Source organism: Melanotaenia boesemani, chromosome 2, assembly GCF_017639745.1.
Source record: "Melanotaenia boesemani isolate fMelBoe1 chromosome 2, fMelBoe1.pri, whole genome shotgun sequence".
In the NCBI taxonomy this organism is placed as follows: domain Eukaryota; kingdom Metazoa; phylum Chordata; class Actinopteri; order Atheriniformes; family Melanotaeniidae; genus Melanotaenia; species Melanotaenia boesemani.
In genome coordinates this window covers 35,414,021-35,558,199 of record NC_055683.1, presented here as the reverse complement: position 1 = coordinate 35,558,199, position 144,179 = coordinate 35,414,021, and the positions used below count along the sequence as shown (strand labels likewise).

The following is a 144,179-nucleotide window of genomic DNA, read 5'->3' as shown; positions in this document are numbered from 1 at the left end:
TACCAAGCAATATACAGCAAGTTATGACTCTGCTTCACAAGTAAGAGTCTGACATCTAATTTCAGAAATCAAGAGGGGTTGGCTTCCTGAACCATGGGAAATAAGAGCAATCTATCTGAGGTCAAAGGGATAAAGTCAGTTCATCCAGGTTCCTCTCCTTGCTCGTATAGATGACACAAATTTCCCAGTCAACACTCTATAATACATGTGTTTCTATGGCAACCAAGCTGTAAGGTTTGGTTGGTACAGTCTGTTTTTGCTCTAGCAAAGAGACCAGGGTTCACAGCTTAGACATGCCTTTGATGAAGAAACCCTCCAGTAGATGTAATATCACAGTCATAGCTATTGAAATGCTAATTCCCCCCTCCACCCCACCCCTCCTCTGAGCAGTAGAAACAGATCAATGACATTGATTTGTATGTTCATCAGTACTCTGGAGACAGTCCTGCAAGTCACACAGATGAGTGTTTTACATGCTTGTTTTAGATGTCCATATATGTATTGCAAATGCAAAGTGGGTGAACCGAGGCTAACTCTCACCACTGCTTTGATGGTTAAGGCTGTACAGATGTTCTGGCTTAATCAAGATAAATGAGAGCTTTCAGTGCAAGCTGAAAAGTCAATATGGTGGTCCTGCTGAGCTACCAGGAGGAACTCCCTGCGGAGCACTGAGGCCTTGCAGACTTTAGATTATTCAGAGGAAACAGTTCAGGGAACTCTGAACAAGCAGCAATTAGCAAGTTTTGCTTAACTGTGCTCTGACTGTGCACTCAGCTGTGGGTGGTGGTTCAACACTGTTCTTCTTTATATGTAGCAATGTAGGAATACTAAGCTGATTTAAAAGCATTTCACAAATGTGCCCAGAAGTTTTTTGTGCTGTTTTTTTTTTGTTTGTTTGTTTTTTTCCATCTTATCAGCACACATCCAAAGACCAGGGCTGGGCGATACTGAAAATTTTGGTATCAGTCCGATACCAAGTAAATACAGGCAAGAATTGCTGAGGCGATACGATACTAATGCTGATACTTTTTTCATGAAATTTCATAATAATTTATTTATTTATAATGTTTAATCATTTAATTATTGATCATGATTATGACCATAGTAAAACACAGTACATAGATTTTTGCCAAATAAAACATGTTTTATTAACAAACTGAATGGCAGAACTGAGAGATTTAAATTGAAGCTTTCTTCATTCGTAAAATATAAAATAACATCAATAATGTAACAGTTGAAAATAAAACTTTGTTTTTTCCATTTTATCACACAATTTAAGTCAACAGTGCAAATTAGCTAAACAAAAGCAAAACCTACTATTGGTTGACTCTCTTATTTTTCCACCAACGGTGATGGTTGAGGTGGGTAGAGGTGGGTTGGGTTGGAACGGGTCAGGAAGCATTTTTTGTGTTTCCACAAGCAAAAACTGGGAAGGGCACCCCAATATCTGACCTGAACCATCCTGCTTTTTTGGGATCCTTCCACTGGGTACGATTCTAACCAATCGGATCCAAAAAGGTGGCGCTTGACACACTGCAATCCAATAATTGGTTGAGAATGAAGTCACTTCCTATGCGATGAGGCATAAAAAAGCAGGAACGGCTCCTTGTTTGGTGCTACAGATTTTCTTTTTGTTGAATAAATCTACATTTAAAATGCTGTTATGAAGCACTATTCTGTGGATGTCGGAGGAGGTCTGCGCTTTCTTCTGGATCATTGGGAAGAAAGAGGTCAAGACAGAACTTAAAGGAGTTATCTACAACTAAATGTTTTGTTTATACTTTAAGGAAGGCGTCGGGTTGCAATGGTGTCATGCTATTACGTAGCTAAGGCATCAATCACTATCCAGCTGATACTCCACCTCTTAGGTACGGTTACAGTTAACTGTGGAAACCCAATGCGATTACAGATTACAAACCATATCTGCACCCTAATCATCTTGACTCACACCCATTGGTGGAAACGAGGGTATTTCTTTGGCTTTTTGTCACTAAAGCCTTCTGACAGAAAAATATTCATATCATTACACTGGTGTCAAATGATAGTGATAGTAGCCTTAGCTGACAGGAAGCACCCGGTGTGGTCTTCTGCTGCTGTAGCCCATCTGCTTCAAGGACATGTTGTGTGTTCAGAGATGCTATCCTGCATATCTATCTTGGTTTGAACCAGTGCTAATTTTATTTCCTGTTTCCTTTCTATCATCTCCAACCTGTCTGCCCATTTTCCTCTGACCTCTGACATCAACAAGACATTTTGGTCCCGACACCTGCTGCTCACTGGATATTTTCTCTTCTTCAGACCATTCTCTGTAAACCCTAGAGATGGTTGTGTGTGAAAATCCCAGTAGATCAGCAGTCTCTGAAATACTCAGACCAACAACCACACGACGTTCAAAGTCACTTAAATCCTCTTTTTTTTCCTAATTCTGATGCTCAGATTGAACTTCAGCAGCCAAGAATCAGTCAGCACAGTTGCACAGCTGATAGTTTGACAATCATTCCCAGCCCAGTATCAGAGGGGGAAATGAGTTACAGTACTGTCAGATATATACTGTCCACAGTCCACAGCTGCAACCTCTGGACTGAGTGGATTACATTTAAAATATTCTGCTGCTTCTAACTTTCTTTATGGGAGACCATCACACGTGTAATTACAGTTGAATTTAATGTACAGATGTTGTTGTTAAGTTTCTTCAATCATGATTTTCTCAAATGATGTTGTGGTTTTAAAATCAGGATTTCTTTAGAGTAAAGCAACAGTTTGAAAGTGCTTTACATGGCTGAATGTTAACACACTATCTGCTTCTCAGTCACAATATCTAATATGTTTATCCATTTGACCAAAGAAACAGAGAAGATGTGAATTAAAGCATCTTTAATGGGAATTTAGCTGTATTAAGATATCTTTGAACTTTGGATTTTGCATAGACTTTGGAACACATTATTTTTATGGATTATTTTTATAATGCTGTGAACTACATTAATATGTATTTACCAATTTTATTTTATTTATATTAGATATCAGTCCATATCCATATCTCCATTTGGCCTCATCTATCCAAAAGACACTGTTCAGAAAGTCTTGTGGTCTGTTAAGCCATACTAGTTAGTCACAAGAAGTCTTTGATTGACAGGTGGTGACTGGAAATCATTAACGAAAGACTGAAGATGAGTCAAGCCAGCAGCTCAGAATGAATGCAATTTCAACATTGGAGATAACATGAAGGCCTGTGAACTCTGAGGCGTTCTGCTTTTACAGAAAATCACCAAACTATTTTTAGCTCCTGTATGCATGACTGAGTTTCCTTCGATGAATCTCTTGGGTAAGAGAATGTCTTGCTGTTTACCATTCAGGTTTTATGGGATGTAAGGACCAAGGTTCATTTCACATGTCCGTGGTCATGTTATCCCTACTCTTACAACAAATTGTCATTTGTCATTGAGTCCATGAACTGCATCCACAGGGACCATCTCTTGCAAACAAATAATGTAACGGGCTGCTCTGGCCTCCTGTGCCCTTATGAGGCAGTTTCATTAATTTCTCCCTCAGTGGAGATGGCGCAGCGGTAGATGAAGTCCGACCCCTTGTTCAACTTGGTCCATTTACGTGTCAGTCTGGGCAGAAAATAAATAGCTTTTATGCAGTTTTGCTGATTTGGTTGTTATTTTTGTATGAATTGCTATGCAGGGTAGCATTCACATCAACAAAACATGAATTCATGGTGAGGAAGCAATAAGTCACTTTGGGTGCTGCATGGCGCATGATCGTAATCACAAGCACAACTGACCTGGAGTCAGTTGGACTCTTTGCTCACTGCAAAGGAAATGGAACAGAAAAATGATCCTACAGTTTCTCCTGATTCATAATTAACAATAACCCTGCATTGGAGGTGACTGTTGAGATATGAGGAATGCATTTATGATGTAATGAAGGTCTTCATTGCTCAAATGGGAAATTATACATGCATTGAATTTCACTTTACCACAGACTGGATAAAGACCTATCATGTAACAGGAGTTCACACTATGGTTATCAATTTGGACTAAATTGTTTCTATTCAGTCATGTGGCTTTTGCAGGCGAACATAGTAACAAAGTCCAGCAAACAAAGTGAAGGTTAAACAGTACAAAATGGCTACTGTTGCTCAAGGAAGATCTGAGAAGTTGTCACAGTATTTTCCAGATTTTAGATGTGAGTTTACACACTAGATAGCTTAAAAAGTCTACTTGTGATGTGAGAGCCTCATATGTTATCCAAGAGAGATTTAAGCTTTTGTCATTTTGATTTCCTGACATCTCAAACTATTAGGTGCTTGAGATGAACTTCAACATGGCCATGCAGGTGAAAGCATTAAAAGACTGGAAGCCTATAATTTCTTGGTAAGTTAATGGGTTAAAGCAGTTGTGATTAAGACATTTTAAGACAAATCCTGTACTGCTTCTGCTTCTGCTTGTATGGATTTTGATAGTTGATAGTGTTGTGTTCAACACAAAGCTCAATAACAGGGCCTAAACACCATTTAAAGCTTCCAGAAGATGTGAAATTGTAATGAAGAAGATAAGTAAGCAAGTATTGGATTATTTGAGACATTAGATTAAAATCTAATGTGTGAAACAGTTTTAATATTTTTTGTTTTTTTTTAAGAAAAACTTTTAAATATTTGGATGTATGTTATAAATTTCCTCAATGAAGGATTAAGACTAGCGTGGTTTATGGTAAACTTTGGAGGTGGGGTGGTAGTCTATAAAAGACTTAAATGCTTAAAAGACCAGATTCTGCTGCTGCTGAGACCTCATACTACCTCTGAGACTGAGGTCCATGATTGTGTCTTGGTGCTGTTTGTTCATTGTGAGTAAATAAACACCTGGTTGGTCAGCAGCCTAGTCTCTGCCTCAAGCCTCCTGTTTAAACCATTATAACAAAATACCTTTATAATTTACTTTAAGGGAAGTAATTTCTATGCTTATGTTAAGTGGGTGTAATATGAAAAAATAAACCAGTAAAAGAAAATGGAAATAAAAAAAAAAAATCAAGAGACAATAAAACTAAACTATAGGAAGCTATATTTAATAAAGAATATTTTAAATTTAAAGAATGTTTAATCTCCATCTTTGATTTCGTATTCTTCTGTTATTATCATTATTATTCATCATGTGCTTGTAGTGTTCTGTTGAGTGTTTGCTCGTGCATCCATATCTGGCTTTTGTTGTTCCACTGCTTGTTATCCCCATGGTTTATGGGTGGGTGGGGAGGATCTGTGCAGTGTGCACTTTGCTGCCTGTTATATACGATTGTTATCCTATCCTCGATTTTGAGCGTTACGTCAGTTAAGGGAGAAAATTTGAAAATTGTCATTGTTTGAAAGAAAGAATAATTTAATAAAAAGGTAAATCTAAATAATGTAAAGAAGTTTGTAGTCAGTGAATATTTACAAGATGATTGGTATTAAACTGCAACAAATTTTCAATAAAACATACTGATAAGATCCTGAAAAAAATTAGATTATGAATAACAGGAAAATGATCCACCAATTATTTTGCACAAAAGAATTTTTTAGGCATTTAATAGTTTATTTGGTTGTAGATGATGCAAAGACGGTTGTCTGTATGCGGTACTGCGGAAACATGGAGCTGTTACCCAAATAAAAAAAACTGGGACTTTATCACGTTATAACGTGATAGTTTTACTCTTAAAACGTGAAACATTATTGTAAAAACTATTTAAATTTACTCATTTGTTTTACAGACATATTAAGTTTCATACGAGAACATGTGATTAGCATTATGGAATTTTGAAGACCCTGACAACTCTGTCAAGATCAGAGTTTATATGTTCAGCTGTAAACATTTATCAATGAAATTTCTGCCTGATGCTGGAAGTCCAACTTCCTCTGGGCTGTTTAAGCTTTAAAATTTTCATTCAGGTTTAAAGATTTCATTCAGTTCTTCTCTGAGAAACAAGTAGAAGAACACTTACTTACTCTCACAGATTACATCGATACAATTGATTTTTGCCCTTTCATTTTCATCTCTCTATCCAGACAAGCATTGATTTTTTCACTCACTTCATTTCAGAAGAGGAACGGGATTATAATTACAGGTTCTCCTCTGTGTCAAACCAATTTTCCTCTCCAACAGTTGTTTGCCTGAACATGTTTATCATGTAGTTTCACTCTTTATCTGGAGATAATCGTCGCATACATGCTGCACATTCACACTTGTGTTTTGTAATTGGCTCAAACATTGTCAGTACAAACTAATTCTCAACAGCTTTTTTTTCTTCTTTGCACTTCAAATCCATTTTTTTGTCCATGAATTATTTATGAGTTTCGTGTTCCTCTCCTGAATGTTACTTCCTCTGAATTGTCATGCCGCATATTAATTCTTCTGCAGTCCCCTGAGATGTATAGAAAAACCACAAAATGATTTGACCTTAGCAGTGCAGTCCACTTGCCATTTGGGATCAAAACATTCAGGAGTTTCTTTCTATTTTCTGGAGACCATTACTCGCAGGGTTTTGCAGGGCAGCTGAAAGGCCAGATAAAGTGAATTCACAAAAGAGGCTGCTCCTTTTCTCACTGTTTCTTTTCTTTTCAGTACACACCAGTTAAGGTCAACAGTCTTTTATCAGGCTCAGCAAGAGCTGGCCCATAAATCCAAAGAGAAGCACGTATTTAAGAATTTCTTACACACAATCAATACGTGGGACTGTGAATGATTCTTCCAAAGCCAGAAACCAGACAGAGGAGACTCAAAAATATGTGATACCATCAGGTATACACAGAGAGTGAATTGGAAAATATAGTGAAGCTGACTGGTTCCAGGGTTATTTTCTGACAATATATGAGAACATCTGACAACATAAAGAAGCAGCAGAAAGGAAAAAATGGAAACAAAAACAAAGGGCTTCATATGTTCGAAGACTTTATGCTTTGCAAATAATTAAATGTGGATCATCTTGTACAATGTGAATCAATCACTTTCACTAACCAGTCAATTTATTGGATACATCTTCTTAATTCCTTGTTCACACAACTATTGGAGCTAATCAGTCAATCACATGGCAGAAATTCAAAACATTTAGGACTGTAGATTAAGCAGAGATAAAAGTAACTACAATAACCCTGGTTACAACCAAGCAAAGACATTCACAAAGCATTCTTTTGCAAGTCCAAGTCAATCTCAAGTTTTATATAAGACAATTATGTGATGAGGGTAACGAAATCCAAGTCAAGATGCAAGTCAATTTGGTTGTAATCAGTAACCTGCCATGCGAAGCCTAGAAACTTGTCTGCTCATAGTGGGTACAGAGATGTTTTATCTGTTAGAAACCCCACAAATGAAGATAAAAAAATTCAGGCATTTAACAATTTTGATCATACTGTGTGTGGTGTGCTCCGGTAATCTCAGCACAGAAAACCACACATGATGCTGTCATGATGCTGTCCTGTAACCCATCTAGAATCTAGTCCTGGGAGACAGAAATCTTGTTTGATCAAATGTGATGTAATGGACTCGACACACGAGGGGCAAAACTCATTGTTCGGTTTCACCTGGGCGACGAACAGGATGAGACAAACAGCAGCGATGGCGGCAGTACCGAGCATTGTGATCTGACATTGCTTTTCTCCAAGAACTTTGAATGGTTATGATATTGCAGGGAATGTTTACATTTTCAAAGCAGTCTATGACAGACAAGGCACGAAGGAGTCACGAGTCAGAAGATTTTGCTCGAATTGACAGAAATCTTTCTGTTGGCTCTATTGTACAAAAGAAAAAGACAACCCTGGGTTAATCCGATTTTACAAAATAGGAAACAGCATGGTGAATACATCACAATCCAGAACCTACGTTCAGATAAATTCACCCTGGCACCACGTGGCTGCCTTTTTTATTTACATCTCTATAATCTTTGCATGAAGTTTTGTAAAGTATGAAAAAGTCAATGATCTGTTCTTCCATGTTGAAAGTGTTCAGCCCTTTGCTGATTGGTTGTAGTGCCATGCGACTGCTACAAAAATGGAACATTTTTCTATTTTCTTGTGTCGCGTCGCAAGACCCCTCTGCACATCTACGAGAACGAGTGTCACATTTCACATGCACAAATGCCGCCTGTCACTTGGCTGGAGGAGGGCAAGGATTTTCGCCTCATTGTGCAAGTTCCATAGGAAATGAATGGAGAAGGAGCAACGTCGTCTCCTGTGTGTTGAGCCCATAACAAAACAAAGAAGAAGAACCATGGCAACAACTGGAAAACACAACACCCAGCATGGAAGAGGACATACATAATGAAGTAATAATGGTGGTCTTGTGACTATTGTTAACAGAAAAATCCAGAATTGAACAGAATAACAGACTGGAGACAGCATGAACACAGACTTTATATCCTTCCTTACTCTCAGTCAGCTTGTTCTCTGATTGGCTAAATTCCATTCCACATCACAATCCACACAGTCACAACTCAGGAATCGTCGGCTTTCCCCACATGAGGAGATTTTTGGTTGTAAATACTGAACATGTTAAATACTAGCGATTGTCAGCCACGACCTGTTTTGGAGCCGATTATATGGCCAAATTCACTCTTAACACACAATATCTTATAAGACTTGAGATAATCAGGTGTTTGCCCTAGGCCAGAGTTTCTGTGGCTGAATGAGAAGGGCCTGGATCGTATCAGGTGGGTGGGTTTATGTTGTGTCTGATCAGCATATACCATCTATACATCAGACTACACAAGCGTAGCCACAGAGTTAATGGCCAAGGCTGTCTGACTTGTTTTGCATGATATTCAACATATATACCTGTTTTAGCATCCTAATGAATTTCTGGCTATCACAACCAAAGAGCGAAGGCTGGAATTCCACAATTTAATAAATGGACCTTGTGATTAAAATTAGAACTAAAATAACAATCCTTAGATTACTGAACAACTTCTAAAATATATTAATTTAAAGCTAATTCACTGCACAGATCTTCCAATAAAGCCGCTTTTGAGAAATATCCCTTTGATGGACTCCTGTGTCCGTATTGCCTCTTTTTAGCATGTAGTGAATATTGCTGGACTCTGACCATAAACGCATAGCATTTACATCATAACAAACAAAATCACACTTTCGTTTGAGTTTACGTAGCTTCTGAATATTGAATGGAATCAGTCTGTGTGTGCAAATGACATCAGGAAAAACTATGCTAATTAGGTTAGCAGTTAGCCTGTTTACCACAGCACGTAGCATTTAGGAATTCATGAAGCTTTATTGTGCACCTCTGTGATTATTTTACACTCAGTCTTTAAATTTTTTATGGCATACGACCCTGTTTTTATGCCCTAAATTTCAGCTATCAAGCTCTCCCTAATGGACGTTACCCCAAAGAAGAGAAACTTTGCATGGAACTGAAAAAATGTTAAGCTGACTTTTTTAATTTTACAGTTCAGGTTTGCAAATGTCTGCAAAAGAGAAACTTAATTTACTATAAAATCATATCTTTGTTTATTAGATCTTATGATCTAGTGTTTGTCTTATACAAGTGCAGATGACAGGCTTAATCCAGTCTCAGAAACCAACATGCTTGTTTGTTAACATCAATAACTGCTGCTTCCTCACCACCTCCCATGCTAAGTAGGCTGCAGCACATCACCCTACTTAAACACAAGGTTCAGCTTTTCCTTCAGGCTTAAAGTAATGAAAAGAGCTCTGTAGGTTTAGAAATCAAGGTCATACTGTATCTTTTAAATCTAGGACAGTTCCTATCATGAGACAAGCTGTTCATCCACTTCAAATTAAAAACTGCACCACAACGACAAATGACACTGCACAGCTGGACTGGTTTCCAGCAGGGCCTTTAAACAAGTTGATATATATGGAAAAGCTGTGTTTGTTAAAAAAAAAAAAGAAAGAGGAAATGCAGACATTTATGCGCAAGCAGGACCAATATGAATGACCCACTGGAGGAGCCTGGGAATCATGTTGCACCCACTGCATCGTCAGTGCTTGTGATTGATGAATATGGGATGTGAACCTTTGAACAGCCACCCCACTGGCGGCATCTCTGAGCTGTTTACTGCAGTGAAATTAATGGACCATGAAGAGTATTTTTCTTTCTTTTGTGTGCTCACTTTGTGCCTCTCCTGTAAATTCCTCAGAGAGACCTCATCCTAGTTACCCAGATTACGACTCTGCTTGTAAGCGGTCGATTAAAGCTCACATGCAACTTTCAGTGAAGAGAATTTCCCTCTCTGCAGACACATTTTAAAATATCAAACTTTCATGCACAGTAAATGCTTTTAAACCATCTAAACAAAAGGGACCAGTGTGTGAGAAATATCCCAGTCACACAAATGAGTACAGTGAATGCATGCAGCACTCAGAAAACATCTCTGTAAACAAGCGCTGGTCTCTGTTGGTGGCCTCCACTGTCAGATACTGCTCAGCAGGGTACAGTCAGATCAGCAGCATCTCGCTGTTGGCTTGTGAACATCCTTGTTTCATCGTGTTTAAACAGTGGGAAGCCTTGCATGCTACCTCAGAGAAAACAGGAAGTCATACAAGCTGCTGTGTTGCCACAAGAAAGCAAACTGAGACCATGAAATGTTCACAGGTTCAATGTGGATTAGTAAGTAAGTTACGTAAAACTTTATTTATAAAGCACCTTTTAAGACATAAAACCACAAAATGCTTCACAAGACCCAACAATGCAAGAGAAAACCAAAAGAAATTAATAAAAAGCAGATTTAAAAAGATATGTTTTAATTGTTCTTTTAAAGGGACCACATTGTCCACCAATCTCAAGTCCAAAGGGATAGAGCTCCAGAGTCTGAGGGCCACTAAACAGAAAGCTCTGTCTCCTCTTGTTTTCAGCTTAGTATGGGGCACCATCAGCAGGCCCTGGTCACAGGACCTGAGGGACCTGCCAGGGAGAAATGCTTTTATTCCTTCAGCCCAGTCTCATGAAAAAACTAATAATGGCACATTTTTCCACATTTCCTAAAAGTAGTGCCAATATTTATGTCAGAAATTTAAGATTGCAAAGTTGAAAAAAAAAAAAAAAAAAAAAAAAAAAGGGTCTGAAATCAGGGTCTGACAATTTGTTGCTGCAGCAGCCGTCGCCATGATCAACCAATTAATCACATTTTATTCACCTAGCACTTTTCACACCAAAGAACAGCACAAAGGTGCTTTATATGATAACAAAAACAATTAAAGATCAAATTAAAATAATTTCAACACCAAATTCAAATGAAAAATAAGCCTTTACATACATTAGTATATAACCAAACTGAAATAAAAACACACACCTAATCCTTCATAATCGCTGACACACTCAGCCATAGCCTCCTGAGACCTGAGGGAAAAAAGTTTTTCTTTATTAATGTTTTGATAATTCAAGTATTGTGGTTACAAAAAACATGTTGCAACATTTTTTTCTTAAAAAAAACTGTTTATTAATTTTTTTATGGACTGTCCTTTGTAGTAGACATCAGGTCTTGCTTAATACAAATTGTACTGGTGCAATTATAACAGTGAATTAATTTTGTATGGATTTCTTTTGAAAAATCCTTTCATTTAATGACCATTTAACAAGATTAAGACAGTAAATGAATAAATTACAATGAATTCTCTGGTTCTGGATACCACAGACATTTCTCTCTGAAATTTACAACTAATTTTGCAACCTCATATGTTTTTCTAACAACCATTTTAGATTGACCTCTTATTTGTTTTTGCACCTTGGTGTCATCGATTTGCACAGTGAAGGGATTTGATTCTTCATAATGGTCCCTGTTCCCATTTTTACACACTGTAATACTAATGAATGTCCCAACCTTAGCTTACACATTGTTCCTGATTATAACATACAATTGTTATTATCCCCTTCATCCTGGCTCAGAATCAGGTTCAGGGTCAGACTCGTCCTTCGGGTGTTGCTCTTCCCCCTCTATCTCCACTTCATCCAGCTCATCTTTAGACAGCTCTAGGTCTGACTCTGCCTCCACAATTTTTAGTAAAATCCTCTACACCTCACTTATTCCTCTGGTCCCTGATGTAACAGAAATAGTTAGCAAGTCCTGATGTCCACCACATAGGAGTTGTGTTTTTAAAGGATTAAAATTGCTGTGTCTTTTAAAAAAATCTTAGTAATTTGAAGTAAAGATTTTCATACTGAAAAAAAAAAAAAAAAACTTGATTTTTATTAACAGGAACAAGAAATCTCAAAAATTGTTGACTTATCTCTCTGAAAATTGAAATTCCCTCCATTTTGAAAAGAGTGCAAGTGCTGTGTTGGCCACACCCCCACAACAGGGGCATCAGAAGAGAGTTCAGGATGTCTTCTTAAAGGAAAAGTAGCAATCACATACATACTATAAATCAGGGCTACTCAATTCGGTCCTACGAGGGCCGCAATCCAGCAGGTTTTCCATGTATCCCTGCACCAACACACCTGAGTCAAATTAGGTGGCTCTAACAGCCAATCAGGTTCTACACAATGACTCATTAATTTGACTCAGGTGTGTTGGTGCAGGGATACATGGAAAACCTGCTGGATTGCGGCCCTCATAGGACCGAATTGAGTAGCCCTGCTATAAATAATGCATGACTTAGAGGTCTGAGACTCGTGTCCTGCACAGAGGACAAAAACAAATTGCCCCACCCATCCACCCAGCAATCCCTAATATCCGGCTTGAAGCCGCTATAAGGAAGTGATATCTTGGGGATCCACCCACATCCCACCGATGACTCAGAGGCTGTCACCACAGGAACCACCCAGATCATGACCGGCCAGGTCCCACACCATAACCATTAGGCTGCAGTGCAGGACCCCACCAACCACCCATACAAGGGACTTCAGACTGAGCACACACAGCCCTCAGCATGGAGGATCTCAATGAGGAAAACACTGGGGTTTAACTAAAAAGTTAAAAAGCAAAAACAAAAACCAAATTAACCTAAAAACTAAGGGAAATAAATAAAAAAGAGAAACAAGTATAAAAATATATCTAAAACAATAGAGAAAGCTAAATAAACAAACAATTTGTTTAAAATTAATTATAAACTAGCACATAATTAAACATAAACCATAGATATAAAGATCATAGTAATAATAAAATATTGAAGAATAAAACAGAACAGAAGAAAAGTAAATGACTCATGAAATTAATTTCATAGGAAACATTTCATTAGAAGCCATGGTAAAAGATAATAAAAATCTCAAAGAATTATGCTGCTCAAATATTGTTTCTGTTTAAAATGAGGTGGGGTGACACGAGTCTCAACATGTTGAGATTATTCGTATCTGTCAGCTGTAAAATGACTCTGGTGTTTGAACTGGTAATTCGTTAAACCAGCAGCAGTTGTAATCTAGTTTTAATCAGAGCGGTCTGATGAAGGCAGGAATCTACTGAGGGTTTGACATGACATTCACATTATATTTTGTCAGTTCCGGGAAAACACTGAACGTAATGATTAGATCTTAGGCCTTTGCTCAGTTATAGAGTAAGATTTAATGTAGATCCTGTGAGTGAAAATTTAAGGAGAGTGTTGGTTTAACCTTCAACCATCTGCCAATTGGTTTAAGCTCTTCAACAGCAAGCCTGTGTTTGGACAGAAAATAAACTTTGGGCACGTTTATAAACCCTTGGGTGCTTCCATTTGCCCACAAGGTATAAAAGGTGTTCTTCCAGATTTTGCTTCATATTTTTCTGCTGGCTATCCCTTCAAATAGACATATGAGCCAGTCTAAGACTCTGGAGAGGGCCTAATCTCTGGTGAGCTGTAGGCTGATCTGCTCTGTGAACCGAAGTGTATGAAGCCTCTTGATTTAAAGTCCACACTGGGGGGGTGGGACAAAAACAAAAACAAAAAAAAAAAAAACCTGAAATGACTTTAAACATTGGAAGGGGGGAAAAAAAAAAAAGGAGGAAGGAAAAAAAAACTAAGAGTTAAAATTCAGATTGAGTAAATGTAGCAAACCACTGTTATCTTGGTAGTAGATGAAGAATGAATAGTGTGTACGGTTTGTGATTAATGGAAGTGGTTGTCAACAAGACAATGCAGGTGGGATATTAATTCATCAGTCTGACAGAAAGCTCTGTAATTGGAGGATGTTTTATCAGTATGTGGCTCATGTTCAAATAGCTGGAAATAAAGCTAAGAGTTATGTTCAATGTCACAACACCAGAGGAAATTAAGTTTTACATAAATATCTCTTGAGGTGAGCTTAGCTGGTTTTGAAATGGGATTTTTTGGCCTTCAGGATCTCTTTTATTCTAAAGTCAAAATGCTCAAAATGCATATCACAGAGTATGTATAATTATCTACAGTGTTCATGAAATAAATCATTCTTCACATATAAGATTCCGATACAGACAAGAATCCTACAAACATCCTTTGCAGTTTTCATTATTTTAAAGGTTTTGATATGAATTTTTCCTCCTGTCTGGTTTTCACCACTTTGATTCCATGAAAATATTAGGCCTGGTGTTTCTCCTGTCATGGCTGTGCACCATGCACATCCTGATGGTTGAGGTGAAATAACAGCCCCTTTAACACCACAGTACGTGATGGTGTAAAATAAAAACAGAAACCACAGAAGCACAGTCAGTGGAAAGTCAGTTAGCAGCTTTGTCATTCCTCTCCAGTGCAGCAAAAATGCATGAAACAAAGACTGGTTTCAGGCACGATCACAGCCATTATTCCATTTCCTGTTGGGAGTAATGCGGAGCGTTTTACATTAGAATAGTCATGTTTTTTTTTTTTGTTGTGATGTGCAACATAATGCATTATGTTTGCAAGTAAGTATATTTGTTACTGTTACCTACCTCAAGCTTACTGGTACCTGAGCAGATAGCTGTTGTGCAGTGTATAATAGCAGTGGTGCAATAAAGAACAGATAGATTTACAAATGTGCTGCTCAAGCGTTTTCTTTATTCCGGTCCTTATGCGACTGTTTGTTCCAAACACATTTTCTAAATCTGATATCAGGATATACAGAATTTGCATCATGAGTAACAAACAATACATGCCCTTAAATTAATGTTGTGTCCACTGTTCATACATAAAATTACTTATCAGTCCAAGTCAATTTAATTTTATTTGAATTGGGCCAATTCACAACAAAGTAATTACTGTGATTACACTTTAATCCAACCTATTGCAGTCAGTCATATTCCAAATGAAATAATTCCTTACATGATATATAATAGTCCATTTTGAAATAACCATGTTAATATACCCCAATGCATAAAAATATTGCCTAGGTAAGGACACCAAAGGATTGCACTGAATCTTCTTTTCAACTCAATCTCACATCCTGAGCATGCATGAGGTGGCAGGCAACTTGAAGATTAAATGTTTCCTTTAAACAGGAAGCAAAAACTTCCAGCAGAACTATAGTCAGAGGATGTCATCTGCCTTGATGCTATTGTTATTCACTTAAAAGTAAATCAGTTTTACCCCTCAGTTTTGGGATGTTTCTTACTGGGGGAAAAAAAAAAAAAAAAAAAAAAAAAAAAAAAAAAAAAAAAAACCAACATCTTGATGCTAATAGGGAAACAAGAAATCTACTCCATAGCTGCCACACAAAATGCATAAAAATGGGAAAACAAAAACAGTTCTGTTTTACAACTGGAAGTGTAGGAGTTAGTTCTCAGACAACCCTACCCATACAGACTAAAAGGCTTTTTGGTGAGTACTTAGTTCTTCTGCTAAAACAACTTTGTTTTTGTACATCCCACATATAGCTAGCTATACATCTATCTAACATAAAGGAATAACACTCATGCTAATGCCAATACATGATACAAAACATTACCACTTCTGCTTTGAGCTATTATGCTGTTCATTAATCTGATTAAAAGCTTCCATGCGATCAAAAGAAAATGTGAGCTGCTATTAACTGTTTCTTATGTACCTGTGGAGCAATGGGGAATAGACAGGGTTTAAACGTGTCAAGTTTAAGCACCATGTTTATTCTTGTCCTCTTATGACTGACATGTTACTTACTAAACCCAAAAAACACAACCACACCATTTATACCACATGCAGTGATTGACAAGACATGTTATATGGATTTTACCAGAGTGCTTTCTAAAAGAAAAATAAATTCCATCTGATTCTTTTTGCTCTTGCTCCTTGGCCGGAAGCAGACCTTAAAATGATGACCTTTTTCTGAACTTCTGGGGAAGAGGACCAGGACAACATCTTGGTGAAATGTGGATTTTTGCCTGGGTGATAGTGTCAGGAAACTATGTGGACCAAGAGAAGAACTCTGATTTGAAGAGGCAGTGTCTAATCTCAACTCTACAACATCTGTGATGCTGCAGCACCAAAACCACAGCTCATTTTCAACTGAGGAAAAGCTGCTACAGTCCCATTATCAGCTGGACAGTTGCCATCTGTCCATAAGATCAACTTCTTAATGTGTTGTTTACTAATAGATCAGACAGTAGACTATGTAATGAGTGCATCATTTCTCTTACATCTACCCTTATTTTTTTAACCCTGAAGCTAGCTGTGGTTTTACCTAGGTGTAATCATCTCTCCTTTGCCTCCTGACCTCAGTTTGGAGGTGGAAGCAGGAAAGTTTAACAGCAACTTCTCATTGAGTTTGTGGAGCGAACACACCAGAACAGCACGGAACCATGAAAGAAACAAAAAGACCAGACAGAAAGACAAGGAAAATAACTGCTGTTGCTGTGGGTGCGGTGTTTAGTTCACCTAGCAGAGAAGGTGCCTCATAAGCGCAGGTTAAATCCGGACATCTGCCTGACCATTTCCTCATCTGCCTGCTGAAGAATAAGGGACAATAGAGCCCACACAATGTTAAATACAGAAGAAAGTAAAAAACACTTGCGTATGGAACACACACATTACACAAATAACATTTCACACTATACATATTTTAGGATTTTGGCCCACCCCTCAGCTGGTTAAAGAAAATTTGGCCCCAGGCCTAATGTAATTGCCGACCCCTGTTCTAAGAGGATTAGCTTGTTTTTTTATGTGGTGCCTCACACTCCCATCTCCTTATCTTCTGTCCATAATCTTGCCGTTAAACAAAAGTAAACTTTAATAAATACAATGTCAGAAGCAGGTATGAAGAAACAAACAAAAATGGCTGACAAGTCCAGGAGGGAAAAATAAATATAGTTTGTATGTATGAGATGTGTGGTAGCAAAGAAATTTCCCCTTTTAGGGGATGAATACAGCTTATCTTATCTTAAAAGAACAAAATAAAACAGAATTTAAAGAGAGAATCAATATGCTGGAAAGTCCTAATAAAAAAATACAAAAACATGGAGGAATGCAAGAAACAAGTGTTATGGATGGCCCCTCGGAGACAGAACGCAGTTTGACACTCTATATTTAAAGATAAATACCAAGAGGAATTGTCTTACTGCCAGAAGTAGTGGACAGGTAATCCTGGAAACCTGAAGCCTGGCTGGTAGTGAGGGCAGGTCCATGCTAGTACAAACGTCAAGGTCCAACAGGGAGTGAATGTGGTGCTGGGGTACATAAGGACTAAGTGTGAGACAGGGAGTGATTGGCTGCAGTGCAGGACTGGAGTGAATGTAGCAAGGTGAGATGATCAGGGACAGGTGTGGATGATCAAAGCAGTGATTACTGGGGAATGGCTGGGCAGAATGTGACAACGACCCTCCACAGTTACAAAGAAAGAGAAACGCAGAGTTTAAGTGCAATTTTTTTACTCACAGGATTTCTGCTATTTTTCCATTTTCCATTTTGCAATATGTAATTTAAATGGGTGTTTTTATTATGTAATGTTTCTACATTGAATATTTTCTATCTCTCAAGAGAAATGAAATCAAATACATATGTGAAAACAACAAAGAAAAAAAACCTTCTAAACCATAAAAAATCTTAAACGTACACATGATAACTTCTTCTCACCTAAAATAATACTCTGTAGGTGCTAATTAGCTTTAATAATCCAACAATTGCTTCATTAAGTCCACTGATGTGCAGTCTGTCAGATGTATTTTTACTCCTGTTTTGAAAGGCCCCAGAATCTGCAAAACCAGATCAATGACAAACAACTCAGAGACAAAGCTCTTGGGATGTACGGGGCTGAGTTATTAAAGAAATGACAAGTTAAGATAATTTGGAGCACTCAGAGAAAGACTATTTTGTGTATATACAGTAGGTTATTGTATTCTTGCTTTCTCTGAGAATGTTTATTTTTTTTTTGTATACAGAGACACTAAATTCTACCTTTTAAATGCTGTTTCTATGTTTAAAACTATGGGAACAACCTCTGAATATTCACTCATCGGCCATTTAATTAGGTCCACCTTCATGTCTGCCTCCATTCTTGTTGTCATAGATTGAACAAGGTGTTGGAAACCTTCCTCAGAGGTTTTGCTCCATATTGACATGACAGCATCACACAGTTGCTGCAGGTTTTTCGGCTGCATCCATGATGAGAATCTCTCGTTCCACCACATCCCAAAGCTGCTCTACTGGATTGAGATCTGGTGACTGTGGAGGCCGTTGGAATCCAATGAACTCATTCTCATGTTCAAAAAAACATTTGGAGATGATCTGAGCTTTGTAACATGGTGCATTATCCTGCTGGAAGTAGCATCAGAAGATGCTACACTGTGGTCATAAAGGGATGGACATGGTCAGCAACAATACTCAGGTAGGCTGGGATGGTTAAACCAGGAAACGTTGGTACTAAGGGACCCAAAGTGGGCCAAGAAATTATCTCCCCCACCATTACACCACCAGCAGCCTGAAGCATTGATCATTCATGCTTTCAACTCATCTCATATTGATTATTGAAATTCTGTTTTCACTTGTTTTAATAAGGCAACTCAGCAGATTTCAGTTACTGCAGAGCTATGCCTTCAGACTATTGACAGATACGCCCAGAGCATCACCGCTATTTTATCACCACTTCATTGGCTTCCAGTCAAATCTTGTATTTGACTTTGAAATTTTAGTTTTGACTTACCGGGTGTTACATGGTCAGGCCCCCCAGCATATCACCGACTTGCTGTGTCCCTACTCCTCAGGACACAACCTTCGGTCTTCAGGCCAGAGCCTCCTGAATGTCCCAAAGACCAAAAAGGAGACCTGGCCTTTCAGGCTGTAGCCACCAGACTCTGGAATTACTTGCCCCAGTCCCTTCGTATGGTTGACTCTGTTGACTCTTTTAAAAAGCAGTTGAAGACTATTTTATTCAGGAAAGCTTTATTTATTATTTATTTGATTAAATTATTATGTTGTTTTATTGCACCCATTTTATGTACAACACTTTATTTAGTGAAAAATGCTTTATAAATAAACTTTACTTACTTACATTACTAACAAGGTGGTGTCATCCCAGCATTCAACAAGGCCTTTACATTGACTATATGGAAACAGAAAAACACTGCAATTGAAGAGAAAACCACTAGAACCCAAAGACCAGACAGGAAGTGTATTTATAAGTGACTAAAGGGCATCCTTAGGAAACAAGCTTTAAGCTTTGTGGAAGACTGGAAAGAAATAATTGACAAGTGAAATCAACAATAAGGATAAAACCATGAACAGTTTGATGCAGACAGTAATAATGTTTATAACTTGATATGATTGGCTGTAAAACTCTGCAGCTGCTGCAGTAAACATAAGGCTTTCTATGAGTATATTTTTCCCTGATGAAAATGATTCCCTGATATTTGAGGAGGGATTTTATAATAACTCTCATAATTGTTGTGATTATTGTTATGGTGGTAATTATCATCATCATCATTTCTCGGACAGAGTCCTCGTCCCTGATGCTTTCCTTGGCTCAGCGGGCAGATAGCATTACATGGTGGGTAAAATGGATGAAGGTGATGAGGTCTGAGCACATTCAGGCTTCACAGCTGATCATCTGTGGTCCGGTGGTGCTTTGCTAAGCTTCATTAGAAAATGATTCTAATCATATTCAAGTTATGGATTATTACCTACAGGTAGCCTCTTTACAGTCATTCACTGCTTGACTGGTAAATGTGGGTTAGACCAGCAGCATGCAAACCACAAGATAAAGCTCTCATTGTCAGTGCAATTCATTCATTCATTTATTCATTCATTCAGTCTTCTAAGAACAGAGCAGTGTTTAGCTAAAAGACTAACAGCTAGCATGAGTAGAAGTATGACAAAAACAAAGCAAAGCTACAGGACCAACAGAGATACTGTATGATCATTTTCATTTATATCTGTCTTCATAATACAGCAAGTATTTATATTAATACTAAGGTTAAGTTTCATTTAGTGTAGTCAGACAGATAGCACTTTATATCATGTGTTTATGAAGACTGCCCAGTCTCACACCAGGTGAGTGTTTTAGGCCATAATCTGATTCCAGCTGCAGTCATATTGGGGTGAAAGTTAGTTTAGACCACTTTTGGTTGGAACTGTTTTCATGCCTGAGAGGAGAGCTTTTATTTTCTCTTTAATCAGCTATATGATTTTTTTGGGTTCAAATATGTGCATTTGGATTTATTAGTGACTGAATTGTCCATACAGGAGGTGTCTGTCATTAACTTACAAGAAAAACATTCCACAAAGCTGTCTTGTCTGTGACTAAAGGTATTGTTTAACACTATCCAGACTACTGCTTGACATTTGTTTAAACTCATAAAAATTCAAAGTGCTAAGAAAATGAATGGAAATGAAAAAGTCAGACATTCAGAATGTCTGAACAGACAATTGATTTTTGTGGCTTTTTCTCTTTCTGCTTTAGTTACAAAATTTCCCTTGAAAAAAATCTTTCTTTCCCTGTTCATTCAACAAATACCCATTCCTCTGCAGAAACACTCAGGGCCCTTTCAGACACAGCTCTGCTATTGACCGCTCCAATTTAAGCAATGGTGAATCGGTGTGCCAGAGGGATCGATACTAGCCCACCGTGCATACACATATGTGTGTGTGCTAGAAAAACCCCAGCCTATTAGCTGCATCCATCATCAGACTCCCGTGGAGGTATGGTCACTGGTGAATGCTGCTGTGTTTACACAGTCTGCTTAAGCACCCTGCTCTATTAACTCTCTGCATTTACCTGATGCTCACATCCCTTCATTTTTCTCTAAAGGTGGGAGCTCTTGCAGTGAACCATAGATTACATGAATTGTCCAATTTCTGCTCAGGCTGGATGCCACTGGTGTAATTGCAGCCCAAATAATGGCTCTTATTTTCGCCAGGGTGGTTGGTCAGCTGCAAAAAGGAACTGAGCATGCTTGTTATTGTTTGACTATTTCCTTTTTCATGCTGCTGCACCAAAGGTAATTAAAGGCTACTTTACATTAGCTAGTTAGTTGCTTAGATCTTTCCTTAGTGTAAAATATACCTAGAGGGAGAGTGATCCCTCAATTCCCTAGACTATGTGATGAAGTGCTCTGGGATCATCATAGCCTCTGATGCATCCATAAGTGTATCAGTGTGTGTATGATATGATTGAAATCTGTATTTATTTTTATTGTCCTAAAACCTGGAACAAACTTCCAGAAAATCTTAAAAAGTCTGGTGCAAACCTTAGTTAGTTTAAAATTAAGTTAACCTGTTAACTTATGCTCAGGAGCAAATCAACACTTCCACCACTCCTTTTCCTATACCTGCTACACCCACTCAACATTATTCATCACTTTCACCCAACCCTACCCTCCCAATCCCTGTCCTCATTCATCCTCCCTCATCTATTTATTCTCCTACCTTTAATCCATCCATCCAACCATCCGTCCATCCATCCATCCATCCATCCATCCATCCATCCATCCATCCTCTGTCCGCTCACCCATACTCACCCTCCCACACTGATTAATCTTTTTATCCTCTTATTTATCTCATCCACCTTCCTCATTTTGTCCATCCCCAACCTTTCTCCCTCATTCATCCTTCCATTCTTTTCCCTATTCCTTATCCATTCATCTTTTCTCTACTTCCCTTGATCCATTCGTCATCCCTTTATAACTTCTTCGATCCCTTGTCCATCCATCCATCTTTCCCTCCCTCATTCATTCTTCCATCTTCATCTTTCATCCATTCATCTTTTCCAACCTTCTTCCCCCATCTGTCCATTCTTCCTGTCCCTCCTTCATCCAACCTCCCTCCCTCTTCCTCCTTCATTTATCAATTTATACATCCCCACCATCTCCCTCATCCATCCTACCATCATCCTCTTCATCTCTCATCCTTTACTCCATCTTGACTTTTTCTTGTCCTTCTTCATCATTTCTTTTATTTCTTTTCCTTTTTTCCAGATACCATCTGGGCAGATCCTAATTCACTGACATCTGGAGACAACTGGAAACAGCCGAACAAGCCGTCGGGGCTGAGCGGGTCATCCGGCTGATGCCGCAGCTGATAGCTCGGTGTAAATGGAGTGAAAACTCCACCCACCTGGCTAACCGCTTGGTTGCCAGGTGGTAAATGGTGCAGACCCGGTGTTGGTCAGAGTGTGTGTTTGTGTATCTGTCTGGTTTCCCTCTGCTCAGCACGTCAGTCAGTCAGAGGAAATCTTGTCCCATGTGGTGTTGTCGCTTCTGATTGAATCATGGTGCTGGTGATACATAAATTAAGCTGCAGCATTGTAAAATCCCAGTCCACTCAGCTGACATATTTTAAATGAAAACTCTGGCTTGGTTTCATACCAAAGTTCTGCTTGTTTGTTGGTTTGTGTTTTTAACTGAATGGAAAGGTCATCCTCTCAGAAACACACTGCAGGGTGAGTGATTCATAATAACTAAAGGATTTATAAGCAGACGTGGTTATTTCATATTTTTAAACTTTAGTCTAAATAGACACATTTTATTTCCGGAAGGCGTTTTGTCTGATCACACAATTTACACAACTTCACCTCTTTGGATAGTGAAATTCTCTGTTCATGACTGAAACCAATCAAGCAACCCACTGAATTAATTGACATGATGAAGAACACCAGGAGATCAAGGTTAAATTAATGACAAAACATTTACTCTATTTGAGCTACAGATGTCCAAATAACCTTGTTTCTTTTTCCATCTAAATGCAAATAGATGGGTATTGAAGAAAGTGGAAACCACAGCTATTTGCCTCCTGCCCATTTGTGTGCACACTGTTCTGACCATAAGGTTTTGTTCTGGTAGTGTAAGAAATGCACTGTTATCTGCTCTTCTATGAATTTCAAGAAGATTTTAAATGGCCTAAAACATGATGGGAACTACGGGTTTTATTACACGAGCCATAAAAGTAATACAGTGTACTGCTTTTTGCTGACAGTTCAGTGAACAGGGGGTATTCCAAAAAGCAATTTGACTGGTTTAACTGGCTATGTTAACCTAAACTAAATGGTAATCTTGGGTACTCTGTTCCAAAATATCTAATCTGGGTAAGTTAATATGGAAACACATGCTGTGAACATATCGTGGTAGGAAGTGGGTTTTGTTCAGGCTATGCCCAACATATCTCCAACATAATTATTTGAAGGAAGGTCATCATAAGTGTGATAAAGTCTGTAAAAACCACTTTGATTTAAAGAAATTAACAGAAAATTCAATTTTCAATTGTTTTTTCATTTCACAGTTTGTCTGGCAACTTCTCCGTTGCATACTTCACTGCCTGAAAAGAGAAACACTTTGTAATGTAGTTGCATCATTCACTGACATTTTGGCCTATGTGTCGGTGGATTTCTTATCTTCAGTTTAAGTATTTCATTTCCAGGACTGCCTTTGTGATCTGGTGCTGTAGGTGGACTTTATAGTGTTACTTTACAGTCATCTGGGCCTGATTCTGATTATGTAACCCCCCGGGATGCCCCTCATCATCAGGCAGTCCCGGTTGATGCTCACTGCAAGCTCCTCTGCAGGGGTGTGGGAAATGCTGTTTTATTGGCTGTGAAATAGGTATACCCCATTGCACTGAGCCTACAGCAATATGGAAATTACTGGCTACCAGATGAGTCTTTTCAAAGGTGCAGGTGAAAAATTCTTACCCTTGTTTTTATGATTTGCTTTTGCCTGGACCCAGGTAAGCTTGGGGGCGGCTGGGTTACATCTGCTTATAATATAATATAATATAATATAATATAATATAATATAATATAATATAATATAACATAATATAATATAATATAATATAATATAATATAATATAATATAATATAATATAATATGCTTATTAAACTTAGTAATTAGATAACAAATGCCAACTGTAGGCCACCATGCATTTCATGTCCTCTTATGTGTTGACTTTGCTGGAAATCCGTCAAGTGTCACAGGCAGTGGCAGATGGAGCTGTTTTCCTTTTTGTGGTAATTTTCATCAGGACTTCAGGGCTCAGTGGGCGATGCCTTTCATAGGTTTGCTTAAATTTGCACACACTAGCCTAGCCAACACGGGGTTGTAATAGCTACTTCATAGCCTGTGATTTGGAACCGACAACACAGGTTACGATGTTAGAGGATTTAGCAGCTTCGTCTTTATCACTGGATATTTTAAAACCTTCCTTCCAGATTACCCCCCTGATGTGTGACCTACTGAGGTTTCCAGTCTGACAGGTTTTTTTTTTTTTTGTTATTTGCATGTCTAGAAGAAGATAAAGACCACACTTGTGAGCATGTGAGGTTGAGAAAGACTGAAATGCTAAAACACAGAAGAAAGCAGGATAAAGGTGACAAAGTTAACTTTACTAAGGGGAAACAAGGTGGTGCAGGTGCAGAAAAAAACCCCCAAACTTACAAACAAACAAACAAAAGTCCAAAAAGACTGAAATCCATAAACAAATAAGCTGGACAAACATGAGGAAACAGGAATTTGGATGGCGGACAATAATCTGGCAATGAGCATGATCACAAATGAACAACAGGTGGTGGCAATCAGCTCACTGAAAACAGGTGAGAAATAAGCCAGGCACCAGAAATTGCATAAAAAACATACAATCAATGCAAAATAGAGGAAGGTCATTCCACAGTTTATCCATTAGCTTTGCCTTTCTATAAATTAAAATTAAGCCCTTACCCTGTTGAAATTTATAATCTACGTGCTTGTCAGTAATGGAGCAACCTTGGCTTTTTTGTCACTTTAAAATACATTTATCATAAAGTCCAGCCAGTCAGGTGACAAATTACAAAAAAACATATCCCTTCTTTGATCTACCCTGGCTGGTTCAACCAAACTCATTGCCGATTGTCTGGCACTGTGTGATTAGCATGCTAGCAACAGTCTCAGTTCATACTAGTCTGACTGTTTATAAAGGTGACAAACATCCCAAGTTTTAAAAGACAGCCACTTGTTGAATTCACCTGCTTGTCCCACTGACTACAATTTTTAATTAATCCACAAATTATGTGAATCCCTTTGCTGTAAAGAAGTCAATTGATGAGCTTGGCCACCGAACATTGGCTTGCCATGACTCAGCTGTAGAGATGAGATGTAAGTAGAAAAAAGAAACTGAATCAAAAGCTTAAGCTGACCATATAGTAGCTTTAAATGCTGTAATTATAGGCCTGTCTCTTGTATCTGGCATTTGTTTGGTATGTTGCTTGTGCGTAACCTTAAAAAACAGTAAATGCTCTTCATGATCAAGATGAAATTTGGTCACAGAAATAGGTATTGTAACTTAATTATTATCTACAACAGCACATTTATTATGCCTTGATCTTAACATACTTCAGGTCTTAACCGAAAGCTAACTTCCTGAGCTGTTTTCATGTTAATTGTTGATATACAATACAATTCTGGTGTCTGTTCTTGAAGTATGCAGGTGAAGACTGCATGTATGTGAACCTCTAACAGATTTGGTCATCTGGGAAAGCAAGAAAGTAAAAAGCAAAGAAGTTCATGGCATTATAGATGCTCTTTCTCAGTGATGCATTCCCTATCAACGGCTAATTTGGCATCCATCTTACACCCTACCTGAACTGTGAACTGTTTCCAGCCAGTAGTCAGTCTGGTGCTGACTCTTGTCTTGTCTCTTTCCCTCTTTTCCTTGAATAATGTCCTCTTACTTTTCTTTGCTTAATCAGCCACTATGCATGTTCAAAACAGCTAACATGTTCATATCTGCTTGCTAGCGTCACACTATCTAATATTTATGCACTATAAAGTAAAAGTCAGCTGTAAAGTTTCGCGGCATCCTGGAAGCAAAGGTTATATAGTACAGTTTTTCAGCCTCGGGATGCTGCCAAAAGTAGAGGAGAAAAAAAACTGCCTCGGGAGTTAAACAGCAAAAAATGCAACAGAAAACTCAAGGAATAAACAAAATATCTAAACATAAAACTCTGGTGTCATTACACAAATCTTTTACACTGTTATTTCTAATGCAGTGGGGTGTTTCTTAACACAATCCAAGAGGTTAGGTGTTGCAAAAATGCAGAAAATGGGTTTTGAATTGCTTCTTCCCTGCCCCAAGACCCAGAGACCCCCACAAATGACACCTCTCTCCAAGTTTTCACTCCCACACATGACCTTGCATCCTTTGAAACTTAAATAACAGAAGTTTCATTCAGAAAACTTCTACATTGCCTGCTTCCATTACTGAAAAAGGAAAGCACTGACAGCTGTAATTTCTCTCAAATATGGTTAATTCATGTTATCTTATAGCTGAAGTAAAGAGCTATCATGTGGGGCAAGACTAATAATGAACCCAGAGAAATGTCAAGACAAGATAATGCAATGACAACAAATAAAGCAGAATAATGTAAAAGGAACGAGAAGTATTAGGAGTAAAAAAAAAAAAAGGGCCTCAGTCCATTTCACACTGTAAAGTTGTTCTCTCCAAACAGCTTTCCATTCAGGTTAACTTTTTCCACAAGGTCACAAGTATTGACTTGCATTTACAGACATAATGATCCCAAATGGAACCGTGTGAGAGCAACATCACACCAACGAAGAAAAAAAACAAACAAAATAAACAAAACATAGATGTGGCCCTTTACTTTAAACTGACGATTACCTTTTAGTAAATGTTTGATCAATCACGTTTTGAGATTGCTTTTCCAGTCTAGAGAAACAAAAGGCGCCTCTAGGCAAAGACCATTGTCCATTACATTGTTTACTTGCATAAACTACAGTTTTTTTTTGTTCTTTATCTTCATTTCATTTTCAAGTTGAGCTGTTAGTTTCTCAATAATCAGTGTCATTAAATATAAAACACCAAATTTAAAAAATCTTAATAAAACAAAAAATGACTACAGAAGAACAACATTGTAGTTTTCTAACACTTGACTAGTAATATACAAGTCTGTGTGGGATGGACAGCAATTTTGATAGCAAGATTCAATGCAATCTGTTGGTTTGCTTAGCTAGGTTATTATTTATTATGAACTGGCCTGAATGAATACGGACTGGATGACAATGAATCAGCTCAAACTGATTTGTCTGTAAAGTGCCCTGAGATGTTGTTGTGAACTGGCACTGTGCAACTAAAGCTAAATAAAGCTGAATTGACTACATTCAACGTCAGGATATGTTTTTTAGTATGAAACATCACCAAGCTCCTAAACCTTGAAACCAAACGGTAACAATGCAGCACCATTGCTTAGTTACAATGGTACCTGTCAGGGATTGGGACAGATGTTGCAGAGGGTTAGTTCTTTTTTTGTTTTTGTTTTTGTTTTTTTTAAGTTGATATTTTAAAGGAAGAATGTAGAATCTGGAAAATATTCTAAATAACTCTGACAAAGAAGAAAACCCAGTAAATTGTGGGGTAATGTCAAGTTTAACTGATGTTAATGAAAGCTAGCCCTTGAGTTCTAATAAAGTGAAGGATAGTCTGGTCATATGCCTTTTACCTACATCATTATATGAACAGCTGGATATGTGTGCATCTTTTATAAGATGGCAGCAGGTTTTATCCTTTTACATTTGCAACTTGTGCTCTGGAAACATGCACAAGCAAATAATCAAATTAACAAGTTGTTATTTGGAGGTATGAAGATTGCAATTGTAAATTTATATATGGGAGACAGTACTTTACACTAAGTTCTTCCACATTTCCACATTTCCTCTCTTTTTTTAGTTTCCCTCTTGTCTTGCATGCTGTTGTTTTTTATGAGCACTAAATAACTTTAAAATGATGGGAACAAAGTCAGGGTTTGGTGTCAAATGTTGTTGGCGATGAAAAGTTAAGTTTATACATTTCTGTTGTAGAGAAATATATTATATTATATTATATATATTACTAGAAAATATAATTTCTAGTAATGTAAAAAGACAACATATCTGCTGTCAATCCCAGCTCATTACATATTACTTGCTCAGGAGTCCTCTACATGTCTTTTGATTCCAGAAGATAAACCTATGTAAACCTGTGATGCCATGCTTGGTCTACGGAGTTTTCCTAACCTCAGTCAAGCTCTTTAATGGATAGCAAAGTTCTGCAAAAGAAGAGCAGTGGAGTAAAGATGGAAATTTCACAAAAGAGAAGAATACATTAAAAAAAGAAAAGAAAAAAGAAGGCAGTGAAAATGAGCACTCTTAAGGTTGGGCTCAGACAATTATCATTACTTCTGCAGACATGGTAAAAAATGGTAAAAGGGTACTTTGTGCATTAAAAATAGACATTAAAGACGCTGTATAAAAATTTCAGACCTTAAAAATGCATTCCTGACTCATTTCATGGAACAGTAACATTGATTATGTGCATTTCTGGAGCCGTCGCTGCCCGGCAGCGTCCCGAGGGTGAGAAACTACACTTCATATCTTTTTCTTCCAGGATGCCGCGTGGCATTACAGATGAGTAACCAGCCCTTTTGAATGTGCACTGTGGCTGACTCAGCAATGAAATGTCAGAAGACATCGGAGAAAGAGAGGAAATGAAAGACAGAAAGCAACAGAGCAAGAGATTAGACAAGAGTCAAGATAAGACTGTCTTGTACTGGCTAGAGAGAGTTTTCAGTACAGGTAGGATGCAAGGTGGACGCTAAATTAGCTGTCGATAGGGGGTGTATCACTGACAAAACCTGAAACGGTTCTGAATCGAGCCGTTTAATGGCTCTTGACCAAGCATCAGAATCCAACAGTTTGGGAATATGTTAAATGCACTGTGGAAAAAAGGCAAACTGGTGGAGACGGCATCAAATTCTAATATGCTTGGAAACTCGGTGCCTGGCATTTATGTGGATTTGTGTAACTCTACCTATGTAAATATTACTTCAGACCATTTAGTAATGGTGACCATTCATGGCAGTGGGCTCTTTTATCCACATAGCAAAAATATACAAAAGTTTTACAATAGTAAGAAACAGTTCGTCCTGAAATGACAGGATATCTTCTTGTGGACCCTTCCCTCACTGCAGTGAGAGCTGTTTAGGTGTCACGACTGGGATCAAGAGCAAGCAGATGTTTTTAATGTTGTGGCTGAGATGTCTATATTTTTCTTTTTCACAGCACATTGTTATTTTAACACATCATAATTAAATGGAACAACGATAATCAGAGCATGCCAGCTGAGAAAATGAGGTCTTACCCCATGAAACTAGGCCTATTGCCAGCTTGTTTTTCATATTATACACTAATCTGGGTCACTATCTGTCTCTATGCTGTGAGAGCAATGCTGCAAAATGTTGCTACGTGTTCAAGTAATAATAAGTTGCAGTTAGCTTGAACTTTTTTTTTAAGGTAAAAAAGGATGTGGAATTGTTTGGAAGTTTGTGGAGCTGACAGATCCTATGAGAAAAGAGCTACACAAAGTGCAATGAATCATTAAATGAGTCCAACTCCCATAAAAAACTACCCTTTTAATTGCCATCATCGTCTCCTGTACTGTACTCTTTTGTGTTTGATGCAGAAGACGGCTAGGCAGCCGGATGGACAGTTTTGTCCGTCTTCTGCGTCGGTTACGCGTGTAATTTTGTCCGTTTTTAGGGAGCTTAGCAATCAGTTGCTTGATGCAGAAGCCGGAGCAATACCATCGGGAATGACGGGGGCAGTGCTGAACAGAACAGCTGATATGCAACCAGCAAAAGAAACAAACCAGAGAAGAAGAAGAGGATCAGGAAGAGAACAAAAAGCAGAAGAATGAAGACGAGGACGACTGTCGATATTGTATGAGCTTTTTAAGAAAGACTAAATGCGAGTGTGTAGTGCGTGTTGGGGGGTTGGAAACACCTTTATAGCAATGCTTTACCGCTCCTAAACGGTGCCTGAAACTGATGTCGGCTCGCAGGAATGAACTCTGACTTCAGCACTGCCCACTGTGGAGGAATTAACTTAACAAACATAGCAACACAAAGAAGTATGAGGACGGTGATGAATGACAACATTTGAAACAGACGTTGCTATTTACATACATAAGGGAGCATAAATGGGCCTCAAGTCATCACAGGTTCTTTTGCGTATAGTAAATCTTACCTTAACAGCTATTATAAATGACATAAAGCCTTTAATCAATATGTACAACACCCATGATGTGCTTTAATAATTTGTAAACAAACAAAAATGCACAAGAACAGTCATATTTTGTAGTTTTGAAGCCTTAAAATCTCCAGTTATTTGTGCAATTACATGTTTTTCATTCATACCACATTTATCAGTTTTACAATAAAAAACACAACAAAACCCTCCTCTTTGACTATGAAAGAAAGCATAGTCCTAAATCAGAAGGACAACAAAGCATGGCAGGAAGTGAACCTCACAACCTTTTAAAAAGAGTAAGTGGCTATAGAGTTATACAGCGTGAACAGGAAATATTGCACATAGAGAAAAGGCTCTTGGGATGACATCATTATTAATTAAGTGAAAGAAGGAGCAGAAGTCTGTCAGATTAGTTGCGTGAAGTGGATGGACAGATATTTGTCAAAAGCGGTCTACTCAACTGTTAACAACCTCCCCACCACCACCACCACCCACACACACACACCCCAAAACCTACAGCATTCTTTGTTTATTTTTTTCTGCAAGCACTCTGAATAAAGAAAGGAAGAATCATATATACAAAGACAAGAATTTAGGAAAAACAACTACCTCTAACTGACATCACTGAATGCAGACCTGGCAATAAAAAGTAAAATGGCACATCAAGTTGAAGAAATACATTTCTTGAACTGAAGGTACATTTGGCCAACTTTTCATATCCCTACAAAGTCATTTAAAAAAATGAAGTCAACTTAAGAAAAAACGTGCAACAAGACATGAGCGGCTTTTAATATACTTGTAGATTTATCTATCATGAGACACTGCTCTCCTGCCACTGAAATCACACAGTTCATATCACAAGTAACATTGTTTTCAAGTATATACAGTAGCTGACAAGTCAGATGTTTACAATAAGGTCAATCCGTTAAGCTTTTTGTGAATAAAAGGTAACCACAGTTTCATAATTCTTGGCATTTTGGGAAAGGACAGTGCAAACCTGAAGATAGTAAAAGGTTTTGTTTCTGCTTTTGGCCTTTAAGGACACCCACAATGAAGGATTTTGGATTCTCCTGCAGAGGTCTTAATGGGTCGTAAATTTTCAAATAAAATTGTCAGTGTCCATTAGATTGTAGATACAGGATGGAAGAAGCCTTCATGAATTCTTTGTAGATTGCCATTTTAAGTGTTTAACCCCCAGAAAGTTTTAATTGTTTTTGCATTGCTATATTGTGTCTAATATAAGATTTCTGGAGGGTTATATGAGCAACTGCTACCACTACACTAGCTGCTCTTTGCCACGTTCATAATGTAGAGCATGGTACTGTGTATGAACTGTTATGAATTGTTTGAAACAAGTGTGAAATGACTGGTTTTAGTGGTTAGGCAGGTTTTTTTTTTTTTTTTTTTTTTATTTTATTTTACCTACTGCATTTGTTTCTACAACTAAAGATAAAAAGGATCCATCTGCTTTTATTTGTTTGGCCTTTCCATGGTGTTTTAAAAAAAATCCTGTAAATACAAAAATGTGCATGGCTTAAATGAGTGATTTAATTTGTTTTACATGGTTTTAGATGACAAAAACAATGCTGAGGTGGCCAGATGTCAGCTTTGGCAGCAACAGGTGGAATATGTATGTAAGGAAATATTTACCCATATAGGAATACATGTGTCGCTGTTGTGGGATGGATCTGTGCCATAACTATTTGGTTTTTGCCATCTTGTTTTTTTGTTCAGCCAGAGATGTACATTTTATAATCTGAGTGAGAACCTGTGACATTACACATTGAGTCTATTAGAGTAGCTCACCCAAAGTGGCCTCTCTTTACAAACGCATTCTTACACTTAAAGTGACCAGTTGCCAACCTTCTAACCAAAAGCTAAAATTCAGCTTGCGCATATCTCAAAGATGCCATGGCCTTCGACAGGGTTACTGTATGCAACATCTTCAGGATGATAACGCATTGAAATAGGTTTGTTGTCTTTCACTTTTTCTTTGTTCCTTTGCTTTGTTTAAAATCTTTAAATTGTAGCTGAGTTCCTACAAGTTTCACGTGATGCACAGAAGTGATGGCATGTTAAATCAGCTGTAGAGGCCTAAACAAATTTTTCCCAGGATATGAACATGTCTTTTCATTTGTAATGTATGGTATTTTTAAAAACACATTACATAACTTTCCAACCCTTAAAATTTAAACGCCACATGACTTTGCAACAGAGTTTTCCTTTACGCAGCACGTCACATGCTAGCATACAGATGTAAACAAACTGGCCATTTTGAACGCACACCGTGACAAGAAATATAAGAAGACAATATCGCAGGAAGAGAGGAAAGGAAAAAGAAAGGGACAGAGCAAGAGATAAGACAAGAGTCAAGACAATAATACCACAGTGTATTACTTACTCGAATCTAAGGCCTAGATTTATCCCAAAATGCAGGATACTTTTGGAAGTTTGGCCACACAGAGATAAGTTTGGGTATATCTGCTTAGTTTTTGTCCACATAGAATCAATGTTTTAAGAGTCTGAAAATGGTCATTTTTTAAACCAAGTTCCAAAGTGAGTACATCTGAAAACGCCACTGTTTCGTTTTCATGTTTACAACCCATATGCATCTTTCCTGAAGTGATGACACCATAGCCCTACCCCTCTCTTAACCTGTATGTGTAAACCCCGCCAACAGCTTCAGCAATGGTGGATTAAAGTGCAGAAGCTACAGAACATGACATGGCTTTTGTAGTAAAATCTTCTGCTTCTCTACAGCCACCAGTAGCAATAGGTGGACATGGCCAAATATGTGTAATTAATGTGCATGCTCTGTCCTTTTTTCTGCATTTGGTGCATTTCTGTGGCAGAATTACAGCACCCCATACAACGGATGCACAGATTTCTTAAGACAACTCCGTCTTTTTCAGAAAACAATTTTTAAATGAAACTGATTCCATCTCTGTCTGGATGAAGCCTTAGTTTACACAGCATACATCAAAGAAGCCGTTTAATGAGGCTGTGACTGTTTCAGCAGCTATTTTATCAGGCAAATGTTGGTTCAATAAAAGAAAAACACCAAAACGAACCAAAACGGCAAAGTGGAGCAAGAGTAATTTCTGCTTTGATCAGGACAAGGGAACTAAAGGTGTAAACACACCCTAAAAGTAAGAAAGGTTAAATACCTAATGATTGTTTTGCTTTTAAAGTTTGAGACTCCTTTTTAAACCATTTTAAACCTTTTGAGGTATATGCACTGTATCATCCTTCACTTTACAGATTTTTACTGCTGGTTCTGCTCATAAACTATAATCCATAATACTGCACAAAAGTTAAAATAAGACATATGACAAAAGCATGATTGTTCCTTTAAGAGCATATGAAATTCTATTCATAAGGCATTGATTTGATGAAAACATGAGGACAAACATTTCACAGTTTAATTGATGCTTGATTGACATGTGATTATGTTGTCTTCTTTAATACTAATTTATTCAGTTAGCATCATACCAGAACTAGCCTAAAACCTGGCCGTACCTGATATGTAAAGATGAAAGAAGCTGGCCAGCAAAAAACCAGAAGGGTCAACTTCATGGATAACAAAGCACAAAAGAAAAAGAAAAGAAAGGCTATAAATGGAAATCAAGCAAATTCAAATGACCATGAGCCTCTGTTCTCGCCAGTGAATTCATAAATGCAGCCTGAAGCTGCCAGTCAACATTGGTTAGAGGTTGTTTCATACACAATCATTTTATGCCACAAGCACAGTTTGAAAAGAAAGAAAAAACTCCCAACTTACATACATATTAGATCCACATAATTTGCAGACATCAGTGGAAATAATACTAATTTGGGAACTCTGCCTTATCTAAAACAAAAGAAAAAAATATTAATTGGAAATCTATAATTGATTCCACTTGGGAGAAAAAAAAGAATAAAAGGGGGGCTTGCTTTTCTTGTTAATGCTGCTAATATAGCTTATTTACAATCATCTATTGTATGCAACAGAAATAGCCTGTTTTCACTAACAGCACAAGCTGATATGTTCTGGCCGGTCACCAAAGAAGAAAACCTAATCCAAAAGAATGGGAATTCATTAGTTGTGCTTTTTAACCCACAAATCCACTTCATTGTTGAAATGGGACATTTTCAAGAGGCACCACTTGAAGTGCTTACATCAGTTAATGAGAATCTCTAAAGCTATAACAAGGACTGAAAATACAAATAGTAAATATAGTTTATTTATATATTTATAAAGTTGATACAATACCCTTCGAGTCTCATGTCCAGTTTAAAAAATATTAACGTCATGTTGTCAAAAGTCTGACATAAAGGTCTTTGTGCCAATGCGCAAAGCCCTTAAGATGCTCTAATAGAGAAATGTCTTTGCCAGGGTCGATCCTAGTTACCCAATATCTGGATGACACAGAAAGCTTGTGCTAAAAAGCAGGAGGAGTTTTAATGTAGGAAGTTGTTGTAACAGAAGACTGAAATGCTCTGCTGAAACTTGTCGATGTTAGCGGTGTGTCTAAGAAATCCTTCCACGGTGCCATTAAACAGTTACCTCATTCTTACTGGCAGTGCGGTATGTGTGGTGGTGGCCAGGGATGTACTGTAGGTGGTCCACCGTGTGTGTTCGTCGGGAAGCAAATGCCTGCCTCTTGGATGTGGATGCGTGATGGTTGACCATCAGCGTGTTGTAGGAGTCAGTAGAGGCACTGGGTTGAGAGTGCATCTTGGTCATCTTGTGGCGGTCCATAACAGGCGTCGTTGGAAGCAACATGTCTGCGTGAGACATGGCCCGTGCCATGGCCTTCTCCCTGAACTTGTCGCGCCTCATTGCTGGAGACAGCAAGGGATCCTGGGAGTGTAGGCGGTCCGCTGAAAGTAACTGCTCATTTGATAGGTTGCGGCTGCTTCCGTACGCCGCGGCTGCCATGGCACCATATGACGATAAGCCGTAATCTCCGCGTCGCGGTGTCCTGGGAGGAGACAGGACGTGGTCCTGGGACATAGCCCTCTGGACCCGACGGGGACGTTGCCGTTGCTGGTGCTGCTGGTGCTGCTGGGGTTCTGCATTCAGCTTCACCATGTGTGTAGGTCCCCTGCCACCAAAGTCAGGATGATGATGCTTTCTTGGGTAGTAGTCATCTATGTCTTTATCACCTGCAGAGTCAGAATAGATAGGACATGAGAAAGAGACAGCAATATCTAAACATAGTGGTTTGCCGTTGGACACATAGACTTTTTATACTAGCTGTAGCTGCCTGTCTTGGAGATTATAAATTTGAAGCAAATTTCACATCTTTAGTTTTGTTCAGATGTAGCTAAAGACAAATAAATGACACTTTTCTGCTCTCCAGTGGCACACATATTGTAACTAAGTGATCAGTATAGTATTGCCATAAAGGAAGCCAGTTATACCCCTATTGCCCAAGCTAGGTGGGGTTACATCTGAAAGCTTCCCCTTCACAACAAATCTATTCTCTGGTCACCTTGTGCTCTGCAATTCTAGTGTAACAGCTAACTAGTTGAGGACTTACTATGATTTACAGCGCTCTTAACTAAAGCATACTCATCACTGCAAGTAAAAGGTACTACCTAGTTGGATCAATTTCAGCCTTAAATTGGTCACCCCAATTGCTCTAAAAAGCAAAACACTCTCACAATTATGAAACCAACTGCCTTGCATAGCGGTACATAAGCCCCCCAAAGGATAAGCTCTCCACCTTGTGACTTGATACTCTGTTGGAAGGTTGTAAGAAAGGTTCACGTTCCTGTACCTTTAGCATTGTTACCTAAGCTGAGGGGGTATAGATCCATTACTAGGTGAACTCTAACAGGCCAGGCTAGCAGATAAAATGATCTTTTAATAAGATGGTACCAAATTTATTGTTTGTGGTTTTTCATCAGTAAGGAGAGTATCCTAATTTCCCTCCTTGGCCCAACCCTTTGGCTCTATCCCTCAATTTAGCAGGAATAAGGTTGTGCTTTTCCCTTTGGGGATGTCCAGGAGAAGTGGTCTTTTAGCGATCCAAATAGCCTCAAACACTCCAGCTAAAGGATTTGATGAACATTTCTTCTTTAACCCCTCGAAAGGACCTCCTTTTCCCTACAAAATGGAGGTAAAGGGCTAAGAGGGTGTTGAGCTTAATCATTATAAAGAGCTTTTTTTTTTTTACCAGCAAAAACTTTGTCCTTGTTTTTTTTTTTTCTTCTTCTCCTTCTTTTTTGGCCATTTCTAGAACACAAAAGATTGCGCGGATGAAGACTTTGTGTAGTAGTTCGTTATTAGTGAACACAAAAGTAAAACAGCTGCAGGACTATACCAAATTTCACCATGTTGAGATGGAAGAGGATGATGGAGATTGTTTGGATGCTTGTCTCTTTCAGGAGGATGTCATGCTGGGGTTTTAGAAGGTCACCTCATTTCCCCCCCTGTAAGGAGGTTGATATGTTGAATGCTCTGTGCATTCATAACGAAGGTGGGCCAACTCTGGCCTGTGGTGATGCGTTCCAGGATTTTTCCCCGCAGGGTTGGTTGAAATGTGCCATTATGGCAGAAAATGTCAACCAAATTCAACCAGGGTTACAAATATGACAATCAGCAAAGCTCCTAGCTCTGTTGTGATCTGTGTGGTAATGAGGCTCGAGAACATTAAGTACGTGGACACAATGTCCTTTATTCTACTTCTGAATTTAAAACAAGAGCACCAACATTAAGTTAGTATTGAGGGTTTAAATAATCAACAATAGTCTGTCGATATAGAGGGTTTTAAATTTTGAATCAAGGTAATTTTACCTCCAGATATATTGCTGAAAATTCACTTTTCCTTTCTTATTAATGGCCTCTGCTGCCATTTGATTTTTTTTTTACATGCATACAAACAGTACTTTATTTATAGTTTACAAGAAAGAATGATTTAAGATTACCTGTGTCCAGCTCTGGTAAAATAGGGCACTTTACTATTAACATGATTGCATGGGGCTGACGGGTCTCAAACACACAGAGGGGCCACAAGCACAGTAAATTTCTAACAACGGCTAATTAAACTCCAGCTCCAACTTTGCTCGATTGCATTCAGTACAACCACTATATTTATGTGTCAGTTATTGATCACAGACGACTGTAATCATGTAATGCACTAACACTCATGAAACTGCTGGAACATCAATTATAAAGCGATCTTTAGGGGTTTGGAGCAGGAGAGGTGGAATTTAAAGTGTTTGTGTATTGAGTTGGGGTCTAGAAGTATAATTTAGATTTTTCTTTCTGGGAGGATTAAAGACTTGGCTTGTATGTTCTGAGCGGCATTTTAATCCTTTTTAGGGTGATTAAGGTGAAAGACAACAAAGCCTCCTTTTTTTGCTGCTTCCTTGGCGTAAAGCATGTTATTTTAAGCAGCATCCTCAATCTCTGCCTCATTGATGTTGGTGAAGGACAGATGGGGTTCACAAGTTTCTCTCTCCCCCAAATGCTAAATTATATGTGCACATTTTTTGATGACAAAAAAGTTGGCTTATTTAATTTAGTAATGATCATCTCTCCAGATGATTAAGTTGAATTAGCAACTAATTATATAACTTTTTTGCTCGTGTTCCTAAAGACCTCACTCATGCTTGAACCTTTGGTTTTATCCTCTTTTTCTTTGGAAGGGGGTTTTAACAAAAGGACAACCTTACATACTTGTTTGACAAATTCTGCTGGGCATCCTGTCTCGAACTAGAAAAACTCGTTTGTAGTTCAGCGTGATTTGTCTCTGTGATTTCCTGTGTGTGGACAAGGTTTCAGCAAGATAAGAGCAAAGCCCTGAGTTGATAAGAGACAGAAAAGGCAAAGCTCTGACAGAAAATTGTACTGACGCATGTTTTTCACTCACATAACCAGGCTGTGAGAAAAGAGACCAATGACATATTTAAATGCCTTTCTCCTTGTGCAGTTTCTCTTAACATTCAAGGACTTTTTGGTTGTAGGGATTTAAAAATGGGCTACACATTTATAAGCCTTTGAGAATAAATACAGCACAAGTAGCCAGATAAAGATTTAAGAAGTGTTTTAATTGAAAAATTATGTTGAATGCAACATACGTTATTGAGGCTGAAGTAACGTTTTTTTTCTGTTTATTAGAGTGTGTTAAAGGACATAAACATTCTGCTTTCAGACGTACAAGATAAAGGCTTAAAAGTCATATAACATGTGCCTCTTATTTAAATAGTTGGGCTCAAAAGAGGGGTAAAAGCAAAACATCCCCCCTCTGGGAGAGGCAGCTCAACCAGTGATGTAGCTAAAAATTTCAAGGGCGAAAAACAGCTCGTGTGGATCTGTCACTGTTTAGGCAAACAATGACTTATAGCTAAAGATTTTTATTTTGTCTTCTTATCTCAATGATATGTTTGTTTTTTTCTTCTATTCAGATCACACATCAGGTTTCACCTCCGAAAACCAGTTGATAACACGTCAACAATGCATCAGCTGACATTTCTGAGGAAGGTTGCAGGTGACAGCTTAAACATGTCAGGTGTGTTACAACATTCTACTGTTGTTGTCTGAATAGAAGAAAAAAAAAACCTAGAATAATAACTTGTACAAACAGCGCCCCCTGTTGGCCAAACCTGAAATGACATGAAGCACATCTAATTTGAGCCAAAACTTGACAGATTTGGATAGTTATGTTAATGTGTCTTTTATACGATGTGTTAAAACACAGCTTCTCTCTTTCTGATTCAACTTTGCATTCTCACCAAAGAATGTTTAATATTCTATGTTAGATTACAGAGATTTGATTTCTGCAGGATAATCTGCATATGTTTTGCTTCATTCATAATAACAGTGATTCCATAAAAGTTCTTATTCCCAGCAAACATTAATATGACTGACAGGAGCTTTGTTCTTTCTTTGTGCTGATATAAAGATGTAAGTCAGTAAGTCAGAAGGCAGAAAAGGATTTTTGTCTGGAGCCTTAGGTTGTCAGGTTAGTCTCATAAGGGCTCATTTCTAATCCCCCTCTTGGCCTATAACACTTGGTTCTATTTCTTCATTTTTCAGAGGTAAAGTGCCCTTTTGCTTTTAGTGGTCAGCAAGTAGTGGTTCTGTGAATGGGCAAACAAATTCTGATTAATATCAAAGAAGCAGACTCGGACAAAGGCAAGTCTCAGTCCACTTCAAGTCGACCAAATACAAAGCAAAGGACACTGTGGATTCAGCGCACGGCATCGAGGGAAAACACAACCAAAACACACATGTGTTTGGGGTGCTAGCTGGCTCTGGATGGGAGGAATGGATCATGGTCAGACGTGGCACCCTGTTAAAGTTCTGATAGAAATCAGATCAACCCCAGACTGCTAGGATCTGATGCAGGTTCATGTTTAGCTGTTATTTGGTAGAAACCAAAGTTGTCCTGCGCTGACCAATAGATTAGAGAACCAATAGACGAATTCTCTTTTTGTGTGTCTAATATTCTGTAATTCTTGGTGCAGCGCCACCTCTGGTGGAGAGTGGAACATGTTATTTAAAAGGTTCAGTTCATTTGAGTATTGCTGTGTGAACGCAAACTCAGTCTGGAAAACGTTGCACCTCCCAACTGAACCAAGTCCCCAGTCAGACTGAGCCTAGTGGACTATCCTGGTAGGAATGCACCCGGAATTCATTTAAAATTTTTCTTTACTAATTCATTAAAGTTACTGTTTACATTGAAGTTTTTGATTTAAATATAACAGCATGTGAAATAAAGATAAAAGGACAAAGCTCTTCCAAGTATATGGAAAGATTTATGTTTGCTTGGGATGTTCCCAAATTTTGAGTGAGCCACCTCTTTTCTGAACACTCTCAGGTTCATAGCCAAGACAGTTTAGTTTTAGAAAACCAAAGATGTTTTTCTACTAGAAAATCAACAACACTTGACTTTTGCAGTTGTATGAATGAAGCAACTTTATTTACAGAATTTTATTTACAGAAAGGATGGAACACCTCTCACTGATATCCTAAAAAATAAAGAGTTAAGATCTCAATTGTGAATGGAAGGTGGCCACATATGTTTTCATCTGTGATTGGATTCAGTGGCTAGAAATACAGCTTTTATGCCATGCAGTCAAACATCTGATTCAAAATTTGTTATTATAAAGAATGAAACTATTTTAAAGAGTCAAGCCTTCTGTTAGGCAGCATGTCCCATTAAAGTGAGCTCAATGTTAGTGCTAATTAACTGAGTGCAACTGTTACTGTTCTGTGCAGCCATTTTGCCCGAATCTGTCCTATAAATGATAATGCATCTCAAGAGACATCCTGCTATAATAAAACCTAAAATCACCATAAAAAAATTTGAAAAAATTACAAAAACATGCAGCCAGTCCACAGAAAATAAGGCATGCATTAGGTATCACACATCATAATCAAAATGAAAATGTCATGGCCAGGAAAATGAACAGTAGTGCGGCTATGACATTAAAGCGCCATCCTTTTGGCATATAGAAGCCAATCTGCACAACATTCTGCAAAAAAGGCTCTTAATATGTCATTAAGAGACATTAGCAACATGACACGGGCCGCAGATGGAGCCAAATTACACGCCAATTAAATGCCAGTCGATGAGCTGGTAGATGAGTGGATGGGGATGAGTATGGAGGCTTTAAACGTGCCGTCATGCATTCTAAGTTTATTTCCCTAAAAAGGTGAAAAAGTGAGAGGCGTATATGCATGATGAGCCAAGCACCAAACACCTGGAGATACTTATCATGATGCATGTCTCTGTAATGGACATTTAGCTTCATCAGGCCAGACACGGTGGATGTAGCAACCCTTTAATGCACGGGGCATGAGGCTGACATCATTCCTAGTTTTTTTTTTTTTTCTTTTTTTCAGGCAAAGCACGGCGATGGAGGGTAAATGAAGGACCACCTACTTAATCTGTGGAGAGAGTATTTACTTAAGTCAGGCTTGAGGGCCAGCTCGTAGGACGGTGGCAGATGGCTCAGGTTCTGGAAGGATCGGGACAGGGACAGGTCGTAGGGCTCCGTCGCAGAGGTCAGGATGTTGTTCATCCGCTGGGGTCTCTCTGCAGGAGACAAGGAGGGGAAGTGATGCACTGCAGTCAGCACACAGAGAGAAGGATGGGGGTATACACAGGGTTTTTTTTTTTTTTTTTTTATTGAAGAGAGCAACATAGGAGGGGAAAGTGATGCCGCAGGAAATGTGCAAGACTACAGAGTAATTTCTAATGTTTGACACCTTGTGCTGGAAAATAACTGAGCGGCTCCCTCTTGGCATATTTGCTCCAAATTAAACATTTAGAGTATGAAGAACATGAGTGTAGGCAGGGAGTGTAATTTTACTTCGAAATATGTTTTGCTCAAGTCTTAGAAATAACCAATGCACTGACAGGCCACTGTAATGAGAACAGGTTTGCATGTACAATGTGCAGGCCTGATAAAAAAAAAAAAAAAGCAGAAAAGAAAGAAACACTGAACTGTATCTCTGTTTTTCTATGCTATGTCACATTTTGTGCAGCTTGTTTTGAGTTTACCACTAACACATTTCTCTGCATTGACCCTGTGAGATATTTGCAACCACAAAAGTCCTTTAAATCCAGGGCCAGAGGCATTGCCACCAAGCTGTCCTGAGGTGAATTTCACAGCTGTGTTTGTCTTTCTATTTTTCACAGTTCCTACTGTGACTGGATTGGTCTGAATAATAACCCCGAGGCATCTGTGCATAACTCAGCCTCATGCCACGGAGCAAATCTACATTTGGGGATGCATGCAGAGGATGTGGAAGCATTGGATACTTCAAAACCCAACATCCTCACGAACAAAGAAACAACTTCTGATCCAGCGTTCTAATATTAAGAATCAAAATTTTCTTCAAAAATGACAGATGAGTGAGATACAACATCAATGTTACAGCAAGGGGGAGCCAGGATGACTGGCCATGGGGGATACATCATCCCCACCATCTGAAAAGTGGAACCAAGCCCTGAGTTGGAGTATATTAGCTGCACATAGGACAGTGGATTTGTTGGACTCTCCCAGTTAAGGGGTCATGGCCCTAGTTGCTCGATTACCACTGGCACCACTGTTGCCTTCACTCCCCACATCTTTTCAAACTCATTTTTCAGCCTTTGGTGTCTTTCAAGCATTTTATATTCCTTCTTCCTTATATCTAATACTGCTGCCATCACCAGTATATCAGTCTGGAAATCAGGACCTTAGCTCCGTCATAGTTCACAAGCTTTGGTGTAAAACCCCGTCTTGACCCTGTACTGCCATCACAAAGTCGTTACTCGTTCTTGTAAACAATTTCAGCTACCTGGTTATAGCATTCCATATAAGCTGTACCTGCCTGTATCTTACACTTTGCTATGTTGACCTTGGCTTCTATCGCTCTAATGCTGTCTCATGCCTGTGCAGCCGTGATCCTTAATGTAGTTCTGGATGTTTGTCATTTTTGATCCTGGATGGTGGCTCTAATGCTAACTAGCTTCTCACCTCCATTTGGGATAATTATAACACACCTTTTAAAAAAAAATTAGTTAAGAGTCCAAGATTATAACAGCTAAAATTGTTCACCTTTAATGGATTGAGGATTGAGATGTCAGCGAATGCTTCATTTAAATTTAGTTTTATTCTGAAAAGTATGTGAAGTTAATGCAGCAAGAGGAAGCGGTTGATATCAGGGCTGAAATATTAGGATCACTTATTAATGCTTACAGGTCAGCATCCATTGATGCACCTACCTGTTAATTTTGATAGATGCACCCAAACTTTTGACTTACACTATTCACAGATGAGGTTAAGTACATTCAATTTAGGTACCCAGATAAACTCAGTGCATTATGGAGCCAAACACAGAAAGTTTGCTAAGGATTTAAAGATTTTAAACCCTTCACCAGAAGAGCCACTGACCAATAAAACAGTGATAATGATGATCCATGTTGAAATGTTTTAGTTCACAAGCAATGGCATACAAAACTCTAGGTTTTAGTCACATAAAGTAACTTTATTCTAAAAGTGGGCTGTTTTTAAAAGGGACTCTGTTTGTGTTGACAAGTTATTGCATCAACAAAACTGACTAATCTCACTAAGCTCAAGGCTGAAAGCCTCTGGCGGCTCAGTTTGGGATATCAGTGTGTGACACTATTAAAGCTCCCTGCACTGCGAGGGGCTCCCGTGGCTTCAGTATTTGGGACGCCCAGTCATGGGTCAGGGCTGGGATATGAGCAGGGACTCTGGTGCTGGATTTATAAATAGGACTGGGTGACTGCTGCAGCAAGGAGGACAGAGAAACATGGCACTGAGGAGCATATGGTGCAGAAGAGAAACACTCTGCAAGTCTGAAAGTGTGTGGTTTTGTGGGTGAGATAAGGTGAAAAGAAGGAGGAAAAATAATGCGTGAAGAAGAGATTTTGAGATTGGGCTAAAGGTCATGGATTGTAATGCAGCAGTGTGAGGTTTTGTGACTGCAAAGGATACAAAAGCACTTGACAAATAAAGAAGAAGAAAAATAAAATGACTTCCAGTGTGCAGGAAATCAGTTTTGATCCCCACTGTACTTGATACATGTTTAAGGAAAGATAATGGAAAAATACACATAAGCACCACGTGTATGTGTATCACTTACCGTATCTCATTTCTCTGTGGGCTAACAAATCCAAGTGAGAAAAAAAAGGATCAATAACAGGAATGTGTACAGGATGTTTTAACCAAAGCTTAGAAAATAGAGGTTGCCCTTGGATTATGTTGCTAAGGGTTAACTCAAAGTCCAAAAGAGCAACTCTTTAATTATACATGCAGGCTATGATCCTCGTCCGAAGCTAAACAGACTTCAAAAGTGCTGTTTGAAGAGTTTCATTTAGCTCTGAAAGCACTTTTGAAACCCATTTTCCCTGTGAAAGGCTGTCCCGTTTAAGAGGCAGCTAAGCACAGGCAGGACGAACTGCAGCCCTCCATTAATGATGAAAAAGTTTGTAATAATGACTCAATGACAATTTCTTAGCTTAAGCACAAAACATTGCCATGTTCAGAACATCACAAATGAGATTTTTCCTGCATTAACTGAACCCAGATTCCCTCTTTTTAGTTGCAAAACGGTGCATTTCACTGCTATTGAAATGCAGGAGTAGTGACGCATTGAAATATTCACTTTCACAGAAAATCACATTTAGAGAAATAGATGGGAAGCTATGACAGTAATTTGGTTTTTAATAACTTGGACAAACTGCACAGACAATCTGTTGGTTATTGTACACTTTCCTAATTTTCCTGTGAGAGATATCTTTTGTCTCTGCAATTGGAAACAGTCTGTCAAGACATTTCTTTGGCTTTTGAGAGAGATAATAACAAATGCATTCTGGAGTCATTTCAGGTCAACTATCACCATGAAATCTTGCAATAACTGAGCTTATTACATTTTCTTTAAATGAATTCATGGCTTATTTTGCACCACACTGCTTCAACTGCCACTTGTGCAGGACCATATTGATAAGTTTTCTTACCCAGTTTAGGTGTGAGTGCAGTCAGATCCAGGTGGCTGTGCTGGTAGTCATGGTGGTGGTTCCCTACCAAGACAAGAACAAATAAAAACAAAACCGGGTTAAAAAAGCCTTAGGTTAGACATGAAACATCGAATACTGAAGGAAAAATACTAAGTTTCAAAAGACTAATGCTACAAGCTTCTCCTTTGTGTGGATTTTCAACATTAAAAGGCTCTTTGCAAAACAATCTTGCAATACACCTAAGATCATGAACATACATAGAAATATCAAGATTGACTCATGGCTCTCAGATTTGGACCTCAGGTTGGTGTGAGATTAGTCTTTGGAGCAGTGTTGGTTGTCATTATATTTGCCCTGCATCTCTTTGCTTCACTTTGCCCACTTCTACAAAAAATTAATACAGTCAAACTTCCAACAAAGCTTATCTCAATCACAACTTTTTATGTTTATGTTCAAAACAGTGAAAAGAGAAATTGTGCAGGCTATTAAAGTAAGTTTTCAAACTATCTCTGACTTGTTTAGATGGCACACTGACGTTTCTTATGCACATTTCTGGAGCTGTCATGGGCTTACAGCATCCCGAGGCTGAGAAACCAAACTTCACAACTTTTTTTTTTTTCCCAGCCCAGGGCAACACATGGCAGCTGCATTTTGCTTAATGGCACCACGCCATCAACTAGCAACTGGATATCAACACAATGGCTGTTTCAACTCGTACCATGGCTAATTAAGCCAATAAATTAAAAAGATCATTATTGGAGGAAGCAATGAAAATAAATAAATAAAAAAAAGTGACAGAGCAAGTGACAAAACAAGCATCAACATACTGACTTTTACTGGCTGGAAAGAGCTCAGGGAAGAGACAGGATGCAAGATGGATGCTTAATTGGCCACCTTTAGGGAGACATGTGCCAAAGCTCAATAGGGGCACTTTAAGACTATCATTTCAAGTTCTGACACAATCACCAACCAAATAGCTTAAAGCTAGTGGTATATGTACCACTAGTGGTGTCCCTGCTTCCTTCAAGAGACACACTGAAAAGTTTTTCTGATCTCAACCTGTTTACTAAAATGCTTTCTTCTCCCGTTTGTCATAAAAACTAAACAAATAGCAGCATCCCTCTGATTAGGCTAACAGAAGCTAAAAGCTTCTCCACTTGTCAATGTTAAGATGACTTGTAAGTTACCAAAAAAAAAAAAAAAAAATTATATAAATTGTGTACATATTGTTTTACTTACTATACTGTTTATGTGTGTGGAGGCCAAATCATTTAAGTTACAAATGGCTCAGCTAAAGCTGTGATTGAGAACAATTAACAAGCTCCTGTTAGGAAATGCAACATATGGATAGAGGTGGAAAGAAGGTAACATGTCCTCTGCACCATATAACCAACATGTGAGAGGAACTCCATTGGGGTCAACTTGAGCATTGAAATATTTTTAAAATAGTTCTGATCTCAAGTTCCAATTTTCAAAAAAGATGACAAAAATGTTGATCTTAACAGTCTGATAAGTTATTTGGTTTGGAAGAAGGGTAAATGATTGGTTTCTCCTTGCAGATCTGTAGAACATGAGGCCGAAGAGCTTGAAAGACAAGGGGGGATACATCGCTAACTTTGTGTAGATCCACCACAACACACATGCATTCAGTTACACAGGGCAGGGATATCCAGTGTCAGTCCCTAAGGGCCACCATCCTGCAGGTTTTAGATGTTTTCCTCCTCCAACCGACCCAAGTTAAATGGATCTCCTCAACAACTCTGTTCAACTCTGTTAATGAACTATTAATCTGAATTAACACTGATGCAGAAAGCATCTAAAATCTGCAGGACAACGGAGCTCAAGCACCCGAAGCCGACTTTCCTGGCATCTCTCGGAAGACATCCCCATCCAAAGTATCAATTACTAATGTCCTGGTACTAAAAACTCCAGAACCCCCTCAGATCTTCTTTGCGCATGCTCTTTTGTCTCCATGGGGAAGCAGAGAAGTGCTGACCCTTAATCTCTTTATGAGTTCAGTAAAACAGGCTGTGCTATGACAGAACCAACTTTCCTGTCCATTCAAGTGAGGCTTTGCGGCATCTCTAAAAATGAAAGCTTTTATTTGTTCTGCGTCTCAAGTGGACTGTAAACTTCTCCTGCTCAGTTATGAGACTGTTCCTTCAATTACAGAGTCCACAGTCTTGTACTTTAGCAAAATGATTGATTATAGCCTCTTTAAACAGGAGAACAGAAACAGCTGCACCTTGCAGTGATCCATCTCTGCTCTGAGTCATTTGATGTTGCAGTAATACAGTTATGTGTTGTTTGGCTGGTTGAAGAACAAAGACCTCCATCACTGAGCTGCAGTGGGAGTTCACATAATTCAGTGAAAATATTGCCTTTATTCCATTATGTCTGCTCTTTTTGAACAGTATACAAAGAGCGTAATAGTTGTACCCAATTTGCATTTAAATATGTTCATTTTTCATCCAACAAGAGCAATAAACACAATAAGAGGAGCACAGTGACGGCCTGAAACCATTTGTATGAGTTCTTAAGAAAGTGTTGAACTGACAGTTGAGTTCTTTTTTAGTTGAAGATCGGTGTTTGTATGATGATGATGCTGAGGTGACACTTCAGAGAAATGTTGAATTTTGCAAAAATTCAGACATAAATATGTTTTTGGAATTGCTTAAGGTTTTGGAATGTGAATATGTATACAGTTAAGAAAACATAAGGAGAAATGTGGCTCTTATCCACTCTTGCCCTGTAGCTGCACCATGCTTTCCAATCACACAGGATGGATTAAGGGACCAATTATAGCAGCAACAGAAAACTTGTCTCAGTTACCCCACTGTATAATTGCAGAAACTGCTTCTTCCTGCAGCACAGAAACCAACATAAAATCCACAGTTTGAAATGCATTACACATATGTTAAAGTTCAAAAGTTTATCACCCAGTGAGGTTGCTTTTCTTTGGGGTAATCTCTGGTTCACAGCTTACATGTGTGGGATCCAGTTATATTTATATGCCATTTATTTGAAAGTTGTTGGTCTCGTGCTGCAGCAATGACACTCAGCTGAGCACACGCTGGAATAAAATATGTACTTGTGAAGAAGATAAATTAAGAGGAAAGAATCTTTATTTAATAAATTCTAATTTATTTATAATCTTACTTAAAAACACATTTAAATAAAATAAAGCAAAGTTAAAACCAGTTTAAATGAAAGAACAAAATGTACATTTTATATAAATACAGCTTTTAAATAAGACAACTTTTTATAAATTCAGAAACATCAACAGAATTAAAAGTTTAGTCTCCCAGAAAGACCAAGAGAAACTCATCCATGCATTCATCTCCAGTAGACTGGATTACTGTAATGGTCTTTTAACAGGACTTCCTAAAAAGAGCATTAAACATCTGCAGCTCATCCAGATGCTGCTAGAGTTTTAACCAGGACTAAGAGATCTGAACACATCACACCAGTTTTAAAATCTTTACACTGGCATCCAGTCATTAATAGAACAGATTTTAAAACCCTTCTGATTGTTTACAAATCCCAGAATGGTTTAGGCCCAGAATACATCTGTGATATGTTCAGAGAATATAAACCTAGCAGAGCTCTTAGGTCCAAAGACTCTGGTCAACTAGTTCAGACCAGAGTCCAGACTAAACATGGAGAAGCAGCATTTAGCTGTTATGCTGCAAACAAATGGAACAAACTGCCAGTGGAGATTACATTTTCACCAAATGTAGACATTTTTAAATCCAGGTTAAAAACATTTCTTTTCTCATGCGCCTATGCATGAATTCTGCACGGTAACTTTTAACTTATTTTGCTTTTAATTATTTGAATTTGATTTATGTTTTTATAATGATTTTATTTTTGCTATTTATTGCTGCCTTTTAGTGCTTTTTAACACTTTCTTTGCACCACCTGTAATGCTTTTAATGTTTTATGTTAAGCACTTTGAATGATCTTGTAAATGAAATATGGTACAAATAAACTTGCCTTGCCTTAAAGAACAACGGTTTAATCCGGGACAGTAATGATAATAAAGTTTGTTTTTATTCTGTTCTTTTCTTTGTTTTGTGGATACATTTGCGTTTGTGAAACTAGGAGAAAGGGACATGAAATTGTCAAAGTGAATGGTGTATTTTGGAAATTCGGTAAGGTAATCCTTTTTTTCTGACACTTACTTTTCTTTTCTGTGAGAAGAAGAAACAGTAAAGGTTTAAATGCTGGAACATATTTGACAAACCTAACTTTTCTAATGTACAGGTCTGACACCCATTTGCCAGTGGTGTCGATTACCAAATTTATAATATCTGTTGTGTAGTATCACATCCACATTGATGGTTTGTAAATCATGAAAAATAAACAACTTTAAAAAGTTGTGTCTAACTTGCGGTTAACTTGTTAGCTGTATGTTGTATTGCTAGCTGTGTTAGCATCTACGGCTTCTGTGGTCAGACGTATCATGCTAACGCTGCAATTATTTGATTCTAAACAAGCTTTTCTCCCATACTTCTTCTTATTTTATAAAACCAAAATGATTTCCAGGCTGGGGATGTGACAGTGAATTGTAAACCATAGCAGTGTTGGTGGTCTGCCAGGGCATGAACTTGCTGTTTGAAACTGAGTTCAGACTCCACTCATTTGGCATGTACTTGCCTCATAGGGGTGTTTACTTATGCTTACATTTTACACTGACTTTTATGTGGAAATTTTTTCTTTGATTCTCTGTAGATCTGCAGCAAAACCTCATACAAAAATCAGGCCATCAGCTGCTTTATGACAGATTATATGTGATCAAGGGGTCTACATACTGATGTAATTTAATTTCCAATGTTAAAATCAGGTTCCAATTTGTAAGATATATACTAAAGGGTAAATGTAATTATTTCACTGATTGGTTGCTTGCTCTTGCATATACTTTGCATGAATTATGCATCATCGTGTACATGTTGATGTTTTCTATTTCCTATTGCTGAGCAGCAGAAAACATTAATATCCATGTGCACAAAAGGTTGATTCATTATGAAACTACACATACAGTTAAGTTATTGCATATATTTATAATTTTAACAGAATAGAGCTATAAGGTTTAAGGGGCTTAAGTTAAAGGTTTAAACTGTTGTTGCTGCTGTTTTCACTTTTTTTCTTCCTCTCTGTATCAGTTTCATCATCCATACCTGAGAAGTCAGCATCCTGAATCTGCCTGACACTAAGTGAGTTGTGAAAAGGCACATACCTGAGTGTTAAAACATAATGGAGCAGCTCTCGCTGACAGCAAAGTGAGCCACTTGGATTGATGCTGCCAATGCTGGCAGCTCTGTCACAAATGAATCGAATGCTTCCAGGTTCCAGCTGGTGGACAGAGGGGGATCCCACTGTGACCTAGATCCATTTTAAACACTTCGCTCTGGGGAAGCTGATGGACAGACGCTGGCTCTGGAGAGAGCCCATGCTATGTCATTATGCTGGCAGAGTTTTGAGGTACCATGTGGGCATGGTGGGATAGATCACCTCATTTTGCCCTTGTGCATACATTATGTGTGGGTGTGACGGAGAGGCCAAGCAGAAATATTTAGTGTTCCTTCTCTTCTGAGGTACTTCTGAGATGGGCAGCGAATCATAGAACAGCACAGCACCTTAGACTGTGAGCTGAAGTTATTATTCACCTGTGGGACACATGGGAAGGTAAACTTGGTGCATTAGGCTCCCACTACATTTGATTATCCTGAAAATAAATATTCTGGAACAACTCAGAAAATGAAAGTTTTTGTCAGGTATTTGCTTTTGAACGCCCAAAGCTTCCTCAGAACAGTCCAGAGCCCTCCCGCTGACATTGGTGGAAAAAAAATATTACTGCGTACCCAAGAGTTTGAAATGCATGACCGCAAGATCAATAGCTCACAGATACAACTTAATAAGGTGTGGGAATGAGATATTAAGTCATAGCCGTTACTTTATTTGTTGCATGACCACAGCTTTCAATATACAGTGAGATCAAAGAGCATGAGGGGGTCCATTATGTTGTTGGAATGAATAAATAGAGGCATGCAAATGTATGTCTGCATTCTGAGCAGCTGAATTATGTGGCTTATACAAGCTAACATAGAGTGGGCAAAATATTCTGATTTTAGTCCTTTAACGGTTTTAATGACATGAATTTAAAATGTTATCACACATGAACACCAGAAAATGTGAAGACAATTTGGATCTGGGTTTTCTCGTTCACATGTGAATATGACAGCGGGAGTGTTTCTGTTGGAGAAGAATCTCATGCACAAGCACGCTGACAAAGGAAGATAATGGACTGGATCTTAAAGACAAAGTTTATTTTTAAAGCACATTTATCTTTGAGGGGTTTTAGCCTATTTTGGCCATTGTTGAATACTGACATCGCCTTTTCATACCACATAAAATATGTTTATGTTTGGTATCACAATTTCACCCCTTTTCTTTTTTCTTATTTCTCCTTTAGGTTTAACACATTGGGACCAAAAATACTCAAATCTGAATGAAAAACTTAGCTTTTAAACCACTATCATACAATTTTGTCTGTTTTGTAAAATGACAGACAAGTATGGCTATATTCAAAGAAATGCAATGCCTACCCACCCCAACTCACTTTTACTTTTGGATAAATATCTTGTACTATTAAATTAAAAACATCACGTGATCCATTCACTCCGGTGCAATCATAGACCCCTGAGGGTTGAAAACAATCGCAGTTTGACCGAAGTGCTGCACAGAGTGACTGGAAAGAAATGGAATTGACAATATCAGTATCAAGTAGTCAACAAGACATGTCACTATGGCTGTTACAGAGACTATGATCCATGACTGAAAAGGTTTAATCACTTCTGCCCATTAACCTGGATTTAGGAATATCCAAGAGGAATTAATTCATAGACCTCTGTGCTTTGGATGGGGGATGAAGGTGTAAAGATTCAGACAGGTTAGGTGGTGCCATGCCTTTGAGATTCTTAAAAGCAAATAAACGCTGCATTTTGTAAAACCTTGCTGGCTACTGTCTATTAACATCTTTGATACATAGAGAGGTGGAAAATCCATCCCCAAGTTATCCATTTGTGGCATAACACATGCACTGGGACCAATTAGTGTTCTTCACTGGGAGCTGGGGAACAACAATCAACAACGATAGCCACTATTTACCGAATGATTCAAAGAAGGTTCTACATGGTTTTTGTTACCAGAGTGGTGCATGGCACTGTGCATGAACTAAACTGGCTGAAAGAAGTCAAATATGATAGAATAAACCAATTTTTATTTTTTAAACCGTTCCGTGACATATCTTGCAAATGCTAAATAGTACATTTCAAGTAGGTAATTACCTTTATTCTGTGTTCCATTCATATAACCAACCAAACACGAGCCAAGAACTAATTAACATCAACTGTATGTTTTTATTTAAAATGATAAACTACGCATTTATGCTTATAATTTGTTTTCTTAATATATTCATATTTAAAAATTTGCAACGCACAGAAGGCAATGCTCTTATTTTTGTCTACAAATAAACATCTAAGAAAAAAAAATCTTTTTTTTTTTTTTCTCTTTGCTGATGACAAATTAGTTTATTTTCCACCTTATAAACTGCATCCGTGGAGTAGACAGTTGCTTATTTTAACTCTGGAAAAACAGCAGTCAGACAAAAGATAATACATTATGAACAGGGAGAAGTCATCCATACCAGCAGAGTCTCTGAGCCTTACCAAAGCGACGTCATGAACTTCAGTGGTGCCCTCTCGTGGAGAACAGCTTCTGGTAGTCTGTGAATTACTAACAAGGATAAGCACAGATTTATCTGATGTCTTCTTCGATATGTCAGAAGTAACATCACACAAAGCTGCCGTTATCCTCGCCGTGGAACATCAGACTCCATGAACCATCAGATGGAAAGCTCGGCTAGAAGCAGACGAATCGGCAGCTAAGGGAGGAACCAGGTTAGGGTTCTAAAAAAAAAAAAAAAAAGTCTTCTGGTATTTCACCAAAAATACATAGATAAATAAATAGATCCAAAAAATCAAAGCATGAATTCTAATTCATGAGTACAGTCTTTACACATAGAAACGCTGGCTACATGTGCAGAATTAATTTTACCTGATTTTTCTGGTTCAGGCTCACAACCTAGGCTTAATTTATTATGTTAATTTTTATTCAGAAAAATAGATAAGATAAGATAAGATAAGATGAAATAATGAGCTTCTAGTACAATGATAAAAATATTCATGAGAGACAGTTTTCGTAGGTTTATTTGACATTAAAGTCCATCCATGTAGACGCAAGTGTCAAACAGTCAAACTGTATGCAAGTCTGTGCAATGTTTTGATATCTGACCTTTTCAGGCCCCACCAGTGCCGAACATCGAGATCAACACTGCAGTGAGTCATGATGCAACTTCCACTGAGACACAGTCAGAGTGGAAACTACAGGTAACACCAAAGGCTTTATCTCATGAAAATAAACAAGTATGAGAGCTTGAAGTCAATATTTTCCAATTATTTTTGTTGCCATGGACTTTAATATGATTACACCAATGTGGTGTCCTAACTTTTGTGAAAGAAAATAGATTTTGTCCTTTGGTGTTAACAATGGTTTCAACCCAGGGCCATTCTCCAGCATCTGTTTATGCTGTTTATGCTGTTTTGCTGAACAGGATCAAATCCCACATGACAAATTTATTTTCTGTATCCTTATGTTTTTTGTACAACAAAACTATCTCAGAATTTTAAATAAAACTACATTTCGTTTCAGTCTTATCACAAAATACAGCATGTCAAACCTAAGAAAATACAACATTAATGCACCTTTGGCTCATTTTTAAGAGATAATGTTTACAGCTTCTATCCATCATTTCAATATGTGAAGATTATTTACTGAACAAAGCTCTTGCAGAAAGCAGATAATGATAAAATGCGGGTGTTTTAAGGCTCGTGACACAAACAAAACACAATGTGCATCAGAAGCAATTACATGAAGACACATTAAGCATTGCAGGAGCATCTTCTCATGTTTGGTGTGAAGAAAAGGCATCCAAGTATTCCAAAATGAATTATCTACCAAGCTATTTTCTATAATTATGCTCTGTTTTCCCATAATTACATTGGTTGGATAGCATAAAGCAACTGTTGATAAGCAGGCTGATGAAGCGATTAAATGAAAGAGAAAAGACAGACTTTGTCAAGACACCACAAACTGGAAAATTACAACCAAGATCTTTTAATGACTTTGTAATTGCAAGTCAAGCTCAGCTGCTCATTGGCATTTAACAGAGAGCACAAAGAATGCTAACGTCTAATGTTTACATCGTTTACGTCGTTCACTCCTATTTGGAGATGAACTGCACTTTAGATGCAGCTAATTTGAGTTCATTTGAGTTCAGTTTGAATTTATAGTGAACTATAAATTGACCCTGAACAAATGACTCAGAAATGCTTCACATTTAGTCACCAATGTGCAGTTTGACACCTATAAATTGGACAAAAGAGGAAGCCATGTCCAGCTCAGTGATTTAGTGCATTTTTCTGTTGTTTGTCACTCTTACTGGCATTTTTTCAGTTTTTGACAGGTCTGTATAAGAGCTGAGATGCCCCCCCCCCCCTCTCCTTGAGGCAGGAGAACTGAGGTAACTATCTTGGCACAAGGGGCCTCTGAGGCAGAGGATCTTTGTTTCCCCAGTATTGATTAAGAATTGTGTGTCACGGCTCCTGCACCCATCGTGCAGGAGTGACATGCTTTTTTCAGGCCTGGTTTCCCCTCTGAGGATGACCTTGTGACTTCCTAACAGAAATAAATGAAAATGGAGGCAACAGGAAACACTGTTTCAGATACTTTTCTCTTTCACAACCAGTGAGAAAATGTTAGGGATATAAACTGGATGTCTGATAACAATACAATAATCAATTCAATGAATAATGTTGTGTTATTTCCCAATATAACTCTATCATGATATGATTTTAATTTAATTCAATTCAGGATACAGTGATCAATAAGAGATGAAATCACATTTTGATTTAACACAATCACTTTCAATCATATCAAATCATAAAAATCAACTAAAATACCAAAAAAAATTTTTTTCTGAGCTTAATCAGGGATTTTTTTTGGGGGGGATATTTACCTTCAACATGTTCACATCATTCAAAAATAAAACTGGAAGAATAAATCCCTGTTTGTAGATATTAGAGCAGGATATAGTGTAAACCTTGCTCCTATTTATAGCCTCAAATCTCATTTTTTTATACTTAGGTACACTAAACAAGTTAAGACATTGTTACATATCACATTTTTCTCATCAGGCTAAAATAATGTTCAATATGTTTGATTTGGATTGACGCGATTGGGTCATTTAACACCGAAACAGTGCAGATGTAGATTAATTCTATAACCCCTTAAAACCTGACGCAAGGACAAAAGGGGAAAATTCTAATTACTTCAATCTGAAGTATTTATTTGGGCCTTTAATCAATAGAAAAAAAAAAAAAAAAAAAAAGAGAGAGACAAGACGAGGTTCACTATGAGACTGACTTTCACTGGCTGGAGGGATCTCAGAGAAGAGACAGGATGCATGATGGTGAAAACCTGCCAAGGGTTAGTAGTGGAGCTCTAAATGCCAGAAATATATAATTTATTCAGCTGCTTCGTCTACTTGGAATAATTTACAAAGTGATCTGAAAAGAGCAGAACTCATTTCATAGGGAGAGTTTTGATGGCTTGAGAGGGAAACTCCCTTCGTCATTGTGACTCTTTCTAAAATCTTTTGCATAAATCATGACCTGACCTATCAGAGCAGACTAAGCTGTTTGGAGGAGGGTCATCCTGTCTTCTTGTTTTAATTTATTATTTTATTTCTAATGTAGTAGCTAACAGATATGGAAAGAAGTGGACTTTCAGAAAGATTAATATAAGCTTCTTGAGTTTAGGTTCTTCTTTTTTTGTTAATCAAAAACTGTGATGAGTATTTACTGCTATCATATGTCCTTTATTCCAAAAGAGGCAAACTTAACCTTCTGGAAGGAGACTAAAATGGGGCTTGCATCAATCTTTCACTATTTACTGATAATCAGAGAACCTTATCTGGAAGCTTTTGGCTAAGTGGGTGTTATTTTACAGCTGTTTCCGCCAGTGGAGCATCTCTTGGCTCAGTGCTGCATGCCTTTAAGAGGCTTTGTCTCCTTCACATCACTGCCACTTTCACAGAATTAAAGGAACAAGCATGCCTTTCTTCCCTGCCTCATGAGTAACGTGTGATGATTACAACAGATAATTACATCTATTTACATACAAATGTGATTGATACTTGTCCTACAGAGTTAAGCTTCCTTAAGCTGCTGTTGCAGCCGTTTGCCTCTGATCTTGTTATGATCTATCCATAATATTTGGATCCTCATTTTGAAGTTACCTAATTAAATGATCATTGGTGACAAGTAAACAATTGCTGATGATTCTAATTAACGACGGCTGAACGTCGAAGCGTTAGACGCGGCCGCTGCATCTTACAGTGTTTATTAGAAGACGTGATTAATGCAGCATCATACAGAGTGAGAGTTTAGATCTGTTTTTTCCCAGTGGCAGACTCTGAATGACTTCAGCACAACATGCAAAGAGGCCGTAGGCTTAATTGATTAGGTGCTGTCATCCACAATATCGACCGCTCTCATAAGAATCTCAAATGAACACTCTGATGATAATGCCAGCACTTGTTAAATTCTGAGCACTGTGGGACTTTTGGAAATGTCAAGACAAACCCAAATGATTTGAAAACAGCGGGACCTTTGTAAATAAATAGAGCAAACCCCATTTTTATTCCAGCTAGAAACAATATCTTGATTATGTATTTATTCAAAGATATAATCAAGATTCTGCTCTTTTTCCCTGCTGTGCTTTTTAATTTCCAGAGGCCCTGCCTGAAGCCGCAGGGTGGAAGTGTTGAGAACATTTGCTCCCCCCGTGTGGCCTCATGTCAAACATGCCCTGTGGTCAGGTTGCGCCTCAACAGGTACGCAGTCAGACTGCTTATTAAAACTTGGGCTCGAAGCCCACAGAGCCCCAGGATTTAACGTGCCTGCAGCTTGCCAGCGAGCTGCAGGTGCAAGGTGTTTGCCAAACAACTCTGGTTGGAGGTTTCACCTCCGGTCAGAGTGAGCCTTCATTTCCTTTGACATACTCTAATAATCTTGAGTCACATGGGAAGTTTCACACTAGTATTGTGGTACACCATGACCTTTGAGGAAATATCAAATGTCTGTAAGATCATTTTATGTAGTGTATCTAGTGGTTGAGGCTCAAAACTGTGGTTTAATACACAATTTCAACTAAACGTAGCCTGACCAGGTTCTAAAATAACTGTTCAAACAAGCCAATCAAATCTTTTTCATTATCAGTAATTGAGTTTTTATTCTTACAGCCCCGAGGGCTACAGTATACACATACATGGAGTCATTTTCAGAAACTACCAACAACTACCACTAAACCTGGCTCCACATTCCCATCCCTGCCCTCCTCGACTGTCTCCAAGAAGTTAAAGTTTAGTTTCCTCAAAATTTTTGTTCATCTCAACAAAAATAAAACAAAAATCCTTCTCGTCAGCTCCAAATCCACACTTCAAAATCTGACAGTCTTTCCCTCCGCTTTGATAACTCCACTGTTCACCCATCCTCTCAGGTTAAGAGTCTGAGCGTCATCCTTGACAGCACTCCTTTACTGCTCACATCAACAGGACCACCCAGTATGCATACTACCATCCCTGCAATCACTCACCCCCAACAGTACTTCCATACTTGTCAATGCACATGTCACGTCTCGCCTTGATTATTGCAATGCATTGCTATATGTTCTGCCACATTAGTCCCTCCATGAACTCCAACTGGTCCAGAACACAACTGCTCCTATCATCTCTAGAACTCCTTCCACACATCACATTTCTCCTATTCTTAAACATTTCCTCTGGCTTCCAGTTCACTTTTGCATCCAATTTAAAATTCTCCTAACCTTTATAATATTGCCACAAGCTTGTTCCCTGGGGTTTAGCTCTAGATGTTTTAAGTCTAGCCAAAACAACTATAACCTGTACATTCATTGTACTTTTCTAGATATCAAATTTACAAAGAATAAATAAATACATTTTTAACTCAACTTTTTGCATACATATACACAAATTAGCCAAAATAAATTCTTATGCTTATTGGCAACAACTGAATGTGTTCGACACCAGTTTTCCAGCTACCACACAGTTTCTCTCAGTGAAACTGGTAATTATACTATTATTATACATGCAACCTGCTGTAAAAGCATTTCCCACAACAGTGTGATTACAGTCATTTTCCCTCCTCTAGAGGTAAACATATGTATAAAGGATAACAACAACTGCACACCTACAGTGACAAGTAACTATGCAGCAGCCCTTTTATGGAGCAGGTTAATTGATTCACTTCTGAGGGATGTCTTTTTATATTCTGTGTCCACAGTGGTTGGTTACCATCCCTACGCTCAAAGCAACCCCCACAGTCCTGACTGCGGGAGGGACTGCTAATTATACAACTGAACTGGCGACTTACTCAATAGATAGCTAGTAAAAAAAATAACATTTAAATATTATTTATGTTAGTTTTCAACTGCATTATGTTGTAATATATTTTTTAGACCAGAGGCTTATGGGTGCTGAAGATAACATATAATAAAAACTGATGCCGTGTCACATCCCTGTTTTAAACATCCCTGTTGAAAAGATTCTTTCTCACGTTTACAAGTGAGAACATGCTTTGTTAACATCTTTGAGGGACAAAGAAAATAATTCTCTGTCAAAATCTGAAAGACTGAGATAAGATTAGGCATAAAGAAAACAGTATGAAGGCAGTGAGGGGAGCAGACATGAAAGGGAGGCCTGAGAGAACAAACCTGTATGAGATACTGAAGTTATTGTCAGATTTTCTATCAGAGCTTTTGAAGAGCTGTATAGTTTGTACAAAAGGAGGGTCAGTAAAGAGATAAGGGTAGAATGGGTGATCTGTCAGAACACACACATGGAGAAATCCCACCATGCCAAACAAAGACAGTGAAAAATACAGAAGCATAGAGGTTGCATCTATACAACCTCCCCCAGATCCTCCAAGACATTTTCTGAGCAGGACATTATCAGAGAGGTGAAGATAATGAACAGATAAACAGAGAGAGACCTTATCTTGGAGGATTTGGTCTCACATTATCCATGACATTAACCTTTTAAGATCGCCGGACCCGGTACCAGGCTGAGCAGCTATAAGCACATGTTCATGTGTGTAAAAACGTGACTTTAGTGATGTAAGGATCTTCTATTTCTAATGTGTCTCAAAGAATCATCTGTAACGCAACTCTGCAGTGTCTTAAAAGGGGCATGGGAGTTCACCGAGCCAGTTTATGTGTGTTTTTTGGACTTGGAGAAGATGTTCCCAGGGGACTCCTGTCGCAGGTGCTCTAGGAGAATGGAGTGCTGGACCCGCTTCTACAAACTGCTCGGTCCCAGTATGATCAGGGTCAGAGCTTGGTCCACACTGCTGGCAGCAAATCAAAATAGTTTTCAGTGAGGGCCTCCCTTTGTTACAGGTTCTGTCACAGATCCTGTTCGCAATGTTTATGTACAGAATTTCTTGGCACAGTTGATGTGTTGAAGGGTTCCAGTTGCCACAGAGGTCTCTGCTTTTTGCAGATGATGTGGTTCTGTTGGCTTCATCAGGCCGTGATCTCCAACTCTTACTAGAGTGATTCACGGCAGAGAGTGAAGCAGTTGGGATAAGAATCGGCACCTCCAAATCAGAGACCATGGTTCTCAGCTGGAAAAGGGTTGAGTGTCCTCTCCAGGTAGGAAACGAGATCCTGCCCCAGATGGAGGAATTTAAGTATCTGGGGGTCTTGTTCACAAATGTGGAAAGGATGGAGCGGGAGATCGCCAGGCGGATCGTTGAAGCGTCTGCAGTGTTTCGGACTCTGAATCAATCTGTTGTTGTAAAGAAGGAGCTGAGCCAAAAGGTGAAGCTCTCAATATACCGGTGGATCTACGTTCCTAACTTCACCTATGGTCACCAGTTGTGTGTAGTGACCAATAGAACAAAATTACAAATACAAGTAGCCAAAATGAGTTTCCTCCGCAGGGTGGCTGGACTCTCCCTTGGGAGGGGCTTGACATAAAACTCTAAGGGAATCAATGGCCATTAAAACTGATGTTTAACAAGAACTGTATGTTTTTTTTTAGTCACATTACAATACAAATCATTGTATTTTGTCCATTTGTCTAAAATATAGTGTTATCATCTGTGGGTTAAATTCTGAGGGAAATTTTTTCACCATTGTTGTTGGCACTGTGCTCCATCAAAACTAAAAGTCTCTAACTATTTATTTTCAGCTTCAAAACCAAAATATTAAAAGAAATGAGAGCAGGTCTTAAACTCTCTGGTTTGGGAGTTGGTGGCATAATGCCTTCATCACATCTTTCACTTCTGGCAAAAATGAAATTGTTAGGCTCCACATCATCATGTAACAAGGTGTTGTTATGTCTGTAGCAACATTTGTAGTTTCTCCTGCAGAATTACAAAGAGAAAGAAAATTTGCATCTCATCAGATCTAAGCACAGGCTGCAGACAGTGATCTGGATAGACGTGAACTGGTGGGCTAACGCGCTAAAGTGTTGCTATTACACGCAAATGTTGTAAATATTTTCTTTTTTTTTCAATGACTCAAAGAAGTAACCTGACAGGCTAACTTCACTGAAACACCAAAATCTTGATTTAAATTTGACATTTTCATTGTAGCTGGAAGGGTTGTTTACAGCTCAGTCTTGATGTCTGTGTGAGTGAAGGTAACAGGTCTATCCATCATCAAACTCAAAGAATTTTCAATCAGTTCACAAATGTCAGACATATTAATGATGCAGGAAACTATGTATAATTTATGTGGTGTCATATACTTATTTCTAAGGAATGGAAGTAGAAGAAAGAAATGGTAATCTCGGTGAACAGCGGATTGCTTTATGTTAAGCTTGTTGGATGTTTTATGTTTTAATTCCAGAAGTACCAACCTGAGAGATTCTTTCTAATTTGTAAGCAGTAAACACAAAGTAATTATGTCCTCATTGCAGAAAAATGCAAAAAGCTGGTTTGTGGAATTTCCTCTTAATTTTTACCCTTCATCTTCCCTTCAATGCATATTCAATGTACTGGAATGGATAGGTTGCAAGGGAACAGAATACACTAATTCTGTAACAAGGACTGTTTCTTAAACCCGCCCCCTTCAGGCAGAGGTACAGCTAGAGCCTCTCAGATGTAAAGATGGCTCTATGGTTTACCCCTCTGTGACAATCTGTGTCTAAAAATTGTGGAACAATTTCAGAAAAATGTTCCATCCCACCATCTACAGTGTATTGTATAAAAATCAGGAAGATTCTCTGTATGCGTCAAGCGGCAGAACTGGATGCTTGTGATTATCAGGTCCTCAGGTAGCACTGCATTAAAAACAGGTATGCTTCTTTGCTGGAAATCACTACATGGGCTCAGAAACATTTCTAAAACACTCTCTGCAAGCTGGACCACAAAGCTTGTTTTCAGCTATGTCATTAGTGAGTTCTAATGGTATGGGGCTGCATTAGTGTCTATGGCGTGGGCAGCTTCCACAGCTGTGAATTTCTGTTAATGCTACAAAGTACATGTAGGTTTTAGAGCAACATCTGCTTCCATCACCGTCTCTTTTAGGGAAGAGCTTGCATATTATAGTAAGACAATACTAAACTGTATAGCTAAAATATGTGATTAATTATTGCATTATATTTTTAATTTATATTTAACACAGCATCCCAACTTTATTTGGAACTGAAGTTGCACGTGCATGCCAATATCTGCAGGTTGCAACTTTTGTGTGGTGGCTTTGGCTATGTTTCCATGTACACTGAACAAATAAACCAATAAAAGACAATTTCTTCACACTCCCATTTTATTCAAATTTTAATAATATCAAATATTTTCTGTAAAATTGTCATCTAAAACAAACGTCATATGTTTTAATAGCTTTGGGAAAGTCTCTAGATATTGTAGTTTGTTTTAATAAACTAACCGCCCAGAAACTCCAACACTGGCAACACACTGATTCAGAACATTGAAGTTTGCACTTGACCAGAATAATAAACCTCAACCTGACAAAACCCCCCCACATTTAGTTGCTCAGACAATCGATTGAACACCATATCTCTCTGTGAGAGGTTTGTTTTCATGAGAAACAGTGAATAAAACCCATCTACACCTCCCACTGTAGTGACATTTGTAAAACTATCGCTAAGCCCCATTATCTGCTCCCTCCTCTCTCAGGCAGCCATTCTCTGGTAAGGTTTCAGCTTTAAAAAGCAGTAAAACACATCCTTCTACTATGGAGGAAAAGCGTACATACTGTACACATCAACAGGAAAACATGGCATACACCAGAAGTCCTTTGGGTGTTCATTTACAGTCAGAAAGCAAACAACAATTTCTAAGACTGATTTGCATCATGCCTTCAAGTGGAGTAAATGAAGTTCCTGTGAGCTTCTTCCTGAAGACTCCTGCTGTCAGTGAACCTCCACCAGTCACATTTTGATCTTTGCTTTCATGTTTTACACTCCTTTCTTTCCCCCTGAATCAGACATATCTCCTTTTAATTAGACACAGGAAGAAGCAGCTTGACTTTTTTTAATGTGCATGATTTTTTTAAAGCTTGATACTAAAATACATTATTTAAAATGGAGGAAAGTTGCATCAGCAAAGCTGAGAATTCTGTGTGTTTACTGTAAATAGGGTTCTGTGGCTAAAGCTCCATGACAACCACATAGACAGCAATATACATATATATATATATAAGAAAAACAGGAAATTTCTCTTTGAGGATCTTACAGATGGAAGAACTAAAAAACTGAATGATATCCACAAGTGAGTGAGAAACCGGCTTGAGGATATGGGGTTATAGGAGAGTTCGGAAAAAAAAGAAAAAAAAAAAGACACTTCAGCAACCACAGCAACAAACAGCATCCATGTTTTTCTCATGAGACAAACTGATGGACGGACAGACTCAAGAGATAGACTAACAAGCCCTGAGAGTGGCTCCATTTTCCATCTCTTGCTGTATGAGTTCATTTTGGGTGCCAGACACACCGGTGGGTTCACAGGTTATGACTGGTTGGAGAAGAAATCCTAGAGTACACTGCATGACTGGAATTCTTGTGATTTAGGTGTCAGTGTTGCTCCTGACAAGGAACCTTAAAGTTAAAACAGGTAGTTCTGACTTTACCAGAGAAGCTGAAGACAAACGTGAGTGTTTTCAGATTGGGGGTACAAACATACTGATTATAAATCAGAGGTGACTGATTACTTGATACTAATTAATATCCAACAATGCCCTGCATATTTAGCTCCCTAATGATGTAGGTTTGTGTAGTGAGCGAGCAGTATGGCACTTCATTTTAGCCGTAAATTGTGCCAATCAAATTGTGTCCTTTTGCTCGATTTTTCTGGTTTGGGAAACAAAGAGAAATTTTAATGAAGCCACACTCGGTCATATTTTAGATCAGTGGTATATTCTTGGCTGGTCTTGGTAAAACAGCGGGTTGTTAAGAATTCAAAAGCTTCTGCATGCTTTCTCCAAGAAGCATTTCTAACAATCAGCTTGAGGAGGAGACAGCTCGTCATCTGCTGTCATTAAGCAGCATTCATATTACACAATCAGACATGTGGCTCATCAATATTAAAGGTACAGTATGTAAGAATTACTGACTTCTAGTGGTAAAGATGGACATAGAAAAGACAGCAAATGACAAGCAGTTGTGAATGAATGGTGGCCATCAGTGGCCAAAATTCCCTGCAACACGGGTAACTAATTCAACATTGTGTACTGTCCTCTTCTATGGTCCTTTTAAGGTGTTACTTATCCCGAACAGTGCTCTAGCACCTATCAAAGCCAGTTTTTAAAGTTCAGAGATTTTCACTCACACAGTTTTTTGTCCATTCAGAGACGCTGTGGTAAAAATGGTGGCACAAATATGGCAGCAGCCATGTATGCAGACCCATGGCAAGTAGATATAAATGGTTCATTCTAAGAGAATAAAAGCAACAGTTATTTTAGTAAAGTAATTGGATACCAATAGAAACACAGTTTTTAGGAGTATAATCAATTTTCCAAATGTGAACTTTTGAATTTGTTACTGCACCTTTTAAATATGTAAACTGTAAGTCTGTGGATTTTTGTAAATGTCGAACCATTTTTCTTGTTACATGTGAACCAAACCATGTACATTGTTTTAACTTTAATGCATTTTTTAACTCCCAACCATAACTGTTCATGAGCACAAAGTATAAAGGAAATGAGAAAGGTGGAAAATGGAAAACATTCCACAGGATGCATCTTCAACTTATAATCTTTTGCCTGAAGGTAAATGGCTGAGCATCTTCCACCATCTCTACCCTCCTGCTTATTAGCATTTATGGCCAAATGAGCAACAACAAAGCATTTGTTTGCCCACTAGCAATGCATAGGAACATGTTGTCAGACCAAATCTTAAAGTTACATTTATTTTCTACAAATACACATACAGACGGAGCCTTCTGTTCATCCTTTCTGTCTTTTACATACTTATTTCAGTTTGTTTTCAGACCGTGCAAATGCATAGCTAGACTGTGCAAATGGAACAATACCACTGGAAATCATAGGAGCAGAGTTGAGCAGTGTGGCTCACATGCAACCAGTAAAAGGAACAAAGACGAAGTAGTAGCACTGATCTTTTTCATATCCCAATAGACCACATACACATAGGTGTCTTCTACTTAATGTTTCTTTCTGAGAATGTACATTATCACGATCTCCACCACGTCACCATGTTTGTTACTGTCTGAAAAATGATGCCAGAAGTCATGAGCATATTTATTTATGCACATTACGGCAGCATAAATGAAGCTTAAACTGCATCTCTGTCGGAACTGAATCAGGAAAACAGGTTTCCACGTTTCCCCTGCTCTAACACACCTGACTCAATGGATTCAACAGCTTATCAAGTTCAACTCAGTGGTTTATTCATCTGAATCAGGTGTGTTGAAACTGGGACAAGGCTAAACCGTGCAGGACTGCGGCTCTCAAGGCCAGAATATGCTTACCCCTGAGCTAACAGCTTGACAACTTTCCTCATAGCTTGCCTCACCTTTTTTTATTGATTCATAAGTATAGATCCCAGCCCCACATCTGTTGTTCCTGTACTTTTCAACCCAATGACTCAACCTCGAAAACTCTAAGGAGAAATCTCTAACCATAGCAATGATGGTGGATTTTGTTCATTTTAAGTCTTTTAAACACACACAAACAAGCATCTAGTTGTTATATAACCTATTGGTTAAAAATATAATTTTTATTGGAGGGGACAGTTTGAAAAAAGCTTTACTACTGTCAGTGGTGACAATGAAAAGTTAACTTTCTTTACCATATTACCAAGTGCACAACAGACTAAAGGGCACACCAATCACTTCCTGTTTAACAGCGTCAACAGTACATTTCCTGAATGGCTAGAATCATCTCACACAGAAAATGGTATAAAGCATAAGCAGTGACAAACCATCCTTTTGTAAGTCTTTTGGTAAACAACGGCTCCAACAAAGCCCTTCATGTCTGCATTAACAGGCCAGCAAACGGTGACTATAAATGTGTTTTTGCCTTCCAGCATAACTTGTTTTCTTGCATGTCATCTTCCAACAACTGCTTTGTGTCTGACACACAATCCCACAGAGCTCTTGCACATCCGTGCACATGTTTGCATTGATTAGTAAAATGTGCAGAAGATAAAAGGTAGAAAAACTTTTTTTAAAATAATTATTATTTCTTTAGTTTTCTGTTAAAGGGTGAAATATTTGCATTGAATAGCTGCACCAGATATGTGCCGACTCCCAGTGCTTGTCTTACAGGTTTATGGATAACTTTTAATATGATTAACCTACAAATCAATGTCTGCTTTATTCCAGTAATTGAAAGTAGAGGTTCAAATTAGATTATAATCAGAGAAGTTGATTAGGAGTTTGTGAAATAATGAGCCTACATTATGGACTGGCTGGTATCTCTTTTAATCATGATGTTTGGAAACCTATTATCACCCCAGCAGATTAAAACAATGCAACACATTTCACATTCATATTTCATTTCCAGCATGCAGAGTCTGATGAATGAAACTCGACTGGAGATCATCGTCTGACAGAATCCAGTCCGGGGAGGGAGAGAAGGGTGTTACATCGGGGATAAAGACAGAGACATAAATAACACAACGCAGAGGGAAAGACAATTTGAAATGATTCTGCTAATTAAATTTTTCCAAAAGCCATTAAAATGGTTTTAGTGCTGTTTGAGCAAAGTGTTATTGTAATTGCATTCATCTGAAGCACATCAGCTGATGAAAATGGTGCAGAGTGGAAAAAAGATGGAGCCACTGCTGGGTCACATCATTAAATCAGTGTTTCACTGTCTCCATCCATTTTATACAGCACGTAGTTTAATAACCAAGTCCTCATTTCTTTATTCTTTATTTATATATGGTTCATGATCTCAGCCATAGGTTTGATGTAAAGGGGGACAGATGTATAATGCATAAAGCTGTCCATGCTGCTACTAGGTTTCCCAATGCAGAAAGTGATGTGCTTATTGGTTATTAAAGCAGAATGTAAGAGAACCCTGCTAGTCTGAGAAATAAGGGCTTGTTTCATGTTTCTACTTAATGTATTTCTAATGTTACCTTTGATTCTATGAGAGCTGGAAATAAAACAGATTTTTGAAAACATTATCCAAATGGAAAGTACAAGAAAAACCCCCTGACCTAGCTGAAACCCAAAAAAGAGGAGAAAGTTGGAGTACCGTATGATGATATGCAAAATTTAGGAAATCACTGCAAACATTATACATGTATGTTTGCATGTAATGTGGATCAATAAATACCACTCCCTGCACAAAGAAAAGTTCCATCTGATTGCTAATACCATTAAAGGACCAAACTGAAATAAACAGGTGTAGCAAACAAAGGTTTCACAGTGAATACGGCTTTCTAATTGTCTAAGGAAAGAGCACCAAAATTTAGTAAGTTTGGCTTTTACACATTTGTTCACTACAGGTCCCAGCTCTGGGGCTTTTAATCAGCACATGTATACTGTACACATCTTAACAAATATCACCAGTGTTCTCCAGAATATGACACCAACATTATTACTGTATAATTAACCTTGTGGTTGCAGATATATACTCATTTTATTAAATCAACAGGCAACATGTCACCATATCAGCTTTTGGAGGAGAAACAATCAAGATTCAATACCAAGAATTTCTGTGTATGGATGACTTTACAAATCTGACAAAGATTACATCGTTGTTTCAATGCACAAGGTAGAGGGAGTTTAGGAGTTGGTGAGAAACTTTTTACAGTTTCCAATTCAATTATATGTAAATAACTAATTATTATTAAAAAAAAGTCTTAATATAACATCTCTGTAGAATATGTATATAGTAACCATTGCTGCTATTGTTGTTATTGCCCCTTTGTTCTTTGCATGTGTCCTATCCTCTGTCCTCTTGCTGCTGTGGCTTGTAAATTACCCCAATGAGGAATCAAAAAAGTCTTATTTCTAAAATTAAACTATGCACTAGGTCTGGGTGATATGACTGTATATTTTTTTTATACTGTCCTATCTCAATTTTTATCACATTTTTTAACATACGGCATGTTTTAAAGCATCCGTACTGAAAGCTAAAGAAACTAGAGATTTGACCAACATTTTAGTAACATACAAAGTAAACAACAAAGCAAATTAAATAAGATAACTATCAGAAACTTCATCAATAAAAAGGATGAAGTGTTTTTTGTGGATTCAGTTCACCACTGTGACAAGGCTCCTACATGCCCAAAATCCACTTCTCTAACAGTGATAATCCCAAATTTTGATTTTTGGCTACCTTTCTGTTCCTATGTCAGATTTTTCTGCTTCTACTTCTACGTTTTTGCTTACAGTAGAAGACACAGTAGTAGCAGAACGTTTTTTGGCAGTAGTCATGTTTTTGACCACACTACCATGCACTAAAATGAGCATACATACGAGCGTGCACATGTCTCTTTAGAGATATCCAAACCACCGCCTCACAACAAACATTGATACTTTTCTTCTCATCAATTACATTGGCTCATTCTGCTTGCCTAGCTTCAACATCTCCAGCAACTTACAAAGGGAAGTGGAGCAAGTAAAGGTAGACTCTGATTGGCTGTTGTCACACACATTTCCACCATGTTTGATGAAGTGAATAGGCTCACAGCTGATCACCGTGATCGATGAGAAATTTATCGTGATCATGAGCGCCCAGCCCTACTGTGAGGTAAACATTTGATTTTGGTCATGCAGAATGCACAGAGGACTCTATACCGTCATGTTCTTGCGTGCTGGGTTTTCCTTGATGGATATTCGCACCTGAAATTGCATCAGATATTCAGTGTCCCAGCAGAAGGATTGTATTTGCAGCTAGCCTGGTATAAAAACAGCAGAACGGATGAACAGAATATTCCTAAATGATGTAAGTACATGGAAGCTTGTGTTGTCTAAAGTGAGGTGTTCACCAAAAGCTAACGTTCTGTATTCTAACATCAATATATCAAAAAGTACTTAGATACAAACTAGACTTATAAGAGAAAATATGTGAAAGATTAAACACATCTGCTCATTAATTTAAATTCATGCTACAACAATCTGTGGGAAAATATATAATAAACAGCTATTTTTTATAAGCTACCATAAACTGGAAAGGTCTGTTGTCACTGTCAAAAATATGCTTAATGGCTGAGTAGTAAATTTTTGTTTTGGTCACCATGTCCTGCCATTTATACTCAGCGCTTGTGTGTACAGCGAAGCTGTGCAGATAACAGCTGACAGAAGCAGTTGTATTTAGACGAATCATTTTTAATGAGTTTAAGAGGCCAATAAAGATGCTTAATATTATCAGAATTAATTTCTAATCAGACTCAGATGAGTGGTTGAAACCTTCAGATAATCTGATTAACAGGGAAAATTAATCATGAATCAGATTTAGTCTCTGATTGGAATAAATATGTTCACTCTGCACATGCTCAAATCACGTGGTGACAACATGTAAAAGTCGAAAATATGTAAAGGCCCTCTAAGACCACCTTGGTTGTCCACTAGTATGTCATCAGGTGGCACCCAGCACTCTGGGGTGCACCCATATGGGTGATGGATAAACACCAATTACCAACTCTCTTGTAACGTGCAGGTTGTGTAGTTTCAGTTTTGTTCATGTATGATAAGACAGCACCCGTCCAACCGGGCTTTGTAAGGTTGACTGGGGAGGCCCTAGTACCAGTTTATTCCTGAGTTTAGGAGTTTTTTATTTTATTTTTTTTTACCTGACATCCAATCAAATTTATCCCTACTGGTGTCCTGCAGATTGCACCCTGTGAACACGTTTTTATTATTTATTTTAGTTATTTTTATTGATGCACATGTCAGAGCTCGGCTAAATCAGCGTTGCCAATGTATCTACTTTTGTGCTATATTTATCGAGTTTTCAGACCCACCTAGTGACTCAATTTAAAAAAAAAAATACTAGCGACAAATATAGCAACTTTTCTGGTGTAATTGGAGATCTTTGGAAATTGAAGTGAAAGGACGTTTACTTCCTCTCAATGAGCACTGCCTTCCAGCCCTCACTTGTCCATTAGCAGAATTAACCTTTTGAACTACTTGACTGGACCTTTACTGAGATAACAGGACTGTTGCAGCATCATCTGCTACTGGAGCGTAGTACAGCTTTAAAGACAAACTGAATTTGGGACTGCTCTGAAATAAGTGTTAACTGAATCCACAGTTATGATAGTGGCCTGGCATACTATGGGTCATGCAAATATCAAGAATCCTAGCTTTCCAGTGGTGCATGATGTGTAGGTAGTTGGAAGTGGAATAGATTTATTTGTCACGTCCCATCCATGAGATAGCTGGTACCAGCGGCTTAACCTTTACAAACAACCCATACCTGTTGAGAGTGTAGTTCTGCAGAATAATACCTAGGTTCACTGTCCGCATGTCAAAATCCTACTGTGCAGCATGTACATATGTGTTAATTTGCACACTTAAGTTTAAATCTGATTGGAAGGATTTCAGTTACACTGGAGAAGTTTCCATCAAAGTAAACAAAGCTCATGTTTTAATGGGTTATTTTAACTAAAAAAATAAATAAAGTGTATTACTTAATCTAAAGTAGTTTAAAATGTCAATTCTTATGTCCACAGGTTTAAACTAATTGTTTGATATCCATAACACAGTGTTAAGAAGAAATTTGGCATATATACTGTATGCCACGTTTAGCGATAGAGATCTGTCCTCCATCTTTGCTAAACCTGAATGCATTATTACTTCCCAGCTTTAAACCCAACTAAATCCTAACCTATATGAGCTAAATGACCCTTTTGTCCGATATATTATCAAAGAGTCATGATCGCAACATGTGGAGCTTCACTGTAACAGTGGTGCAACTGGTTTTGCCTTCTTTGTGTTTTCTGACTCCTGTGAATGCTTCAAGAGGAAAACAGCTGAACTTGAGAAGATAAGGGCAAACAAACCCGTGTGGGAAGTCTTAAAATACCCCTTTAACTAGGGCAGCACTCGAGGCTCAGGGTGTAGCACGCTGCACGGAGAACCTGTCCACGCAGATGGGGACACGAGTTACATAAACCAACACGAGGCAACGCGGGATCCCTCTAACTGGAGCTTCTGATAATGAAAGGCCTGATGAGGGCCTTCAAGTGATCAGGACTGAAATGTCATCATCTCACCTGCTGCAAGGCGACCCAGATGACTGAGCAGGTGCACTGCAGAGCCAGGGATTAACTCCAGAGCCTCAACTTTAAATTTCTGCCCCTGCCAGCGAAGCAACTTCTACAGCTGGGTTTTTTTTTTAAAACAACTTAAAGGAGCAGGGATGGTTAAAGATTCATAGGCTGTATTTTCACAGCCATCCGTTTCACTGATGAGGCCTACAGTGAGGGATTAGGGAACCTTGCATATTGTTAAAAGTAAATTGGTGCCTTTCAAATTTTGCAGCAGTCTGTCCTGCACACATAATGAATTCCAGTAATGAACTGGCCTTATACAGGGAAGCACACTATATGCTGTAAAGTGTTGTACTATGCAGACCACATTTGTCACCATTACAGTCAATATTTGGTGACTGCCACAAGATGAATGTGGCCCTGGGGAGCAATGAAAGAAGCTTGGTCTAATCTAATGTGAGTCATGATAGTCTCAGTGGCTCCTGTTGGCCCAGGTAATGGTCTGAATTATACAACGCCACACCAGCTATTCTGTCACCTCCCCTTGATGCTCATTTGTATATATTATACACTAAAAACATTAGTTTAGAAAAACCGGAGTACAACGATTCCAGCAACACAATAGCAAAAAGGTGTAGCGTTCTAGCTGAAACTGAAATGGAAACTATGCATTTAATTTCTGAGGTAGAGCTGACCCAAATACCTCCTTTTCCATTTGTACTGGTTGTCTCTGGTGACCAAGCTTAACATGGAATCAATTCAACTAATAGGGAGACTTTAAATGGAATTGTTCTTTCCCTGTAAATGAATCGTTGCCAAACTGCCTTGTTCAGCCAGCAGAAAACATTTGATTGTGTTTGTCTATTAGCATCGTCTTCCATTCACTTCTTTATTTTCTTTGAAGTCTAGTTCTGTTACAATGCTTGTTTTTTGGGTTTTTTTTTGTGCTACAAGGCATAAAATGATGGACAGAGGCTCAACACAGCAGCACAATTACTGTTGTCGGGCACTGAGAATGTTAGCATCTAATGTTAGCATTTAGCACCACAGAAGCTGAAGGCTAACCCAGTCCAGTGAAAGGCTCTGTTTACTAGTGTCACTTCAGCTTAGTGTGAGTTTCAACTGTTTTCCAGCTTTGTTTTTTGTGTGTTTGTGCTTGTAAACAAAAGGTTCAGCATCCATGCTGTGTCTGACCTCCATCATGCCCCTACAATACACCAGCAGAGCAGTTGTTGGAAAAAAAAACTCTCAGCTCTGCTGTGATGTAAAAAAAAAAAAAAACCGCAAAGCTACATGGACGAAAGCAAACATGCACGCAGCAATATTACACAACACATCATGTTAACTGCTGCAAAAGCTGGTTGGCTAAATCAGAGTCCTATCTGCTTTGTCACCTCATAATTATACAAAAACAAGCTCTGTTTTCTTTGCTGCTTAAAAAAAAAAAAAAAAAAGGACCAAAAGAATAGTGTTACATCTAGCCATTTTACGGTGTGAAAGGTTAATTTTCATGGGTTTTTTTAGGAGTTCAATTGATGACCACAGAAAACACTTTAAATAAATCAATTCACAACATAATTTCAAGCCACTTTCACAGACACAGTCTAGCTCAATCCAATTCACTGTAGTCTAATTATAATCCTTTTAAAACAAATCTATTATATAAGCCACAATAGTTCAATGACTGTGTACATGTAAACAAATTCATAAAAAATAATTGCTTAACTAAGGAAACAAACAGATTGCATAGAATCTTCATTCTCATTAATCCCAGGGGGAAATGAGGAAATGATAATGTTGTGGTAGCGTCATTTTTTTGTGTGTGGATAAATTTTGTGGAAAAAAAAGAGATAAAAACAGATAACAAAAAAATGACAAGTATAATAAAATTAATATAAACAAAATAAATGAATAAATGGTGTGGCGGTTAGCACCATTGCCTCACAGCAAGAAAGCAAGCCTTTGATGTGTGGAGTTTGCATATTCTCCCCATGTATGTGTGTGGATATCCAGCTTCGCACAATCCAAAGACATGCATGTTAGGGTAGTGATGGCAGGTGCCCTGCCTTTCGCCTAGTGGCTGCTGGGATAGCCCTTCCCACGACCCTGCGTTGGAATAAGCTGGTTTGTACTGTAAAATGGATGGATGGATAAATAAATAAATAAATAATAATGAAAAGAATCAATAGAACAAGAAGCACAGATAAAAACATGCATTTATAAACCTCAATGAGCTGTTTCAATAATTTCTCAAAAAATATAACTTATCGCAGCATAAAGCAACTCAGTCAACCTGCCTTTATATCCAGGGGTGTACTGTAACAGGCACCTCTACCAGGAGAGTTTACAAACTTATTTTTATAGTGATTTTTTTTTATTTTTTTTTTATTGTTATTATTTTTTTATTAAATATCAAAGAAAAAAAATAACCTTATCTGGCGAGACCGTAGATCTCAACTCTGTATCAGCATTCAGACACCTCCAGAATTTCTCTATTAGACTGTCAGGCTCAGGCCAGCTTTGAGACACATGAAACACAGATCAAGAAGCAGATTTAAGGTTGTATTGGATTAAAGGTATCAACCAAAATATGGTTTTTCAAATATGTTTCGCAAGCTAAACTCTTCACAAGCTAGACAGAGTCTCCTCAGAGGCCAACGGCTTACTCAGTGAGTTGGCTGACCAGCTAAATCCAGCCACACACAACCTGAAACCATCTGACCATGAAGAATTTATTTTTTCCAGCAGTGTTAGGGGATCCATTCTCGCTTCCCTACTTTTGTTTTTCACTCCTGGATCCTTGAGCTTCAGAAGAATCGAGCAGCCACTGCTGATGGGAAGCTTTTCAACAGATAAAGAGAATGCCTCTGGGCCGCTCGGCATATCCAGCTCGGCTGGACATCAGCATGAACACACAGTATGAGGCTCATGTCCATATCACACCCCATGTGTGCATCATATCCCACTTCCTCCTCCACTTCTACACGCTGCAGGCATTTCCATTTACAAAAGAAGGTGTTGCTATGCCTACAAAATATGTATATTTGACACATACATGTTGATGTTTCTCATGAATTGTAAAGAAGCATTTAAATATTTTATATTTTGCAGTCATTAACTGTTTCACCTATGCATGAATATGTTCAATATTGCACATACACACACAAACAGATTTTATGAATACATAAAGCTAACAAATATAACTTCAACAAAGAAAAACATAAGTTCACCTAATTTCAACAGCATGCATTAACTTATTAAGTGTACATATTTAGAAAAATAAGTACATTTCTAGACCAGATTTTGTCCCTTCGCAAGTACAACTACTAATGTTAAGGCTGGAAACCTGATGTTACCATGAAGCTAAGTAGCAATGCCAATCTAGTTTTATTAGGTATAAAAGTCTAGCTTCACCACTGCAGAAAAGCTGTTTAAAATATTTTAGCACATCTGGCTTTGTGGCTTCCCCAATGGCGTCAGAAACCACAAGAGGAAAAAAGTACATCCTGTGAGGCAGCAACCATACAACTGGCTTTTTAATTCTATAGACTTTGACAACTTGTGCGTTTTTAGTCACGAACAAATCTGCTTGAAGTATGCATGGCCTTTATAGTTAGAAAAATTAGCCATGCAGAACTGACTGCTTTAAGCCCACGGTTCTGACTGCAAGTTAAGCTAATGCTAGCATAAGTAGCCTGTTGACCTCCAAAACTGCAAACAGAAATCTAAAAACGATGAGACAAATGTGCAAAATGCAGTTGAAATTTAATAGGGAACATAATGCAAACAAGAAAAAGGAGGGAAAATGAAAACAGCTACAGTGCAGAAAGGTAAATAAATGGGGAAAAAAAGAATAGATTGAATAATTAAAAGGAAAATTAAATAGGGCAGTTAACAAGTAGGGCTGAATAGAAAGCTAAAAATTAAAGCTGACTTTTCACTTTATTTCCAATTCTACATTTATTACTGTATGATTAAAATTTTCCTTCCTAATGTCAAAATGTTTACTTCAGCAAATAATAAAGTCCTCAAAGGAAGAGGAAAGAAGTGGATGGCAGTTATCCCTTCCTGATTGCAGCCTGTAAAGTTTCGCTCACTTTGGGTTGGATCGGTAAGATTCAGAGCCCAAATGAAGGGTCCCTAAAAAGCAGGAGAGAACGGATTGGACATGCTAGCATTTTTCCAAGATTTTAGCTGTGGAAAGGCTCAAATATGTTTACAGTTGGAGCTTGACAGAAACTTGACTTTGGGTGAGTTCATTTCAAGACTGTGGAGCTATGGGATTGCCACTGTTCGAAGAATCTTATCTCTATTATCTCTCTGGATTGAGATTTCCTTCAATCATGACAAGCCTCCTTCATTTCCAGTGAGGCAGATGCTGTCCCACACCATCACACTGCCTCCACTAAAAGCTGTTACTCTTTAGGCAAGATTTTGGCAAGCCCACATACTCAACTCCCACATATAAACTTTCTTTGCAATTATGGCTCCATTTAAAAAAGAGTAAAGAGGCTGTATAACATTTATTGCCAAGAAGCTTTTCTACACCAAAGAAATGATCCAAACACTAATTTCGTTATTTGAGTAAACATAAAATGGTACACAGCAAGATAGAAATCATCAACAATTATTTTAGAGGATATTTGGACTTATGCCCATCATTTTATTTTGAAGAGATGCTTCTTGAAGTCTCTGAAGTGTATTGAAGGATGAGTTGTGTTCTGAAGACGACCACTGTGTTGTGGTTTCATTTGGAATTAAAACAAAGTAATTTTAAGAGATAATACTGGGTATGCGATAGCAGATAGCTGACGACAGGGAGAGTAATAAGAATGTAAGTTATTAATTCAGTGTCCGATCTTGACAGTGTGGGTATTAAAGCAGAAAGTAGGCCACCAATCCCAACTAAAGATCATGCAGTTTTTCTGAAATGAACATTGTCGGTGCAAAGGCCAACAAAGCAGAGATGCATCACCCCGCAGATTCTCCATAATGGGGCCAAATGTTAAATATGTTGCCTCTCAGAGTGAATTCCACCTCCGCTCTGATTGCTCTCTGGTCTGTGTTGTTACTGCCCGTCTGTAAACCTGGCCACATTTTAATTGTAGCTGCAACATGAGTTAACTTAGCTTCATGACACGAGAACATGAAGAGCCGTCAGCAAACAAAATGAATAAAAAGTGATGTTACAAGGAAAAGGTTTGATCTTCCAATAAAAGGGAGCATCAGGAGTGTTTGAGCCTGTAAAACAAACAAAGCATCACTTAACCTGCTCTGATCCTTCCTCAAATATATTTTAATCGCTCTGTGCTGGGTTTGTTTTGTCAGGCATCTTGTACACCGGCTCTTTGCAGATGTCTGCCTCCGTGAGCCCAGAACCTTCCCCTGAAATCTAATGAACTCATCTAAAATGTGAAGTTTCATTTATAATCTCCACTGACTGCTCGGCTAATTGCATTTCCTCATGAAAAAAACGACATCTGCACACCGAGGCTCAAGTGAAACACTAATGAATGTCAGAAATGCCAAATATTTATCTGAATTTCATTAAGACTTGTGGAGATGCATTTGAGATGCTCATCTAGAAGCAGGGAGGAGACTCGGCGTGAATCTGATGAATAGCAGAGAGGCTTAGCAGCGATGTAAGACAACCGATCTGAGTGCAAATGAGGCGTGTTATTTTCAGTTTGATTAGATGTTCTTGAGCACTTTACCAAGATGAACTATTAACTGTGTCAATAAATGAATGGAGCTACTGAGTCTGAGTCATCCGTGCTTTCATAGGGAGGATTCCTGTTGAATTAATTCATCACATATCACTTTAATAACTGAACATGTTGTTTAACTTCACAAAGATATGAAAAAAAGAGCCTAAACGAGGTGACAGCAGGGCTTGAATCCAGTAAGACGTGGTATAAATAAAATTTTAATTGAATGCATATTGCAGCTCATGCTGTTTTATTTTACTCCACACTTTTCACAGTTATACACTTTTTGAACAACACATTCTAAGAACAGTTGTAAACTTTCAGGAAACTTTTCTGATGATGTTTCATTAATAACACGCCTTGCTGTAAAATAGACCCTGTCACCCCAACAACAAAATGAAAACTTTAAAAGATTAAATCTTTATCACAGGAATAAAAGCAAAAATGCCAAATTTGGGTAATCTTTTTGTCTTGGGGTCTTCAAATCCAAAAAAAGAAAAGTTACAAACGATTTTATTTGATTTCAGAAGAAAAATCTAAACAAATGGATCCTCATGGCAACATGGCAAGGCATCGTGGTGTATTTAAACAAAATAAATAAAAAAAGAAAGGAAATCACATTTTTGGCAAGGGTTTAAGGTAACAAACGATAAAAATGAAAGTATTAAAATGGGTCATGTAAAAGAAAACATGTAGTGAATTATGAAGAAATTTGACTAGTTTAAAACGGTGACAAACATCATTGTTAAATTCGCTGTTCATCAATCGAATTTTTTTCATTTCAGGAAAGTCATAAAAATCATGGAAGTTACCAAAAATGAAAAAAATAAATAAATAATAAATAAAAAACAATTAATCAATAAAAAAAAAAAAGTAAGTGATCACATGAACTTTAGGTGAATTGAAAATGATCAACTTGATTTCATAAAAATGTATATTTTATTTGAAGCTGGCACTCTGATATTTAACTGAGCTATCAACTCATCTTACCAACATTTACCATTAAAAGAGTCATTTTTGACTTTCAGCTGAAAAAAGGGGAAGACGCAGCTGAATATCTTCAGTGCACCAAAACATTCCTTTACCATTAAAAGAATTTCCTTCCTGCAGCTGTTTAACTCTTTCACACATGAAAACATGTTACATGTTTTTCCACATACAATATTTCACATACAATATTTTACAATGAAGAAGTGCAATGAGTCTTTAAAAAATATAGATATTGTGATCTATTCCACAATATTTATAAAATGATATATTTCTATTATTATATTAATAATAAATGATATAGTCTATCAAAATATAGCTGTATCTTTTTCTTGTCCTGTTTATTACTGAGGCAAACTTGGCAGTTACACTTTATGTATATATATAATAAAATCTTTTTAGTCTACAGTAAGTAGCAGTGTATTGGATGACTCACTGATGTCCAGTGGAGTGGCTAATTTACAACTATACCCTCCTCACTCATGCATTTACTAGAAAAACAGCTTTTAAATAGGTGCCCACAGTAGTGAACATTATGCATGAACGGGTTAACAAGCAGACTTATCAGCACATAGCTGCAGTCCTTAGCAACACTTTGCATTAAATTGACCTTTTATTTAGGACTTTATTAAGGACACACAGGGCCAAAGTGGACAATAAGAGTAGGAACAAGAAAATAATATAAAATGTCGGCTCTGTTTGCTTTTTTTTTTTACCTTTGAGTGATAAAGGAATGACCTCACCTGCTGCTAAAATGTAAATTAAACACCACCTGCACTCTCATTTTAAAGTCAGCGATCACCCCTAACGATGAATGTCATTATGGTTCTATTAATTAATTAATCCACAGTTCAGCTGATTATCCGGACAACTCTGTCACCCTGTAAAAAGTCGCCCTGTTTGATCAAACTCATTGACAAACCATGAATATTGTTTTTAATTTGCTTTCATTATTTGCTCATTAGAGTTTCTCTTCAGTCACGTTCCTGTTCCTTTCGTCCTTGAGGCTTTCCTAAAATGTCAGGTTGCAAATGATGAATGATGAATATATAAAATCAGGTAAAGTGATGAAACATGGATCATTATGCTGTAGCTTTATTTATTTATTTAATTCTCTGCTGTCCATTCATGCATTTTAGAAATATCTGTTATATTTATTTATTTTATTTATTCAAATGCATGTTTTTATTTAGATATTTTATTTATTCACATGCATTTTTTTCAGCTCCATTTTTAATTATTTCACCTTTTCTATTCTTTATGATTCTGCATTGAAAATTATTAAAATTATATTTCTAAATATAATATTTTTACTGTTGTATGAAGAGCCCTTTGTGAACAGCTCCCTGATTCATGACACACGACTCAAAAGTCTAATTTTCAGTCTCTGAAGCAGATCAAAACATGAAATAAAAACATCTGAAAGTTTAAATCTTCAGTTTTTATTGTAAGTTATTGCATCTACCCAAATGTCTGTTAAAATTAACGGACAAAAACCTTTTTTGGACACGCCCTAAAATGAAAAATATCATTGAAAGCACCTGGTTTAACTGGAAGATGCATATAAACATTGGTTGGTCTGAAAGGGAGATGCGCACATGCTTAGACGGGTGAAAGCTGGATTTTCTTCATCCAGAAACACAATTTTCATGTTATTGGATCAAGTTGAGCTTGAAAACTGGAAACACAAACTTCTCTTTATGTGATTGTGAGAAGAAAAGAGAGCAGATCTGCAGCTGCAATAACCACAAACACAAACTCACCTGACATCTCCGATGATCGAGTGCAACTGTCTCACACATGGCTGCTGGTTACACAAAACCTCCGTCCCTTTCTGCACAGAGCCTTTTGTAATAAAGCTGGGAGAAAATAATTACGCAGAGGCTGTGAAAATGGAACCAGATGCAATATCGTGCTTCTTTTTCCAACATGTAGTTTACTGAAAGAATTATTTCCTTAGCAGAAAAACACCACAGGCATGATGATACACTGTGTGCTTTCTCTGCTGGAAACTCTTTAGGGAATCTGAAGTGTTTTCCTAAACTCATAACATAACTTTTCTGCAGTGCACCTCCCCTGGTTTGGGCTTTCTGTGTTTACCAGTGTTGAATTCTGTTTCACAAATACTTATTTGAACAAAGTTCCTACAGATCAAAGCAGCACGTAAAACTCAGACATCACGTAATGCTTCTTCAAAAAACACTAATTAAGCAGCAGGTCTTCTCTTCATGACTGAAGAGGATTTTAGAGCCGAGGTTAATAGAGAGTTCATATGCATTCAGCCAGGCTGCAGAACAAAGAGCAGGTGGAGCTTATATTATCTAGCATCACACAAACAAAGTCGTTTCTGAAGCCAAGAGGATCCCCGAAGGTGTCAGAGAGGAAGCACCATCTGTGCGCAGCAGTCGAAGCCGGCAGGACGATTGCCATGTTCAGAAAGACTGGGATTACATTTAGATTCTGTAACCACAGCAACAATAGACACACAGCAGAGGAAGATCTCATTAAATACAAGGCAGACTGTGTGTGTGTGTGTGTTTATTTCCCTCAGGAATATGCAGCTGTTTTATCAAAAGAAATCGATCTGAGACATTTTGCCTACAATATTTTAAAGCTGATGTGCTGTGCAGAGCGTCAGCAGTCAAGCAGTGGGGATTTTTATGGCTGTCAAAGGTGAAGCGCCTATAGCTTCCTTCCTCATTTTATGCAAATCTGATAAGAACCAATTTTTTTTTCCTCCATCAAAGCTGAAGCTCTAGGTGGAGGTATGTGGATGCTTGGTAGTAAGATTAAAAACATAAAAAAAAGTATGAAAAGCCAAATTTAATAATACTTGAGGGAAATTTGGAGCATGATAAAAAGAAAAACATTTAACCCATGACTGATTCATTCACAGAGCCAAACAGTCCACTTTCACAGTATAAACTAAAAAATTACATGATGACTTTTCTTATTCTGTGTGACAGAAATGAATGCAGTTTCAAACCAAAAGAAATAAATAGAAAAAGTGTTTGAACTTGTATCTTAAGGGAAAAGATGCAGGTCCATGACAGTATGCATCACAAGACTGAGTTTATATCCTCACACCATCACCAGTTTGAACTTCAATGAGATCATTGCTGCCCCTGCATTATAACACTTTACAAATCTCGCATCTCTACACAATGTTTGCTTCTTTTCAGTCTTGTATTATGGGCGTATTGTTTTGGTTGTGCGATTCATGTGTGTTAATTGTCTATGATCTATTTCCCTTGTGGTGGTGCATGTGATTTTTTTTTTATATGTAATTATAAAATAATCTTATCTACAGCAGTTTGACAAAGAGGATCCCAAACTGTGAAGTTAAGGCATTTTAAGGCTCTCCTTTGGCATATTGTGAAACTTTCTGTAAAAAACATGTGGCTGTTGTTCTTTTATGATGGTTCAACTTTTTTTTTTACATCAAACTGTCACAAACATGAAAAATTCCCCTTGAGACCAATGCTGTTCCAATATCTTTTCACTTTGTTGGATTTTCCAGATAAATATAGTTGGATAGGTTTAGGGATAAATAAAAATAAATACATGGTTATAGGTCCAAATCACATCACCTGTCCTGTCCTCTCCACCACCAACCAGTCAAGGCAGATGGCAGCACCCCCTGACTCTGGCTCTTCTGGAGGTTTTTCTTTATCTGCTGAAAGTACATTTTATTCGTCGTTACTGCTGCCCTCTAGTCCTTGCATGCTCAGGATGAGGGATTAGATTGAGCACAATATTTGATGCAATACACTGTTTTCTTTAGCTGCCGGTTATGCAAATGAACAAATGGAACTATGTCAGTAGGTTATTTTTATTGGATTATAACTTGGACTACAATGAATTGGATTGAATTGGACTGTGCCTGTAAAAAAAGCTTGAAATGAAGGTTGTGAAGTGGTGCTGTGCAAATAAAGCTGAACTGAACTGAATCACCTAAACGCTTCTCCGTGAAAAAAGAGAAAAAAAAGAGAAAAAGAAAAGAAAATTACAATTTATGCACCTTCATTTTGGCACCAGTACAATTTAGATATTGTTGTTCTCTTATTGGCCAACATATTCCTTCTCTTTGCTACATAACGATGATTATGTCTTCATGCCACCCAAAATCCCTTCACCTTTCTTACCACCTTTTTACTTCCAAATATTATGTTTCAGGAATTTTGAATTAAAATTTCATTCTGGCATGTTTTTACCATGTTTACTGCATTAAATGTAGCATTAAAATGATAAATAACCTTAAAAATCTGTCCTTCTGACCCATTTTGATGACACACTTATATTTACTATGTACAGGCTGGAGCCATTGTTGCTCAGCAAAGATGAGAAACTCCACTTCAAAACTTTTAGTCCATCCTGGGACATTGCTTCTCAGCAGCATTTTGCTTTAAGGTACCATGTCATATTCTAGAAACTGGATATCAACATGTTGGCCATTTTGAATGTGCAACAGGGCTGATTCAGGAAAAATTTTCATCACAAGAGGACATTACATTTAGAGAGGTAAAGAAGGACCGAAAGTGATGCCTCAGTGAGCAAATCTGCTAAATTCAGTAGTTGGGCTTTAAGTTCAAACTTTCTAAATGGGATCAGCTAAACAGCTTCAGGTCCTGGTGTAGAGGCAGAAGAAGAAAATGCCTTTTTGTAAAGCTTTGTATGTGATAAAGGAACCCTGAAGTTACCAAGGAAGATAATGACTGTACTTTCTGTCAGACATGTAGGAAAGATGGCTGCAGACTAAGGGTGGATTTTTAAATGAAATTATACCAGAGCAAAAGTCTGCATAAAAACATTATCTTATGTCTCCATTGTGTTGCTTTCAAGTGTGTGAATGCCTCCAGGAAATCGACTAATCAGAAGACAATTTAGCTAAATCTTCTTGTCAAGAGAAATTTCTCCCTCATTCTGAAATACTTCTAAACTATTTGGAGTCACTATGGCTGTATGATAATCAAGAGGTATCCAAGATTAGGAATAAAATGACTGGAAATGATCATGTCAGCTCCAGTTTAAGGTTCGATAGGTTAGGAGTTATACAGCTGAAGATGCATAGGTCATAGGTCTGCAGAATATAACAGAAAATTACCATCTTACAATTTCTTACAATTTGTATTTTGTTTCGAAATAAAATTCCAAACAAAACAGAGTGAAAATTTGATAAATTTGCATCGTGAAAAGAAAAGAGAAAAAGAAAAGAGAAAAAGAAAAGAAAAATATGACAGACCCTGTCTTTTCTAATTTAAATGGAAGAAGAAAGTCAGCATATTTAAATATGTGAACCTTTTATATGAATATATAATTGAATTACATTGGAAGTCTTCTGTTTTTTTTTTTTTTTTTTACTTTTACACCCCTTTTTGACATTCAGCCTGTTTGCATGAGAAAAACTACAAAATGCATGAGTCAGTTATCTGCAAAATGCCTTCAAATGAACGTTCACAGCATATTCAACAGGACATAATTACTGCATAAATAGCTGGATTTTTTCACCATTTTTTTGTGCTGGAATCTGAACAAACATCTCTACTAAAAAAAAAAGAAAGAGTCAAGCAAGCCAAGCAATCTGTGCCGTGCCACAGCGATGCAGCCTTCACTGCTGCCTTCCAATTACCAAACAAACCAGGAGATTGTCCTTTAACAGATCACGCACACACTGAAACCTTGACAGCTGAGAAAGATCTTGAAAATGGAGTCGAAGGACATGGAGCAGATTGAAAACATCTGAGGTCTGTTTTCACTTAAAAAAAAGGTCACTTTTTTTCTTATTTTATCTAAAGGTTGTGGACGATGTGCTTCCCATGTAGGATGTTCAAAGACATCCTACATGGCACCTTCCTGTTGTTGATAATACAGATGCCACATATTGTTGGACATGTGCTCTCAACAGTTTAGGTTTCACACTGTGTCTTGTTTCCTTCCCGTCTCCACGCCATTATTTCTTTCTCCTCAGCCCGTCTGAAGGATAATTTACAGATAATAAAGCATGTTTTGCATCCAGTCCCCAAAGCCGACGTGTCCAGTAATGAGCTCATTATTATGCATATCACAGATATCAAGAGGAATGGGCTTAAAAGCTTACACATTTAATTGATTAAGGCGAGCAGCAGAGACGGTGTTTCATAACAAAGATGGCTCTTTCTTTTATTTGAAGGTCATGATATTTGAACGGCAAATCTGACATGTTCTTATTGACTCTGTAAATGAATGAGTGCCACGCTGAGGTGAGCAAACTGCTCGGTGTTATTTTATCACAGCTGTTTGGATGACTTCATGTAAGAACCTGTGTTAGAGATATGAGGTCCTCAATAAATAAATCAGGCTTCATTGCATCAGTCTCCTCCGCCATCACCCTGTTCTCATTTTTCCAAACCGTTTGCATTTCTCTTCGGGTCCATGACTATTCCTGGATGAAAACTGAGACAAATGTCTTGATATCCAAGCATGCTGGCAGTTTAAGTGTAATATAATATGTAAAAAACTTGAGTGCCTAAACTTGCATGAGTATTTTATGCTTTACACTTATCTTACAGGTCCACCAGTTCAGCTGTTTGATAACACAAATATCTAATCAGCCAATCACATGGCAGCAACTCAGTGCATTTAGTCATGTAGACATGGTGAAGACGACCTGATTAAGTTCAAACTGAGCATCAGAATGAGGACAAAAGGAGATTTAAGTGACTTTGAACGTGGTATGGTTGTTGGTCTGAGTATTTACTGGGATTTTCACACACAACCATCTCTAGGGTTTACAGAGAATGGTCTGAAGAAGAGGAAATATCTAGTGAGCAGCAGTTGTCTGGACCAGAATTTCGTGTTGATGTCAGAGGTCAGAGGAGAATGGGCAAACTTGTTGGAGATGATAGAAAGGAAACAGGAAGTCAAAAAAGTATTGGTTCCCACTAAGTTATGTCACCAGATCTCAATCCAACTTTGGGATGTGGTGGAATGGGAGATTCTCATCATGGATGTGCTGGCGACAAATCTGCAGCAACTGTGTGATGCTGTCATGTCAGTGATGGAGAAAAATCTCTGAGTCATAGATTCAACACCTTGTTGAATCTAAAGAAATAAAGCAGTTCTGAGGGGAAAAAAGGTCCAACTCTGTTCTAGCATGGTGTTTCGTACAAACTGGTCATCTTGTAAACTGCAGAGTCATATTTACGTTTTTGGAATGAGTTGTGGAAAAAAATCATCTATTACACACTCTGCAAGATCTATTCTGTATTACAAAATATGAGCCTCCTGGACTTACTGATTCATAGGATAGAAAACACTAAAAAAAAAAAAAAGATTTTAAACCAGTGGATGCAACTTTTTAATATATATTTAACAAATGCAAACAAAATTTTTATCAATCACATATAAAGCATTGAGTCAGAAAATGAGCCTGGACAGTTGCACAGCTGACTTCATCATAGACGAACCACTGAGAGGAGATCAGGAGCTGACCTGGAACACTTTGTCATGTGCAGCATTATCTCAACCTTAGCAGCAGAACCACAGTCTTGGAAGTCGTGCTGCACTCTGTGGTGCAATGTGACCTGGATGAGAGTCGGAGGATACTTATCTAATATGGGGCAGCGCAGATTGCATTGTATCCACGGGGGCAAGTAACTGAGCTGAAAAACTTCAGGGACACAAAGTGCTTAAAGAGATGGCCTACTCCATCACAGCCTGAGAGCCTTTGGTCTGTGCAGGCCAGCCTCTGGCCACACGCCAACAAAGAAAAGCTGGAGAAATTTAATTGATCTGTTTACTCCATAATGATTACATTTCAACAGACGAGGGCTCAGAGACTACAGCAGTTTGGAGCGTGGAGGCAGATGCTGCTTAACCTGCATATTTGGATGTTTTTGGTGATTCATTTTACCCTTTTGGCAACGATCACGCTGGGAGCAAATTATGTCTGACTTCAGAATTAAATCCTGCTGGCAAATTGGCTTTAATAGTTAATCTTACAAGCATTAAGGAAAACAAAATAAATTTTACAACTAAATTTGTACTCTGAAGTAGCGAACCGAGTTAAATGAGATGGATTACCTGCACCTGGATTTGTGCTCGTTAGTGCACACACTAACCTCAGGCTACTCATAAGAGCTGAAAATGCAAAAAGCTCATCTTATGGTGGAGGTGGAAGACAAATAAAACCTAAATCATGAACAAAATACCACAAACTCTGGTAATTAGCGCATGGGTGAGCAGTGAACAAGGCTGCAACCAAGACATACAATGTATCTGGCTCAACTCTGTTCTTCTGTGAGGAATAAAGATCTGATCAATCTAAGGATTTTGGCTTTCTTCAGATGAGGTTTATGATGACGTATTAAAAAAAGAGCTTCCATGCACTTAAATTAAGAGAAAAGGTGGGACAGTGAAATAAGTACCAGAAGGGAAAATTGTGTTATAGGCCTCCGTTGTGTTGCACTTGTTTGTGCTCACAATTTTTTTTTTATCAGATTAACAGAAGAGAGTGATGCTGCACAAAATTACCATTTTTTTTTTACCAAAATTACCAAAAGACCATTTTCAAGCCAAATGATCAAAACTGAAACACAAGCATAAAAACAGCTCAAAATGAGCTAAATTAATTTACTTTACTGCTCATGACAGAGCGAAAAACAGAGATGAAAGATGGATGTAAGCTGAATGTGAGGGGAGTTCATGCATAGCAGCGAACACCTTTTTCTTGTCAACATGAGCGGTTATATTACAATAAGGTAAATATACGTGACTTCTTTCATGTGGTGCAGGTATCTGTCCTGAAACTTATTAAACTTGTGTTTCAGATTTTTGTATGGATGGATATGTGGATATTCTCAGTGGAGGGGAAAACATTTTAAAAATACCACATGGATGACTGCCACATCAATAACCAGAATAAAAAATAAGAAAATAGTAGTTTGTTGAGATGTGGAAGGAGAGCTTGTAGCAACTGCTCCTATATCTGCGAGCTCTGACTCGCCTCCCTGCAGTTAACACTTCATATCCTGAGTGGAGAACAGCAGGGATCCTTCAGAATGTCTTGAGCGAGGTTGACTGTAATTTTATCAAAGATAGATTGAGGGGATGGATAGTTTTTGTTACCCATCACCTTCATGGCAGATTTTCCTATTTTTCCTATCATAGATTTGTACAGTCAGTGAGTCAAACATGGCTGCCATCCCATATCTGGTCAGACGCAAGCAAACAGAGGGCGTGACCTCTAAGTTCTCAGAGGAGATTCTGTGTCGGACGAGAACTTTTTGTGAAAGTCCACTGCAGTTGTAAGACCTAAAACTTGGATTCATTCAAACTCAGACCTTATTTTGTTGTTCAAACTGGCTGAAAATTGGAAGAGTAAACAATCAAACTGCACAGAAAAACAAAGCAAGGCCGGTGGAAGAAGAACCAGAAAGTAAACTTTAATGGCCATTTTAAAAGAAACATTAGGTGGAAATCATTGTTTGCCTTCATCTTTTTCCTTGTTTACAACCTTAATGTCATAGTCTGATATTACCTTCAACAGGTCCATCATTACAGGCAGAAACAGAAGCCAAATCTATTTTGATTAAAATAATTTTCTAAGCCAACTCCAGATCCTGGCAAACTGGGCTGTTTCTCAACTGAAAGTCTGTCCTCGACTCAAAATCATTATCATCAGCTTGACATGGTGGATCTGTCAACAAATCCAATTGCTTTCCAAAATAATGCCTCTAACATGAGCCAGCAGCGTGGCGGCACGTCTCACACAATCAGCTGCAATGTCACACAAGTCAAGTGAAGCTGAGCCACGTCCGGAGACATCTTGTCGAGGAAACTGACCGCAGATCCAGTCAGCGCCTCCGGGCTCGGTTGTTCCTTTGTCACGGGCAAATGTAAGCACGGATGCACACTTGCTTCTTGGGGCCGGATGCTGGTCTCGACCCTTTGGATTGCAAGTTCAATTAATTTCACAGTTGGCAGCACCCGCAGTCATTTCGCCAGGGCCTGTTGTCTGGAAGTGGAGCGAAATGGGAAGAATAGGATGCACCCGGAGCTGCAAGTGTTCGGCCCCTCCTCCTCTTCATGATGGCTCCAATCGCCCGGAGCCACATCTGATCTGATAGGACCACAGCGCTGCGGTATAATAAAGCTCATATCGGGACGATAAGGGGAGATGAGACAGATGCATGCATCATTACTGCTCTGTAAAGACGTCCCTCTTCCATCCCATTCAACATAAATGCTTGAATTTAGCAGAAAGTGCAGGTCGTTAAGGAGCTAATTCACAGGCTGCGGATCAGTTATGGAGCTTGGATGTTTTCTCAGATAAATAAAACAGCGAGTGTTTCAAATTATGAGCTGATGTCAAGTTCAGGTCAACATTGAGTCTAGAACATTTTCAAGCACATAAACTGGACAACGACTCTATATTCAGCCTCAGTTATTTACATGAGCCCATTGATTTTCCCCTTCAAAGTGAACATGAGCTTCTCTTTTAGATGCATTTCTGCATCTTTATAGTCTTTCTATATTCTACTTGATCAATATCCTAAATTACGCATCTAAAGTAAAGTGGCTCCATGACAGCTTGTTTTTTGCAGCAATCAGGCTCTGATGGTGCAGCCATCCGCAGATGTGTAAGGAAGGAACTGACTCCCCATGTATGAGCAAAAGGAAAATCACTACATGCTATCATTGCACTAAACTATGAAGTTGAATCTTAACACATCATTAAAGATTGAATTTCTCAGACTTCCTGTGTGTCATTTTTTTATACATGTACATAAAAACAAAGCAACAATAACTAGCGGAAGAAAATTTAACTTTTGTCTTTGCCAAAATTATAATAAATGTAATATCTTGCAGGTTTGGGTCTTTATATTCTCCAAGTTTAAGCAGTCTGTAAACATAAATAAAGCCCTTTTAAGACAGGGGACACAAACCATCAGTAGTTTCATGAATCTGTTAAATCGATGCAAAAATGATTCATTTTTTGCGTCTTTATCAAACATTTGTTTTTGTGTCAAAAAACATTTTTTACTTCACCTGAGAACTTTGTCTCCCAATCTTTCTGCCAGAAGAGAAACTGCACTACAAAAATCCCAAGACCTAGAGTTAAAATTTCATTATAACATGTAGTTTTGCCATGAAAAAAAAAAAAAAAAAACATATCAAGCTAACATGCAGTACGGTGGTGAAACAGCTGCGACTGGAGGATAATTAAAATAAATCAGTCCATAGTAGATGCTGCAGCTGCGTCTCAAAAACTTGTAAAAAGTTTTTCTCATTCATTTGTCTCAAATGCTGAAAAAACAACCAGTTGGTTCCTTTAGGTAATTATTCTAGTGAAACCATGGAGGAGAAAAGTTTTAACAGCACTTCCATTTACTTATTAAATAACGCCATCAGTCAAATTCCTCTGTAGCCACATCAAGCCAGTTCATGTGAACCATTCAGACTTGTATGGAAAGTGTTTTTTATGACTTACACGTCAAAGAAAATGTTCCAGAAAAGCAGCAAGATATTCATATAAACATGAGACCAACATGTTCAGTTGTTATCAGATTAATGGAAAGCAGTACAGATCTGATAGGAGTATTATTGTTATTACCTTAAAACCTTTGATACTAGTTGTTTGGTCAAAACTATAAGCAGACTGATAATTAATTTTCATGAATGCAAATGAATCAAATATTGATTATTAATTGTTTTTTGGACTTCTTGGGAATCAGTTTACTGGAGAAAATTGTATTTTATTTGTCTAATTTGTCTAATCACTGTTTGCACTGTAAAAAAAAGTGGAAGGACTCATTATTTTGAAATGTAACTGTGAAATAAAATAAATGCAAATGGGCTGATGTTAAACAGAAACCCATTTTCTATCTCTGGTTAACGTCCTAAAAAAGTCACAGAAATGTGTCGGAATCAAAATCACTCGTACCGCTGGCCTTCAGCTTGAGACTGACTTAGTTTCAAGGGTGACCTGGTTTCCCTTCGACATAGCACATCCTTGTCGTTGGTTAGAGAGAGAATGCAGATATGACCTCCGAAAGTCTGCTGTCTATCCATCCATCTCCTTCTATACTGCTTATCCCGTTCTGTGTTATTGGAGCCTGACCGTGAAGGAACAAGAGCACAAACTGGACAAAACTGTGGTGGAAAAACGGTAAAATCACCGGACCTGCATCTGAGATTAAGTATGTCAAGGCAAAACAGAGCTGTGCAGAAAGCACTTAATGGTGCCAAGGCTCTGAAATCCACATCATACACAAATATTGTAATAAACCATCATGCATTAATTCTTTTTAGTACCCAGCCTGCATGGCTTCAAATGTGGCCACACAGGCTGAAACATCCTTTATAGAAATCTCGCATAACAGGTAAAAATAGTCGCCTGCAGAATATTCAAGACTGAGTTCACTGCTCCCCTTTGGTTTTCCATCTTTAATGTTCCCCCTTCCTGTGTTCTCTGACATGCAGGGGCAGTGTGCATTGGTTGCCTTTTCAGGACAACACACAAGGGAGGACACTAATCACAGCCCCACTCTGAGCTCTCACACCTCTGCCTTCCTCAGATTAGCTCTGCAGCAAGCCTGCAGTCACTGATCTTACTGTCACAGCGTATTACTGTACGGATGTTGAATTTTTCATTGTCAGACTCCCGCACATCTGTGTTGTTTTTTAAAGAGCTCAATTTGTGAATGAAGCCCGGTGAGAGTAGGATGCGGGTTTTCCTGAAGGGTCACAGGAAGTCTGTGGGCGGCTCAGTTTTTCCCATTCATGGAAAGCACTCAGAGGCACTGAGCAGTGAAGCATTTTTGAGAAGATTCCATTGGTGTTGTCAACATGCAGATGAGCTACAGTTGTCATTTCTAAAGCTATTTTACATACAATTTCCATCCATTAGTGCCCATGGTGAAATCTGCATTGTTTATAATTTAACTGCTGAGCAGCATCAGAGTTGTTAGTGGGTGCAAGGGGACAAAAATAAAATATGCTACCCAATCTGGCTTAGATTTGTTTGCTTTCTGATAAGCTCACTGTTCTTTTACCAAATCCTTTGTGTATTGTTTGTGACTGGATTTTGCCTGTACTATGGAAGCATTCTACATTAGATCACTGTGCATTCATAAAGATGCTGCAACCAAGAATTACACTGTCCTGGGAGAACCTGTATAAAAGAAATTAAAGGCAACCCAGCAGTTTAATCAGTGGCCACTTTGATCAAATAAAAAGACACTGTCTCAACTAATTAGGTATATTCCATATGTATCTAAAAAAAAAAAAACTAATTTCTGGATCTACTTTGGTTTCATGCCTTTGTTCCTAATTTTTGTTATTTTCCATCACCAAGAAAAATCTGAAACTATATTGTTAGTGGCGTTAAAAAGCTGAATATATGGAACTGGAGGACCACTTTGTGGAATAATGGTTAGAACAGTCACTTCACCTTGAATGTGAACTAAACAAAATGGAATACTGTGTGTTTTAGGAGAAACTAGACAAACGCTATTTCTATTCTGCGTGAGGAGATGGAGTCAGGGAGTGCCGACTATCTGGGAATGCCACACAAGCAAGGACAAATTAGGCTATTTTATTCTTCATGCAGTGTTTGCAACAAGATGCTATTTCTTCTTTGAGTGTGTATTTGAGAGTGCAAGCAGCCTTGCAGCCATCTCACTGTGCAAAATGAATAAAGAAAAAGCTGCTTAAACTAACAGACAATACTGCACACTATTTCTGCATCAAAGTTTCTCAATCCTGGTCCAGACGTCCCTCTGCCCTGCATGTTTTAAATGATTCCCAACTCTAACACATCTGGTTCAGACTAATTCAACTCCACGTCAAGCTCTTTGCAAGCCTGTTAATAACTCTCCACCATTTTTTCATTGCCAATTTGATTTCTACAGAAGTAGAAGTGGCCAAATTTGGAAAAGAGGGTGGAGCTTAAGAATTATATCTGAAACCTGATTAGACAAAATATATTTCTCTGAGTCGTTTTATATTCATAATTCTTGAGTTATCCTGAAAATGAGCACCAGCAGCTGGATGAGGAATGAAACAATGTCCTGAAAGTGACAATTCTTTTATCATTTGTTGATGATGGAGAAATAAAAACTGTGGACGATAATGCCTACTTTTAAAACTAGAGCACATAGCAGCTTGCTCTCTGTTAGACACAAGATGGTAACAAAACAAACAATAAAACAAGTCTTACTTTTATGTTTGCTTGAATTTTGTAGGGATGTAAAAATCAAAATCACTGTTTTTTCTTCTACTGCTGCGTTAGGTGAATCAGAAAGCACAACAATTCTGCACATGTCAAAATAATTTATTCCATACTAACATATGTTGCCTGTAAACACATGTAATGATCAGAAAACCAGCACAGATCTGATCGGATCTGATCTGATAACTTCAATAATTCAACCCAACTTTATTTATAGAGCACTTTAACACAATGTCAATTGAATAAAGTGCTGAACACAGCATAGAAGGGAAAAATTTGAAAGTAAAATAAAATGCAAAGTAAAAACAGAACCAATAGCAGTAAATAATTAAACAATTAAACACTAAAATCAATAAAAACAAGAAAACAAAGCTTATGCTAGATCGAAGGCCATATTATAAAAATGGGTCTTTAGGTGGGTTTTAAAAATGGACAGTGATGGGACTTCTCTAACCGCAAAGCCTCTACCCCCTCTGAGCTTCAGTCTAGGCCTCGGTACCTCCAAAATGAGCTGATCAGCTGATCTGAGGCACCAGGCTGGCGAATATGGGAAAAGCAGCTCAGAGAGGTACAGCGGGGCCAGACCATTTAAGGATTTAAAAACAAATAAAAGAATCCTGAAATAAACTCCACAATGCACAGGCAGCCAGAAGAAAAGAAGCATTGTTTGTATGTTGTATGGACGCTCCCAGCACACAACAAACAAAGAATGCTGCTCTCCACAGTGCTGAAGGAAACAGAATGGATCACCTGTAGCATTTTGAAGATTTAATGAATTAAATTAAATAATGAATAAAGCTGACAAATTAATGTGATTCTTTTTAACAACATTATTGAAAAATTAAATGTAACTCCCCTAAGCGGAGCTCCTCTAAATGTCTTTAGGGGAGCTCCCCTGTTTTTCAGAGGAGCCAAGCTCCCCCTAGCTCCCCAGTAATTCAAACCCTGAATGGTGGCCCTGTGTGGACACCCTTAGTGTGGACCACATACAGCAGCGGTACCAACAGTGTATGCAATCTGCTCTATGTGTGTCTCTACACAGCATGTGCTCAGACAGAATATTGAGCTGTGTGTTTCAGAGCTGCTCAGAAGCCAATACACAGTCACTGATACCTGCTTAAAACACTTGACATAGACTTGAAGGGTAATGGTAGGATGTCTCATGTCAGGCGCATAGCACAAGTAAAACACAGGTCATTACACTGCGTGTGCAGACAGCCAAATTGATTAAAATAGCAGAGTATCTGCTCCATCAGACACATGGAAGACAACATGGCTGACAGTCTTTCAGCTTTTTCTGTACGGCATATGTCTGTCAGGTGTAATATTATCTTAGAATTAAAATGCATGAAAACAGCCTAAGGTGGGTGGACGGGGGTCATCCAGTGACAACATGGTGTTTAGTTTGCTTTAGTTTGATTCTTTGTCTAAAATCAGATTTTAGAAACTTTTTGTACTTGGCTTTCTGCTCTTCTTTCATTAGATTTTCTATCTTCCTGGCAGCCATTTTGTTTTGAATGAAATTCCTTCTTATCTCAAAAACAGAATATTTCCTGCATGATAAAAAAATAAAAAATAAAACCTCAGCCTGTATCAGTGCTAATTCTTTGTATACCGATACAAACCACCATTTTACAAGTTCTGCTGTTTGATTGTGGCGGCTGTTCTGACTGAGGTGTTTCCATGTCCAGCCCTGCCTCGTCTTTGCCCTCCACCGATAATAGATATTGACAGATTCAGTGTGGATAACACTAATCTGCATCTCAACAGGGTTTTACATGTTATATTGCTCTTTCTTGTGGCTGCCGCATTCAATTCACCAATTTTTTATGCTGCTAATAGCATTTCATGGTGGCACAGCCAACAGCCTTTAGAGGAGATGATGTGAGTGGAGTCTGACTCATTTATGTGTTTGCTCTATGAGCTGTGGATAAGCGGGTGAACTCAGAAAGTGGTTCATTAACAGAGACGATAGAGATATAAATGATAAATAAAAACATACAGATAATAAACATTTATGAATGTTATTTAATAATTGATTGATGGATTTCACAGCCAATTCATTCAGAAAAAATGAGAAACCTTTTCTTATGTCTTGTTCCAGAACCAGTTCTTTCCCTCCTGCTGTATCCAGCGAGTACCTGCCTTTCCACACCACCTGACCTCAAGCTCTTTCATCTGTTTCATTGTGTTTACAGTTCATCTGCCTGCCAGTCAGAGTCAGATCAAATGTAGCAGTCCTGTAGCTTTCCACTCTTCTCATTTCTCTTTGTGACCTTTTACCTTTCTGGTTTTACTCCTTGGATTTGGCCGCCTTTATGTACCACTATCAAACTCTGCTACGAAAAACAAAAAATCTCCACTTTGCTGTAAGTGAGCTTCACCACTGTGCCGGCACTGGAGAGTGGTCTGGCTGAACCCATCATTATTTCTACTGCAGAGAGCAAAAAAGATAAAAGAGTAAATTACAATAATCTTGGTGCCACTGAGCTCAGGATGCACCAATGGAGCCCCTACAAAAAAGCAATGGAGGATTTTGGAGCAAACATCCTTATAGTAGAGTTATTTTAAGCACTATCTACTAGTTGTAAAGTTATTTGATGCCCTGGTTTCTCTAGTCCACATATTAAGCAAGATAATGAACCCTACGTTGACTCCCATGTGCCTGATTATAGACAGAAAAGCTGTGTGAATGTCTGTGATTAAGGCTGAAGAATCATGAAAACTCTTTTTAATGGTCAAGATCAGCAAAGCACTAAAATTGCAACTCATTCACCAACTCAAAATCTAGATGTTTGTAGAAATTTGCTATTTTGACACTCTCAGGGAGAGAGAGGACAGAGACATCTGAAGAGGAGGTGAGTCTGTAGGATTTACCAGGAAGGCAGACCTTTAAAAATGTGGTGTTTTGTTACCATATTCAAATAATATAAACAGCTAAAATGATGTTAGCCTGTCCATTAAAGAGGGCACAGAGATCCAGAGACGGAGAAGGTAAAGCAGATGTTTGGCGAAAGTTTTATTGGAAGAACATGAAACACAAAGTACTGAATGCAGATGCTGTTGCAACCCAGAAATTGGAGGGAAATACATTTTATGGAAATTCTTTTTGTCAAGCAGAAACGTTTCAGTTCTTCTTGTGGAGGATTGATTGTTCTACCCTGATTTTTTGTTGCACATGCAGAAATGTAGGACAGTTATGAGCAGCACAGAACGTCACCTGCCTGCGTTCAGTGAGACGGTGATTCTGAGTGTCTGGGTGTGTGTGTTGCTTTTAGTTAACATTTGCCAGTAGTAACACATATACCTAGCTGTCTTATGACAACTAAAATTAGAATTACATAGGCTATATGCACCGCTGGGACTGGGGAAATTAAGTTGCCGACAGGAAGACATAGTCCTGTCTGGTTTAAGGGTGTAACATCTATGGCGAGTGGAAGGTGCCGCAGTGTCCTCCTTGCTTCACCAATGTCCAATCTCTCCTACTTAGTTTAAAGTAAACTTCATCCCATTTGATAAATTAGAAATTTCTCTGATCTACTGCATGCACAGTTTCCTCATTCAAACACGAATACGGTTTTTATGCCATGTTTTCACCACAAAACGTATCATGTTATACCATGATACGTTTCACACTAAAACTTTCACGTTACAACGTGATAAGGTCCAAATTTTTGGATTGGTCAGATCAATCTGCAGAGGCAAGGCAGTTTGTTTGTATAGCACATTTCATGTTCAGGACACTTCAAAGTGCTTTACATAAAACAAAGTCATTACAGATGTAAAATGCATCAACACATAATCACAATTAAATAATAAATTACATTAAAATTATTAAAAGCAAGATAAGTTAAAAAATTTCATGCAGATTTCATGCATAGGCGCATGAGAAAAGAAATGTTTGTAACCTGGATTTAAAAATGTCTACATTTGGTGAAAATGTAATCTCCAGTGGCAGTTTGTTCCACTTGTTTGCAGCATAACAGCCAAATGCTGCTTCTCCATGTTTAGTCTGGACTTTGGTCTGGACTAGTTGACCAGAGTCTTTGGATCTAAGAGCTCTGCTAGGTTTATATTGTCTGAACATATCACAGATGTATTTTGGGCCTACAGTGAGAAGTGATGGTGTCATTGGTTAGCTGCATCACAGCAATAAGGTTCCTGGTTCAGTCTTGGCCGGGGCCTTTTTATGTAGACACTGTATCCTTCCTGTACATAAATGATTTCTTCCCACTTTCCAAGAAAAAAATACACGTGAATTAATGGTTCTATATTGGCTCTAAAAGTGAACTTGAATGACCCCAAATAGGATAAAGCCGGTGTAAACAAGGCAAGACAAATTTATTTGTATAGCACAATTAAACAACAGGGTGATTCACAGTGCCTTACAGAAACATTGAAACATCTGAAAATAAGAAGCATATTTTAAGCTTGGTTCCAAAGACAATCATGTCATTTTGGTTTTGTTTAACTGAAGAAAGTTCAGGCACATCCAGTCAATCTCCTCATTTATCAAGAGCCTGTACAGGCCTTGGTCTCCTGGTGACTTTTGCTAGGTTCACACTGCAGGATATAAGGCTCAAATTGGATTTTTTTGTGAAATCCGATTTTTTGAGAGTCTGTTCACATTTCCAGTTAAATGCGACTTGCATGTGATCTCCTGTATGAACCTTATGCACACCAAAAGTGTCCTGCATGCGTAGAAGACAGGTCGACGTGACAGCGAGCGTGCATGTGACGTGTTTGTGTTTACAGTAACAGCGGAGCGTATGTTGCAATTTTAAAGTTATTGTCCAACCATAGCCAGCACATTTTCAATGGCATTGTTTTAAGGAGGAGATTACAGAAGAGGAGAGCCAGATTTGTGGCCATGGCATTTTGTGGAGCAGTGGCAGCAACGTCTGTGCAGAGAAACGTGTGGTAAGGAGTCGCAGTCAGGAGTGGTGAGAGATTGATGTGAGCGCCTTTACAGATAACAGTTTATAAACAATGTCGTGTATGACGTGTAGGTCAGATTAATGCGACCTGGCCGTTCAGACTGAAGTCGCATGGCAAAAGATCAGATACATATCGGATTTAGAACCATATATCCAAGTGGCCTGGGCCGCATTTGAAAAAATCGAATATGTTTTGTTCAGACTGTTATGAATTCATCAGATACAGGTCGCATAGGGGCAAAAAAATCAGATTTGGGTCACTTCAGCCTGCAACTTGAATGTCGCCTTTGTAATATATATATCTGCTGTCATCTGCGTAGCTATGGGTAACTACTTTTGTTTTACTTTATGATGTGCACCAGTGCGAGCATGTAGATGTTAAACAGAAGATGTCCCAGGATGGAACCCTGGGGAACTCCACATGTAATTCTTGTCTGCTCAGATGTAAAATTACCTATTGACACAAAGTACTTTCTGTCCTCTAAATAAGTTTTAAACCAGTGTAGTGCAGCGCCAGAGAGGCCCATCCAGTTCTCCAGTTGTTTGAGTAATATTTTGTGATCAACTGCATCAAATGCAGCACTGAGGTCCAGCAAGACTAAGACTGACATTTTCCCATCATCTGTATTCAAACATATGTTGTCAATGACTTTGGTCAGAGCAATTTCAGTGCAGTGGTGCTATCTAAAACCTAAATGGAAAACATCATAGCAGCTGTTTTGCATTAAAAGTCATTGCTGATGAAAAATAGCTTTTATGATGATCTTACTTAGAACCAGAAGATTTGAGATCGACCTGTAGTTGTTCATTTATGTCTTGTCTAGATTGTCCCTTTTTAGCAGAAGCTTGATTACAGCTGTTTTCACAAACTGTGGGAAGACGCCCAAAATTAAAGACAAGTTCACAATCTGTAACAGATCTGGCTCCAGAGTCTTTGAGACCTTTTTGACAAAAACCTGGGGGCAGGATGTCCAAACAGCAAGAGGAGTTCAGCTGACATAAGATGTCCCCCAGATCTTTTCTGCCAGGTGTAGAAAAAGGATAAATTGACAGACCTACAAGTTATCTAATAGGAAGTGGAATTAGGCTGTTTCATTAAAACATTTAGAAATTATAAAAATGCATCCAGAAGAATTCAGCAGGAACATGAGGTCATGGTAACCTCCCTTATGTCCCACACAGCTTTGTGCCTAAATTAACATTACAGTACCTGGAGATTAGTACAATAACGGTTCTTCAACAGTCCTTTTAACTCATCGTCATAATGATTTCACCACTGGATGATAGGAGAAACTTTGTATGTCATCTCCTGAGAGCTTTTTAAAGGACTGAATTATAAATCAGAAGCAAGTTAATGCAACAAAAAACCTGAAACTCTCTAGAGTGGATCTTGCAGATTAACACGTTTATTGAGCAATTCTGAACCATATTTCACACCAGACTTCTAATCTTTCCTTAGCTCGGCTAAAAATGAAATATAATATGAAATGCTGAGCTATCAGATTTGATGACTGTCTCATATTTCAGAGCTTTATATATCCCAGATATGTGAAGGCTTTAATATGAAAAAGAAATAATATTATATGTATGTATATACACACACATAATTCCATTTTGAGATAAAATGTTTTCAGTAGCTAGATAACAGGTTGACCTTCCTTCCAGAAAGCTTTTTAGAAGTGAGATTTTTTTAACAAAGATCCCCTACATAATGCATGAGTAAAGCTTGATCTGACAATGTGTTAAGAGGCTATCTCTGTGTGTGTTAGGATACGATGAATGAATTTCAATTTTACGTCTTGGTTTTGTGATCAGAAGACTTGTGGGATTCTCAGCGTGTGAGTTTCATGTAACCAGTATAATCAGCTTCATTAGCCTGTCATTTAATGGACAGGGAGGATGAGGAGACAAATCAGTTCATATTGTGCATTTGGCAGGCACAGATCTGGGCACCGTGAGAGGACGTCTCCCTGCTGGTCTGAATCAAGCTCATTGAGAAAGAGCCGGAAATTGCCACTTTGGCAAGCACTGTGCTGACTTAAAATGACCTGATAAAAGGCCAATCAAAGTCCTGATGGTGCCAGAAAACTGCAGTGACAAAGAGGATACACAGATTATTTGCAGATCAAAACAGTCCCACCTTATGAGGACTTGCTGCTTGTTTAAAGTAAATGCTTCAAAATGACATTTAATATATTAACTGTCTGTGTTTTACAACACTGGGATCAGTGCACCAATGTGCCAATGCTGAAAGATACTAATAGATATCTGAAGCACTCAGTGTTTGGTTGAATAGCAATAGCAAGTTAGCCTGACTTTGATGTCTGCCCCTTCAATGGGGAAAACGTAGCTTTGTCATTATTATTAATAGTATTTAAGAGTTTTTTTTTTTTTTGTTTGTTTTTTTTTTTTTTTTTTTAATTTCCTGGAAAATTATTTAAAATATACATGTCTCATCCTGCACTGGAGGGATAAATGAAATGAAATGCTGTTTTCAGTTTTGAATTTCATCTGAGATGCTGTGGAATGGTGGATGGGGCCTGTTGAAGTCTCTGAAGCTGACAAATCAGAGGACACTTGAGCTTCAGGTGCACCTTCCCAAAATCTTTCTTGTAAAAGAAATGTTGCATTAAGAAGGGAAAGGGATGGCTTACAAAATTATCCCCCCACAGATGCACAAAAGTGGGTAAAAATGCAATATTTTACTACAAAATAGCTTTCAACTGCCAGCTTGCCCTTGACCTCTGACATTAGTGACCAGATTGTAAAGCACTTTGCTGCACAAAAACTGTGCTTGCATCATAAAACAGAGGCATTAGGAATTGACTGAACTAGTATTATTAGCATGCAACCATGATTACAAAGGTATAAAATTTAGTTTTTGAATGAATTACCATTTTAATTTGAATTAGTCAATAATATATTTGTGTTTTTTTTTCCTCTTAATTATTCATTTATCTTTTTTAAATCAACATATCTTGACATTTCATGTGCACTTGGTAGAACCTCTGGTGGCATATTGGCCCCAAGCAGCTTTGTGGGCGTAAGCAGAGGTGAATAGATCTTTACTAGCCTTTTCATGGGGACTTTAACAATGCTCTACACCTTATCTAGTTTTTTCCCCCACATCTCAACCCCTCAAGAAACCACATTCTAGAGCAGAATACTAATATGACTATCTTCATTATAATCTCTTATCGTTTTTCCCCCCTCTCACCTGTCAGGCCTGAAAAGCCTGAACATTTATCATTCTTATTTATTATTGGCCTTCGGAGAGCTCACGTAAAAATGAAGCTCTGCATCACTTGAGTCTTGGCAGAGGTTCTATTAGCCAATAACTGCAACTAAAAGCACTACAGGTCTACATATATCACCTATAAAAGTGGGGCACAAGTGATTTATATCATCAGTTAAATTCCTTTTAATGTACTGTAATTTTTCATGCAGATGCAGCATCGTATAGCATCTGAAGCCTCCATCCCATGAACCAAATGTTTTTATGAAGTTCTTTTGACACTACAGTTTATATGACAACATAATTTTAAGGTGACTAAACAAGATGATGCAAATACAATAGTTACTTTTTGGAATAAATATTTGTTTTTCAGCAATAAAAGTAAATTGAAAACATATCCAGTTTTACCACTTTCTGCTGGAGTCTGCGTAAACAGCAAAAGTCTGATCCCGTATGACCCTGGCAACTTGATATTTCACTGTCCTCCTTTGCAGGGGGATCTATAGTTACATCTGATGCTTGACGGTGACATTGTCTGACCCAAATTCGCAGCTTAAGATTTGTGTGTTTCTAGGTTCATTTGTGGCCCAGCATGGGCTGCGTTGAGCTTCTACAAAGACGCAAAGACAAGCAGGATGAAAAGTTTGCTGCTCTGTGACAAGTCGCTGCAGGAGGAAAGCTTTCACTGCTAGTTTTTCACGTCTTTGGGAGTGGGAGTTTCAGCCCACTGAATAGGCTGATAGTCTCAAGATTTAAAGCTGTGGTTTCACCCCACATCTGCCATCTTCTTTGCTGTTTTATGATGTACCGTATGGATGTGACCTGCTGGGAGATGAGATGTCTCTTTTCTTTTTCTTTCTATAGCAAATCAGCTCTTTGTTGCCATGTTTTTCTCCCATGTTGTTTCCAGTCCAGCTGATTCAGGTGAATCTTGGGGTGGGAGCTACGTTTGTGTGGATAGAACACGGCAGGACAACCAGACTTCCAACTAAAAAACCTGTAGTTCTCCAAGCTAATATTACAACATAGTATCAAAAGCTTCACACTGGTGTGGTGGTTAGCACCACTTCCTCAAGCTTCCTTCCACCGTCCAAACACTAGCATGTTAGGTTAATTGGTGAATCTGCATAGCAGACTGCACTTTCCACAACTTCTAGAAAATATACATTATCTTGGTGCAGACATTTAATCTTCCCCTAAAAATAGAGTCTGTTATGTCCATTCTTGTTGCATTTCCAGGCTGGTCTGCTGTCCAGTTTATCTTTCAGGTATCCATACTTCTCAAACACTTCCACATCATCTTCTAGGATGCAAATAGTGAAGGAAAAAACTACAAAAATTGTCCAGCCAATCAGCAAGCTCACATCAATATTCAATACAAGTGGAATCAGACTCTACCAAATGTAATTCAACCCATCAGCTGCACTGGAAAATACTGGAAATGTTTTCAGAAGTTCAGAATATGTAACTTGATACACCTCATTCTGCACATTTCCCCTCATCAAACCAGCAGAAATCTCAAACTACACACATCCATTACAGTATCCACCTGTTATCCACCTTAAAATATAGCCAATGAGATTCCCACAAATTAAAGCAGTATGAAGGTTATAGCTGATATCAATATGAATGCACATTATCAGCTTCAGTTACAATCTCTAAAAGCTGCTAAAAAACAGAAAAGCCTCTAATCCTGAAGGTGACACTGGAACAAATTAATTCTGGGTCACTGATACAGATACCCATCCACCCTCCCCCACCCCAAAGACAAAGTCATAAATTTCAGGGTGGATTTCAAGCAGCAGCATCAAGTCGTCACTCGTCTAGAAAGTGTGTGACTCACCACCATTTGAGTCAATCAATAAGCAGCATCACAGTCAGGCTGGTGAACATGAAAGTGCAGTGAGCTGATGATGTCACGTTACATGATTTTAAAATCGATCAGTCATTCCTGAAGTCTACAGTTACCGTCTGCTCAAGTTCTCATACCAAACTTTTAAAAGGTGGAGACCCGTAAAGACTGGGTAATGGAGGCAGACGAGGCAAAGCGATACCTTCTTGGCACACTTTGACACCCCTCCATTTGCACTCACGCTCAGCCACAAACGGACCCACATTGTGGCCGGGAGGGATTACAGTGAGAGAGCTGGGAGTGCTGCAGTAGCGCGTCCCAATAAGACAAGGTCACCTCAAGTGGATCAGGACTGGGTGGGGAAGGGGGAGGGTTGGTGGGAAGCAATTCCCTTGGGATGAAGAGAGAGAGAAAAAAGGGAGTAATTCATGAAAAAGTAATTAAGCAGGATGCACATCAATGGATGCTGCAGGTGGGGAAAACAAGAGGAAAGATGAATAAGCCTGGAGGATGAGAGGAATGTTTGTACACAAGATGTCTGAAATGTTTGCCAAAAGCTCACAGTGGGATAGTTTAACCTTGGATATGTTTGGGAATAGTTTTAGGATCTGCCAATATGTTTCTGGGTACTAAAGCAGCAACTACACGCCTAGTACTTCATGCACAAAAAGATGAACGTTTCCCGATTCCAGCTTCTCAATCATGATGTTCAGCACACCATCTAGATGTTAACACATCATGCATTTCTGGGCCAAGCACTGAACTGCACTTTTATATGATTTGGATGGATTTGATCCAAAATGTGCATCAGGATACAAAATGGCCCTCCCAGGGGTGAGTGAGTGTGTGTGTGTGTGTGTATATATATATATATATATATATATATATACATACATACATCACACAATCATTTTCTTATTGTGACACCTTGTGAAAGAATAAGTAAATAGATAAATAAAATAGAGTTTATAAAAACTTTCATAATTTTCCTCTGAGGATTGATAAAACATGCATCTCAACTGCTGCTACTTCATGCAAACTTTATCCTCCAGGTTGAAGGAACATAATCCAGCATTAACTTTGTGGCAGCTACTGACATCCAGCACACATCACATCACTAAAGACGACCCATCATAAAGACTATGAACCCACTAACTGGACCAGTGAGCTTTCTGTTCTCCTGAAGCTCTGAGATAAATTCCTTTCACAGCCTTGGCAGCAGCCTCCAGTCACTTTACCACATGGGCAGAGCGGCTGGAGCAGGTAGACCAGCAACGCCTGTGTGTCGGAGCTCAGAGCGTTGGATAACACCACAGACACATAAATATTAATGACTTTACTTCCATCTTTGTTTATCATCTTGTTGGGACTGACGCACATTCGAATCTGTGCTGTGTGTACTGTTCTTTTCACTATGATACTCCCACACAAATATGAGTGTTACAAACACGCAGTTGAGTTTGAGGTCAGATTATCATATTAATCATTGTAAATGTCTTTGTCTGAAGTGGTCAGAAGTAAAACAACAAAATCTGAATTTGCCAAACAGAAAAATCCACTTTTAAATAGATTGCTTTATGAGTATTTATTCATCTATCAAAACAGTTATTTGTGATGATTTTTTAAATTTTACTGTTGAAATAAGGGAAAAAGCAAGGAAGCAATTGCAAAGAGAAGAGGGTGATAATGAAAACGAGGATGCAAGAAAAGAAAGAATGCTGAGAAAAAAAAATATGTATGAAGGTGTGTGAGGATGAAAATAAACATCTTTCTAAGAAATGAGAGAAGGGAAACAAAAAGAAGGAAAGATGAAAACAGATGAGAAAGGACAAAAATGAAAAGGGGAAAGATAGGGAGAGGGATAGAAGGGAGTAAAAGAAAGCAAAGAAAACATGAGATAAGGAAGGAAGGAGGCGGAAAGCCCAATAAAAGAAAGAAGTGATGATGCCCAAAAAGGAAGAGTGAGTGATAGAAGACAAGGAAAATGTGATGGGAATGAGAAGGATGGAAGGAAGACAGTGAAAATAGGACATGAGAAAGGGAAGGAACTAAACAACCTTTAAAGGGAAGATAGAAATAAAGACTGCACTAAAAGGGTGGAAGGAAAGAGCCAAGGAAAGGAAAGGAAGGCAAATAAAGGAAGGAGCAAAGGAAAGGGATTAATTAGGAAAGGCAAGAAATAAGTAAAGACTAATAATAAATATTTATTAAAGAATGTTTAAACACATAGAATATGTGTAAAAGATCATACTGCTCGATGAGAAACATAAAACTAAATTTCCTGAAAATATTTAAATGAAATTCCTTCAAATTGATCCAACCTATTTAAAAGACCTTGGTAAAACATACATCATCATATGAAACCAGAATTAAATATCTGAAGTTTGGTTGGAGAATGTGACCCTTGAACATGCCATATGTCTTCTAGAGGGGTTGGTGGAGCAGATGTGGAGCAGGATGCAGGACTCAGTGACACGGTGCACATCTGTCAGTCTGCTTCCTCCTACCAGGAGGTGTGTGAGAGGCTGATGTCGGCTGCATGTTAAACTAAGACATGAACGACACAGGAGGCTGACAAGACCTCCAGTTTGAAGAGACAGCGACAAAATTCGTGCTAAAACCTGTCAGACAGGTAAGAAGTGACAGGTATAAGTCAGGAGGGGGTTTACGCCTCAGACAGCATCTAAAATATTAGTTTTTGGCTAAAGGGATTCGTTCAGTTCATCCACTTTGAGCATTTTCAAACTTGCTGCGCGTATTTTCTTTAAATTCTTTAAAATCACTCTTTTTTATCACTGATGTTTGGCTCTACTTCTAGTGTTTTAACTGCTATTATATCTTTAAGAATTCATGTAGTGATTCATTTATTTGTTGGATTTAGATATATAAATGGGGTACAATGTATTAGAGTAATAATTAGTTTACATATTTTTATTATTAATGTTACCTGAGGCGTTGAACATTCATTGTGATTAATGTCCACACATTTTCCCCTATTTTAAGAAAAAAAGGTTATATGTTATTATTTTTAATGTTGGCTTTATCGAAGGGCCAGAATACATTATTTATAGTGAGAATCTCACACAACCAAGCATATATTTAGCACGTTAAAAACGCTGTTGTAGAAAATATACAGTTTTCAATTACAATCCTCTCACTTTGAAAGAAAAAATAGATGGCACTGCTGATGAGAGTTGAAAATATGGCCTTTAAGTGCTGGTTGTCGTGCTGGATGCAGATGCTGAAAAATACTCCTGGGTGTCAGGAACTATTATAAGATGGCAGATGCCAGTTAGGTTTCAACAGCCCACCTTCCTGATTTCAAATGCTTTTACTTTTTGTACTTTTTGGGTGAATATTTTTTCCCCCAATGACCAACATAAAATTTATTTTGTTGCATTCTCGTCTTTGCAATGGAGGACTGCTCATTTCCAGAGTTTCTTTATATCTGGAAGTGGAGTGGCCTGCATGTTTTTGCCTCTCTCCTTGACACCACACTGAGCCAGGATCATTTCATAACCAGCACAGAACAGAAAAATCCGCAGAAACTGAAAATGCTGCATCTTTACTGTTGAAGGATTTTTCATTTTTCCTCTCTTTTCAGTAAAACTTACTTTTCCCTGCAAAGCTTCACATCACACTGATCATCAATGTTTATTCCCAAACACTCTAAAATAAAACTGTCAGGCTACAATCGCCAGTTTAGTGAAATGCATCTTATGCTGCAACAAGTTCTTCATATAGACATCATTCTCTGGATGTTTTTGGTTACTTCAAGCATCCACACACGCTTAAACACACAACACCAATTGAACATTTACACAAAGCTGATGAGCATCATTAGCTTAGAATTTAAAAGAAACTGGAGGCAAAACGAAACAAAACCACTGTGGCTCTGTCTTTAATTGGTGGATGGTGTGTTTTGCTGTTCTTAAAAGCCTCATTGTGTGAGAAAACCATGTCAATCATTTAAGTTAATCTAATATGTAGATGGCCAAAGTCTTTTTGGATGTTTCCTACTGCAGCACCTGAATCAATATGCTTGAGCATCACTCAACAAAATGCTGTTGGAGGAGAGAAACCTCTAAATTATAGGGGAGAGCCACATAAAATAATAAATCTTGGAATTAATAAGGAAATAAATAAAGCAAAAATTACATAGAAAAATAAATAAAAAGCAACTTAACCGTGGGTTGTCATTATATGTGGAGGGATTGACTTCTTAGTGTGGACAAGGAATCCCGCCCCAAAACAGATGATTGACAGCTAGGACAGCAAGGGAATAAATGGAGCAGGAATAAGGGAATAAAAAGGGAAAAGAATAGAGAAAATACTAGAAAAAAAATAACAGAATGAAATTATGTGAATATATGAATGAAAAAATATTTCTATTAAGTTAACTTATTTGTCTATATTTGTCCTCAGTTTTTATGTTTTTATGTATTGTTTTATGATCTGTCTATATAGTTCTTCATTTATTACCAAATTTTTTCAAAACTTATTCTTTTTTGTGGCACTCCTGTTATTCCCTGATCGAAGACCTGAGCCGGACAACCCTGAATCCTACATTTAGACCGAGTAACCAGTGAAGTGCAGCTGAAGAGAAACAGTAAATCAGCGAAATCAAGAAATCCAACAGGACAGTAAAGCTCACGCACTCATCCCTGATATCTCCAACTGCTTGACAAAGAAAAAAAAAAAAAAAAGCAAATAGTTTCTATAAGTTCATCTTTATCACTTACCTTGAACACAAAAAAAATAGCAATTCCCTGCTGCCTAGACTCACACCTTTAAGCATGACAGCAGCCTGGTGAACATCTGACATCCTTAACTGTCCACAGAAGCCATAAAAATCAAAAACAGACTATTGTTCACATTTAATCCTGCAGACAAACCAGCAGCTGTGGTTTGGCACACAGAGCTTACACCCAGTAGCTGTGCTGTGATTATCAGCCAGTGACTGATCCGTTTGTGTGTGTGTGTGTGTGAGGTGTGAACGACCTCACAGGTGTGAGCAGGTTGTGTGACTGGAACATACCGTAGGACATTGGGATGTCCAGATCTCCCTGCCAGGACATCTGCCCTGATTCATCTATGGACTGCTGAGCTGTAAAAAAAAAAAAACAAAAAACAAAAAACAAAAAAGCAAAAAAAAAAACAGATATTTATTCTTACTCCAACAATACTTCTGATTTATTCAAATTCTGACAAACAATAGCAGGAATATCTACAAATGTGCCATGCTGCCTTCACACTAGCTGCCTACAGAGTGTCACTTGTGTGGATTAAATCAGAGACAAATACATGAGTGATAAGACTTTGCAAGATGTCACTTCAAGCCATTATGAACTGTAGTGTCCAACTTCAACTGAGCTGAAACAAAAGTCACATTCTTTTTTTTTTTTTTTTTTTTTAACGGCACAGTCCTGTGCACAGTCATTTGGCAGAAACAGGATGACAGCATGACACTAGCTGTGCAAGTGAAATCATCATCATTCTGAAGGAGCTGTGAAGTGAAAAACACATCACAAGGATGAGCTACCTTTCAAGTGGCCACGTCCGAGTGTGACAAACCCAGAGGAGATGAAGTTGTGCATGTCTTGGCCTCCGCTGCGCAGGTTTTCTTTCCCATAATGACCTGTGGACAGAATTGTGGTAAATTAATATCACTATTACAAAAAAGTTTTGTCTGGAGGACAGGTAAAGATTAGATAACAAACTGGTTGCAGTTGCTTTGTGTGGCTGAACTTGAAAATTTTTCAAGGCAGCAGAGGATCCGAATCCTGTTAAATGGCTACTCTGAACACTGTCCAGGTGTTGTCTGTATTTGTGTTTGGTGACTCCATAAGAATCAGATGAAAAAAGGAAGCATAATATGAGAATTTGCTGACTTCTAAACTCATTGTTTGACTGATCAATGGAAAGAAACAAGCTTTTCCTCCACTGATAACAGTGTTAACCAGTGTGGGGTCAGCCAGACAAGCCACTTTGGTTACCAGGGTGATAAGTTATACAGCAGGTGATGTTGAGAACACAACCAATTCTGCAAAAGGGCTGGAAATTCCTTTATACACTGCAGTAGTCTGGTTTAGTTGTTTCCCAGGTAACCTCAGCTTGCCTGGACAGTATATATGTTCCTCACTCTGAAATACTGACATTGTTTTGTTTAGGTTCTTTCCATAAAGTAACTAAAGAATGACATTCATCTTTTATACCACTTAGTCCAATTCAGGGACATGGGGAGCTTAAGTCTATCCCAGTAATTAGCACTCGAGAGGCAAGGTACACTCTAGACAGGTCGTCAACCTATCGCAGCACCAACACAGAGAGACAAATAACCACTCACTCCTAGGGAGAATTTAGGGTGACCAGTTAACCTAACATGCATGTCTTTGGACGGTGAGAGGAAACTGAAGTACCCAGAGAGAACCCACACATACACGGGGAGAAACCTGCAAATTCCACACAGAAAGGTCATTGTTCGAACCTCCCCCAGCCAAGGCTCGAACCAGCATGGGCTGTAAGGTGGTGTGGGGGTTAGCACCGTGGCTTCAGAGCAAGGATAACTGACAATTCAAGAAAAATATTCTAATGATGTTTTAATTTTTAAGTCCAATGACAAACAAATGGACATTAAAGAATCTATCAGGTGGTCAGCTTTGAAAACAAAGGAAGCAAAGAGGAAACCGTTTCCCTGAATCTTTTTGATAACTGGTCTCTCAAGACACCTTTTTTTCCCTTCAGCAAGTTTGTTCCTGACATTTACTCAGTTTACTGTGAGCCAGTGAGCAGTTGTTTAGTCTGGCATTCATTATATAAATTAAGTCAAGTCTAAATAACGGCTTATTTAATCTTGAGAATCACAATATCTTGGTGGAATTCAAGCTAGATGTAGATGCAATAGTATATTGGTTGTGATAGTATCTTTGGTTTCAGGAAGCTGCTGTTCCTTTTTCCCCATGAACAATATTATGCTTCTCACAGCTGGAGTCCTTTGAAGTTAAAGGTCCAGTATGTACCATTTAGAATGATCTGTTGGCAGAAATTCCATATCATTGTCTTAAGTATGCTTTTATAAATGCATATTAGCATGGAAACTAGATTTTTTTTTGCATTTACAGATAGTATGGCTCCTTGCCATTCACCATATACTGCCACATTGTTGCACTAGTCCAAAAAAGCTTTGAAGAAAACTTTTTTTTGTTGAGTTTTCTATGGGTTTTTCTAAAGGCTTGGAAGGATAGAGTGAAGCAGGAGTGAATGTTCCTTTAAAATAAACTGAGAAAATGATTAATTGCTTTATTATAAAATAAAAGGATCTCCTGCTGCCTATGCATATAAAATCTTTTACTTGTATTTAATTTTTAAAAAGCCACTGAGATAGTGATCTCTTTCACAAAGTATACCTGACCAAGAGGTCAGCAACACAACATGAAAACAACAAACAGATGAGAGTAGCATGTTAAAAACTAACACTATCCAGTGGTATCACACTGTCATTTAAAATGGAGCAGAAGGCTTCTAGTAAAATCACTTCATAGAACTCAAAGCCAATCTGTAGTCTACAGCAGAACTAAACATTCTTTTCCCATGATTGGTGTGTGAGTTGGAGATTCACTGAAGGTAGACAACATCAGTTTAAGTTTCTGCATACAACACTGTTTAACAATGAAAAGCAAACTCTCAATGTGTAAGAGCCTGTGTAACACAGCAATAAATAGTAGTGTCATCTACATAGAAGTGGTAGGCATTTAGTGGTAGAAGGTACATGCATGGTGACGTCACTTCCTGTTATTTTTAAGACATCTGATTTTTGTTGAACATGGCGTCAACTGTCTTGCCATTAGTTGTCCAGGTGTGGGAGCTAATAAGCTTACAAATAGACTGTGGGAATGCTCTACTTCATTTACATTCAAGAGGGGGAAGCGATGGTTGCTTCGCCTACAACAAGTGTCCACCCCTGGTTTTGGAGTAAGAGTTTTTCTACCATGTCTTTGTAAAAATCTTGCTTCCTGCATGCGTGTTCAAGGTAATGAAAGTGGTGTTTGAAGGTTTCAGACACACACTGGAAAGAGAATTTTAGAATGTCTTAAAGAGCATTTATGAATCTGTGTGAGCTGATGAAGGATGTCATGAGCCCTGACGAGATGACGGATGACATGGTTTTCTTTCTTGGAGCATGCAAACTGTCTCTTTCTTATTCCAGAAATGACTCTTCTTTTGCCTCCCACTACTGCACATCATCACAGTTTGTTTTTCTTTTGTTCTGCTTGGGTTGCGACTTTGTAGCTTCCGTCTTTAACTTCATCCGGTTCTCCGATAATTTTGCACATGTACAGATGTAAAATCACCAAATAAAATCGGATACATGGACTTACATTCACAAATATGTAGGAGTATTGGGGGAAAACCTAGTTGTGTAAATTCAGTTTATCATAACCCAATAATAGCAGTTATCTGACATCCTCGTTTTGTTTAATAACTTGAGGAAATTGTGGGAAAATAGTGTTTGCGGTGCAAGTAAGTTATGCCATCTTAGGATCAGTTGAATGATTCACCAGAATTCAACACCTTCTAGCCAGTTTGTTATTTGCCAAGTTAATTCAAGCTAAAGTCAACAAAATTGGCTCACATACATTTAGTTGATGGATTTTTCCTCCTCAGGTGAATCCATCTATCAAAGCCAATCTATTGGAGAGAATTGATTTCACTGAAAATTTTAAAGGCTGGTGTTGCTGCACCTTTAAGCACAACAGTTTCTGAATTCCCTCTCCTTTCTGCCACTTAAGAGATCAACCACAGATGACAAGAATACTAAACAGGGCTAAAATGGCATAACAGACTAAATTGACTCTCAGGTGGGATCAAAAGCTAATCAATATGTATTGCTTGAGGATGCCAGGGGTGCAATCAGCAGATTTCAGGGTTTCATATTCCCTATTCATCAGTGCTGCTTCTTTTTTCTTCACAGGATATAAAACATTTAAACAATTGGACAGTAAAGTAGCAGACTTTTTGGCACATGAGAGCGGGGCCGACTCAAGTTTGATTCACTTAATTTTAAAGTAGTTTTATGTTTTATGTAAAAAGGCAAAGCGGAAAATCATGGGTATACAGTGTTTCAGATTTCCCCTGTGTTTAAAGGTCTGTAATGCAATGTGTGCCTCATCACTGCAGTGCTGCGGTGCTGCTGTAACTGAAAGTGCAGTAAGAACACAAAGGTAAGACAAGGTACCAGCTTGCACTGTAACAGTGTTCAATTGTGCTGTCAATCAAACAAGACTGCAAAAGAAATTAAATAGTGAGGCATCCAATGGACAGGAAAGAAAACAAACAATAATCCAGAATCTGGAGTCTTGGCCCTTCATGCTGCCCCTACTACTTCCATTCTCCTCTCTGTTAATCCCTCTCTATATTAACTAGCAGTTAAATGCCCCTGTCTCTGAGGGGCCACTTCAAAGTCAATAATATCCCTCAGACCTTTGGGCCTGAGGAAGCTGAGATTGAACAGCATTTCAAATTATAATAATGAGAAGAAACACCTGGGACCATGGCCTTGCTTTCATCACACCAAAGACTTGCACTGGAGCCTCAGCAATGCAGCTCATTTATTTCTTCTTTTTGTTTTGTTTCTTTAAATCCAGTGGTAAAAAAAAACAATTACTGACTTGACCATCACATTTAATTTGAAGCCCCAATGTGCAGAATATATCTATATATTGTCTGCCAAAGTAAAATACTGATGATTCATAACCTCAGCATCCTCCAAGGACGAGACCATGCAGCTGAAATTATGTACCTGGAGATGCTGACTGTGATATAAATTGTTCCCGTGTGGCAACATGAACCCATGGCCCCCTATTATCTCTGGAAAGTGCTCTTAAAAACTGCCTTATCTACACTGCATAATGAAAAGAAAATAGCCTTAGAAAAATTGAGGTTGTTTCGAATTAGTACTTAGGAAGAAGAAAGTATGCACAAAAGGTTTCATTTAACTTTTGTTGTGTTTGCCATAATTGTCATCCACAGATACTTACATGTAAAATGTAAGGTGGTTGACAAATCAGTCTGAATTTAATCAGGTCTTGCTGACTGTACTCTTTCCCAAGTTTGCAACCACTTTTTGTATAAAAATTAAATCACCTAAGGGCTCCATTTTACTTTACCCTCTTGCTTGTTCCAGTAATAATAGTTCTGATTGCCAATTTGAATGAACCTTTTAGCTAACAGCAACTTCTTGACAATAACAGATAAGCCTAATGCCATTCTTAAACTTGTAGGACAAACATGAAGCCGTATCTAGTAGCCTAGCATACCAGCACTGCTAACGTTTACAAACTACAAACAAAACAAACCAACAGCACCCCTTAGTAAAAAAAGAGTGTAGTTTAACCATCAGTCAGTTGAGAATTTTACAGCTTCAAGTACTGTTAAATGTTAGCTTTAAGCTAAATAGCACTGACTGTGTTCCGATGGGTTTATATTACATTACAGTCATTTAGCAGATGCAATGCAATCCAAAGCGACTTACAATGGTAAGTAGTGGTTGGTGGTTAATTCAATTCCCCTGGGGAATTGAGCTCTGGTCTCCTGCATGGGAGATGGATGCTTTGTCAACTGAGCTATCCAGCCACTTTACTTTAAAGGAGGAGTATTAGCCTAGCAAGCTTTATTGAGCAGAAATTTTACTGTCATGAAAGTTGCTAGATCACCATGGTAACAGAAGCTGAAAAAAATCATCTGCTCCAGACCTGTTTATGATAACTTTTAGATTAAATATTCCATTAAAAGCACCATCGTTCACCGAGTTTTTTTTTTCTATTTCCCAAAGAGCAAATTGAACTAAAACAACATTTAAATGCCACCAGACTGAAATATGGGATCCACGTTTATGTCTGACATTCAAACCACATTTAAACTGATGTTAACTAAAATCTGGATATTTGAATAACTGGCAGAAAAAAAATCCTCCTAAAGCAAGTCAGTGAATTTAAGTTTATCATAGGCTGCCAATTTAAAAAAAAAACTAAATTTAATTTAAACAGAACTGAAAATGAACCCTTTTGACAAGAACTTGGTGAACTCAATGATTCTCTGCCAACAAGAGAAGCAGTTAAACTGAAACAGCCTCCAGACTGAGTGTCATGTTGTCATGGGAAGCATATATGCAGCTGGTGAATCAGAGAATGGGCTGTTCATGTTTTTATATTTTGTCTAAGTTTGCCAACTAGTCCATTATATGCTGCAGAATCTAACTCTGGTGAGAATATTCAATCAATAAAATTCCATTCACTGTGGTTGGTTAAATCAAGACATTTGAGGCCAGATGCATAATACTGTACTTTCAACTGGACTAAAATTGTGTACATGAATAAAAGGCGAGGGAGAGCATATGCATCCCTTTAATTAGATTTCTAAAGCTATGCTTACATTTGGTTTTGTTTCATAAATTTCAGCCATGGATCTGTATTCAAGTTCATAAACCTGATTTCCACTCCTACAGTTTTTTCAGTAATGAATGGAGGCATATGCTCCCCTAAATGAGTCAATTACATATGAAGTCTAAGTTGTACCACAACTAAATGATAATGAAAACAACAATAAAGAAGCACAGTTTTACAGAATTTCAAATTGAGTCATTTAAAAGCAAAGCAAAGAAATATCAAGAATTTAAATGTCTCACTTCTGGACTCAGGACTGCTGCTAGCTTTTTGGGTGTATAAAACTTTACAGCTCAAATTTAAACTTTTTTTAAAACTTTTTTTTTTTTTTTTTTTTTTTTTTTTTTTTACCACTTTAATGTCAGTTTATTATTTATGTCACTTATTTTATATCCCTCACTTTTAGGATAGAAATTTCCCATTTTTTAATAGCTATTACAAAATACAATTCTCCATTCTGTGATGTCAGGGCTTAATTCCCTATAGATAAATAACAACATTCATCTAGCAAAAATTTGCCCAAATGGACAAAAATGTCTATAATAGTGTGCAAGGTTTAATGTTCTCTAGAGTTTCAGATGCACTTCAATATCAGCAGCAGAGAAAACACCCATCAGCTCACATAAACACACATCACACATCAAGCTACCCATGGAGGACCAGCAATTTCTGGTCCACAGGGGGGCATATAGATGTACAAACGGATCATTGTACATTTGCCATTCTTTTTAAAGAGCCTTTGGAATTCTATAGCAGGGTATGAATCAATTCTATTCTATCAACTCAAAGCTATGTATAAAATAGCTACTTTTATCAGTGAGGAGTTGCAGTTATTTATAAGCCCTCATAATCATGTGTACGTATAATAAAATAAATGAACATGAACAGAAACTAATTAAGCTCTATGAAATCACTGTCAATGTTAAATTGCTCTATAAACACATCTGTATATAATCTAAAGAATCAATGAGGTGTCCACATTTTCATACCACATCTTTACACCACATGAAGGATAAAGTGAATGCATGAATTTTATGTGTATGCATTGTCATGTCATACTTATGGCCCCTCATTCGTGTCTGAGACACTACCTGATCCGGAAAAACTATTATCTAACATTACTGCTGGATCTTACTCATGTTTTTCCTTGCTAAATGGGAGCAAGTAGCAATATCCAGATTCCAAAAGCTGATTATTATAAGTGCTTTTTACTCCAGCTTGTGAATTTACAATGTGCCCAAATACATTTTGGCTACACAATGCAAATTTTTATATTTACTGAGTGTAAATGAGATGAGATAATGAGTAAATGTGATTCTACAAGCAAACTGACTCACTTTCATCAGCAAAAATATCTCTTTGTTTAAAAAGTTCCTCTCCTCTAAACTGACTTCAGTTGCTGTGAGAGTCCAGCAGAGACGATTTCATTCCCTGCCTCCAAAGTGTGGAAGACATTTGTCACCTTTTTTCACAGCAACATAGAAATTGTACAAAATGAGAGAACAGACCAGGACTCCAGGAAATTGAAGTGATAATGCTCGTTCTGGGAAAGTTATGGAGGGGGAGTACAATCCCCAGCAGAAGACATGCTCCATCAGCATCTGTATGAACAGCATGTGTGATTCAGATTACATTCTGTCACTGTTTGAAGCTGATCTCTTTCAGTATAGTTTCACCCCATTTACAAATAGTTACAGAGGAAATGTCCCAAAATGGCTCCTTTGTTTAAATGTAATTAATTGAAGGATCATTTTAAACCAAATTTAAAAATATGAGCAGATGATTGATAACAAAAATGAGCTCCATGGTAATACATCAATGGAGAATGGTAAGTATATTCATAATGCTACTTTATCAAGTTCCCCAGGTTGGTTCCTTTTCCTTTTTTTTATTTTTTATTTTTGTGCATTCATTTTTGGTGTCACAGATTTCCAACATGTTGGAAACATTCCTCAGAGGTTTTGCTCCATATTGTCATGACAGCATCACACAGTTGCTGCAAGTTTGTCGGCTGCATCCATGATGTGAATATCCCGTTCCATCACATCCCAAAGCTGCTCTACTGGACTGAGATCTGGTGACTGTGGAGGCCGTTGGAGTCCAGTGAACTCATTGTCATGTTCAAGAAAGCAGTTGGAGATGATCTGAGCTTTGTAACATGGTGCATTATCCTGCTGGAAGTAGCATCAGAAGATGCTACACTGTGGTCATAAAGGGATGGACATGGTCAGCAACAATACTCAGGTAGGCTGTGGTGGTTAAACCAGGAAACGTTGGTACTAAAGGGCCCAAAGTGGGACAAGAAAATATCCCCCACACCATTGCACCAGCAGCAGCTTGAACTGTTACTACAAGGCAGGGTGGATCCATGTTTTCATGATGTTTCCATCAAATTCTGAGCCTCACATCTGAATGTAGAGCTGAAATGGAGACTCATCTATTGTCCAGTGTTGATGAGTCTGTGTGAATTGTAGCCTCAGTTTCCTGTTTTTAGCTGACAGGAGGAACCTGGTGTGGTCTTCTGCTGTTGTAGCCCATCTGCTAAATATAGGCTAAATATTCTCCTCTGACACCATCAAGACATTCTGGTCCAGATAACTGCTGCTCACTGGATATTTTCTCTTCTTCAGACCATTCTCTGTAAAGCGTAGAGATGGTTGTGTTTGAAAATCCCAGTAAATACTCAGACCAACCATGCCACATTTAAAGTCAATCCTAGTCTTAAATCCTCTTTCTTCCTAATTCTGATACTCATTTTCAACTTCAGCAAGTCATCTGCACCATGTTAACACAAATATCTAATCAACTAAACAGACAGCAACAACTCAACACATTTAATATCGATTTCCTTTTGAATAAGTTTGAAAAACCTTTGGCAAGAAGAACTAGAACATTGTGATAAGACTTCTTACAGTTTGGGGTACAGGACACAGCTCTTTGTCCAGTTGTCTTAATCACGAACTGGTGATGTCTGGCATGAAATGGACATGCAGCTATGTGTTCTGCCTCATGTTGCAGATTTAAACCATTTAGGTGCAAAAGTTTTTCATAGAAAATGTTCATAAGACAGCAGCTTGCAAGAAGTAACACATAAAAGCATACAGTAAATGAAAAAAAATGTTAAATATGAACCAAAATTTGTGATATTAGGAAATGTACTCATCTATTTTGCATATTAAATGAGAAAATAGCTGAAAAAATACTTCATCAACATTGCCCTTGATTTGTTCAATTGCATGCTGCATCTGTAATCTGCTCTGTTTCACTGACTATGAGCACATACTAATCAGCTCAGTAGGGTGTCTTGAATAACTTGAGACACAATTCCCCTGGTGGTACAATAAAGTTAACCTTGAATGTTCAGATTCCATGTGCAACTTTCACACACAACTCTTTTCCTGAGTGGCCAATATACCATTTCTATTAACTCGTAAAAGATGTTGCAAAGGGTCATATTCATAAAACTGCAAGTCAAAACAAAATGTCCGACATGTGGACAGTGTTATAAAAAAACATAAATAAATAAAGTCATTTTTGTTTTCATTTAGGTCACCAAAAACAAGTTGTGACCCAAAAACAGTCTGTATGTCCGTCAGTGTGATTCAGGGTGACCCGTTTTTTAAGACAGAAACTGAATGGTGCAGCTGTTTAATTCATGATCAGCTCCAGTGGTGCATTCAGGGCCTTCAGACTAATTTACAGTAAACTTTATTTATTGTTACACAGTAAAGCAAGTGTTTTGAGTCAAATGAAGGTTTGTAGCCATGTTTTTTTTCAACCAGATCTACATACATCCACCGCAGCTGAATTAAAAGATAAGATACAGAACATCATCTTCAGGTTAATCCCTTCTGAGTTTGGTCATGCCACATTTCTACTAATATTTTCCATCTATAACTTTGAGTAATCCTCCAAACTAATAAACTCCACCAACCACATGCAACTTGGATCCTGTAAGTGCTACACATTATAGACAGAATTATCAAGGTGTCATTGAGGTTGTTCCAGCAAAAACCAATCTCACTCATAAATAACACAATGTGCATGAGAGGGAGCATAAATTATAGGAAAATTATTAAGAATAATCTGTAATATATTATTCAACGCAACTCTGACTGGTGGTTTATTTTTTCTCTGCAACAGCACAAAGTGGTTTCTCCTGATGACCAGGCAGAAGTAAAATAAAATTGTTCTTCTGCAGCAAAGTGAAAAAAAGTGACTACCGTCCTCTACAGCTCCCTCCATGTTGGACGCTGCTGCTGATGGAGAGAACGGTGGCATGAAAAAAAAAAAAAACAAAAAAAACATAACACCATTGAATCTGGGACGCCATACTAGGGCACTTAGCAAGCGAGCCGATCCCTGGAGCAGGGATCTGGAGACCGACCGGATAAAAGTAGGAGGAACACTGCTGCACGCCTGAATTATCTTTGGACAAAAGCTAGCGTCAGCCACAGAAGATAATAATTTACATCTCAGATTGGAACCAATGCTAAGTAAACTTATGGGACCGCAGCATGAGGGGGAGAACTCAGGCAGGCACTTGCATTTTATTTGCTGTATAGCTTTTCTTACATTTCACCTTGAAGAAAACACTTCATGTAAGTCAAAGAAGGCCGTGTCAGATGCAAGAAAACAAAAGGATGTTTTCCTTTTTCCTGCACTATTATAACTTACTGGAAAGCTGGACTATATAAGAGGAGATGCTGTATAAGAAACATAGAGCCTTTGGACATATTTTATTGATGTGCAGAGTCTCCTACCATGGTTTGATGCCTTGGTGTGAACAGGTGTGTAATGATTCTTCAGGGTTCTGACCGGTGTCTCGTCTTTGGGGGACCCATCGATTGCTGCGATGTTTTCATGTTCATACTGAGATACAGGAACCGGTCCTTGTTGCCTCAGAATGTCCGCCAGAGCTCTGGAAGAAAATTACACCAAATGTTAATAGAAAATTAAACCTTTCCCTTCTACAGCTTAACTAGGGGTCTCCCAATCTATTTAACTAAAGCTACAATTTGACTCAGAGGTTTGGAGAAATTGGAGAGGAAATCCTACAGATGAGTTACATTCCTAATAAAATGGTACACAAGAAACAAATATTTGTGCCAGACTTGAGCTCAAGGCTCATTTAAGTGTGAAGTAAGGTAAAATAAATATATTTTACCAGCACAGTTTCCATCTTTTCATACCCTTAAAGAAAAAAGGGATTATTTAACTGTGTCAGTGTCAACGTAACATATCCGCACAGTCAACTTTCCATAACTCTGTGACTTTGGAAGGTATTCAGTGTATTAATAGCATTTTCCTTCCAGGGCGAGAAATCTTTAGCCGTTTCTTTTTCGCAGACACAAGCGACCTGATTTTGGATTGTCCCAGTTGCCTCGTCGTGTGCAGCAGGAGCAGAACCAGCTTCAACATATGTCTTAATAAGAAATGACGACAAGTTATCCAGGAAGAAAAGCTACTAAAGCTCTTCTGATTGATGCCAAGGAACATGGAAACTGCAGGGGGTCTTGGTTATAAAGTGCTCCTGCAGTTTTGATGCCTATGATGTTTACAGATATTGAACTTAAAATTTTTTAAAAAAGAAAAAAAAAAACCTGGAAGTATTAGTACAATGCAGGAGTGGTGACACAGTTTGGAGCAGCTTTCTTACTTAAGAATAATTTAGAACAGTTTCTTGTTTCTTGATTGATGAAAACTTATAAGACAGCCATGACAGCTGTCTGTGAAGCATCTTTGCCATGCATGACCAGAGCTGTAGCAAACTTAAACCACATCAGATTCTTCACCACATCCAGCCCTTCTGATTTTATTACTGTCATTAAAACTTCATTACTTTAATAACCAAAATAGTAGGTGGGGGGGAAAGGAAGTCAAACATGAATTACATGCCTAACCCTGAATAAGCAGCAAGTAAATGAATGAATGGATGAATCATATTGAAAGCCTCATATTTTAATATAGTCTGACTGTATTACAGCTACCAAGTGTTGCTGCTTCACTGCTTCCTATCCATCATGGTGGTCATCCCTGCTCATAATTATGTTCATTCAGAAAAATAGCTTCACTATGGTTGTGATTTATTCAGCCACAGTCTTATTGGTTACCAGCTGAAAGCTAGCTAGTTCCAGTCAAAACAGGTAAAACCCTGTCAGCAGTTTTCTATAATGTGAACAAAAGGCCATTTAATGGATGGAAGAACCCACTGCCCCGCATGTCTTAGGCATGTTCTTACTCTAACACACCTGACTCAGATTAATGAACATCCTCATCAAGTTTTTGCAAGTCATGTCATTCAGGTGTGCTAAAGCATGGTTACTTCTTAAACATGCAGGGCAGTGGGCCCTGAGGATGGAGAAACACTGGCATAATCCAACATGGCTTCCTTTCATCTCTCCGAGGAAAGCCATTTAAGTTGGACCAAAAACCGGATTCAAACTGACTTTATGTAAGGAATGATGGGAAAGGCGAGCCATGTAGGACACAATTAATCAAAAAGAAAAAGTTTAGTTCATATGTTGAGATTCAGTTAGCAAAGCAGGCACATGGTAGCAGGCAGAAGGAAGTCTCCAGCCAACAAATCAACACTCAATAATCCAGGAACTATGTAAAACAAAACAAAACAAAACAAAAAAACAGAAACACACAGGTTATAAACGTAATGCCAAAATAAACCAAGAGGAGGAAAAGCAGGAAAGCTAGCTGCTGTGAAACAAAGATGTTCTAACGGGAAGTAACTACAACCAGAGTTTATGTCCACGGCGACACATGTCAAACATTGTGTGTGTAGTCAATGAAACACAAAGCAGGTGAGGAGGACACAGAAGACCATGAGAGGAATGTATAATTCTGTGCTGTTTAACTGTTTTAAAATCTTTTTAAAGGATGAGAGATATGATTCAGGTGGTCTTATTGTCATAAAGTTCTTCCATATTACCCAACTGAGCTGAGCTGAGCCACTGGGCTATCATCCACTCTAACCAGTAACACTGACCAGATCCTCAAAGGTAGATTAATTTACCAAACAGCCTTACATCTGTTGGAACTTGTTAACTTTGGCTTAAAAGGCTCAGAAACAGAGGGCACTAGTTATAATCTTTATGGTATTTGATTTGAGCAACAAGATAATAATCATAGCCGTCATTTGATTTAAGATCCATCTAGGGGAAAGTATTATCTGTTGAATCAAAGCAGAACAAAACTAAAAATCGCCTCTTGCCATGATCAATTCTGTGCCGCAATCAGGGAACAAAGGCAAGCATCCCAGCACCTAGTCGGCATAAATTGCCTCTCAGTTTGCTCTTCAGATGCTGATCAATACAACCTGTTCAAATCACAGGCTTCAGCTCTCACTCAGGTTTCTTCTGTTTTACTGAAGGTCACAGTCCAAACAGAAAAGGTCTGCCAGCAGCTCAGCATTCTGCTCACATCCCCGCTTCAATCTCAAAGGTGGGAGTCTAAATCACTTTAGAGAAGCACCGGAAATTACCAGAGACGCTCCCACTTTTCAGGAGCAGGCCCTTGCCAAATATAAAGCTAATCCCATGTTCCACCACTTCTTCTTGGTCACGGCTGTCAGTGTGAATGTCTGCTGCCAGCATCTGAGGCCCGCTCCAGCAGGCATCATTACGACAGCTCTATTTACCGAATGGACAGTAAAAATAAACAAATCATAAAAGGGGGGAAATGCTACTGAGTACCCCGCGAGCCACGCTTCCTCCTTTAATTGCCCCCTCTATAAAGTCTCATGACCACTCAAGTTGTGGCATTAAGTAGATTCAGTTAAAAGTATGCCTTGTGGCTGAGCAGCAAGAAGACATCTAATTCACCCTCTCCTCATCTTTCAGGCACTAAAGACCAAAAGTATTGCTGCACCATGATGATTTGTTGTTCTTCAAAGTAAATATTAAATAACAAAATCTCGCGAGTCCATATGGATATTAAAAGCTGACTGCTACAGCTTTAAAAAAAAACACATACAGGCATTGCTTGGCATAAAACCTTAAACTGATCTGCTGAAAGGGGTCCTTTGTGTTGTTGTCAGTCTTTGGAGTTGGACATTTTCTGGCTGTTTCTCTGAGAAAGAAGGCTGAGTAATCCCCCTGACATTTTCAAAGCAGCAGGATACAAAGTTTCATGACTGCAGAATAACAATGCTCAGTTATTCTCATATCGTTAAGTCAACTTCTGGGCTCTGGCTTAAAACCACAACACCCTCCTCTGCTTTGTCCAAAATGGACAGGATAATAATCAGTGACTCAAATGACACATGAACAAGAGCACTGAATATGTGACTAATGCATCATCGTTTATATATGTTTTAAACCAGTGCAGGAAAAACTGACAATTTTAGTCAGATCAAACCTCAATTTAACACCTATTTATCACTGTAGGCCTCATTTGAATAACTACTTGAATGTCAATGAAATTATGCAAACTGTGCCTTGCCAACCAAACAGCGGGAGGTTGGGAGGTTGGAGGGCTTATGGTGGAATATATCACAGGATTTCCATCTGATGTGTGATCATTAATTTTTGACACTAAATACTGCAATTTAAGAATTTGAAAATCCTTGCAGGGCTAAGTTTCAAGTTAGTTAAACTGATACTATACAGTGAAAAGGAAAGAGTGTACCATGGTTGAGCTATCAGCCTCCAAAGAATTAGTATTAGTGGGTTGGTGGGTTTGCAGATGAATCTGACAGATCAGTTGTCAACTGAAGGAACCAAGTCTGAATCCTACTTTTACATAGAAAAACTATTATAACCTTCTTGTTCCTCATAACCCACCTCTATGAAATGTGGTGCCCTTTAGCTAAGGAATGAGCATATAATATAAGTATATGTATTCTGGTATATTGATTTGTTGAAGAACTTAAAATTGAAATAGTTTTTTTTTTTCTGGGTTTTGGGCTGGGATTTCAATCGAACCCTAAAATACAATAAAAATGGACCAAAGCAGGAGGGTTGGAGGCAAAGCGATGCGTGTAAAGATGCATCAAAGGTCTTTTGAAATACAAAAAGAAAGAAATAAAGAAAATGGAGAATTGATCTCTAATCTCAGCTGGGGACCATATTAAAAGCAAACAGTCACACAATTCGTTAATTTGTTAATTAAATTCCAACAAATATGCGTTGATGCAATATGGATAAAGAGACCATAAAACCCTGCATGAGACGCTGCACGTGCTTTGTCCAACCAGAGATTAGAACACTTGCAAGTTTTTATCTACAAAGCTGTTTTTGGTGTGCTACCAATCTTTTTACACAGACTTTCATTCAAGAGAATAATTCAAGGTTTTAAGATGAAAACTGTCTGGTGGGGAACCCAACAGAAACAACACAGCTTCCATTTTGATTTCCATATGTAAAATTGTGCTCATATTTGTTGTCAGGAAATTTGCATATATAGGGGATTTTGATATTCATTCATTCATTCATTCATTCATTCATTCATTCATTCTCTGTACTGCTTTGTCCATTACGAGTGGCGGGTAAGCTGGAGCCTATCCCAGCATTTCTTCATTTCTTTCATAAAAGACATAGAAGCTCTTGTACTTCCTGGTTAGACCTATTCCCTCCACCCATCACTGATAAACCCAAAGTCAACCACAAAAAATGTCTCCACTTCCTCCTTTGGAATCAGGTCTAAAAACATGGGAGTTTGCTATTTCTTGTTTCTTTTGGTGTGATTCCCTACAGTCATAGATCCTTTATTATTATCGAGCTGCTGCCTTCTGAGGTGGGAACATTCTCAGTTTTCTCAGATAAATAAAGTCAAAGGGATATCTCTTTAGTATTCAGGTATGTAGAGCTGGAAAAAATAACTCACTATCTAGCTCTTCTGTTAGATGCTAGATTTCTGCAGTATTCTGTGCTTCTCTGAACTTCTCAATGGTCTGAGGTAGGTGGGGCTCATTTGCTAAATGGTGATGCCATGGATTTCTGTGCACCAGTCATTAAAAGACAACATTTAATTGCAAGTAATTCCACCACTACAGGGCTGCTTCTAAGCTACAGTTAGTCAGCAATATCCAATAAACCCACATGGTCATAAAAAAGTAGTTTAGTAAGAGTTTAACATTTAAATAAATCTTATAAACTAAAGGGTGCTTATATAAAAAATCCTAAATATTTAATGTGATAAAGAATTTTCAAGCTAGTATATTTTACATGGATGCATTGAAAGCCCACAATTTGCAATATGACACCTCTTCACCAGTTCTTTTTCAAATCCTGGTCTTCTAACACACCCAATTCAAATTAGGACAAGCTCATCACCAAGCTCTCCAGAAGATGGGCAAAGATCTGTTCACTTAAACCAAGTGAACTCCAGCAGGGAATCATTTACAACAACTACAAAATTGTACTGTACACCACAGTTGGACTGCAATGGCCACAGTGTGTGTTTTTATGTTGCTTTAAATGGAGTAGTTCAGTGGCCACTACTGGTGTCTTGAGGATTTTGAAATATTGTCATTGTAGAAAAGACCACTCCCATCAGATTGATCTCTCATAGCTTCGTAGTGGCATTTGCTTTATTCCCTTGAGCTACAGCAGACATGAAATACCCCCATATGCTCTCTAAGAACTGACACAAAAAGGGTTGTGTACCATGATTTGTTTTCAAGAAGGGGGACTTTGGGAAGAATTGTTATGGCACATAAAAGGTCATGAGCTAGAATGAACTCATGCATACTGGCTGTAAGTTATGTAGGATGTAGATCTGGTGATTCAATGTGACATCAGCTGAATGCAGGAAGATTTTCTTTTAGAGCAATCACCTCATCATGGGCTTATGAATGGAAAATCAAGGGAATTTCTGAATGAAAAGCCTGAAACAGAACTACAGGAAGATAAGGTGTGAGCTCTCAGTGCAAGAGTAGAACATTTATTTTCTCAGAAATAGTTGTGAAAAGAATTACCTGTGCACATTCATCTCCTGAGGAGGCTTTGTGGCTTTATCATATGCAACTTTAGCAGAAATCCCAATGGCAATGATGAGCGCGATGACCCCGCAGGTGATGTACACCGTGGTATTGGTCTGGTCCAGCTCGGGGTCGTACGTGTCACCAGTCGGCGCCGGGGAGGGGGGCTGGGTTTTGATCCAGTCCGGGGTGTTGTAGTTGGTGCAGCTCTTCTGCTCCAGCCGCTTCCCCCGGTCCGCGCAGCAGAAGCGCAGGAAGCAGCTGCCGCAGCAGAAGCGGTGGTCGGTGTTGTTGCACGCGAACTCTTTATCGTACTGTCCGCTCACGTCGTAGTAGCCCATGCAGGTGTCGTGCTGCCCGACCACCGGAGCCTGAACCTGGGTGATCTTTCCCGGGATGGCAGCGGGAACCGAAGTGGTGCTGCCGTTGACTTCCTTCACCTTTGGGTTCCTCCTCGGCGGGACTTTGCTCTTTTTGTTGGTGGTGGCGGCGCACAGGACATTCAGCGGGTCTAAGTAAATCAAAAGAAGCAGAAGGTGCTTTATCCCCATCATTTGAGGACGCGCTGGTGTTTGCTTGCTGGCCTCCACTTTCGTCTGATTGTTATTCTTCTGATGGTCACTCTTCCACTTCTTATCGAGTGGAGCCTATTGCGGGGTTCTTCATCGCAAGTACTCCCGTCTGTGCCAAGCTTTCTTTGACGGACTTGGACTGGTTGATTTTGCGCTCACCAGACAGCAAATGCATCTTCAGACTGATCCAACACAGAGTCAGACGTCTTAAAAAAAGAAAGAAAATCTAACTTCTATGATTTGGGGCGCAGAAAAATGTAATAAAGATGTCCTCCAGGAAAACCTCCTATCTTTAATTTGAGCTGGAAGATTTGGAGTGAGACTGAGGTTCTGTGGAAAAGAAAGGGGTTTGGTCGGTGAAAACGGAGCTTTACCTTCACAAAGTAGGGAGGAAAAACAACTTTCTTTGAATTAATACATTATTTAAAGAAGAAAACTGAACCGAATACAAAACAGCGAATACTTTTAGCACCACGGATAGCGCCCAAGCTTTCCTGCGGCTGGTTGGAGCGCGACAGCATCAGGAAAATAAATCCTCGACTTTTCTCACTATTTATTTCTCCGAAAAGTTACAATTTCGATATTCCACTTAAAATCTGATCCATATTTTCACATATTTCTCTAGAATGAAATATAAGCTGCTGTGGAGCGTTTTATTTCACCTTAATGCTGCACACAAACTTTCTTTTTTCCAACTTTTTAAAACAATCTTTCTCCAGGATAAATAGCAAACTGTCTGATTACAAGCAGAGAAAGAAGGCGAAGATGAGGAGAACTTACCGGGTTAAGAGTGGCCGGTAACAGCAACGTAGTCTCAGCCACTGCTTCCGAATCAAAGAGCTTCTGTAAGACAAGAGGCAAGACCTCTCTCTCCTCTCCGGCCCGCCTCCCTCCACCTCTCTTACGCGCTCTCCAACCATACCCCCACCCACTCTCCATCGCGTCACCCATTCAGTTACCTCTGTTAATTATTAGCCGGCATCTCTCCCCTTCAGCTTCTTTGGTCATTTGCCTCCAGGCTTCACTCGATAGCTCGCGGAGGTGGAGAAAACAGGAAGACAACAGTGAATTAGAAGTTGTTTGGGAGAGAGGAGGCGTTCTTGTTGCGCAAAAGCTTGTGGTTGTGCGTGTGAGTAAGGTTTACTTTAAAATAAAAAAAAATCAAATGCATTTTTAAAGTGGGTGGAGGAGGTGCAGAGGATGCTGCAGAATGTTTAGAGTCTGGATCTGGTTAAGTTAAAACCAGCTGCTGAATGGAAGGAAAGGCTTGAAGCTGCGTGTGAATGTTTCTCAAACCAAGCTCATAATTTTGTCATCCTGCAGTTCTTAATGCCAACTTATAACTTAAATACATTAGAAGCAGGTATTGACTCTTTGTAAAGTATGAATGCAAGTTATTGTTTTGTCACATTTTCCAATCTTTCTGTTCTTAAAATGATAACTTCATAAGAATCTACAGCATCTTGATATAAATTCTTATTACTCAAAGGATGATCTTAAAAAATCATATCAATTTAATTGTTTTTCAGAATATATTTAATATGATCATACTGTATGATAATTAGAAATAAATATCACTCATAGGGCTGAGTTTTGTCAGGCCAGTTGGACACGCGTATCATTGCTTTTAATTAAGCTTCTACGCTGATTGTCTTGACTACACCGTGTCTGTTACTGGTCATGGCTGTCAGAAATTATCACTTTGTATTCTCAAGATCTATGTTTGTCATTTACAGCCTAAAAAAAATAAAAACCAGAAGTTTAAAAAAGTCTGGGTTTTCTAATGCGCCCCTTAGTGGAATAATAGGGTAGTACTGTAATAAACAACCATTAATAAACAAGTGAATTGGATGCATGCAAAGGGAATCTTCTCAGAATTTTTACATCTATTACAGGAAGTCCCTCTTCTTATTTGTTTCTACACCACATGGCCTATTTCATAAAACTCCTTTTTTTTTAGCTCCGACATCTGAAGTAGGTGCTTTCCGAAAAGTAGGGGAACAGGCTGTGACATACAGTAAAAGGATGGTAACTGCTCCATTCAGTGAAACTTTACAGTGATCGGTGCATACAAATGATTGACTGCAACCAAATAAAACATTTGCAATAAACAAAATATCTTAATGTTAATCTATAAAAACTAAAAACTGCACCACACACTGTAAAACCCAACATTTATCATGTCTATGAACAACAGAGGAATGAGGAACAGATTTCAGTGTGGATGTGGATGTTCCTATCTATATTTCAAATGCTACCATAAGACAAATAAAAATGGAAAAAAAATTGAAACAGTTGCTCTTGTGAGCATGAGGTTTATTAAATAAATATTTCTAGGCTTCAACAACATGTAAAGCTTTCAGTGCTGGGTGTCCTTTTGAGCCTTGTGCCTATTTTTTTGGTCTCTGCAAAATATTGCACACCCATAATGAAATGAGCTCATCTCTGCATCCACAAGGTCTAGCTGAATGGTTCTGGAGTCATAGTAAAGGGAGCATTTGTGAGATATGTGTGACTGGTTAAGAATAAATGAAGATGGCACATATCACCAATGAAAGAAGTCTCAGGCTTGCCTTAAAAATCATTTCAGAATTAATGTTATTTTCTTGTGTTTTGTGCAAGATAATAAGGTTTTATTCTTTTTTTCATTATTATTAGTGAAGATGTTCTGTTATTTGTTTAATCCGAAAACTGGTATTGTGTAATATATTTATGATTTCTGCTGGTTGAAACGAGTAGTTTATTGTTGTGTACTTATTGATGTTGTTAAGGCAGTTATTGTAACAGCACTTGAGTCTAAGATAAATTTTCCTATTGGGACAATAAAATTTATTGTATTGTTTCTTATGTTCCTTTGCAACTGTGCCGCTGTAGCTCTAAACTTTAGAATATGTGAACTTTATCTCTGCAAAGGCCAATTATAATAAAAGGAAGCAAAAGAAAAATGGAGAGGTTTTCATACAGACAGTTCAGCTTAGGTCTCCAAAATGGCCATTTTGGCACAGTTAGATCACATATGTTATCATAGGTTCTCATGTTACCCAACTGGGGGACCTCAGGCATTAAAAGCTTTAACATGACATGACTTACCCACTCCAGTTCCATCTACAGTCATGAAACAGGGACAAAATCAAAAACGTTTAATTCAGGCAAATATAAAAGAATTGTGCATGTTTTCGTTACGACTCTAAAATGAGTGTGTTTTAGTGTGACGTTTCTTTCTGGCCTGTATGTTAAGAGTAATTTTAAAAAAGGCCAGTCTTTGTTTTTTTATTTAGACCAGTATTTTTTTTAAATAAGCTGTCAACCAACGTTGTGAAAGGGGTGTTTCAAATCAAATTGAAATGTTTCTAATGTCTGACTTAAAGGCACAACAAAACTATAGGTCAATGACAGAAAAATGCAATATAACATAAAAAAAAACAGTTTATTTGCTATCTAATTACTCTAATTACCAATTACTACTGAGATTACAGTTGTGTTTTTATTCTCTTAGAATGGGCCGTTTATATCTACTTGCCGTGGGTACATACATACATGGCAGCTGCCATATTTGTGCCACCATTTTTACTACGGTGTTTCTGAATGGACAAACAAAGTGAAAACCTTCTGAGGTTTAAAACTAGCGGCTTGTCTGATAGGTGCTAGAGCACTGTTTGGAATAAGTAATGCCCTATAAAAGAACCATAGAAGAAGACAGTACTCATGTACACAGTGTTTAAGTAGCTACCTGCAGTCACTGCACCTGTGGCCACTGGACCCATTCACAGATGAAAACATATCTGAAGTCATTTCTATACCCACCTTCACCACTAGATGTCAGTAATTCTCACATGCTTTGCCTTTTAGTGGTTTAGATGTTTGTATTCATGATCAGTGTGTGAAAATGAATAAAGTGTAAAACCTAAAGTTTAAAGGCAAAATAAGTAGCATTGACACCTAGTGTTTCAAATCAGAACTGCAGTCGAAAGAGAAAAACACAGAGAGCGTTCTTCCCCCCTCCCTCTCGGAGAGTTTTGCGTAAGTTGCCGGTTTGTGAGAGGACAGTTCTTTTATATAGTCTATGAAGGACGGAGAACATAGCGCCAGCAAACATCATGATGAGGAGCGAAGATGATTCACACACACAGTAAGCTGCTATGCTTTGCCATGCTAGCGCTAATTTCACGCGCTAATTTACGTTAGCATAGAGTGTAAACAAACGCTACATTAATCAACAAATGCCATGCAGCGGCAGTTTTCCCTTAGCCTCACTTAATAAATTAATTTAATAGTAATTTCATAAGTCTATAAGGACAAACACAGTATTCACTTGGCCCAAACATTTCATTTGGTGTTGTAAACTAACAGGCCACCAATTTACTCCACTAATACATCCATACAGTCACAGAAATTAATTTAATGAGTGCCAAGAAATAAATTAGACTAAAATCTTTGTAAATCAAGATAAACTTTTCGGTTAATTTAAGCAAAATTCCTGTGCTTCCCTGTCGAGGAGAAACTTTGGTAAACTCTTTTTAGGTTTTTCTGAAACTATTTCTGGTCCGTTTCTTTTACTGGCTTCCATACCTGCACGCTGCTGCTCTTTTGCCGACATAAAATACCAAACGCTGCCTTGTTGTTGTTAGGCAACCGTGGAGATCACATATGATTGGTTAAGGAACCAGGAAGTTGGAAAGAGCAACACGGTGCACCCAAGTTATTCCGGCACGGAATTCTTATTTTGAAGGAGAAAAACTTGACAAAGACATTGTTGATGCAGGAGACAGATTGTTTATCGCGAAGCTTCCTTTTATTCCTCACAGCAAATGAGAACATTTTAAATAATTTTTAAGGAAAAATCCCAATTATTCAGCCTTTAAAGAGTACTGGAGACTCAGTTCTCTTTGATTTTGACCCACCATCTCAACATATGGTCCTTTTAACCTTTCAAATGAAAAAGTTTTAAGAATTTGGAGTTTTTTTCCCACAAAGTTTTGTTTCTTACTGAAAACTGAATTCACATTGAAAGTTGACATTTAGAACATGACTTACAGCTTGGTCTGCCTGTTTAGGCTCCACATGCTTCTCCTAATTTTTTTGCTTATTCTGCCACAACCTGACTTTTTATTGTTGCTTCTTGTCAAATGCTGTGGAAACAGCCAGCTCTTCGACTCACCGTGCTTTAAATAGTTTGATATTCTTGTCATGTAAAATGTTTTAAGTCCACTTTACATATTATAATTACAGAGCACTTAATATAATTAAAAAAAATTCAAGCCCCAGTCCCCCAAAGGTGAGTCAAGAAGAAAAAATGGATGCAGGAGAAGGTTAATAGAATTAATAAATAGCTTTTTTTTTCTCATTAGGTTGGAGGTTTTCATGAAGGTGTGTTAATCTGGTAAAATCTGGTGCACCAGATGGTGGACATGAGCACATTAAAACATTCACATATGACAGTGAAACGGCTTCAAATTGACTTTCAAATACTTTGTTGTCATTGTCTAAAGTCAACTTCCTCACTGACTCGGTTATTATGCAGCATGTCAGAACTCATCCATCTGGTGTGCAGACTAAAACCACTGCCAAGATTTATCTCTTTTTGTGAGCTTGAGTGTGATTTGATCAAGGTGAACGCTGTTCGAGCCCACCGGGGCAAAATGGAAAAAAAAATCACTGAGTTGCTCTGGAATATTTGAAACAGGAATTATGTCTTTTTAGGACTTTGGGGCTCCTCAGGATAAAAGTATTTACATTATATTCTATTACAAGGATTTTTACACTTGTATGTAGTCTAAAGACCTCATTGAAGCTGCTAAGAGTGAAGCGTTCCACTAAATTAACTGGCTAAATATTTATTTTAAACAAACAAATTCAGGTTTATGCCTTAAAAAAATGCATATAATCTATACCATATGCAGACATGAGAGTTCATCATTACCTAATACCTTCTAGTATAGCATGTTTAGTCCTGTATGTAGACGAGGGTAGAGGGAGGACCCTAATGCAGAACTGCACAGTAGGCATTCAGTTAGGGAAACAAAATGTCTTTAGAGAGTAAAAGAGAAAAGCAGAGACAGGTTGTCTAAAGGGAGGGTTAAAACCATCCTGGACTTAACCGGGAACGTAGAAGCAAACAGTGATGAGGACATTACGTTGAACAGTAGTAACAGAAGCAGCAGCCATGATAACAACTGTTTGAAGTCCACATATAATAAGAAAAGGAGCTCCAGTTCTTCATTTTATAACTTCTTTAGGATCCATCAGATCATCCTTTCTCAAAGAAAAGTGTTAACTTCATCCCACAGTATCTCCTCTTCTCTCTGAGTACTGGGAGAGGAGACACAGACCGTGAAGAGTTTAGAATTCCTTGGTGTGCACATCTCTGCTGACCTCACCTGGATGACACACATCTCTCATCAAGTGAGAAAGGAACAACACGTAGACTATTTTCTCCAGAAACTAAGGTCTGCTCACCTCCCTCAGAGCCTCCTTATAAATTCTTACAGGTGAATAACAGAAAGTATTCGGACCTACTGCTGCAGAACGAGTGATGAGGGTGGCACAGCGGACCATTGTCTCACTATTACCCCGCCTCAGAGACATTTACACTGGCCGACTACAAAAAAAGCCAGTCACGTCTCCAAATACCACACTCTCCCTGAACACACACTGTTCACCCCACTGCCTTCTGGGAAGAGATATGGACTGATCAAATCCACAATCAATAGACTTAAAAACAGTTTTTACCCTCTGGTTGTCAAATCTGCGGCACCACTACCTCCCTTTAGGTCAAGTGCTACTGTTACACCTCTAATGCGCCTGTACTTTCTAAAAAACTGGCACGTGTGGATAAATATGAGTGTAGCCTGTGACAACAAACCTATATGATAATATCGTCCCAACACATCACACCTTGTGTCTCTTGGGTCAGAATGATCCTGCCTTGCTTACCTTTTATTTAAAGCATGAATCCTGTCACCTTTAGTCTGATATGAATGGTGCTTTGAAGACCATTGTTTTGATTAATCCCCATTATTTTCAGAATTTTTGATGAGTAAAAATGAATGACTCTGAAGAACACCAAGAGGGTTTTCTGCATTTTTCTTTCCCTTCTTAATAACACAACGTGTAATTAAGTGGTATTGTATATACAGACTACATCTCTCGGCTGGTCTGGGAACACCTCAGGATCCCCCGGATGAGCTGGTGAATGTGACCAGGCAGAGGGAAGTCTGGGTTTCCCTGCTTAGCCAGCTGTCCCGCGACCCGATTTCAGATAAGAGGCAGACAATGGATTTCATGGATGGATGGTATTGTATATATCACCTAATGTTGGTATGAAATATAGTCTCCATCTAACAACGTGATCAGACTGCATTAAATGAAGCATCTAACGCACCTCTCTTAGAATATTTATGAGACAATCTGTATTTTAAGAGCTTCATACCTGCACTGTGGTCAGATTCTCATTCTTATTGTCATATTTCCCCTAAACCATCACTAATGTAATGCATTCATATGACTCTTTGTACAGCAGTTTATTTAGTTGTGGACCAGGCACACAACCAGAGCGCGTTATATTGTCTTTAACATCTAATTTTATGATACAGATCAATGCTGAATTTTTAGAACACATAATACCAATGTTCATTCTTTCTTTTTATTAACTTCTTGAGACAATTTACAACAAAGTGTAAGCAAGCAAGAAGCAACAACATGTATGCACCATAACTACTTTGTGACTAATGTGTTTTAGATATTTATATTTTATTAAATAAAAATGTCATAACAACAGCCCATTAGACCACAGGATCCTACAAGTCTCCAGCACGCTATGCTCTTGACAGAAGAATTTAAATCACATAATAATCATACTGATTAACTCAACTGGAATTGTCTAAATCATTTTCTTCTCCCACCGCAATTTGGACGGAAGAAGAGCAGGAAGTGGACGTTAATTGCGCGGCTGCTACATCACTGATTGATCCACCTTTGCAGGTCTTGTGAAAAGTGTGACCAACTCTGCAGCGCCCCTGACAGCACGGCACAGATAATATGACGAGAAGACAAGAAAAAGGGCAAAGAGCTTTTGATGAATGTCTTTCCACGGTGGATGCTCTGGAAAACGGCATTTGCAAATTGGCTCTCCATTCCTCTGTCAGTCAAAATGGCACATCAGATGGCATGCTGAGCACAAAAGGAAGAGGGATTGTCCATTAGTGTTAAACAGCTTAGAGTGCGCAAAGCTGGTCTCAGCAAAAAGAACTGACAGGTAACAACCAGGGTGGCACTGGCTGAAGAATAATGAGGCCATATTTCCACAGAAGAATGAAGTGATAAATGAAGAGATATTTAGTTTGGAGTTTGTTTTTTCATGCCAAAAATCACAAATCAAGCCCACTGGGAAAGTAATACAGTCATTTACACCACAGGAGGAATACTCTTGAAAGCGCTCGCCTTGTAATTGTCATGTTGATTAGCATCAAGGATATTTGCCCCACATACTGTCACTCCTATCTAGCTGGTCTACATTTTGTCTTTCAATCAGGGATTTTATGTGGGTCTTGATTTGGCTTGGCTCAGAGCACCAAGCGAAATGTCTGCCCCAGTTCTGGTGCAGAAGGGGAATTGATCTCCTTTGACACCGGCCCTGTTCAGGAGTCCGTTCTGTTGCCTTTGTTAACGAGCCAGGCAGCCTCAACATGTTTCAAAAGCTCAGTGCTGCATGCAAATTCAATTACAGCATGGGTTTTTTGTTGTGACACTGTCAGTAAAGAGAGCATGCTGCTCGTATCTGTTCACTGTGGATGTGTCTGCTAGGCTAAAATGATCCCATAATAATCTGAAACAGGCAAGTTATGAGAATGTAAAGGTCTGGTGCTCAGAAAAAACAATGCCAATATGATAATTAGACTAGATTCCCTTTATTGTATTAGTTTGTTTTAGGAGTAGATAAGGCACTAAGGATAAATGCATTCAGAGTAACTTCAGAAAAAGTTACTTTTTCATTTCGCAATCTGTAAATTTGAACATTTTTAAACACTTATGTATTTCACTGGCTTTGCAAAGAAAAATATGTCACGAAAAGTCAAAGAAATATTTGATTTTTGTTGTTTTAGAGCTGAACAGACAAAGTCAGCATCCTGATAAAATGCTAATTTTACTCGGGAGGATGATATATGTTTGTGAGTCATGATGAAAAATAAGCCCTTTATCTATGTGCATGACAATCTATAAAGCAGGGAAGGTCAAGACTGCCCCACATCCCAACAACTGCCCTTGTGGCATCTGTGCATGCAGAGGGCAGTGATTACATTAAAATAATATGCGGCCTCTAGTGGTCATTATGGGAACTGCATGGAAAAAGTAATATGGTATAGTATGTTGGTAGTTGTGCCGTTTAAAAGAAAACAATGTTTAAGCCATAACTATAATCCTTTTCTATCCCTAACCTGCCAGCCAGGAAATGGCGATTCATTGTAAAGTGTCATGTTTACAATTACCATGCCAACCTTTAAAATAGCACCTAAGACGGTGATAATTTTGCTTTAAAAATGAAGTATTTTAACTAAAGCCCTGATTGTTTTTAATTATACCAGAACAGTGATCCATCCAGCCACCCCTTCCCCTGTAGTTTCTTAAATAAAACTTTTGACAATGGTCTCCGCTTCGATTTGGAAATGTTTTCTACCTTACATGTCAGAGTCACGAGTCATCTCTAAGGGTGTGAACAAACATCAGATATGAGCATTTTGGTTTTAGGATTTATGACTTTGTTCATATTTACTCTCCTAAAACTGAGATTGCTCAGGGTTTGGGTTGTTGCATTGATGTTCACGCTCTGTCCTCTTTCGTTCCCCATCAGGTCCAGCATTGATATGTAGTTCTGCAGCAAACAAATCAAAAACTGCAGAGTATCAAGGAGAGTCTATTATCCACAAAGCCCAATTTAATTTACATCCATTAAACTCACCCTTGTAAAAACTAATTTGTTTGGCACAACATGGGACCCATCATCTTACTGTTTGTCATGATGTTGGACAGGACAAAAAAAAAAAAAAAACGGAAAGTTGGAACTCAAATTCCTCTTATATACATCCAACTGTCCAAGGTTGTGAAGTATTAAAGAAGAAGAAACCAGAATCAACATTTACTAAGTGGAAAAAAGCAAAAAACAATGCATAGCATTTATACAAAATGTAAAGCCTTTGAAAGAAGGCATATTGCATCCTATCATAGAAAATGTGTACCTGTAATGTGTAACAAGCCGAGCAGTGAAACTAAACAGCCTAGTTGAGTTACGATTGTAATGCAATTTAACTGTACATATACTCTAGAAATACTGAAACTTCAACTGTTCCTAAGATTAAATCAAAAGCAGATCCAACACTTTGCCCTGTAACATCTTGTTATTCCTTTCTGGCTTTAGGAAAAATAACACTTTACTACCAAAGTTGGTCATCGATTTTAAAACTAAAAGAAAAAAGCCAAAAGAAAAAGGTGAAAAGTTGTTGGCATATTAGATTTTGCTGTTTATAGTCACCCTTCTGTCCTTATATTTTGCTATACCAAGTCCTATTAGTACAACTCCATTATAATAGTAATTTATATTTAATGTTTTTGCTGCAATGAACTGTGGGAAGCTTTATCTAGTCAAAGTCAAGTCAAAGAGGTTTATTTGTCACATGCACAGTTATACATAGTACAATTGTACAGTGAAATGTGTATAAAAGTATTATCATGAATGGAAAATTAAGTGTCTCTACTATTATAGCAGAAAAAATAAAGAAAAAGCTCTACAGTTCACACAAAGTTCCTTATTGTAAGCCGGCTAAGAAATGAAGGTCTGTGGCCTTTTATTTTGACATTTTTGGGCTACTTCCTGTAGCCTGACTCAGAAGGGTCACATGTTGTTGTTAAGTGTCTTGTAGGTTCTTTCTTAGGTTTTCCAAACAGCAGAGGATGATTACAGCCCCTGAAGGATGGTATCCTAAGCTTTTGACAAGGTATAAGATCCCTCATCCCTATAGAAGGTCTTTGGGGCCCGCCTTTGCAGGGTATTACAGAAATAACATACTCTTTCTTTCTGTAAGTATTTAGTCTTTTAGGTGATGTATGGTTTTCATCAGGGTGTTTATGTGCTACTTTATTTTAATTTCTTATCTGTTTTACAAAAAGGAACCTTTTTGTGTTTTAACCAAAAAGACAGTATGATGATGTTTGCATCATTGTTAAGCTGCTTTTGTTGACAGCATCTAGCTGGTTCTTTATGTGGCTACCACTCCGAAATCCAGGTCATTTCATCATTTCATTTACTTATCCTCTACCATGAAAAGTGAGTCATTTCCTGTTATATATATATATATATATATAAAGAGTCATTGATAATTAGTTTTTAAATAAAAATCAATAATATTAAATCAATAATAATGTGCACAGTTCATTGTCCTGTTTGCGTCACAATTTATTTCTATATATTTATTTTAGACTCCTCTAGGGTTCCATATGAGGCATTTAAAATTTGTTTCAGTAATGATGTTTTTCATGAATTATGCACAAATGTTTGCACCTTCGACATTTTTACTTACTGAAGAAAAGAAAAAAAAATGGAGGAAAAATTTGAAGTGTTACTAGTTTCAAGTGTCTACTGATGCAAAACAAAACGTTGCAGTTTATACATATTTTAAGTGTTGAGTGTGCCTTTGCTCTCTGGCTGAGCTTGTTCAACCCACCTGTCACTGAGATTTATTCCCATGTGAAGAAGAGCTTGATGAGGTGAAGAATTATTTACCAACTTTTATGGAAATGAGGAAAACGTGTGATTTTTGCCCTTTTTTTTAATCGAGGGCACGTCTTCTGCACAGCAGGGAATACGGAAGTGTGAGAGAAGTCATTTCCATCTCATCAGTACTAATGAACTGTTTCTTGAACTTCTTTTATTCAGTCCGACATTTTCCAAAGGATGGACCCAGTCTGGGAGATTACGCTTAGGTTTCAATATATCCTAAAACTCCTTATGTTGTATAATTCTGCAGTTTGATCAGATAACAATAAGGGTGCAATGATACAGGGATAGACAGCTATGGACCTCGAGGGCTGCAGTGCTGCAGGTCTTAGATGTTTCCCCACGCAAACACATTTGATGCAAATTAAATGGAGCACCTCAACAACTTGTTGTTCTATCAAAGCATGCTGATCCATTAATTTGATTCAGTTGTGCTGCAGCAGCAAACATCCAAAGCCTGCTGGACTGCAGCTCTTGAGGACTAACTTTGCCCATCCCTGATCTACATTAGTTTGGTGTCTGCCTAGCCCAGGGGCAGGCAAGTTCAGTCCTAGAGAGCCACAGTCCTGCAGGTTTTAGATGTTTCCCTGCTTTAACAAAACTGATTCAAATTAAATGGATCCAGCAGCTAATCAAGCTCTGCACAGTGGCTCATTCATTTGAATCATTTGTTTTGAAACAGGGAAATATCTAAACCCAGCGGGACTGCGGCTCTCAAGGTCCAAAACCACCTACCCCTGCCCTAGCCAATCGTCTTAATCCAAACTGAAAAGCTCAAACATGGACACATAAATTGTTTGTAAGATGTACCTTAGAAAGAACAGGTGGATTTTTTTTATATTTGTTTTCTTTTGTTTTGTCTGGTTTGTCAGATTTTGCACACAAAATTAGTACATACATACATAGTACAAATTAATACAAATAGTATCTAATTTCCTGGCAATTCAAACAATTCAAGTTCCTCCATTCCTAATGTCATATCTTTCCTTTATCCTTTAAATCTAAACATTTTGACTTATCTTTTAAGTTAAAATTAACCAGATCTGAGCTTATAACAATAGTATCAGGAACAGACAATCACAGCAGCATTACTTACCAGATGGCACTCATTAAAACATGAAATGCAACATAAAGTTAAATTCTCTATAGAGGAGGTTTTTCTGGCTGAACTCCAAACACAGGAAAGTTTATGGGAAAGAGCAGATCTCTGGACCCTGAAGGTGAGTGTTTAGCTTTTCCAACTCAGTCTCACTCAAACCTGGAACAGTCACATGACAAAAAATGGGTTTTAAAAGATGCTGTTAGACTGCATTATATAGTTATTTTGTATGTGTATGAGCACAAAAGAAGGGAGAATCAATAAATCAAGACACAAAATATAAGTTTTCTTTCAAAAACTTCCATGAGATGAAATTATTTAGTGTTTTACCACCATTAAAGATCAAAGCATGAGCTGGTTAGTCAACCTTTACGAGTCAGAGAGCTTTTGTTGATGAGGCACTGTGATGAAGAGCTCCTTTAGAAGTGATGAAAAAAAACCTCCACATCACGTCGTTCCAGTGTTAGATTTGGAGGGCACTCAACAGCCCAGTCCCACTTCCTTGATTCTCATTTTCTTCTTCTTCAGCTTTAACACCATGAAAACCTTCCAGGAGAAATTACCAGGAAAAGGGCTCTGATTAGATTTATTGTGGTTGGTCTGGAGATCTCAAAGTCAACCACCAGACACAACACTGAAGGGTGAATGGAGGTGATCGAATCACTGAGAGGCCACTTAACTGGAAGAACTCTCTGAAAAGCACAGACAAACTGATGACAGCATGTTGGTATTCAGAGTGGTGGATTCTAGCCCACCAAGACTTTTCAAATGATTTAACATCTTCAGATTCACAATGAAACAGCTGATCACATCTTTTTGACCTTTAATCAAAACAATCTGCACTGTTGTTCTCTTGATAAAGAGCTTAAACACTGAAGGAACCTCAGTGCACTTTAATATGCACTTGTGATCCTAAGAAAATAAAAACAAAGGCAACAGAATATATAAAATAATATAAGGTGCAAAGATTTCAAGGATTTACAATGTTGCTAAAGTGCTTTGGAAGACAAGACTCAACCTTTTGTGTCATAAATAGAAAAAAAAATAGCTGGGGATGAGGATGTTGTTTATGATGTGAAAAAAGTTGAGAAAAGCCCACCACAGTTAAATAAACCCTTTTTATATACTCCCCAGCCACTTTATTAGGCCCACTTGCATTCCTTGTTAACACAGTTATCTAATCATCCAATCACATATAGAGCTGCAACGATTAGTCAGCGTTGTCGACAATAATCTACAGTAAACATAGTCGAATTTAACCGTCGAGTATTGTCGGGAAACAAAGCAGGAAACAAAATGAAGACGTCAAAAGTCTGTGACAACTTCTTCACATTAAATGTACAAAATAAATTAAACACGTGAGATTTGTAAAGCAGACCTTGTGTAATACGGAAGTATATCTGCAATGCTTGAACGTTTAAAGAGGAGGCACGTTGGACTTACATAACAACCTCATGCAAGATTTAAAAGCTGAAAGTGAAATAAGAGCTATTTAATAATTATGAGATACATAATCCGATTAGTCGACTAGTCGTTTTAATAGTTGGTGACTAATCAACTATCAGAATAGTAATTAGTTGCAGCCCTAATCACATGGCAGCAATTTAACACATTTAGTCGTGTAGACAAGGTGAAGATAACATGATGAAGTTCAAACTAAGCATCTGAAGAAGGAAGGGGGTTTCAGTGACTTTGAATGTGGCATGGTTGTTAGTCTAAATATTTCCATCCCTTTATGACTACATCTTCTGATGGCTACTTCCAGCAGAATAATGCACCATGTCTCAAAGCTCAGATCATCTCCAACTGCTTTCTTTAACATGGCAATGAGTTCAACGTATGCAATGTGTCACGTCTTGTGTGGAATGTGGACCTAATTGCATGTTGACAAGGCAGGTGCAGGAATCCAAGGTTTAGTAGAAATAAAAGCCAAACAGGACTTGGAAAACTGACACAAGCACAACCCAAGGAATCCACAAACACACAATCTGGCAAAGAGAAACTGAAACGAAGGGGTAGATACACGCCTAGCAAACAACAGGTGAAGTAAGTTAGCTAATTAAACCAGGTGAGCTGATGAGCAGGAAGCAAAACAGAACACACAAGGGGAATGACTACAGAATAAAACAGGAAAGACAGGATTCACATTGCCCACACTAACAAACCCCAAACCAGAACCTACAGATCATGACACAATGGCCTTCACAGTCACCAGATCTCCAATAGAAAAGATTTGGGATGTGGAACGGGAGATTCTCATCATAGCCGACAAACCTGCCGCAACTCTGTGATGCTATTATGTCAATATGGAGCAAAATCTCTCAGGAATGTTTCCAACACTTTGCTGAATCTATCACACCAAGAATGAAGGCAGATCTGGAGGAAGAAAAGAGATCCAACCCAGTAATAGCAAGTTGTCTTAAAGTCATTGAGAACCAGAAGCAGATGTTAGAATAGATAAATAAAAGAGCCTTCAGGGACCCCATCTTTATCTTTTTTTTGTTGTTGTTGTTGTTTTTTTTGTTTTTTTTCTTTTGTTTACAAAGTTAGTAAAGCTGCACAGCCAGAAAGTTGTTTTTGGTTTGTTGATTCCAGTAATTTATTTCAATTTGACACACCTCTCAGCTCTGGGATGCATAGAAGAGGATTAAAAGCTACACTAAAACCTATAAATTGGACCGCAGTGACTGGATGAGTCGCACCTTAAAGAATTCTTAATGAATTCCTTAAGAATGCTAAATAGGATCAAGGGGAAATTAAAAACTTTCAGCCTCTTCACATTATTCATGCTTCTGATATGTTACAATAGCAGGTATAGACAATGAACCACAGAGCAGAACTGGGTTTTTCTCAGCGGAGCAGACCGTGTGTCTGAATCTATTGCACCAGCGCAGATGTTTCATGACAAACAACATCTGGCCGTCAGTTTGTGGGCAGATAAAGTACAGTTTTAAGAGCAAGAGGAACATTGTGGCATGCTGATATGTTTCATTATGTGCATCATTCTCATGCTATTTGGTCTGATTCTGAAGGAAAATGAAGCATGATGGAAAAAAAAACAGATAAAACCACTTCCCAACTTTGCAGAGCTGATGATTTCCTTCGTACATAACTAAAGACTGGAGGGGTGGGGTAAATTAGAGGCTGTAAACTGTGGAACACAATGCATTTGTCTTGTTTAGCCCAGACTGTAGCGCTAAACTCATTTCACCTCCACTCCAACCTTACTCCAATTCGCTTGTTTGCAGGAGAAGCCTTGCATTGCTATAATGAACAGAACCGTCCTTGGGCGCTTTACTGGATCTTCTTACGCGCCCAAGTTTTTTGGTATATGTTGTTTACAGCACATTTCACGATGAGTGATTACTTTCATCCGTGTTAGCAGCTGCTGAAAGCAAACCACAGCAAGGACAGACAATGAGCTCTGCTGGCAGTTGCTAGAGGTCACATTATATGGCCAATCATTGCTTCATTTGTTCTTGTTACGTGTGTCATAATTGTAACCGTCCGTGGCCGGTGCTCACGAGCGCTAATCATGAGTGACAACTCTGGCAATTTTGCAGGGCCTGCATGCAGTCAGCACCCCAGATTCGGCGCCATTATTTCTGTTCAGCAGGCTTTACAGTATCTGGGGAGGATTACTGCTACTTGTTTGTCCTATTGTGCTGCTCCATGGTGATGTTTGTGCCCTGACTTCCAAGGTATAAGGCGCACCAGTAAACACAGCCTGCAGGCTGAGTGGAGAGTACTGCCTGTGACAAAGTCCATTCTGTCAGTGGCATCCAATCAATAACAACCTCAGCAGCATCCCTTCACACAAGCCGTGTGCTTGTGTGTCAAGTCGGGAGGCAAAACAAGGAAAACAAGACACCTCTTCTTCTTTTTCTCGCCCATCTCAGTGATGGAAGGCGATACAGGGGGCCGGCTACCTAAAACACCCAGAAAACAACCACTAGCAACAGCAATAAAAATAAAAAGGGATCAGTTCTGCTTTTTCCAGAGCTTTATCCTTCCTCCTCCCCCACCAGGAGAGTGGTTAAATTGTGGCTGCATACTAACAGCTTCCTCTGAATCAATTACCATTTGGATATAAATGTCACAGCTTTGGAAACTGTCACTGGGCAGAGACTGAGAGGAAGCGCTGCTTTATTAAGGACAGCAGAGAAACTCCTTGTTTCATAAAGACACATACTCTTGTTTGGGGGGAAAAAAATAAAAACAAAGATATTTTTAATTAAATTCTCATCTTACTGTTGGATAAGCAGAGCAGAAGCAGAAAATAAGAAAGGAAAAAAAAAATCAGTGTCCACATCGTTTAGTTAAACTTCTCCCTGCTGCATGTGTGCAGCTTTGATCTCACAAACGAATCCTAAACATAATTTGTGTAATTTTACATGAATATTAACTGTTAATTTCATATGATCATCTGCATGTCCATCTATCCATTTTTCACATTCTTGTCCACAACCAGGTTGATATATGATATATCTTCATTTCAAACAAGTGGTTAAAACTCTGAATCAGCTGCAACATACAAACAAAACAGAAACAGAAATGAAGGGATCACAAAACAAACATAGCACAAGAGAGAAAATAAAGCAATTTACATGTTCAAAAACAAGCAGGAAGAAGTAAAAAACGTATTAAATCCTCATTGTTGCGTTTAATATAGATTAAATTAAATTTAATAACTATGAATATAACTATAAGTATATGAGCAGCTATAAATTTGCTAACTAAACATGTTTGTTTAATTATTAATGTAGAAATACATAAAGGTATGTGGATAAATATATGACAATATATATTTTTTTCTTTCATATTTGCATACTTTATCATATCAGATGCAGCCAAGTATTTAGCAGTATAGTAGTATTTATTCTCTAGGTATATGAACACATACAAAGAATTTTTAGATTTGGTCACTCTAGTAGGAAGTAGTAGAAAAGTAAAAGGAGTAAAAATTGTAGCATAAGTCAAACAGACTCTTATACAGTTGTACAGAGCTGTTTACCTATATATAAATACAAATATACACTATATACAGTAGAGGAACAGCAGCATATCAATGTAGATACATTTCAATTTAGAAAATCAGTATTATTTTGAATATTTATACTATAAATATAGAATCTGTGTCTATTTATATTAGTATGGATGCATCTATGTATATTTCTGCTGATACAAGTAGACATAATTCAGCTTTATAATACCAGTATGCACGATATGCCTATTATATATAATAATACATAAACTATATAATATATGACAAGTATATCCCAGAAAGGTGTTGAAGCCCCTCTTCCATGTACCTTGTAAAAGATCATTTCTTTGTATATAGATTGATGTTTAGACATATTTTTAACTCCACATTCAGTCGGTTCCAAAATTTCCCTCCACTGTTATATTTTATGTTGTTCAGTATCATTTTAAATTCTTATCTTTCTCTAAATAACAACCCCTAACTCTTTCCTGAAACATTATATATATATATATATATATATATATATATATATATATATATATATATATATATATATATATATAGAGAGAGAGAGAGAGAGAGAGAGAGAGAGAGAGAGAGAGAGATTGATAGACAGACAGATAGATAGATAGATAGATGGTTAGATAGATAGATAGATAGATAGATAGATAGATAGATAGATAGATAGATAGATAGATAGATAGATAGATAGATAGATAGATAGATAGATAGATAGATAGATAGATAGATAGATAGATAGATAGATAGATAGATAGATAGATAGATAGATAGATAGATTATGAATGATTCAAATGATTCTTTTTTTGATGGGTGAATAATGGCCCCAGTGAACTTTCATATGTGTTGCTCCACATCTCTGAGCAGTGTAAGTTAACTATGGTGAGACCACTGAACAGAACAGAATGTGGAGAGATCTGAGATTTGTTGCAGGAGCCACAGAGATTCCTTAACCTCTCTATCCCCTGCCAGCTTTTTCAAGCCAGCCCATGCACTTAATCCTTCAAGTGGGTTCTGGATCTGCCCTGAGGCCTCCTCCTACTGGAACAAGTCTTAAGCAACATACTCGAGGGGTGAGATGCCTAAAACCACTTTAAGTGGTTCCTTTTAAACTTTACTCCATCCAGATGGCCAAGCTACTTACCTTATACCAAAGAGCAAGGTCGTCTACCCTTTTGATTAAAACTCATTTTAACTATTTGGAATCATAATTATTTTTTTCTTTTGCTATCACATCTCATAACCCAAGGTAAGAGTAGATTGACTAGCAAATTCGCAGCTCCACCTTTAAGGACTGGAAAAATGAGTTCAGGATCCCCAATCCAATCTGCCTGTCAAACTTCTGCTCAATCAGGGCCAGCTTTGGCCTTTCTGGGTCCCCTAGCAGGATTTGCTTCGTGGGCCACCTCAGACCACCTCAGCAACACCAGCGCTTAACTTTTGCTTGTGCTTGATCAGTTTTCATTCACTGTAAACGTAACTCACTCGCACAAATATAATCTTATATTACAAAATAGCTTAAAACTGCAGCCAACTTGCCTTGCGTTAGTGAACCTGAAAGTTTCTACACAAAAAACTGCACATGCACCACACGAAAGAGGCAGCAGGAACTGATTAAACCTGTTGCATGCTAACCATGAAATCTTTATGGTTGGAACGTAACCATATGGTATTGGTATTACCATTTTTATTTGAATTACTCAATGATATGCATTTTTATTATTTATCTATTTTTGTTAATAATGATATTTTTTAAATAAATAAAACTGGCATATTTTGATTTTTCAAGCAGATTTAAGGGA

General features: G+C 38.1%; 1 protein-coding gene across 4 annotated transcripts; it reads right to left on the bottom strand.

Moving 5' to 3' along the window:
* Positions 1-32,186: 32,186 nt before the first annotated feature.
* On the bottom strand, positions 32,187-125,371 carry LOC121646422 (protein shisa-6). Of its 4 annotated transcripts, none has more exons than XM_041995375.1 (9): positions 125,290-125,371; positions 123,935-124,839; positions 117,768-117,925; positions 107,106-107,201; positions 106,602-106,670; positions 44,778-44,840; positions 43,904-43,924; positions 41,190-41,342; positions 32,187-35,457 (listed from the first exon to the last, which is right to left on the bottom strand). In XM_041995375.1, the coding sequence occupies exons 2-9, from the start codon at positions 124,489-124,491 to the stop codon at positions 34,844-34,846; spliced, it is 1,731 nt and encodes a 576-aa protein (XP_041851309.1). In that variant the 5' UTR covers positions 124,492-124,839; positions 125,290-125,371; the 3' UTR covers positions 32,187-34,843. The 4 variants fall into 4 exon arrangements, with proteins under 4 accessions (XP_041851309.1, XP_041851325.1, XP_041851317.1 ...); XM_041995391.1 differs by having other exon boundaries at positions 41,214-41,342; XM_041995383.1 differs by lacking the exon at positions 43,904-43,924.
* Positions 125,372-144,179: the final 18,808 nt, after the last annotated feature.

Coding starts and splice junctions, on each gene's coding strand:
- LOC121646422 (XM_041995375.1), bottom strand. CDS start 124,491: ATGATGGGGATAAAGCACCTTCTGCTTCTTTTGATTTACTTAGACCCG. Junction 117,926..123,934: donor CAGGAGATGAATGTGCACAG/GTAATTCTTTTC, acceptor ATTTTCTTCCAG/AGCTCTGGCGGACATTCTGA. Junction 35,458..41,189: donor ATACTCTCTCCACAGATTAA/GTAGGTGGTCCT, acceptor CTGACTCTGCAG/GTGATAAAGACATAGATGAC.